The sequence below is a fragment of the Clavelina lepadiformis genome, chromosome 2 (genome assembly GCF_947623445.1).
Source record: "Clavelina lepadiformis chromosome 2, kaClaLepa1.1, whole genome shotgun sequence".
Taxonomy (NCBI): domain Eukaryota; kingdom Metazoa; phylum Chordata; class Ascidiacea; order Aplousobranchia; family Clavelinidae; genus Clavelina; species Clavelina lepadiformis.
In genome coordinates, this window is record NC_135241.1 from 24929261 (window position 1) to 25060738 (window position 131478).

The window sequence follows — 131478 nt, forward strand, 5'->3', positions numbered from 1 at the left end:
AATCCTGGTGTATTTTGTAACTTAAAAACGTAACTTAAATTTATTTTGTGGATTTGAACTTATTTTCCTGCAGGTAAAGCGTTTATTTGTCTTTTTAGGTTGCTTGTCACTACATTTTTTTGTATTTATTACACCAATTCACGCTCTTGCAGTTGACGTACGGACCAAGTTGGTTGTCGCATAGAACAGTTGTTGTTGTAAATAGTTTGCAGTTTATAAGATTGTATTTATCTGTTGACCACATATTTATAATACCATGCCAACATTTACCATCACAGGCACACATAAATTGTTATCACAATGTAAGAAGGAAGTTTTTAATCGGAAAACTTCTTTTAGTCATTCGACGTTTTTTACGTCACGATGCCCGGAACATTTTTTGGATCGCGGCCATTCTGACGTAAAAAACGACAAGTTGCTCAACGTAAGTTTACCGTTAAAAACCCTAGAAGTCACCGTTTATAAAATTTATAGGAGCTAAACTAAATCAAATTTAATGGTATTCTCTTTCCCCACGCCTTCTGCCGTTTCTTGTGGTTCCAGTTTTTAAGTTTTTCTTCTCAATCCGCTAAACAACAGCAAAAGCTGTGTCGACAAAGAAAAAATGTTTATACTTTGTTGTGCTTGCACCGTTCTGTTTATCACCCTATTGTTTTGCGGACACGGAAGTAAGAGTTTAGTAAACGTCTCTTCACACTACTGCAAGTGTTGCTTACGTTTCAAAATACAGTGTGTTATAGTTTCAAGTTTCAACAGAATTAATAATAATATAATTAGCGGTACTTGAGGTCCTGAGATTCCAAAATCAGTTCAACAGCACAGATACTTTGAAACAGACCTTACAGTAGGTACCTCTTTTTGAGAGGTTTGTATTAGTTTTGCCTGCACAACTGAAACACGCTTTCTTGAGAGGTACCAAATCATGTGACAGATCAAGTTAAACTAAAAGACAGAAGCTTTACCAGGGCTAGCTAAACAAACGGCCTTAGTTAATGAAAACATTGCAGCGTAATTATGGTTCTTATTGCGGTTCTGAGTTTTACAAAATTATAGTTTAGATTTTTGTGGTACAGATATAACAAATCGAGCATTCAAACCAGCACTGCATACTTCATTGTGCGTAGTATATAAAAAACAACAATGTTTTTAAAAATTCTTGGAAATATAGATATACCAATTAAGTAGCCAATTATTGTCAAGGTGTAACAATACACAGCAGTATAGTCAATTGCAATTGCAACAATAAAGTCGAAAACTTAATGTGCCAGTATATCGGCTAATTATAGGGGGTCAAATTAAAGCGCACTTTCGATGCACCTGTCATTACACAGCGCAAGCGCATCATCATTACATCCGTAATATAGCTTTGCAATCGTGCCAAGTTATCAGAATGAAACTGGTGTTTCAGCCATATGAGCATGATGTTCGGAAGTTATTGTGAAGTATTTTCTCCTAACACTTGCACGGTAATGGCGCGGGTCAGATATATGCGGATTACCCCTCCAAATCACGTGACACAGATTCAAAGTGACGTCGGCCACTCGGTCAGAGATGAGTCTGTGGTCAAAAATCTAAGCCAAGGACGGGTGGATTAATAAACTACGTGTGTTCCCTATCTCAGCTGCATTGTAAAATAGACACAAAGCGGTTAAGTGAATATTCCTGATTACAAATCACGCTCCACCTGCTGATTAAGCTCGTATCCTGTTCACGATTATTACATCACACCAAGTTTAACCGCGAAACATCATTTGCGGCAATTATTTGAAAGGAAATGACGTTTGGTGATGATTTGATTTTTGTTTATCTTGTTTACAATAATCACTCAATGTTTCCATTTTAAACTTATGTCAATTTGACTGATGTTAGTTTGATGCAGACAGTTCTATATTTCATGTCAAGAATATACACAGTTGCTGTTTGGTAAACTATATTGGTTCAAGGTTTAACTCGTATCTTGAGCGTTAGTACGTGAGTATGACGTAATATATGCGTAAGAGCAGTTGAAACATTATCTAAAACAACGTAATGTCAAATCATATACAGTTTAGGTTACATGACTACTGATAATGCAATCTACATTGTTTCTAGCGATTTGATTTCTAAAAGTTTCAAATTAGTAGTTCATGTTGCCACTGAAGAAAATGTGTAGCGTAGTCTTGGTTGCGTCAGGTAACAATAGAAAACAAATTTGAAATTTTTAACTTGCTAATGTTTCTATAGTGAATATTCTAACATAATGTAGGCCTAATATTTTAAATTTTCAAAATATTATCGTATCATCGGAAAACATGGATTCCGTGGAAGCAGTCGAAAATATACATAGTTGTAATATTTTGGGAAATGTTCTTGGTTGGAAGTTTCTTAAGTTTAAGCTATACATTAAATGGTGTTGTAACACTCATTTTACAGTTTTTCTACAAACTGCTGTGATAATACAAGGACAATACATATCCCCGCTCACTACACCACACCCTATACAGGCAACCAACTCCACTGTAGTTATCACTGCCACAGCTACGATATCATCATCGGCCATTTCAAACAATGAAACCTGGATACTTTCCTGGAAGCTTAATAAAGTATGTGAGCATACCAAATGGTTCATTTTTACTTGCATAAAAGTTCTAAACCTGAAATTACAATATTTAACAAAACTAAACTAAATTTATCCCTAAAGGCTTGGAGTTCCATGTCTATATGTTTGAAAAAAAGATCTATCGCGATTAGGAAAACAGTGTCAGGATTGTTGATAAATGGTGTAAATAGAATGCTTTAGTACAGTTAGCCAGAGGAATTTGTCTTGCAATGTCAGCTTTAATGTTTGATTATTGTGCTGTTTCGCTTTGCCAAGCCTGTGTTGCAACACTTTGTTCTATTTGCTTAGAGTTTAGGCAATAATGCAATACATTATGCCAGTGGAACATATCTTTTGTAATAACTTAATGTTGTGGATCTGAGCTTCAATAGTTGTAATATTGTTACAGCTGAGTATATGATTCATAAAGTTAAACATGGTCTTTTGTTTGTCTGTATGTTATTTGTTCCATTTGAATGCTAACATGGCATAGCAATGCTTTTTCCCTGTAAAACTGAACGTGAAAAATGAATATAAGCCTACATGGTTTATGGTTTCACTGCCTTTTTGCCTAGAGTTAAGCGAAGTCAACCAAATTACTTGTAAACAATATATATATAATGTTTCACTTACATATGTATACACTTGCTATTATGAGTTGTTTGATGGCTATCTGTTTATACCTGTTTTTATGTTTGCCAAATTTTGAAGCTGTGTTCACTTTGTGGATGAAATATGTTAAATTAATCCATTAAATTGGTAAAGAAATTTGTGGATGAGTAATTTTCGCCAAAAACAAGTTGACTTTCAATTAATTCGTTTGTGGCATCCCGTACTTTTTTTATATTATGTTTATTGCTTATGTGATTACTTCCACTTACTTTACAGACCCAGGTTGCTCAAGTAGGTTATGCTCCATATCCTAATGTTCGCGGTCTTGATGAGGGCTTCAATCGAATAACTGTCAGGTGATTTTATGGTGCAGCAGTTAATGCTATTTTCTTGCAGTCATTTAAGTGATTGTCTTTTAAATTGCGTTAACTTAAAACAGATTAATCCACTAATCTTATATTAATCTCTAATTGAAATGTTGGATAAATTTGTGTAATATTACAAATGTTACACAAATACAAATGGAGTAGACTTTCAAATTAAATGTCAGCTTGATGTTATTCTTCAATGGTTTAATGTGCTTATTTCAATCAGTGCAATTTCAACGTCAGCATCAAGCTTCACCACACAACTCACCATTGCACAGCTGAAGGCTGAAGAAGATGGTTATGAGGTCCAACTGTATGGTGCTGGTGTTGAAAAGCAATCTTTGAATCTTACCATAAAAAGTAAAAAAAAACATATTTTTATTCATTAATGCTCATTTATTCTTCAAACTTTCTGTATAAATACCTCTAGTTTGTCAATACAGCTATAAAATACTTGTATAGCAATAAAAATGCATCATAGCGCAAAGATTTACAAATGAAATGTTGATATTAAAGCAAATGTTGCTCAACACATCAATCCCATCTTTTATCAAACAATATCATCTGCTAATGTTCCAACAGCTTTCACTGAAGCTTGTTCAAAACAGATGTGTTGTTTGTTGTAACACAACAGATTTAGATGTTTTATCATTTTTACTTGCATCATAAAATTCCCATTTACTGCCACCATCAACATCTTTGTCTTTATGCAAAACACATACGTAAACTACTTATAGTTTATTGCCACTTGATGTAACTAAAGATGTTTGTTAAGTTGTATTATAAAATATGATTTAATTTTCCCTACTTTTAACACACTTTTTACTTCTTTATCACCACATGAATAGTTAGTGAGTAGGCCAATGAACGTTGAAAGTACAATGCTGTATGAAGTCAGAAAAAAAACTGTAGTTATAACAAATAAAGCAGTTGCCAGTTCAATCAGTTTTTTTGTAGGTACCTCTAGTTCACACTCAAATACATATGATACAAACGTCTTAAATTTTGAATTAAATAATTGATCAATATCACCATGCTTAATTTCTATGATTAACAACAGATTGTAACGTCTCACTTCCATATGATGTTATTGTGGATGCAACTTCCAGAATATTTAACTCACCAGGAACGTTTGCTTGTTCTAACGGAGGAGACTTGTTTTATTCAAATGGCAAAACGCTGACATCTAGTGACACTACGTGTCTGGCTTCAGCAGAATGGAGTGGTCAGGATAATCTGCAATGTTGGACAGGTTTGTGTTTCCATATCAGTTTATTGATAAAAACTTGCAATGTTCTTCGTAATATTTTGTCTGATTAAAGTGTTTTTGATGACATGATTTTAGCATCATTTGGTTGTCTTAACTCTGTTGGGGGCAATTTGTAGCAAAACGTGCTGTGTTTATTACCCACTATTGCTTTGTCTCATGATAAGAAGCTGTAACTATTATAAGGCTTAGCACTTTGTTAAATAAATTACAGAAGTATGATATTCGTAACTATGGTTCAGTATATAACAACAGCAGCATGATATTCATAGACAAAATAAATCAAAATAGTGCAGAAATCCTATCCATAAAATGCTTTAAGCTGCAAGAACTAAGTTGTAGCTTGCAAATATAGAAAATTCCATAATGTTATCCATACCGTACCATTATTACAAGTTACGACTTAAAATATGCTCACCAACTCACACATTGGCAGTTGTAGGTAATCACTGCCAACTGTTACAAGTAATCTTGATATTCCTGTAGCATATATTTAGTATACGTTTTATATTTGGTGTATGGTAATTGTAGTTTACTAAACAATACAGCACCCAGTGTGACCCTCAATAGCAGCTCAATTAAAGGCAAAAAACTGACCGTGGTTGAAGGCAATGATTTGAATCTGACTTGTAATTATAACGATGTCATTCCTGCTGGAAATACTTCTCAATTCTATATTAGCGGAGAAAACTTAAGGAGAGCAAGAACTAATAATTTAAGTAAAGTAAGTTACCAAAACAAAAATTACAATCCTTTGTTGTGTTTTCATTACAAAGAAACAAAAAATTTTCATTACAAAGAAACAACAAATTTAGCTTATATTTGTACTGCACAAATGTATGCTGTTTATTTTACATGGTGCTCATGTTTATTTACAAAGGGAGACCAATTCATATTGTTTTCATTGCAAAGAAATGACAACAACAAAGTAGTCTCATGTCAAGCTGTCACTCCTTACACTGATCTTTATCCTACAAGCGGAAGATCATCAGAGTATAAAATTGATGTATTATGTGAGTTTTATGAATATCAACAGGTGCAATAAACTTTTTAAATTTGATTTTATATGACATGTGCAAATAAAATTTTCTAAAATTCATTTTCTAGATTTTGCCAAACAGAATACGGCACCGACATTTCTTTGGTATACCAATCAAACTGGAAAAAGTAACGTTGTATTTTTCTCAAATCCAAATTCTGTGTTTGTGTCCTTAACTAAAAATGGTAAGTTGTACATTAATGAGTAATCCTTTTTATTGAGGATTAATTTTGGAGTTGGCAGTTGACTTTTTCTTTATTACTGTAACCTAAAACCATTCTTTAAAAAATACAACTTTTGTACTTAGAGTTACTTATCTTTGCAGTTATCATAATCTTTGCATTGTAAAAATTTGAATTAATTAAGCAAGTTCATATTGTAAAAAATTTATATTTCATGCCGTGGGTATTGTTTTTGAATCTTTTATGTTTTTCAATATAATTTTTACTAATCTGTTTGCATCTGCTGTGAAATTTATCTGAGATAATTCATAAAATTTGCCCTTTATGTCTGTTTGTATGTATGTCTCACAGCTAAACTGTTCTGATTTGATTTAACATTACACAATTGTAATGCTATGCGTTGTTGTAAACAGTTGCAAAGTAGTAGTAGTGTGTACTCTGGCTACTATTCATGGTGTCTGTTACTGTTACACAATCGGCTATCTGTTCAACATAAATTTTTAACATTTTAGTCACCTGCTAAATAAGTGTTGACTTGCCAATCAATTCAAGTAATGACGAAAGATTTAAGAATCTTTTGTCATAAGATCTGATAAAGTCATAAGATAATGATATTTAAAATATTTTATCAAATAACTTTATTATTCCAAATCGTAAAATTGTTGCTTGTTGTTCATAGACGTGTGTATGTTGTATGTTATTCTACTATATGTGTAACTTGCAGATACTTTATGGTTTTAATGTTAGGCATGTAGTATTTTGACAAATAAGACAAAACTTGTATATTTAGTCAAAGTTGTCTTCAGAAGATTTGTTTAACTTACATAACAATACTATGCCGTGTATTTTAAAACTTATTGACTTAATTTGCATTAGATTTGATTTAGTTATATTCATAGTGCTAATATAATATCTATTTGAATATTATCTATAACTGTTAGTAAAATTATTAAATCTAATTAGCTATACAGCTTTTTATCTTAGGTCAGCCAGTTGCAAATGATGAGTCAATGACCATTAATTCCAATCCTGGTGATAAACAAACTTTTGTATTCAGCAGAACACAAGTAACTTAAATTATGAGTTTTAGCAGAAAACATGCTTCAGTTGTTTAGAAATTCTGCTGTTTGCAAATCATCTCAACAGTTAAAAACCTTTATTTCGCTGTAGGTTATCAGTTCAGACAATGGAACGTACACGCTCACTGTGCAATCTTCAAACAAGGATATTTTTCCTGATCATGTCCAAATCATCTTCCACATCATAGTTGCTGATGGACCTCCTCCTACTCCTGGACTCTCCACAGGAGCAATCATTTGCATCGGTTGTGGTGGTGCTGTGGTCATCATATGTGTTGCAGTTTGTGTCATTTGTAAATGTAGAAGAGGGTCTAATAAGAAAAGCAAGGGTATATCTTTTTGTGTTCATTTCACATTAATATAGGTTACCTTTATATGGTTACCATTTTATATTAGTGTACAGTTAATAATAATCCATAATAATTGATTTTGATCATGATACAAAATATTTACAAAAATCAGGGCGATGTGAAAAACTTGTTACATAGTAAATGAACAACTTTTTTAATGTTATGACCGATTTATGCAGCAAATATAAAAAAGTGCCTTTGACCTTTAATCGTTGCAATTGTAGAATATATGCAGTCTGCATGCTTTCTTGACCGGGCCATAAAACTTTTGGGCGAGCAGATACATGGCTAGAGCAATTGTGTAGAATCCTTGTCTGATATTTAAGACCGAAGGAGTCAATGCTGAAGGGTTGAATGTTATTTATCTAAAGGCATCATACAGTTTGGCCATTTTCTTCTCACTCATATATAACAGTATTAGCTGTTTCTTTATTAATGACTTTAACAGTACATTTATGCAATTTTGCCTTTAGTAAGTGACATCACGAACAAAGATGTGTTCATGGGAAATACACAATACAGGTTGTGTCCACACTGCGTTCAAAACTGAAATGAATATTTCACATGTCTGTAATCACAAAATCGTTGATAGTCAAACTTTTGCAGATGGACATGCGACACATTCAAATCTAGCATTTAACGGAGATTCATGCATCTATATCTTTTTTGTTTCTTTGTAGAGATGACAAAAATCTCTCCGTTGATAGTTAATTGGCCTTGTTCAGTGTTTGACTGAAATCATATAAATCTCCCATGATCAAGTTAAACGATTGCAATTATTGTAGAGTATTATTATTACTGCATCTCTTAGTACACCACATGAAGCAAGCTTGCGAAGCTCGTGCAGAACAAATTAAGATGAATAGTTAACCCAAGCCATCCTATATCCTGCTGTTTATTTTATTATATGCTAGTTAATGTAGAGTATTAAATTTGTAGCAAAATTTGCATCTCTGCAGATGATGGACTCGGTGGAAATGAAGTTTCAATATCGAGAGATGAACCTATTGCTGTACAATTTGATGTTAAGCACAAGAAGAAAGGTTTGTGTTAATAGCTCAAGTCAAATACATGGACAAAATGTATGTTATAGTGTTAATGCAATCGAAGGTTCCAGTGAAAAAAAGGAGAAAATGAACCCAATATATGAAGCTGGAGACCAACCAGCCCCAATAGAAGAAGCTTATGCTGAAGTTGAGAAGAAGAAGAAGAAAAAAGGTGATTTTGAGTGAATTTGATTACAAAAATATCAAAACTTTGTAAAACTGTTGTTTATTGAGAGACTCGATTAAGCATCATTATCCTTTAATTATTATCAAGCTCATTAATTTCTAAACATTAACTATTTCATAAGGATTAAATGAAAAAGAAGAAAGAATAAATCCACTTTATGGATCATCAGAATCTCCTGATCAAGTTGAAGCTGCCTATGCTGAAGTTGACAAGAAGAAGAAGAAAAAAAAGAAAGGTTGAAATAGCTTCAAACTTTCCACGATTTCTTTCTGCTTTTTATTTCGTACAATATTGTAGCAACATATGTTGTCTAATTTTTAATTTTATATGAGGTCATTCAGTATCATATCTTCCAGGTTCATCAGAGAAAGAGGAAACATTGAACCCACTTTATGGTTCATCGGACCAACCTGAACCAACAGAAGCTGCCTATGCTGAAGTGGATAAAAATAAGAAGAAAAGTAAATTGTTGATTTCAAGTCATTGATTGTGTTGTGTGTGGCTGGTGTGTTGAAACGTTTATGTTGTGATTTAGAACAATCAGCGAAAGAAGAGAGAATCAATCCTCTGTATGAAGCATCATCCTCAGAAGATCAAGTGGAAGTCGCTTATGCTGAGGTTGATAAAAGCAAAAAGAAACCAAAAGCCTCTGTGGCCAAGGTGAATCAATCTTTATCTACAAGCATTGAAGGATAATCTCGTTTACTGCCACAGTATTTATTAATGACTGAAAGATGGTGATGATTAAAGATGACTAAAAGCAAAATGCTTACATAGATGCAAATTACACAGAAGAAAAGAAGCTAGAACAAAAGGGGCCCATCTCCACCTAATACGAATGCAGCAAGTACGTACAATCGTACATATTTTCAAAGTGACTTAAAATAAAGATAATTATTAATTACCATTGTCTTTGTTTCATTTACACGGTTTTATTTACATGTTCTTTTTTATGCTATAACTTTACTACCATTGTTACGTGATTAAATTTTTGTTTATTATAAAAAGCTCACATTTGTACAGATGGTGATCATGTGCATGAGTGCTCGCTTGGCTCATCATTCACAGCAAGTGATGTGTTTGCGGTTAAGAAGCTAAATTCAGTGAAAAAATTTTCATTAATCTTTCATAATTTTGTAATATAACAACACATTTTTTTAGTTTTTACTTTTTACTTTTGCCATGTCACAAATTTCTGAGCGATTTTTGAAAAGTTTGTGCAAAGCTCAACATAAAGAAGATAGTTGTTATGTCATAATTTATATATAGACTTCAAGTTTAGCTGCTAACTGTTTTTATTTTCTGTATAGTTACATAATAATTGATTTGTATGAGTAAGCATTGTTGTAGTATTTGCTCCGCACAGTTAACAGTGAAAAATTGGTGAAAGATTTTTCAAACTACTAATTGAATTAGTGTTTGATTTTTGTGTTGTTTGTACTTCTAGCGTTTTAAAGCAGAAGGTGTGTTATTATCGCATTTCTATCAAATTAGGCACTTGCGAGTTGATATGGTCTATACTCTATACCTTCGTCGTTTGGTTTGGGAAGGTTTTCAAATATGGTGAGATTTGCCATAGTTTTACTAACATTTACACTTTCTTATTGCAATCATAACATAACATCTTTGTGAAAAAGTAATTTTGCGATTCACTTTTACAAAAACGTTATTTACGTGTCGAAAACTTCTTCAGCAATCATTTTTATGTCGCGCTTTTCAATTCATTTTTATGTCGCTTAAATCAACTTGTTATATACAGTATGCATACTCCATTGCTTTGATAAGATGTGCAGTATCTGTCTTGCCGTTGCAATATAAAAGTTCATCTAAAATGCTAGAGTACTTGTAAAAGTGCTTGTGTATCTTTGTTTATAAGCATTATGTCTTGTGCTGCTTTATTACACAATTTAAAAACTGTGGACTGTCGCTGTGGTTTAAATCTTGCAGAAATGCAGCGATGTTACATTGCTCAACAAATCATGGAATTGACGACATAATGGACTTAGTCGGTCTCCAGCTAATCAAAACGCTTGCTGGTAAATGCATTCTCGTGTTGCGTGTGTTCCAGTGTGTCCACATCATTGCATTTTTTTGTCCATGGGTGCATGCTTTTGCATGGCATTGCAAATTCCATGAAATTGTCTTTGCACGTCATCGTTGTCATCCACGTCATTGCAATTTCATGTTTTCTCTTTTATTTGGATTTTTAAAGAAAAGCATGAATAGTCCTCGGTTAATTTTCGTGAAACAGTTTATTTTATTGTGAACAAATGTTTGTTTGATGGCTTCATGTGATCTAGTCAGAAACCAAGGTCACAAATCTCATTTGCTCCCTTCATGAGCAGTCACCTTTTTGTACCTTTCACAACCTTTCTATCGTCATTTGTTTGCCAACAACTTGCATTTCTTGTAAAATCTTCCGCTAACCAAGGTACCGGTTTTTGTTTAAAAAAATTTAAGTTTCTTTGTTGTTCATGAGGAACTGTGGCGTGAAAATTACGTAAGTAACGGTAGTTCCGAGATCAGGAGATGCGGAAAACGGCGTTTTGTGTTGCCAAGCTGATATTTATAGAGCCATTGTTTTTATGCAGTCAATACATGCCATGTGACGTCATACTGCATACTTTCTTTTGTGACGTAGTTACCAGTATTGCTTTAAGTTCAATACAGCGCTCGGACAACATTACACTGAAGTTGTTCGTCGTTTGATTTCGAATTTGAAAAAATTCTGGTAAGTTTAAGGCTGGTTGGTAAAGTTACTGCTTGTAGCAAAACTGTTTTTGTTATTCCGTTTACGTTGGATTGATTTCTTGAAACAAATCACTTGCCTGATAATCGTAGATCAACATGTGCACCAAAATTGTTTTGTCAGAAACTATAAAGGCGTTGTATTTTCTTTAGTCTTAGTCATCTCGACTTGTTCGTTGTTTTCAATCTCGAGTTAAAAGGAGAAAGTCTCGCGTCGGCCATCGCCAAACTGCCTTAACTAACTCTAACTACCACCCTGCATAAATAAAATCATTAATTAATTATAAGGCGCACAGACTTCCGTCTCGCAACTACGGCTGGAGTTTTCTTATCTCTACTCGAACCGGTATGACCGACCTGCTGTATTACGTCAATAAAACCATATTATGCACTTTTTTACGTATCTTATTTTGTGGTAAATTGTAATGACGTTGTATTGATAAAAGAGCATTCTTTTGTGAAATTCATTTTCTTCAAATGACCAATGCAGTAAGTTTGCTCATCTATGTACTACGTACAATCATATGTGTAACATTTATTTTTGTGAAGTGCAGCAACTTACTTATACGTTGCAGTGGAAATGTTTGTACAGAATAGGACCCAGTTTTCTCCTGCAAGATATGAGCGAGCCTCGGGTCGTTCCTGTGTCATGGCCACTCTCATATCCACGGTTTTTAGTTTATTTGACTCTCGCTCGACACCTTGCGGTAGTCGAAAACATTTATGATTAATCGCAAGTTATCACATGCGTAACTACTCAAGCGTATCTCCGATTCATATAACCAAGTGCGATTCGAATTACCAATGCCTGCAATAACAACTTGAACAAAAATTAACTGGTAAAGTTTTATCAGTGTTGAAAATTGCGACCAACGCAGTGATGGAAATTGGGGAAGGTTCGAAAATGTTGCGCAAGGTTAAGGCAGTACCAAATAATAAAGCAGTGAATTAAGTTTTTCAACAAGTCCAACTTGAGATGGCCACAGGTTTCAAAGCACATAACCTATAGCATACGCCGATGCAGTAATATTGATTTGCTATTGTTGTGCTGTTTGCTGGTCTATTCATTGCATTAACAGGATGGAACAATATTCTTTAATATGAGAAACACCAGTTATTTTTACAAACATCAAAGACAATTAAAATCAAAAATAGCACAAGATTCATTCATTCGTCCCTATCGAGCTTCATAAACCCATCTTTGAATCGTGAGTCACTAAGGTCTGAATTTCTTATATGTCTTTATTTCAGAAAAGAACAAAACGAACATTCAAGTGTGCAAGAAAGAATCTCATTATCAAATACATTGTAAGAATACATAAAAGCTCCACAGCATGCAAAGATCCAATGATGGGGCGAGGCATTGTAAAAAAGTGTAGAACGACACAAATATCATATTTTCGAAAACCGAACTCGCTATCTTCGTCAGAGATGGTTGTGTGCTCTTAAACCAAAACACATAATTAATACGTGTGTAGCCTGTGTAAAGTGATGTCCTGCATACACTCCATAGACACGCGGGCCAGTGTTAGCACTTACACTTGGTATCAAGCGCAACAAGATGATGTAACAACACAGGCTTCATATTTTGGCTCCACATAACAAAATGAAGTTGGTACAACCTAAGGTTCTGGTGTGACCTGAAAATTGATTGTACGCTGTTTGAGATTTTATCTTAAAACATTGCTACATTGATTTCTTCTTACACTGGTCCGTCAAAAGAAATTATACCTTGTTCATTGTTGTTTTCTTTTTCTTCTTCTTTGTGTGTTTTCCTTTCCTCTTTTGCCGCTTCTGACCGACTTTGACGTTTCGTCTACCAGATTTTTCAACTCGAGGATGAACTTCTGGATTCAGATTCTAACAACATGAATAATCCAAAAACACAAACATCAAATTGCACGTTAGATTTATTTCTATCAGCATATTTGTACACTTTGCAAGTAAACCGCCATATTAATAAATCGATGAGGCTTAATCTCGAGAAATGTCGATATTGTGGATATTACTTTTACTGTGGTGCTGGCTAAAGCTTGAGGTTCTTTTGAAGAAGCAGATGATGATTTAGAGGAAATGTTAGGTTCTATGCTTCCGAGTGTCACTACAAAATAAACGAAGTCATAGATACATACAACAAGATTCACAGCAGATGAACATACCAACATCAGTCTGATATGCTTGCTTCTCTGTAGATAGTTTGATGGATTCAGTTTTATTATCTTTCTGGGAAACTGCATAAAAATAACAATTCAAAATATGCTATATAACTAACCACTGCTTGAAACTATTTTATGTTAGCAATTGATAGCATTATTTATTACCAGTAGGCTATGTTATTTGTAAGATACTCCTGTACAAAATATAACCAAATAAGCGTGTTCCAATAATTGTACCTGCTTCCACATGTGAAGATTTTTTCAAGCCTTTAACAGCATTAGGTTTGTTGGAAACTACTTAAAAAAACAGTCTTAAAATGTAACACAAATAAACGCTACTTAAGCCGAGCACATTTCTAAAAACTGCTGATATTATCGGTGGTACTGTGCCCGTGTAAATTAAACAAAAATACAATCTTCTCATTAATGAAGTAAGTTGTTAAACGTCTAGTAATCACCTAAACAGTACAAATAAAGATTTTTTCGATAATGTTTTCAAAAACCTACCAAGATTAGGCTGAACATTAACTGCTACAAGTGAAGTCGTATTGACGGTCCGAGCAACATTGCCTTCGTTTGAAACTCCTTAAAGCAACAGTCGAAAATGTGTCATGCACTCAAACACAGCTGGAAACGTTACTATGGGAGCTTTCGATAGCATTGGTAGTAACTTATGCGATTAGCATGTTTTGAGTTAACTAAACATAAATATGTAACTTCGTATTGGTGTATTCATGGACCAAACGTCTATGCTTCTAGCGACCACTAAATTAACACGATCAAAGCTTATTCCAATACACTCACTGAGCAGTTTAACCTACCAGTATCATTTTGAGCTGTTTGTACACCAGCAGATTCTTTGATGATTGAATAAACAACCGCAGCATCATCAGCATCAACTCGATTGAAAACTGTTTTACAATAACAGTCTAATTCTTCTAAACCAAAGTTATGACAAAGCTTGTTATCATGCTAAAAACTTGCCTTTTTTAGATATTATCAATAAATAAATAATTAACCAAACTAACTCACTTAAGACAATAACGCAGCCAGTATAGTCACGTATCTACTGTCATATAATAATAATCGATCGCTTCTTGGTCAGAGTTCAATTTTTAAAGTACCACAAAAATAAAGATTTGTTAAATTATTATTATTTTATAAGCAAACATCTTCTGATGGTTTTGGCTTATCATTGTACTCCAAGTGTACATTAGCATAAGATGAGAGAAAAAATGGATAAATTGGTAAACAACAATGTTAAAAAGTCTCGTACCTGCTCTCGACGTCCTGGGCAGATCTTGGTCGACAATTAAAGAAGAAGTTGAGAAAGATTGGTTAGGTCCGCCATCTTGGACCATGGTGGTCGCATCATTGGCATCATAACCTATGGCAGGTAACGCAAGTCATTGGGTTCAGCAAAGTTGTTAAACGTAACACTGAGATAAAAGACAATATGGCTACAAATAGAAAAGAGATGAAGGAAAAATTATTTTAAGTCGAACGAGTAAAGTGCCAGTGGGTGATGATAGATCAAAAGATTAATGTAATTTATTGGCTTGCGATGGATACAATGAGACGAGGAAACGTTCGTTTCTCTGTGAGGACGTTGAATTCGCTGATGCTAAACATCAGCCTCCGAAATTCTTAGTTTTTTTGTTTTTATTGGTTATTAAAAAAAATAAAAACAGATTTATGAAGTTGTATGCGTCCCAAGCGTGTTGTGTCGGTCTAACTATCAAATGCATTCATTTACTATTGCAAGGAATATTTCCACTGCACTAAGAAACGTGAAGAGCAATGCACGTAATTTGGATGACGTTGAAATCTTGATAGAAATCTTGTCTACAACGCAAAGCAATTGTGGTAAATTTTAAAAAACATGAGTAAGCGTAGACGCCAGGTAAGCATATACATTAAATTGAAATAACTGGTGTCATAAATGATTAATGAAGAAAATTGCTAAACTCCTGGCAACGATTAAACCAGCACAAGCAAGTTTGTTCCCCGTGATCACATTGAGCTAATGAACCTACCTGCATTAGTCTGATCATCTTGCTCTAGTGAATACGCTTTGTCGGTTTCAGCCGCATTAACCGAGCTGAACCCTGCGTGAAAATAACAATCTAAAGCAACTTTCCAACGTGAAACGTCGCACTCTGTTGCGTGTGGAGAGAATGACAATTATTTTGTGGATTACATTTGCTTGTCTATCGTGATCTTCTTCGGGGTTTTGATACTTAATGATTGAAAATTTTTAAGTTAATTTTCGTGTTTTTCCTTATCAAACAAGCCTTTTTATTGCGTTTGTGAGAGTTTGTTCTGACGTATTTATTATTTTTTATCAAAGCAGGTTCAAGGTGAAGTCTGGCTGTGATGTTCGATCGCCCGCGACCTTCTCTTTAGATTTTGCCTGGATCGAGGCCACACTTAGATAGAAATAGAATCAACTACGCTATCAACTAATCTCACTATTTTAACAGCTCGGCAAATTCCTAATGAAGTACTCCTTTGTAGTCCAACCTAGGCTATATACTTGACAATTAACATAGATCAGGGTATGCGAAGTAAAACTTTCCCTAGATGACCTAAGACTGTTCAGTGTGTTCAGATTTGTTGTGCGTTTTGAGTGAACTTTTTTGAAATTCGAGGTTAGCAGCGCGTCTGACTGTTTTAAATATTCTTGTCATATAAACATTAACATATAGGCTCATAGTAGTCAGTCTTAATACTCATAACTTTAAAAATATTTTCGAAACAATTTTCCCCAGAATAAGGCTAGTGGCTTTACCTTGCCGAGCGATTTGTGCATTCGGTTCAGCTCCGCCATTTGGGGGAATTCCTGGCGAAGGTGGCTGATTGTTTGGTAAATTTCCCTTTAGCATAAAATTTGACAAAAGTTTGGTTTTAGTTACATCAACTACACTTTGGATCAATAATTTAAAAATGAAATTACACAAGAAATTGAAATTACACAGTTTTTTTTTAACAACAAGTGATGCACTGGGATACGTAATATGGTGTATATATGGTGAAATATGGTGTATATATGGTGAAATATGGTGTATATATGGTGAAATATGGTGTAGGCCTGGTTTGCAAATCACGTTTTAAAGGCGACAAAAGTCGACACTGGTCCTTTAATTGAACACGAATTATTTATAGTTTACCGCGATGGCGTTGGCCGGTGGAAGTAGAGGTGGTTTTTGTAAAGGAGGAAGCCGAAGTTTGCCATTTCCTTCCAGTGCGTTCGCGTCCATTGCTGTAATAAGACAAATCAATAATTCAGCTTCAGAACAAGAAATAAAATAACAAAAAACAATTAAATACCAAATAATAACAATACGGCAATAACACGTTGCACTTTGATGTTCACCAATTCTCTCTTTTTTCTCAAATTTAACTTTCTCTTCACCGTTGTGATGAGCAACAACATGTGAATGGTCTTTTCTCTCCCCATGTTGGCCGTCTGCAGGATTGATTCGCCTCTGAACTGCATCAACATAAAGATCTATAAAGTCCAGACTAAAAGACATCTCTAACAACATTGGCTTAAGCAAGCAATTTAATAATTCGTTGAAGTTGGGTTAGTTCTGCGAAATATTAATTGTTGGCAAGCGACCACGGACTAAATCTCGTAAATAACGCATCGCAATTTAGCAAAATACTAGGCTTCTACAACAAATCCAAACTCGCATAAAACTTCAAAAATACATCAATTGATAACAAAAACCTTTTTCATAGCAGTTCATTAAATTCACGTCAGAGCCACAAATTGTCTGGTACGCGCTTATCCGAGCGCATTAGCTCGTTCAATTAAATTATAAGTGGTAGTTTTAGTTATTCTGTTTTAAAATCACTGTATTATAACTGCACTTTCAATATAAAAGCTTTTGAAGAACCACACTGGCATTAAATTGTAATGTTATGAGTGCTCAATAACGTTGGCAATAGGCTACATGTCATTTGTGAAATCCACCATTAAACATAAACTAGAATAAACCTACCATATAAGAGTTAAGTACAAAAAGTTGTCGATAATAATTTATTGCTTACAAATACACGTAATGCGTAATTCAGTCAGACAATTAGTGATAAGATAAATTAAAGATATTGCCAAAATGTTTATCACCATGTTGGCTGTAAGTAAATTAAAAATAATTAACTTACTTTTTTCTATAAAACAGTAGAATGCTACACTTATAGCAATCACTAAAGCAAGACATCCAATGCTTATCCCGATAATCAAACCTGCTGACGGGGGATCACCTAAAACATAATTGTATGTAAGTTACTGTAATACTGTAACCATACATTTGATACATCGTAGCTACTTGCTCAATATCCTTAAGCGGGTTCTAACTTCCTAACTATGCCATTTTGTGCCAATCTACGTTTAGTATTTGTATGAAAACGTAACAACAGATTATGGCTTCCTATTATGTGAAACAAACAAAGCCATTTACGTAAGCAACTACAATTAAACGACCAGTCAAACCAATTGGTTGACATTCGAGATTGTCTGAAAATGTCCCATTAAGAAGACAATGCACTTCTTTTTCATTTTCTTTGTAACCATCTTGGCAGGATAGCGTGCCAGTGGCGTTGAAGCCACACGGACCAGGACAGTTTACTACTACGCCGGGATATGAACTGCTATCCACGTCACAAGCTAAAACAATACATCATTAAAAAGAGACAGAGCTCTACGCAAACTGCCAAATTGAGCTGAGTTAGTTATAGACTTTTAGCAAAGCACGCTCAACATTTCCATGTGAAATACTTCAGCCTCAGTTTACGCTCAACAACGTCACTTACTTGCCACTGTCAGTGCCAGAACCACAACAGACCTTCCGTCACAATGCAAGAAGATCGTGAGGGGTCCAACTGGTAGTGGATTGTAGAAAGTCAGGTTTGTGCTCACCCAAGACGAAGCAGCGTCATAATCGCAATCAATCTCGATGCCTTTTACGCTGTTAGCGACAAACTGGCAGGGTGAAGAGAAGGAAAAATTTATAAACGGCATGTTATCGTCCCATCGGCAGTGCTCGGAAAAAGGAGTTCTGTTAAACGCAGCAGATACAATGAATGGTTGAACCCCACTGGCAATAACATCGCTGTCATCTATGGGAGGAATCGTTGTGATGGAGTTCGAAGTCGCTTCTAAAACAAACGCTAAGTCTCACATACTGGAAACGTAACTAACATTAACTAAAGATAGTCTATGCATAGTATGGAGGCCTAGGCTATAAACATCTAGGTTACACCTGATTCGTAAAAACCTACATTGTCTTTCTGTTTTATGAATCAAAATTCAAAAATGTTTGAAGCAAAATCACTCACCAAACATCCAAACATAAATTATTAAAACAACAAACACAGATTTCATCGTTGCTCTAGCTTCGTAGAATAGGTGGGCAGTAGGAATGAAGATTCAAGTTATTCTAGTCATCTCACTACAGCTCACTTCCAGCTTCGGCGACATTTCCATTCTATTTATTGTTCTTTCGTGATTACAATGGAAGTTGGGAACACAATCCGTGTTTTCATTTAGAGTTCCCTGGTTCATTTCGTTCATTTAAATGTCCCTGTTTATTGAATTGATAATTAATTAGAGGTTGTCATATCACATTTCCCTAGTGCGCGTTTGTGACGTAACTATACGACATAATGAGTGAAAGACAAAACAAAGCTATTGTCATAGGGGAGAACCCGAATGATGATTTCAAGGCTTAATCTAAATTCCAAAGCTAACAACCACGATACAATGAAGACAACAAGCTGCACTTCTGGCAACAACGATACCGCAATGAATACAGAAGTGCATTGTCACAATATAACATAGTTGACCACTCGCAGTTTACAAAACGCGGTTAAGTTTGCATTTCTATCTACAGTCAATGAATCGCCGCTCGTTATTATTGGTCGAATTAATTAGTGCTCACGCGCAAGTGAACAGTTCTGAATTCCGATCACAGGCTTACATCAAATTGCCTAAATTTTCATCAGCACATAATGAATGACGTCATATCTGTATCCAATGTAGAGAAATTGAAAAAAAGAAGAAACTCTTTCAAAATGAACAAGTAATCGAAGCTTGTTGCGACAGGCAAAAGTTTATGTAAATAAAATTTTCAAAAGTTGCGAGTCAACAATAAAAAATGCGACTCGAGAGGAAGCGATTGTTCTACAACGTCACCGGGTCAAAAGTCATGCTGCAGTTTCCCAAAGGCAAGAAATTCTGCAACTACCACAGCTCAGTTATTCAAATATCATCGCTTGAATTGGGTTGGATGTTAACAAGGGCATTGTGGTCGGGATCCGGATTTTTACGCAAATCATAAAGCAAACGTCACAATTACTGCACACACGCGAAACTTGACGTCATTTTTAAACAAGGAACCGAAACGGGAACTTAAAAATTAATCAAGCGATGAATCATAGACATCACAATATCACGTTAAGTAGAAGAACTATAAGAAACCTAGCCCAAGTGTGGCACGTAGAAGCACTTCACCTATATCGATCAAATCACTTAAAAAAACTTCTAAAATTCACGATTTGTAAGATTATGTTCTGTTGCAACGTCATTACAGCGACCAGGTTATGTTAAATGAACCAAAGACTGTCCAGCGAACAAAATTTTTCTCTCAAAACGACGTCGAACATACAAGAACACATCGAAAGTAAATTCAACTTTACCAGAAGTCGTTGAACTCTTTGTAGAACATTTTGCTTCTCTACTTCGATACATGAGTAGATGGGAAGTATCTGTGAGCAGCAAAGCCTGGTGCTTGACAACTTACATAAGAATGAAACCTGTTCAATGCATTTAAGTCAAATTGAACTGATTTGAAGAACTAGAAAAATAGTTTAGGAGCAGAATATTTGTTCAAGTTTTTGAGTCATTGGATTCAAGAACATGAAAGCACAAAGTAGGCGCTAATTGTTAACATTTATTCATTCTTTGAAACCCAACACAGTAATTACAGTGAAAAACTAGCGCAATGCATGCATATGGCCGTTATATATATTACACATCAAGATGGTCTTGTTTAATTGACAGCAGCAAATTATATTCATTTACAAACATGACAGGAACTTGATGAATGCATGATTAATTGATTATGTGCTGAGATAAATTGATCAACTGACAGTGATCGCAATACATTAATTAACAGCGATTACTGGCATACACATAACGAATTAGATTAAAGTATTTGAATAAACTCAACTTTTAAATGGGCGTTGGCTATCCGACCTTCTCAATCGTACTATACGTAACACCAACATGGTTTGCAAAATGCACTGGAACAGGTCAGGAAAGCAGAGACAAAATTAAAGAAAATACTATATTTAAAAAAAAAATGAAATGCTGGTATAATACGTTACTGCAATAAAACAGGGAACATTTTTCATTAAAGGTTGCATGTTTAAGCCAAAAGCATTGAAAGTAATATATAGGCATTATAAGCTAACCACGTTTATGCTGTACTCACTGTCAATTAAGACATGAGATAAATTTTTAAATGCACAATTGTTTGAACAATGAATCAGATTCGCATATATTCTATGCAGTATCTGGCATGACAAGAAACTAATCCCATTAGGCAGTGAGCGTTTAAGGCCGTAAAACAACGGAATAGCAGCGCAAAGAAGGTTTGTCGGCGAATAAAAAGACATGAAACACTCTTATAACAACACTCATGTCAATACAAAAACCAGTTTGTTACATTTTTAAACGAAAAACTAAGATTTTTTTGCCTTGTTTTTAGAATTTGAGAGTATGCACCGAGATGCTTTGCTGGAACGTAAATGTTGTCTGGTTACGCAACAACCAACTTTGTCTTGCGAGATAATAATGGACACCATTCTATAACGTCACATTTCTGCATACAACAATATTTTTATAGGATCAGCACTTGGTGTCACCTATCGGCTGTATGTGACCAAAACAATGTATTATTATTTATGTCACAATAAAAGCTGTTGAAAATTTTGAAACATTTCATAAAAGCTTGTGTAAACATGAAAGTACAGAATGAAAACTTTTGAATGAAGCATGAAGATTAAAAATTAAACGAAGCAAGCTAAAATGCAAAGAACCATAACAACAAACTAATTATTTATCGAGAATTAAAAATAAGTGTTAACATTCAATATTCATAAAACTCAGTAATGTACGCACCAAAACTTTCAACTCCATCATATAAGTTGAAGAAAATTGGCAATTTACTGCAATGGAGACTTTATTAAGTCAGACTAAAAGTAATTAAAAACAATTATCTGGGAACTTTTAAAACGTTTTCTTAAAACTCGTCTATACACGATAAAAACATGCGCATCTAGTTCAAAACTTAGACAAGGAACATGTAAATTAAGGCCCAATTGAACCATAACACCCAGACTTTTGTTGCAGTTTGAGGTCCTACATATTAGCAAGAAAATGCAATAAAAAAAATAATATTGTAGCTAGAAAACACTTTTCATGTATGTGCACGATTTACGAAGTACATGAAGTGAGTCCTGTAAAATGCTGGAGCATTTATGTTGACAATTTCATTGATAAAGCAGCAAAAAAAGAGATAAAGAGACAAAATAAACGTTCAAATTGTTGATATACTCCCATGCTCATTCTACCAGTGTGCCATCTAGTGACAGCTTGATTTGACAAAACCGTTCATATTTGATGAAAGATGATACGCTTCAATGATCCTTGGTTTTTCTTCATCGTAGCCTTCTATAGTTTACCTTCAATCCTTTCCTTCAAACCTTAAGTACAAAACGATAAACTAAAAACTGTTGCATAAAACTACATGAGGTCAGTATAAACAAATTCCGAGAAATACAAAACTTGTGATCCATCACAAAACCACATTGTTACATCACACATAACAGTGTAATTACTTTCCTAGTGAATATTTTAAATACTGCTGTTGTTGTTGAAAATTTTGTAAAACGTTAAACCAAGATTATGGTTAAATGTGAATTCAACTTACATCGAATAAAAATTTACTAACAACTGTTAAACTAAATGACAAACCACAAGGTAATTATCCGCAAAACATAGTAATTTCTACAGAAAATTCTGCCACAGGAAACAATGCGTTGCCGCAGAGATTTAGCCACCCAAATGTGATTTAAGACATGAAACTGCTGTGAAAAAGAAAAAAAAAAAAAATACAGCAATACACATAGAGCTTGTACCTACCTGCCTTCTTAAAGCAAGCCCACTTGCAGATATGACAAAAACCGGCCACAAATGCAGCAATCAACAGCAGGTCCAGTATAACACCGATTGCTATTGCTTGTCCTGATGTTAAGGAACTTATCACTGAGAAAAAACGGACATCTTGTTGATGATAAACAGTGAGGAAAGAAGTCATTGATAATAATCATCCTATATATAGATTCATCATCACTCACCATAAGTATGCTGAGAATCACAAATTTGATTTGTGTAATATGTTGCTGAAAAGATGGTGACCATCAGAAAACCACACGCAAATCCGAGAAAGTACCAAAGTGCGGGGGTGTTCTTGTTTTTGAACGAACCTTATGAAAAAATGTATAAGCAGCAGGTTAATCAGATATATATGCAATTTATTAATGTTCTAATGGAAGTCAGGTTGTCCGCCTTTCCTTGATGTGTAGAAACTGTTTCAAACAAGTCGATCACAACAATCATTTCATCAATCAACAATTTCTTCGCCACCTAACAAGTCCAGACCCAGAAAAAGAAACCTATGCCACGAAAAAGAGCAAAGAAAAAGAAAACTTCCGAAAATAAAAACTGAGTTTACCATCGAGCATCATATCTTTGAATGATAAAGACCCAATCAAGATGTGGTTACAAAAATGTGCAAACAACATCACCATGATATCTTCTGTCTCTAAGAAACTCGAGGACAACACTTGTTTACACATTCAAGGGATGACTAAGCACAGTTGGTAGGACACATGAAAAAAATGCTATCAGAATGTTTTGAGAGAAATAAGAACCTAAAAATTATATGGAAGCGTAGCCCTTGACAGTGTAGAAACTAGCGATGATAAAATTCACTCTTCCATCATCAGCAACATTGAAGCACAAAAATGTAATGAGGACATAAAAAGTTACAAGAACTAACAAAAAAGCTACAACATATTGGCCTATCAGCCTTCTAGGCACTGCAGCTATCAAATGAACAAGAATTGAGTTTATCAACTGCTTTTATTTCATAAACCTAAAGTTTTATAAAAGATCCGGAAAAGAATATGACAGCCATAGACAAACCGCTCAAACTATGACAAATTCATTAAAACTATCAAAATGAAAAAATGTACCACACGGTTGCCGAAGAAATTTCTTGCGAATAGAACTGTGAGTACGTTTCTAGCTCATTGACTTGCTAGATGAGCAACTATAACCATAAGAGACCAATAATCATAATAATAAGCAAAAACTGCAAACTTTTGTCTAAATAAATATTCTGGTATAAGCATTTACATTGGAACAAACCCACCCACCTCGAGCATTAAGAACATGGACTCCCACCATCAGACCAACACAGATGAAAGTACAGATCACGATCGCTGCGATCTCACCTCCAAGTAGACATACGGCCGGAGAAGCGACTTTTCCACCTACGAAAAAATTGCAGAAATCAGCTGCATGTCTGACTGCACAGAGATCTCATAAAATGACACAAATAATGAATGATCAATATTCTTTAGTCAGGTGCTTCACCAATAAAATAGTCAATATATTTGACTTACTAAGAAAGCTTTAAAACAGTAGAATAACTTTCCTGCATGTTAACTATCAAAACAAATTCTAAGAAAATATCCTATTATTTATTATTGATACATGACCAATGACGAATAGGGCCACCCTTGTTGTAGAATGAATGTGAAGAATGACACCATTAACTTAAACATAAGTTAAAAGATAATATACTTGTTGTTTGATGATAAAAGATGATTCTGGCCATTTTGTGAAGCCTTTCTACCACAAAAGTTGTGAATTGAATTGGACTAAAGAAATGTTATTTATTACCATTATTGCAGCTGTTATTGTTGTTTAGTAAGATCACGTAAGACGATACTAAAAGCACGATGATAATAAAAAGCTGTAAACAAAGAAAAAATGAATCACATATCACGTGAAAGTGTGCTAAAATTTCTGCATAAGCAGTGCACATTAATCAATGGGCACCCAAAAGTTACAACGTTATCAAAACAACTTTCTAAATGCTCAATCACATGGCAAGTGACATGTTCGATCATCTCCGTGTATGAGCTGAAAATAGCAGGCATGTAAGATAGAAAAAGTTATTGTGCTTAATGCTGCCCTGCTTATGGAATCAACTTTGAAAATGGCTAAATCATGAAAAAGCACAGAGTGAGTTGACACACAGCAGAGTGTGTTATGGGCTTGTGCCTAATATTAGTTTGCTTATTTTTCTCTTCCTAATTACCTTGAGTGATTATTGCAGGAATTATACATAATGCTTGCAAGAAACACCTTGGGCTATGGAAAGTTGAAAACTGAAAAAAAACACTCAAAGGCTAAAACTGTCTTTGCTAATAAGCACACTGCACTGAGAATTAGCCCGATACAAAGTCATTAACCAGTAAATTTGGCGTAATCAAAAGTATGTTAATTCAAACCAAAGTTGCTCGTAAAAACAAAAATTTAGCGATGGGCTCAAATAGAGATAACATTGCACATGGAATTGACAGTGATGTTGGTCATGTCAAGTCATCGGGATTAAAAAGTCATTTTTTGAACAATCCATGTTGGCCTTGACCATGAAAACAGTTTCGTTCTTTGAAAAGATAGTCTAACCAACAAAACTTTGGGTTTAATTCTAATCATCTTAAGAGCAATAAAAGAAATTCTGCTATAATCTACCTGGTGTTATATCGACATTATTTGTTTGTTTTGGTTGCCGTAGGATTGCATCCGTTGTTGTAGGATTGCCTGCATCTATGTAACCTTATACGATGAAACAAAATACATTAAACTTAAGGCTTTGGGTGAAAAGTCTGTGGAATATATTTCCATTTAAAGATGTTTACGAACAAGGTTTTTCAAGTGTTAAATCCATTAACAAGTTCATCTTGCAATTTGTATTTGTCATCTTTAATTAATTAAAATCCCAAAAAATGATTAAATTAAGTATCTGTTCACCAAGCAATGGTTTCTGTGACAGCAACACAACACCATTAACCAATAACTCATGAACATTACTAGCAGTGCTTTGTTTATTCTATAATATGATGCGCATATGAAGCAAGCAAGTGACATCCCACTATGATAAATAATATCATGCCATGACCCAAAGTAGTCGCACAACTTCATTATATAATCACTAGCACACAGATAAGCAAATTTGTACAAATGTTAAAAACCATAAAAGCTAAAGCTAGGACATTTGAGAAGAATATTCTCACTCTGAGTGTTATAGAAAAGAGTCTAATATGCTTTTAAGACGATAAAACCCATAAACTGCTCAATCTGAATATGATAAAGTTACGGATATGTTACTTGAAGGATCTGCTGACCAATGATATAGAAGCATTGTTCAAACCAATTTCCAGTTATTTTGAGCAGTAAAGGCAAAGATAAATAATAAGACAAACTACATATCATATTTCACTTGCAAGAGAGCAATTTTGCAAAAATCAAGTTTCGTGAGTTCTGTTCAGCAAAACAGTGATTTTGCTCACATGAGAACAGAACTGCACTGAAGCCTGTCTCATTATTTAATCATTTTATATCAATCATTTTATAATTTATCTATTCTTTATCCATAATTTTTTACTTGAAGTTTGACATAAAATACAACTTAATCTGGACAAAGCAACAACTAAGTGACAATTTCTTATCTGCCAGACACAAAACGATGCAAAGAAATAGCAACTTCACAAGTTTCACCACAGATATATATAACTAAAAGTTGAAACTGAAGCGAAACAAAATAAAATGAACCATGCCTGCCATGCCTTATGCATTCAGTTACCTGCAGTTGTTGTTGGTATGGCTGTGGTTGTTGGTATGACTATGGTTGTCGGTATGACTATGGTTGTTGGTGTCGTTGTTACTACAATTATACTTTCTTTTTAAGTTTAGATTTATCATGTCTTTACTTATATATCGTTACATTGAAATTAAACTGCCTTATGTTCAATAATCAACTTTTGAAAAAAAATCAATTTTGAATTTTTTTATAAACTTGTTCCTGCAAATCATATAAGTTCTTGATACGCTGCTCTATGTGAGCTGTTAATCACATGTCACATGTTAGCCTAACTAAACAGTTTTAGTAACGAATACTAAATTTTTTGTCATTAGTTTTGTACATAAGATTAAGATAGTTTAATTTCAATTATACTGTTTAGTTAAGGAACAGCAGAAAAACATTTGTGGAAATTAAAGAACCATAGTAACTTGAACTTATTTGGGCATGCCGTACAAGCTTGTCAAGACAATTGTATTGTTTGTTAAGGTAAGACTTTATATGAATGTAAACTAGCATGTTTTATTTTTTATTTCAATTTTTATGACTTTTAAACAGCACACTGGAATGATGTTAAAATATTATTTAACGCAAGCAGAATACAAAACAGGATTAAATTGACATTACCAACAGTAATAAATATTTATGACTTTATGTCTATATGTACAAATTACAATCCCAATATTTCAAAGCGTCAAAACCAGCGAGCATATTTGTGTCTATGAGATTTGTATCAATAGTTTGTAACAATGCTTAGCATATGTTTGAAGCATGTTAATGCATTGACATCGACACAATGCAACAAGAAATGAAAAATACATTAAGGACACATAAAACTAAAACAAAATATTTTAAACTATTTCAATTTTCCCCAAGCTACAATTTGTGAAAATTGAAATGAAAAAACGTTTGCATAATCTGCATTCTAGGATCTTCACATTGCATACTTACTGCCTTCACAAGTTGCATCATCAACAAAAGAACAATCAGCACCACAAGTTGTAGCAACGTCAGATCCAGTAAATCCAGCTGCACATGACAGAGTTGCAGCGACATTGTACTCACAGGCTGAACCACATGCAGCAGTTACTCCCAGGTAAGAGGTGGTGTTTACGCTACATGCTGAAACAAAATCAAACACAAAACTGTTAAGTATCTATAACAACAAAATCTGCAGCACGTGTAAAACTACTTTCTGTGTTGTTAACTTCAAAACAAAATTCTAAACTAAGCTAAAATTTGTTTCAAGTCACCAACAATACGTACATGTAATATTTCTGGAAGTCGAAGGTGTGACCACGTCTGCAGCCGTTGAACTTATGCAGTCGAGGGCCAGATTAAGAGTTCCTGCAGCTAAAGGCCCACCGATAGTAAGGTTGGTTGTAATGTGATCAATCCCATCTATGGTTTCTTCAGCACAAGTGATCGTGTCACCTCCACCAGTTCCATCTGCTTGGCAACCTCCACCAAGACCAGATATATAGAACTGGAAAGTTTCCAATGTGCCACCATAAATCCATGTACACTGAGTTGTAGTTTGTTTTTCAAATTTGATTTCAACCAATAGATTGGTGATGCCAGTTGTTAAACAGGTTGAGCTTGATGGATTGGTAGTGATTGTTGTAAGGGATGACGCACCTAAATGGAAGCTACCTACGTTAAATATACTTGATCTAACTGGCTATCGGACAAGAACAGTCAAGACAATTGAAACTTTCCATTTACACTTAACACACATATTACTTTATCATGATCATTAAATTATGTTGTACACACATACAAGGAAAGCAGTTTGCACAATCTAACTTAGAATACTAAACAATAGAAGTCTTACCAAGCATCATGCACAGTAGGAAACAAACGTACAAGTGTAGGTTTAACATTATTTCCATGTCTACAGTCATCGATCCAGCAAGATTACTTACAGTTCAGACAAAGCAGCAAAAATTAGGTAAAACAAACCTGTGTATAAACCAAAATAAATACAGGAAATAACATAAGGTTTGGACGCGTTCATGTTGAAAGGTTTTAGATTTTGTTGACAAAGTAACTTAAAAGTCAAGTTAACAAACAATTAAGATTCAAATAACTTCGAATGTATGACTTTGCACAGGGAAATAGGGACAGCCTTTTTCAAACAAATTAATTGCAACTAAACAACTTATAATTAATATTAAATGCTTGAATGTGGCTCAATTTGATTCAACATCAATACTAAAAATCTTTCTATTAGGGTAGGGTAGCCAATTTGCGAATAACTTCATATAACGCAAAGTAAAACGTAAATAAAACAAGTTCTATTGATCACACAGCCATAATTTTTATATCATTAGAAGCGTATTTTCATTCCTTACATTACACTTTAAAACCGTAAATTTTTAATAAATATCTTTCAGGTGGTAGCAAAAATTGCACCAGCAAATTTTGCGCCAGTGTGCGAAAATTGCGCCAGTTTGCGAATGGAAGAAACATGAATTTCACACTTATTCGAGCTAGTTTACTGTATTCCGATTGGTTAATTTTAATTAAATAGACATCAAATATTCATTCTAGCTTAAAACCCTGACGATTATTTGCCATAAAAATGGCATTTTTCGAAAATAAACCTATAGTAAGTTACATATGTTTCGAACAGAAACCATAACCTTTATTCTTTTTTAGATTTGTACCCCGATTCTAAGCAAATGCGTTTTCTAATCGTATCGTTAATTTTTGACATTGACTGTAGGGTTGGAAAATAAAGGTGCTATTCTTGTTAAACTCTTAGACCGTGCCCAAACATGTACCGATAAATATTTAAAACATAGGACTATACGGCATACCGCATACACCAAAGTATTAAGACCAGTTTAAAATAAAAAGAACCAAATACCAAGAAATCGGAGAAATCAGAAGTAGCGAATCGTTTTATTTACGGCTAACGAAAATCGGAAACTTAAGATAAAGGAACATACCAATCCACAAACGTCTTTCAATGTTTAACATCCACATGCAATCAGAGGCATTGTATTTGTATAAAATGTGTTTTTTTTTAAAAGACTTCAACGAAAATAGCAAAATCCTTTGCAACGAATGATTTTAAATATCACGCTTGAACGGAATCACAATATGGAAAGCAAACAACTTCAAAATAACAACAGTAAGAATGGCAACCAGAGTTAAAATTCAAATTGTCATCTGAAACTAGCATTCAGATATGCCTTCACTCACAGTTATGACAGAGGTAAGTGAGCTGTTCGACGTCATGTTGGGTGAGATTGGGATCCAAGTGGGTACATTTAACATGATACCAGCGATCGCAATTATCCTGGATTCGTCTTTTCCCCCTGAAAACTGCACACAACATTCTGTATAAATATCCTCGGAGATAGTCATCGATCTTTCGTTCGGAGATTGCTTCTTACCTATTCTTTTTTTGTTCTTTCTCTGTGTCTTGGAAAGTCTCAAAATCTTTCTTTCATTCTTTTTTTTCTGTTTTTCACGAATATTAGCTTATTTTTATTAGCATCCTTTTTTGACGTAATTGGAGGACTTGGGGAAGACGTCAACACATCATTGCAAATGTCGGAGGAGAAAGCCGCCTCCGATCGGTCATTGGAAGTAACGCGTTGCGTGTGTTTGTCACTAAAAATAACTGGCTGTACATTGTCATCTGGAGTTGATGTCTGAATTGCAGTGATAGAAGTTATTGGGTCGTCAAACCCTAAAGAAAATCCTTGTGAAGGAATCGTCTGGAAGTAATCAACAGCATTTTCGTCTATCGGCCATATACCACAAGCTTTGAAAGATTGTTTGATTTTCGCGGGCTGTGAACTTTTTTGCAACGCTGTGGTAAGTACTTTACCAAAAGTGAATTTTGTCACAGGTGCTTTCGTGTTCCTCACAAAAGTTAAGCAAGCTGATCTCCATTTGGCTTTTTAAGCTTTATCAAGTGGTTGCAATACGTGAGACGTATGTGGGGGCAAGCTAAAAAGTACAACTTTGTGATCTCTGCAGAGGACGATAGTTCTAAAATCCTGTTTGGTAAGGTGGCCAGGCATCCTTCACAGATACCAAAGAAACGTCTTGAAATTTTCAAGTACCTTAGAAGAACTTTTATTGAAAAATGTCACAAAAATTTACAGAGCAATGTGACGCACCTACAGTCCTACACCCATTCACTGAAACTAACCACGTGTGACTCAAACGATTTTACAGTTCTGTGAAATTACATTCGCATATTGGCTACTGCATCAAAGTTGGACCAACGTAGAAAAAGTGATTAAAAAAGAAACTTAAAGATGAAAGAGCTCCACGAAAATTTAAAGAGAGTTAGAAGAGGAACTGTTGCGCGAGTGTGCGAAAAAAGAGCTCTCTAGCTCCTATTATTGGCGAAAAATTAAAAGATTTGTACAGGGAGCAATTTCTTGCCTCAGCAAGAAATTTAGCTTTTTTTGAGTACGGTGTGTTTCTCTATATAAAAAACAAGGATAATTTGTAGGTAGAAACTTGAAAATTTGTATGTTAACAGAGAAGGGCGTTAAAATGTTGCACACGAAATTTTAGTCCAAAATGTACAAAACTTAAAATTTGATTAGCGATTTTTGGCAAAATTTCGCTTACTGGCTACTTTCGCATATTGGCTAGCCTACCCTATATACAGACATATCCACCCAACTACAAAGTATGGCAGTAGGCATACTTTGTATGGCAGTAGCATTTCTTTTCTTCTAACAGAAAAGATTGGCATTTGTTCTTCAACTATTTTAGAACAAATGGAAGATTAAAAAACACCTCTTAGTTTTTAGAAACAAGAGTTTAAAAAACTTTCTTCGCCCAAAAACAGGCAAGTAGTTAACTGGTCATAACCTACTGGTATGCAGGTGTTCGATTACTGTTCTGCCGTTTAGACAAAAACTCACAGGTGTGCCATTTGTGTTGGACTAGAAAATACAGCAGTTTTCCACGAGAAATGGTGTGTAAAAACCTACAAATTTTGGCTTGATGGCGTGCATTGAAGCCACAATTTTTTGTTTATTTATTATAAATTGGAGATAACGGTATAGGCCTAGTGCAGAGTTAGGCATAGGCGCACTCATAAGTTTCAATGCCACACTTAAGATGCGTTATTTTGCATTTAATGACTTGGAAAGAACTTCTGTGCACTTAATTTTCAATTGATTTAAAGATTGAATTGTAAGTCAATTGTAAGTACATTATGGTACTGTATAGTTGCAGAATTGTGCACTTCCATTACCGTACGTCTGAGCATTTTTGTTATGCTTGTCATTTTTGTTTTTTTGACGGACCCAAGGTCTTGCTGAAAACGGCCATACTCTGCAGTCCGGTGAGTCAGCCAGTAACGCAAAGCCTAACAGAGCAATACGGTAAGACTAACACACAAGCGTACAAAGTCAGTAGTTAATTACCATACACCTAGTTCTAGTTACCGGTACGGAAACTAATCCAGCACATGGCTAATGACCTTTGCCAGAAGCACATAGGTTTGGCCAAAGGTAATAGAAAAGACAAGGAAAGAGTGTTTTCTATTAACTTTGGTCCAGGTTATTTCACCGAAACCGAAACGACCTTAACTTATTGCTGTATTGCACATATTTTTCACAACTAATTTAGATCATATAATCCGGAGGTACATAATTAGTACATTAAGTTTGTTGTGTGGCTTTACTATTGCTTTTACCAAAACAAGCTCCTTACCATTAGTAAGTCTGGTAGTCAAAATAATTGTTCACTTTATGATAAAATTATGATGTTCGCAAAACATGTTACTTACTTACTACTTTTAGACGTAGAGGTACGTTTAAGCTAACCAGGAGAATTATCTGCAAAGACTATGAACTTTGTCCGTGTTACTATTTTTAGCTCTATGCGCGCTGCTTTTAATTTCTTTTGCAAAATCGTTTTTGAAAACTGGATAATAACTATAAAGTTGTTTTGTTTTCCACACATCAGTAGAAACAAGCTTTGCATTCTTTTGTAGTTGGTTTAAGCTGAAAAACTTAACACGTAGTTCATCGTATGGAAGTTGTCCAGATGAGCTGTCACACTCACCGACCTCCTTTTTTCTTCGTTTTGTGCTAGTCTAATCAGTTTATTGTAATTGGTCGTTGCACTTCAGTCTTTTGCATTATCAAGGGATTGAGCTCTTCGTCTGCAAATAACCCATTTTCTAGTTACTTGTACTTTTATAAAATTCTTATATATTTTTTAGTTTGCTGATATTTTTGATAAAATTTTTAAAAAATAACTTTCGGAAAATTCCCTAACATAAAACCATGTTGAAATTTGTATTCACATTCAATTGAAGAGGAATCGTTTTGTTGTTATAACCTAACTTCTACTTGTATAGAAACGGTTTTTTCTTATATTTGAAGCAACTTGCAGTTATTAAAGAGCTGATATTTACGCTAATTCAAAAAAACTTGCTACACGTATTTTTCGAATACATATGTAGAGAAGAATCTTTGCTCAAAGAACCAAACGGGATACTAAAAAAGTTACCAGAAACAATTCATTCGTAATCTCTACAATCAACATTTTAAAACTCACTTCTACTCAAGTCTATTAGTATGGAAATAACTAGTTGTTGTAAAATTTTTATAGCAATTTACATATTCGGAATGACACCATGGCATTGTTAACACTTGCTCAAAAACGCTTTAAATAAACAATAAAACATGCTGTGATCGTTTCCTTTTATTGTAAAGACTATAAATAAGTAAACTCTTAGATATAAATAAACTTTCACTTATAGTAGTTGCTTTGGAACAGGTCACATGTCAGTTCTTGACCAGTTCTGACCCCACCAGACCGGAGTTGGAGGTAATTGTCCCCAAGTCCTCAAACTTGTAAGTTTCGGGTTTGAGTTTCAGCAGGAATCAGTTTTTTGTTCGAGTCAATTGCCTTAGTTGTGGGAACATGTAGCAAGGAAGAAGGGAAAATAATCCTGAGTTACGTAGTAAGTTAACATAACCTGATAAAAAAGCAAAGTTCATAGCAGATTAGACGCAATTAGCACATTATGTTTAATGCTGTGAAAAGTATCGGTTATTTCAGTCAACCCTGAGTCTTCAAACACAAGTTAAGCTGAAAGTCTTAGACTTAGTACGATGCTTATTAGGCTCGAAGACATGCTATCCCAGCACATTTCCTTGTTTACCAAAGCACAATCTCTTTTTATCTCTTCACTAATTGGTTATCTCTGCACATCGAAATTTGATATGTTTTCCTGTTATTAAAATTCCTGAATAATTTGCCACGATCGCTTTCGACAGCAGCAGTTATCTTGTCGTACTTTTGGAATATTATGACGTGTAAAGCTTTGCGATTAACAGAAACTCTGACGGTCGCTTGCACGTGCCTGTAATCACTATCCGGTCATTCCACGATATGCGGAGTGCGTTTATGACGTACTGAAACCTTACTTCCATGTACTGCAGATGGAAATGATGTTGCGCAATATTAACGATAATGTTATTCATTAAAAGTAAAGTTTGCTCCTCCATTTAAAGAAATTTTAGAGTTTAGACTAACGATGTCTGACTTTTCGACATAACAGAATGTTAACTTAAAACGAAGTCTAAACCGAACCTTATACGACAATTCCTCAATAATTGCGAAAAAACACACAAATAGTGCAAACAAGGGTCATAAAGTGGTTAAAACGTTCAAGGCTTGAAAGTTCATAAATATTGAAATCAATAAACTCCTACTACACATAGCCTACTGTAGTTTACCTGTGTTTGAACAAGTACAAAACGGTGGTTAGTCGCGTTTTCAAATCTCGTATTTGTTGCATGTGACTTTCTTGAATACCTATTGACGTCCTTCTAAAAATAAAGTCGAATCACGTCAACATGAAACGTTGCATTATCCGAAAGTTCGAAACTGCACCTACTTCCGCGATTATAAGCCGCCCTTATTCGCATGAACCATACCAAGTATCATAAAGACACAAAGCAAATATATTGGTCTAGTGTTTAGTCCATAGCCTAGACCTATTAGAACTTGCACTCCATGCTCTGCTGTCAAGGATACGCAGTTAGGTTAGTGACGTAAAGAAAAACTACTCTTTTGGTACATTTGGGTTAAAATATAATTTGGTATTAGGTTTTAAGGCAGACATGTGCAACCAGTGGCCCGCGGGCCGCACTGCGGCCCGCCAGGTTGTTCCGTGCGGCACATCACATTAATCTGTGATTAAATACGCTTGACTGAATTTAGTTTCCTCATCTTCCATCGACAATTATTCACAGTTTTTCAATAAATTGTCGCACTAGTGTGTCGTGGACTGCATTAAATCTATTTCTTAACTACATAAACTGCATAGGAAAGTCGTTTTACGATACTAATTTTTTCTGAAAAATTCATGTGGCCCGCGTTGTCATTCAAAATTTTGTATTTGGCCCTCCAGTGAAAAAGGTTGCACATGCCTGTTTTAAGGTTATTAGTTGAGTTTGATGAACTCGAGAAAGCAAAGTTTAAAGTTAATTAAATTATTTAATACACGACTGAGAGCCTAATTGGGAAATTATTGTACTATCCAATTGTGTGCTTGCGTTTGCTTGAGCGGTAATATACAGCGGTGTCTTTCCAAGATTAGATACAGCGATTGTTTCGAATCGATGCTCTTGGATGTTGTATTGGTTTGAAGTGACAAGATAAGTTTACCAGAAAGCACAAACGCAAGCTTAAATTGGCACCTTTTCAGCTAATAATGTAAAAGTTTTGTTAAGATGGTAATTACTAAACTGTGGTGAAAAATCAACCATACAAGTGTTTAAGTGGATTTGGTGAAACGATTTACCAATGACATTTTGGTAAAACTTCAAAAATTAATGAAAATTGCTTTCGGGGAATGCCCTTAAACAAAACCAAATCATATGTTACAATTTCCACCTCGCAAGGCAAAATGCGCGAATGGTATTACAGTGAAAAAATCAGCAACTGAGCGAGAAACTACCGCGCTCAGCGCTTGCAAGACTCATGACCAGCAGCCGAAGTATGTAAGTAAATAAATAAATGCTATGGAAGTTTCATCAACTTTCACCATTTTCTCGTTCATTGTCTGTGATCGTATTTCTTGTATAACCAGTCTACAACGAGGTTAGTATCTTACTTTTCGCTGCCCACAGTCAATTGCGAAAACAAACAATACATTAACAATTTACACCACAGCAAGGCCAACATTTTCTCGATGACGTTTCTATCACACAATGAGGATGCGGTGTCATAATTTCCTTAAGTCTGTCAGTACCAGCTAAGTACTGGATATTTGAAACTTGAAATACCTTACTTACTGACCCATGTCTTGATACTTGCTTAAACTCTCACTTAGAGTAGCTTCTGTTGCAACTGAGCTAGTGTCAGTCCACGTTTGGTCCTGGCTGGATGCTTACTGTCAGTGATTTATGCTCCCAGGCTTGTAAAATTGCATTTTGTTTATGAACTACTTTGGGTAATTTCTTATTTGACATCTGTCTCACAACAAGGACCAATGAGTTGATGAAATATTGTTAAATTGAGTTGTGCGAGTAACTTTACTGTTTAATGATCGAATTAAGATAACTTTTTATTTGGGACATGATCATATTTGACCATCAACAGGAATCTTCAAATACATTGTTGAATTGAGTAGTTCTAGCATTTCAGTATTTACTTGAACAAATTTGGGTGTTCAACGCAGAAATATGCTTAAAGTTTAACAGCAATTGCCTGTTATTACATTTTCATCAAGAATATGATAAGAATTTTCATTATTTGTTTACCATCTATCATTGCCAAAGGCATCCTTCTTGACAAACTATAAAGCAAACTTAGCATGAAGTTCATCAACAAATTTCATTTTATGGACATGATTGCAGTTGCAGGTAAGTGTGGTGCAATGTGTAGAATCGTTTCCGTTTGGTTTTTAATGGAATGTCAAACTTTATATTGAATTTTCCTTATCTCCGTTGTAGTTATAAATTTGTTTGAAATATTTTTTTATGAAAAACAACCAACCAAAACATTTACCGTTTTGAATTGTTTGCCTGAGGTTGTAGTTATTCATCATTTTACTACGATCATTTTATGTTGATAACAACGGAGTTTTAAATTACGAAAGAACATTTGGGAAAATTGGTGATATGAAGTCATATATTTGTTAAGACTATATTTGGAACTTGTTAAATATGAAGTGGAGTTTGGTATTTCATGAATTGGCGCAAACGGCGCTATTTTTAAACAAGTGCTGTCCAGTTCTGACATTAATTTTTGCTAACTTTTCACGAAGTCATTTTGTAGACTAAATTTACAACGTTGTGGTTTTAACAACGCTGCCCAGCTGTGGTGATAGCAATTACCAGCAGTAACAAATCACAGCTTTTTTTAGACTTTTTTGCAATTTGCAAAATCATTTTGCTGGATTGGAATCTTTGCATGGTCTGTGTGTCTTTCTTTTCAAAATCTTTTTGTTGTGATCTGTTTGAAACTTCTGATCTCGATGTTTTATGCAAGTTGTTGAATACGATATGTGATTTTGTTCCAGCCATGCTGCAAAGTTGTAATGGACAATACATATCAACTCTCACTACACCACACCCTGTACAGGCAACCAACTCCACTGTAGTTATCACTGCTATAGCTTCACCAACACAAAATTCAACAGGAAAAAAATGGATTCTATCCTGGATATTTAACAAGGTATTTACAAATTTAAATTTAAAGTTTAAAACGTTGACTTGTTGTCCCAGTGATGCCATCACTGAATATTAGTGTTATTGAGCAAGTTAACGTTTTAGCTTTTTCGTAATTGATCAAACATATTTTTGCAGACACAAGTTGCTCAAGTGGGATATGCTCCACACCCAAATGTTAAAACTTTAGTTGAATCATCTTCCAACTATTCAGAAAGAACCAATGTCAGGTTAATATTAATTTCTCAAGTTTCTAAACCTACAATTGCTTGATTCCCTTGCGTTATCCTGTTTAAAAATTTGCTTAATATTCTGCTGGCTCACATATATGTTTACTCATATCTATATTTTGCAAAGTGTCGCTGTCTTGATAACGATTTGAAGGTTAAACAATTCTAGTTTGTTATACAAAAAGTTTGTCAAAAGTTACGCAAATTATGTAATAATAAGCAGCTTGTAGCCCTTTGCTTAAACTTGAAATATTTTGTCTTTCTTGAATTATTATTTTTATTAGTGCAACTGACATATCAGATACAAGGTTCACCACTCATCTAACCATTTCACACCTGAAAGCTGAAGAAGACGGATACTTGATGGAGCTTGCTGCTAGCAAAAGCATTTCAAAATCTTTGAAGCTTACCATTCGAGGTTTGTTGAAAGTCTTTTGAGTATTTATTCACTCACGGTAATTTATTGATATTTTTATTTTAGTTTGTGGTAACCTGAAAGTGATATTGAACCGATAAAAAAGCAAGAACAGTTTGAAATGTTATGTGTTGTGGTTTCCTTGTTTGCAAATATTTGACAGCAAAAATTCAGCAACGGTATAATTCTCCCTTCGTCAATGCTCAAACACCAATCACATCTTTGTTTATTATGATTAGGGTCTGAACAATTTTCTCATAAACATTAATTAAATTTCCCTTCATGCAGGAATTTTTTTACAGTGATAATACTTCCACATATGCTCAGACTTGAGGTACAGTATTAATATTGTTCATGTACATAAATTGGCACACAAGAAGGATCATGTATGAAACAATTATGTTAATCTTCCGTTGATGCATTGTTGATTAGAAAGCTGTAAAATCTCAACAAGTTGGATTTTAGTCAGGATCAATTTGCTTTGTTAAATTTTTATGCAGTTGTAAAATTGAGTTTTGCAACAATCAGAGTTTTAGCTTGTGTTTGTAAACTAATCATATCATAGTTTTAAAATCGCTTTGATATTTAGTTTTTTATGTTTGGTATTAGAACAATTGTTATTGGTAATTTATTTATAGTTACATAATTTTCAAGTTGATATCGTATGTTTGGTAGTGCTTAATTGATTCATTCTTTTGCACTGGCTGTAGTTCATGGTTCACACAAGTCTACACTGTAGTTCAATTGGAAAATATGTGTGCAATGTTACCAATTATGGACCTTTTGTTATAGTTAACTGGATAATTAATTCAACACAGATTGCCACGAATCACTATCAGATGGGGTTAAAGTGAATGCAATTTCCAGAGTATTCAACTCACCAGGAAAGTTTGCATGTTCTAATGGAGGAGACTTGTTTTACTCAAATGGTACAATGCTGACATCTAGTGACACTACTTGTCTGGAATCAGCAGAATGGAGTGGTCAGGATAATCTGCAATGTTGGACAGGTTATTTGGCAGCAATTGTTATTTTTTTGTATTTTAAAAAAAGTTGTCATGTGTGCAAAGATATCATAGGCAATACAGTTTACATTATTTTCTATTTGTATAGCTTGGACTAAATTATTTTCATGTTTTTGGTTTATCATTGTTACAATACGGTTCATTAAGAACAAAACATCCAATAATTAGCTTGAACTGAGTACAAGCACCTGATATCCAGTTAAATTTCACACGTTTTATATCTACATACGTTTAAAATTTAAATTGGTACTTCTACTGTCTTATCATGGTGTGTAAAACATTAGCTTGTTTCATGACAAAGTTTGCTTGGGTCCAGTTGTAAGTGTGATGGTTGTTTTAAGCAATTTTACGTCGTGTAATAATTAAAAGTATGGTTGGATGAGACCAGTAGTTTTAAAAACCTCCATCTCTAAAGTGGCGTTGTTAAGGCCAGTGTTAAGGCCAGTGTAATCTACATCACTGGAAAGTTTTTTTTTATTTGAAATTAACAGTAACTTTCTATTTGCACTTCTTGTAATATGATGCTATGCTTTATCATTGCACATGAATAAATGTGCAATAGTAGCTGACTAGTAAACTTTTTCCTGAAATTAATTTGCATGCACTTCCATAATTCCTGTACAACATGTAAATAAGATGCATGCATCACTAAATCAATGTATCAAGTGTTTAATGTTTTTCTCCTACTTGTTGGCAGTATTATATTATATATTGTGAGCTGTTGTTGTAATTAGTTCACATGCATTGATGATTTTCTGGTAGTGGAAAGTTACTAAAATAAAGTTTTGTTAAATTTAACTTTTTTATCCAGCTCCCAGTGTATCCCTTTCAAGCAGTTTAATTATTAAAGGCAATAAACTGACGGTGATTGAAGAAAATGATATGATTCTGACTTGTAGTTACAATGATGTCATTCCTGCTGGAAATACTTCTCAATTTTATTTTGGAGGAAAAGGCAACACTAAGAGACAGGCGAGTTACTTTTAAGAATGTGTATTAGCATATCTACTGAGAATATTAAGCAAAGGTATTTTACATACATTTGTTGCATCCCCTATTTTTAAACATTACTCACACTCGTCACTAACATAGGGTCAAGCTTTCATATTGTCTTCATTGCAAAGAAGTGACAACAACAAAGTAGTCTCATGTCAGGCTGTCACTCCTTATACTGATGTCCATCCTGGAAGTGGAAGGTCGTCAGAAATTAAACTGGATGTCTTATGTAAGTATTATTAATTATGATATAAAGATGACTGTGCTATGTTTATGGGGTGTCACTGTGTTTATTGTTTGTTCGAAGTGTGTGTAAATCTTGATATTTGTGTATCAAACAAAGACAAGTGCGTACAAGCTGAGATATTTTTTGTACTTTGTCTGTTAAACAAACTGTGTAATGAATATCAGATATCAACAAATATCAATTTTGCTAATTTTTATTTCTTTAGTTCTTCATTGTTGTTTATTTTCAAACAGTTAAACAACTTAGTCTTGTGGGCTCTGTGTATATGTTGTTTTGTGTAATTTCGGTCAAAACAATACTTTTCATTTTAAAAAATTTAGATTTAGTTGATTGGAAATGTTTGCTTTTACGCAAGCGTTGAGATTATTGAATTTTTATTTTTGTGATTTTTATGGTTTCTGTTACTTGCTGATATGCATCAAGCAAATCTACTGAATATCACCTAAATCATTTGGACCTTATTGTATTAAGTTTACAGAAATTTAACTTTTTTACAGATAAACCTAAAACAGTTGTCATGAAAGTGAAGCTTTCCAAATACACAATCCCCACTAAAGATGGATATCTTTTAAGATCAAATAAAAAAGTTTCCATAACGTGTAACCCCAGTAAAGCCAATCCATCACCAATTTGTACCTGGAATTTTCCTTCAGTTAAGTCTACACCAATCAGTTCAACCCAAGGTTGCAAAATATCTCACCATCTCAGTCAATCAAGCCTGGTCTCTTGCATTGCTCAAAACAGAGCTGGTTCAAGTTTAAGCAATAATCAAACCATCACCGTGGTTCCAAAGAAACGTAAGTAATAGAATATCTTGCAGTGATAATTTTAAAATTGCCTAATTAATTACTCCATGCAAAGACGGTGTCTGGCAACTCTGAGATTTTGACACATTTTAGTTATTCTTATTTTTAGTTTTCATTATAGATATTTTTATTTATTTGGACTTCTTTGACAGAACAATTTGACAGACTGGCATGTTTTCTTTGTCTGTTGTTTTAGGAAAACTTGAATTTATTGTCACTGGGAAGAACGTCACAAAAACTGATGGGATAGTGACATCATATCTTGGGAATATTGTTACTTTTTCATGCAGCGTTGGCTTTAGTGATCAACTTAATACAACGTACAAGTTACGTGCTGGTGAAAGGTGCTATAACAAGCAGTCCTTTGACTTGACATTGAAGCCTTCTAATACTGGGAATTATTCCTGCACAAGCATGGATAGCTTTGGAACTTATAGCGCATCAATTTATCTTGATGTTCTGTGTAAGTATTTAACGTTTTCTTGGAATGATATTTTTGCTATTTGCTAATTAGATAAAACGACTTACTTTGAGATGGTTTCGTTTTATGAAAGAAAGTGAAGCATCATAATCACAAAGCATGATACTTCCTTTTATTTGGATTTTATTGGCATTGCAATAAAGGTGTTTCCTTTGCATTAGGAATAATGTGCAATCATGCATGCTATCAATGAACAGAGGAAACTTTAAAGGGGAAATTATTGTTTAAAGAATAGTTACACAGCATGTTAATAATTTAACTCAGTTACCATCTGAACTGTAAAGGGTCTTCTAGTTTGCTCTGTAATGGCTTGCTTCTTCAATCTTAATGTCCTCATATGCCAGTCATACTGTTCTTCATTAATGTCTTATTTTGTGTCATTTGTCTGCTCGTTTGTGACCTCATAAGGGCACCTCGCTGAGTTGCTTCATTCAATTAAATGACCGCGACTGATAAGGTTGTGTCGTTGTTGCCAAGTACTAACATTTGCATGAACATGTGGGTAGGTTAAGTTTGAGCCAAGTTGAGTGCCTACAGCTCAAATTGTGTTCTAAAGATGTTTTTATTGCGCTTTATTTCTGCAAGGGCTTTGACTATTTATTCAACTACTTATGACGCACTTAGCATGTAGAAAACAAATTTTATCCCTGCATGATTGTTTGCGTAATTATCATGGACCAACCACTAGTATACAAATGTATTCATGTTTGCCTAATGTTCACTTAAACTTGCTGAAATGCACTAAGTAGTGTCTCTGAATATATCCTGATTAAGTTGGTCTCCTAGTTATAAGCTGTTTGTTATCGCAATTTACAATGTGACATTACAACTTGTTCTACAGATGCACCAGACACAGTTACCAGCAAAATTGAGCTTTCTCAATACACAATCCCTACTAAAGATGGATATCTTTTAAGATCAGATAAAAAAGTTTCCATAACTTGTAACCCCAGTAAAGCCAATCCATCACCAACTTGTACCTGGAATTTTCCTTCAGTTACATCTAAACCAATCAGTTCAACCCAAGGTTGCAAAATATCTCACCATCTCAGTCAATCAAGCCTGGTCTCTTGCATTGCTCAAAACAGAGCTGGTTCAAGTTCAAGCAATGAACTAAACATCACTGTGGTTCCAGAGAAACGTGAGTAGTAGAATATCTTGCAGTGATAGATTTAAAATTGCCTAATTAATTACTCTATGCAAACATGGTATCTGTCAACTCTGAGATTTTGACACATTTGAGATATTCTTATTTTTAGTTTTCATTATAGATATTTTTATTTATTTGGACTTCTTTGACAGAAAAATCATACAGACTGGCATGTTTTCTTTGTCTGTGGTTTTAGGGAAACTTGAATTTATTGTGACCGGGAAGAACGTCACAAAAACTGATGGGATAGTGACATCATATGTTGGGGAAATTGTTACTTTTTCATGCAGCATTGGCTTTAGTGATCAACTTAATACAACGTACAAGTTACGTGCTGGTGAAAGGCGCTATAACAAGCAGTCCTTTGACTTGACATTGAAGCCTTCTGATACTGGGAATTATTCCTGCACAACCAAGGATAACTTTGGAACTTATAGCTCATCAATATATCTTGATGTTCTTCGTAAGTATTTCACGTTTTCTTGGAATTATATTTTTGCTATTTGCTAATTAGATAAAAGGACTTACTTTGAGATGGTTATGTTTTATGAAAGAAAGTAAAGCATCATAATCACACATCATGATACTTCCTTTTATTTGGATTTTATTGGCATTGCAATAAAGGTGTTTCCTGTGCATTAGGAATAATGTGCAATCATGCATGCTATCAATAGGCAGAGGAAATTTTAAAGTTGAAATTATTGTTTAAGAACAGTTCCACAGCATGTTAATAATTTAGCACAGTTACCATCTGAACTGTAAAAGGTGTTCACGTTTGCTCTGTAATGGCTTGCTTCTTCAATCTTAATGTCCTCATACGCCACTCATACTGTTCTTCATTAATGTCCTTTATTGTGTCATTTGTCTGTTCGTTTGTGACTTCATAAGCACACCTTGCTGAGTTGCTTCATTCAATTGAACGACCGCGACTGATAAGGTTGTGTCGTTGTTGCCAAGTGCTAACATTTGCATGAACATGTGGATAGGCTAAGTCTGAGCCAAATTGAGTGCCTACAGCTCATTACATACTGAAGATGTTTTTATTGCGATTTATTTGTACAAGGGCTTTGACTATGTATTGCACCACTTATAATGCATTTTGCATGTAGAAAACAAATTTAATTTATCCCTGCATGATTGTCTGTCTAATTATCATGGACCAACAGCTAGTACACAAATATATTCATGTTTGCCTAATGTTCACTTAAACTTGCTGAAATGATTAAGTTGAGCTGTTTGTTATCGCAATTTACAATGTGACATTATAACTTATTCTACAGATGCACCTGATACAGTTACCAACAAAGTAGAGCTTTCCAGATACAAAATAGTTGCAGAAGATGGATATCTTTTGAGATCAGATGAAAATCTCACCATGCAGTGCATAAGTGAAGCAAATCCATCTCCAACTTGCACCTGGACAATTTTTTCACTGAACTCGCAATCAGATATCTCAATCCCCGGCTGCAATATAAGTTATAATCTTGATCAATCAAGTTTAATTTACTGCACTGCTGAAAATGAAGCTGGTTCCAAGTCAAGCAATGTTCAAACTGTCACTGTGGTTCCTGCACAGAGTGAGCAAGTTTTTTCATTTTGCAATCGATAAAATCGACTATTTTATGCAAATGCAAGGAAATGTAATTTGGTGGACAAGTATTTTGTTTATTTTTTTAGGGAGTCTTGAATTCAAAGCAACTGGCAGCAACATCACAAATACAGGAAGATTCATCACATCATATCTTGGAGAAAATGTGGCCTTCTCCTGCAGCATTGAGTACAGCGATCGACTTAATACAACATTTCTCTTGAAACGTCCTGGTAGAAGGCACACAACTGGAAAATCCTTTGCACTGTCATTGGAATCTTCTGATACAGGAAACTATTCCTGCACAACCGAGGACAGCTTTGGAAGTTACAGCTCATCAATATATCTTGATGTTATTTGTAAGTTTAAGGTGTTTAATAGCAGGCATGGTTTTGTTTTTGATACCTTTGTGTATGATGATTACTCACAAAGTGTAGTGCATATTTTTTGTGAAATTTTTAAATAAATTTCATAATTTGTTTTGAAGATTTTTGTTGTGTAACATCACGTGTTAAACATTTACATTCTGAGAATGCATAGATAATTATAATTTAATAGTTGGTGCTAATCACTTAAGTTGATTTTGCAGTTTTTAATTTTGTTTTTCCAATCTGTTTTGCTGAATTTATAGAAAATCTGGTGCACTATGAATCTTAACAAAAACATATTTGTTTTTGTGTGTTTGTAATCTTAACATACGCATGTTTTTAATTTTTAAGTTTTTTTTTGAGACGAAAGTTGGTCATTAAACATCATCTGAATGGTTTTCATATCAATTTTAGCCAAGAATTATTTCTCTTCTGTTCTCCTGTTCGATGAAAACATGTAAGCTTGACCATAACATGTGTTTCATTACCTTATGATAACAAATATTTTATGTTTAATTAAATAAAAGCACAAATTTTTATCTTTATTTCTTCCAGACACTGCTCGACAACATGAAGGTATCACATGCAATTGGAATGTCAATGAAAGTGGAAGCTGTGTTGTTGTGTTTTGCTCAAATCCAAAGTCTCAATTTGTTTTATTGACCAAAAATGGTGTGTTTCACTTGGCACAGGCTTATTGTATTTTTAAACAGGTTATTGGTGATAATTATTAAACATGTTTTCCAAATAATTACACAGATTTCTTGAATTGGAATTGCATTGATTCCCTTTTCACGCTTTTAAACGTCTCTATAACTTGTCTCGGAACAATTTGAAAACAATCTAAAACAGTAAAAACAACAAATTTGGAAACATCTGCGTTTTAGTTGTTTGTGTCTGCCTCATACTTTTTATTTTTGCTGCATGTAAATTTGTTTAGTTCAGTGTCAAATCCTAAAGTTTTATAACTTTAACCTTTTTTCCAGATTTACCAGTGACACATGATGGGTCAACGACCATACAGTCTGATGGTGATCAACAAACTTTCACCTTCAGCAAAACTGAAGTAGATTTTTTCGAAAATCAAACCGACATGTTTAAGAAATGTTAAAATTAAAGTCACATTTGCAGACGATCAACTTTTAACAAGCGTTATGTAGTTCAGTGAATGTTAGTTGTAAAATTTATTTTACCTTTTTAATATTTTTATTTATAGGTGCTTAGTTCAGACAATGGAACATATACACTCACTGTCAGATCCTTAGATAATGAGTCTTTTCCTGAAAATGCTTTGATTAACTTCACCATTGTAGTTGCTGATGGCCCTTTGGTCGACTCAGGCATTGCTTGGCTTCAACCTGTAATTATTGGTGGCTCTGTTGTTGGTGTATTTTGCTTATGTGTCATGATTTTTGTGATTGTGCAATGGAGGCGTGGAGCTAAGAAAACAGGCAAGCTAGTTTTTCAAGAACAATTAACTATCCTACATTTGTTAACTCTTCACTTCTTAACTTTTTAAACGTGTGCTTTCTTGCTTTATTCGATATACCGTTATGTTTGTAGTTAACAAACAGTTTATCAGCTGTTAATTGTTTTGTATTACAATGTAAACCTAATCCGTTATGTTAGATATTAGCTTATCGATCCTTTTAGACCATTTATGACATACATCTGTAGCTTTTATAATTTGGTGTTCACTTATAGTCATAGTGGTAGGCAGAATAATTTTTTTGGTCTTACATTGTGAACATTACTGTCAGTGGATTATGTGCAAATCTTGTTAAGTATATGAAATAGCACAACGCACAGTTATTTTTATGTCAACATTAATTTTGATAGGTGGCGTAACACACGCAAACCCAGCATTTAATGGAGACTCTGGTATGTGCCTTTTAAGTAGATAATGGTAGCTGACTACTTTAACTTGGCTGAATATTTTAGTGTTTGTTTTAATTGCTTTGGACATTTTTAACTAACATTGCCATTAGTTTCTGCTTGCTTAAAGCATAATCTTGTTAAACTTTTTGTTTCATGTTTAACATGACCTTAACCATACTCAAGGTAATGCAACAAATTCAGTTTTGCAAATGTACAAGTGTTGTTTAAGAGATGTCTGTGTCAATAACAGAAGTGGGAGTTGCGATTTATGGAAATTATAAATAAAATAAAAATAAATGCAATACAAATATCATAATAATAATAAACAGTCACAAATATAATAATAAATAATGCAATAAACGCAATATATACTTGCTAATGTAAGATAATTTTAACAACAGACATTTCTTGTAAAAACTTTTATTACATGGATATTGACTAGTTGAATAGGGAACTAGGAAAACCAACTCAGTACCAATGCTGCTCGATTTTTGTTTTTCTGGTCTTAATCAACTAATTTTGTACAATTCAGTTTCTTTGATGTGTATTTACAACATGTACGGTGTGAAGCTGATCAGACAAATGTTTAAAAAGTGTATTATACTGTAAACTATTTAAAGCCCATTGTTGTGTGATTGGCTTTCTAGAGAATGTGTTTTGATGTGTTAAAGTTACAGCTGAAGTAACTCCATAATGTAAATTATTTTGCGATTAGATGAAAAAGAAGAAAGAATAAATCCACTTTATGGATCATCAGAATCTCCTGACCAGGTTGAAGCTGCCTATGCCGAGGTTGACAAGAAGAAGAAGAAAAAGAAGAAAGGTTGAAATCTAATCAATTTGTTACATGTTACGTCATAAAAGCATTACTGAAGCAGGTTTATATATAAGCTTTAGTACCACAAATAATTTTGCAGCATCTTCCAGGTTCATCAGAGAAAGAGGAAAAAGTGAACCCACTTTATGTTTCATCGGACCAACCTGAACCGACAGAAGCTGCTTATGCTGAAGTGGATAAAAATAAGAAGAAAAGTAAATTGTTGATTTCAAGTCATTAATTGTGTTGTGTGTGGCTGGTGTGTTGAAACGTTCATGTTGTGATTTAGAACAATCAGCGAAAGAAGAGAGAATCAATCCTCTGTATGAAACATCATCCTCACAAGATCAAGTGGAAGCCGCTTATGCTGAGGTTGATAAAAGCAAAAAGAAACGAAAAGCTTTTCCTCAAGGTGAGAGCCTTCTCTTCGCATTGTCCAATGCGGCTTGCAGATATTTTTCCTTTCTATCACAATTTATAAATCAATGCTTGGTTTAACTGCACTGGCTATATGCAAGTTGAAGAGTCATCCAACGCAACTTATGCGGAAGTGAACAAACCACAGAACAAAAAGAAACCACCGCTACCGAATAGAGCAAATACCGCAGGTATGGTAATGAGGAGACTTCCAAATTAAGTTGAAACAAGGAAGTAATTACCATAATTTAGCTCATTTGTGTAGAGTCTTATTCTTTGACGCTGTATATTGTCGAAGAGATTCCAATGCTTAACTGCTGCAGATACTTTTATTATACAAGCTGTTAATTTAATGCAATAACTTAATTTGTCAAATTGTGTTTTACAGGATCGAATGAAAAAGAAGAAAAAATAAATCCACTTTATGGATCATCAGAATCTCCTGACCAGGTTGAAGCTGCCTATGCTGAAGTTGACAAGAAGAAGAAGAAAAAAAAGAAAGGTGGTAACGTTTTCAAATTCATGTATTAATTGATTCAGTCACTTATTTTTAGCAGAAAATTTAATTCCTACACATACCAAAGGAGCTTTAGGTAGAAGGTTATTAATTATTATGCACAACCAGGTTCATCAGCGAAAGAAGAGAGAATCAATCCTCTGTATGAAGCATCATCCTCACAAGATCAAGTGGAAGCCGCTTATGCTGAGGTTGATAAAAGCAAAAAGAAACGAAAACCTACTGCTCAAGGTGAGAGTCTTCTCAGTTATTTGGCTGATGTCTTGTGATGAGGTGAATACTTAAACAAGAATCATGTCCCACATTGATTTTAGACTGCTAGGTTTTCTCCTTGCTGTTCGCAAACTGTTATTTACATATCTCATTTCTATGTAGATGCGACACGAAATGAAGCTACGCCCAATGCAACTTATGCAGAAGTGAACAAACCAAAGAAGAATAAGAAGCCACCTCCACCAAGTAGAGCAAACACTACAGGTATGTTAATATGGTGTTTGATTTATTTCTTCCTCGGCCAGGAATGTCATTTTTTTTAAGCTTTAAGGTTTTCTCATGTAAACCCTTTATCATCAAGTATCTCGTTTCTACACAGATGCAACACAAGTTGAAGAGTCGTCCAATGCAACTTACGCGGAAGTGAACAAACCAAAGAAGAAAAAGAAGCCACCACTACCGAGCAGAACAAACACTACAGGTAGGTTTTACAAGTTGTTTATTTAACTTCTGCTCTGTGCAGGAGAATATGTTCCACACAACTCGTGCATATAATTCTCCTTCCAATGGTGCTATGCAACTGATTTAAAATCAAGAGGTTTCGGAAAATAATGTGAGCATTTTATAAATACATGGATTGACAACAGGGCTCATAGTTTATGGCCACATAGCAGCTTTATTTAGCCCAAACTGTTTTGCTAAAGCAGAACTTTTCTGATGGCATATTTGCATAGGTTGGGATGCGACCAACGATGACGTGGTGCTGCATGGATGGTCGCCCACAGTGAGTATATTATTAAAGCATATCTTGCATTTTCTTAATTGAAATCAGCCCAGCTCGATTTAATTTGTTGCTTACGATGTAACTTTAACAATTAATTCTCCTTTCTCTTTGAACACGGTTAAATTCCTGTGTATTTCTTGTTGGTTTAACAAAGTTATTTGCTTTAGCCAAACTAAGCGGAATCACAAAACAATAAAAGCGATTATGAAGATATCATTTCAGTAAGTGGCCCAACAACGTTAACTACAAAAGCATTTGCACACTTAATCGATTGAAGTGTAGTAATAGTAATACAGTAGAATTCGCCTATAGTGACACCTGAAGGGACCGCGGAAAAAGTGTCACTATAAGCGAAGTGTCACTATAGACGAAGTCAAGGTAAAATGGCCGCAGATGACTTCAGTAGAACTCGCATATAACGGGCCAGTTGGGACCAGCGAAATTCATCCGTTAAATGCGATATCCGTAAAATACGAGGTATTTTACATTATTTTCCTCAAAGGGACTGGAGAATTGGACTGAAAGGGACTGGAGAGACACAACTAGTTTTTTATATCTAGCCATTCGAAACCACTGCATAGATGCTCATCTACATCTTCAAAATTGTGCCCTCTTTGCCTTTTAATTTGAGCGTAACACCCGCTTTCATACTCTGAAATTATGGCATCCGAGTTTTCGCACATCTTAATAATGGAACTTCTTGGCATTCCCAAGCGGTCTGCAACATACTTTTTGCTACGCTCTCTTTCTGCAGCTTTCACGACTTCATATCTTTCTTTCAACGAATACGCTCTTCTCTTTAGTGGCATTGTATGAAACTTAGAAATTTGTGCTAGAATGCTAGATCGACAAACTATACAATGACAGTCAACCTGGCTTATGCGGAGAGAACTGAGATCACAACTCACAAGAACAAAAGCCTGGAACTAGCCTAGCAGCCACAGTAGCCTACGCTTTTATTACATCACAATTATGAAGTCTGCTCATAAACCTTTTCTATCATCTTGCTTGCGCATGGATAAAGTACATATTATTGCATCACAAACTAATGAGTGTCCTTATACAGAAATTTTTGAGCCCAAGGGACAGAAATGTGGTGTCACTGTTAGCAAAGTGTTCTTATAAACGAAGTCACTATAGGCGAAGTCATTTCTATGCAAAACATATGGTTTGCAAACGGGACTTTGCAACAGGTGTCACTATAGGCGAAGTGTCACTATAGCCAAAGTCACTATAGGCGAATTCTACTGTATTACTAGTAATATTATAATAATATATAATATAATAATAATATATTACACAGTAATATTCAGACAATATTGTCAAGCGCTTTTGTCTTATATATGTAAGGAGTGAACTTCATACAAAATGTTGAGTTAACTGTTTCCTTTCTTTCTATAGATTAGTCATGATATGCAACATGATAAACATTTGAATCAGTTTGAAACTGGTCGGTTCTGATGTCAACCTGCACTTTTGCCCAGTTGTGTGATGTCCGATCTATCGCGTTGATGTGTATTGCTAAATATACAGAGTGAAGCCGTTAAAGCTACTTCAGGATGTAGCTAATAGTTGAGAAAGCATCTCTTTTCATAAAAGCCGCAACTCTCTGAGACTGGACCTCTTGCGCCTCTCGTGGATTTTTACCACATTTTGAAATCTTTGTTAGAAATTATTTTGTGCTTACAAGCAGAAAGTTTTTTCACTGAAGTGAGCTGCGGAATTTTCCTTCGATATGGTTTATAATGCTGTGATGTATTTTGTTTGGAAATGATGAGATTTCCTCGTTATTAGTTCCTTGAATGGATTTTCTGATTATTTTAAGCAAACAAGTGTATAATTGTATTTTTTATTTGACTTTTTTGGCTTCATCGGCGCGTACTAATCGACTCAGTTATGTTTGTAGCTTTGTATAAATTGATTTATAATTGAAATAAATCCCTTTAGCTAAATGTCGCCTCCACTTGCAATTTAGCCGCACTTTCGTTGCGCGATCAACATATTTGGCATCACTGCAATAGTATTTGAACTCGATTGTTGCCAAGATGTGTTTATATGTGTTGCAACTTTTATTGTGTTTTGTCACTTATATGCAGTTTATTGTTGTGTGAATAAGTTTTATTAGAACGCAATCTTGCACTAATTTGATGTGATAAAGCCCACATTGCCACTGTTGTGAATGTTTCAGGCACTTTATGAATGTTTATGAAGCCTGCAATGTTTTATGTTACAATTTATCCGTTCAATCTAATTTTATTGCAGTATTTCCTTTCAGTTTGAGAAGCTGTGCTGTTCTTTAAAAGCTTAACACTAGAAGGACGGCAATTTTCGTATACCTAGAAGGACGGAGTGCGTCAATTGACGCAAAAGGTCAAAACGGCGCAAATCTAACGTTTTTTGTTGAGAAAACTGTGCTGTTGCTCAGAAAAAACTACTTCTATCGCATGTCCGCTTTGTGCATTTTAATTAACAAAAGCAATCGCATTGAAAATACAAGCACTTGTGTCCAAACACTTCTGTTTCACGCAACTCCTTTTTCTTCTTGCACTCTTCCGGGACTTCTCTCCTGTTCTGGCGCATTGTCCCTACGAGGCTGCACTTCTTTTCCGCAAGTCGCAACGCCAGGTCAAGTGAGGTGAAAAAATTATCGCAAGTGACGTTGTAACCTCCTTGAAAAAGCGGAGCCATGAGTTTCAGTACAACGTCGGTGGGCACACTCACGTGGGGGCTCCTTGCGTCATCTTTTCCAACGTAAGGAAAACCGTTGAATAAATATTTGTTTTCAACGTCAACTGCCAGCCAGAACTTTAGACCAAACTTGTCTGGTTTATTGGCCATATATTGGATGAACTTGCAGCGTGCCTTACATGGCAATAGTTGCTCATCCACAGTTATCTTCCACTGTGGAATGAATGCTTTTTGGCAGTTTGATATAAAACTGTTCCAAAGTTGTGAAGCGAGTGCAAATTTATCATGCAATAGATTCCTACGACTTTCCGTCTTCAGATCGAAGCGAAGGAATCGTATGAGCTCCAGAAGCCTGTCTCTTGCCATGGTTTGGGAAAACATCGGACATCCCCACGACCTCCCCCACAAACTCTTCACAGGGAAGTTGCGCCCTCCTATCACGCCACGAGCAACCACCAAGCCGACGAATTTATCTAATTCATCTAATTTACCTAAATAAGAAACTCTTACTACACTTACGCTTCGATAAACTTCAAAAATTCCGAAATTAGGCTGCGCTTGTGACGAAACTACTCTGTTTTGCGGAAAAGTCGACTTGCATAGTTTGTCGACACGTTTGTTACACCCCTGTGTTGGCAGCTGTGACCTAATTCGATAAACCTGTAATTATCAGCAGAAAGAAAACAATGCTCTCTATCGCGAGAACTGGTTTTTGTACTGTGAAGTAACAATGCGTCAATTGACGCGCCCCGTCCTTCTAGGTAGTGACCACGTTAATTATCTCTACCGGTAAAATAAAAAATTCATATTCATGGGTTAGTTACCTAACACTAATGTAGGAAAAGTCAGGAAATATCACGGTTTTGCGATGCACCACTTAAAAGTTATAGATGCACTTAGGTTGAAAATGCGTCAATTGACGCGCCCCGTCCTTCTAGTGTTAAATATACAATGCGATTGTTTCATTGTATTCAACTTCCTGTGTGAGGTTAAATATAGAACTGAAATTTTATGAATGAATTAAGCATCCTGTTTGTATATTTCGTGTTGCTCGAATAAGAAGTAAAACCGCGGTTGGTGTCGCTCGACTGTGCGAAGCAAATTATGAATAGGTAGTTACAATGACCCTCTGACGTCACCACGATAATGCCTTGTGTTACGTAATACACGTTATTTACGGTTGAAAGTTGAAAGGAAACAAGAAAGCAGCCAGCCAATCAACATACAGAGCACGATAACATCACAGCTGTCGTTTACGTCATTACTCGCCGTTCCTATCTCTATGTACGAGATATGGTCCGTTGATGGACGATTAGACCAATTTACTCTTCCCATTTATAACTGAATAATGTATATCCTATGCCATGACTTACATGCTGTGCACACACTGTGTTTATATGTATGTATATAATATAATGTTGCTGCACAAGCCTACATCGTGAAGGGTCGCTTTTCACTTTAATGACCCCAGTGCCTCTGCTGTAAACTCTGTGAGGAATCTTCCCGAAAACATCGTTCATTATTCATTATAAGTTTGTCAGCTCGATCACGAAGGAAGCGACTTAAATTCTTAGGCTTGCTTCGGCCTAGTAGAGTCTTGCTTACCTTTGTCTTTGTCTTCGCCTACGTTAGCCGACTGTTTATCTTCCAAGAGTGACGTATCTTTTGTAGAATCTTTACTCTTATTTTACCTAGTTCAGTTACTGTAATTGTTTTTTTAAGGACATTGTTATAGTTTTCAAAGTCGAGATTACCAATCATCCACAAACACTTACTTGGCAACATATCAACAAACTACCGCAAGATAGCGCGTTTGTGACAAAAAAAACAACATATACCAGTCTCGCCGTGCAGGAAATATTTTTGTGTAGTCGTGTTGTCCTGTACATGTCAGTGGCACGAAAATATCCTGTATTTCCTCAAATGTTGATGAAAGTGATGCAGAATGAAAATCCTTTTAAAACTGATTTAATTCAAGTTAAAAATAAGCACAAAGGCAACAACGATGCTACAGAGACTTTATCTCTTCTTGAGAGCATCATGATGAAGTGTGTGAATCAGGATCCATTAAAGCGGTCGTCGACGTTCGAGATACGGGATCAACTTCAACAGCAACTGAAGGGCATCAAACACACATTTAACATCACAATTAATATCATTTAATGACTACGTCTGGGATCTGTCGTTCACATTTGTACAATTCTCTACTTTATTTTCACTAATTTTAGATGAACCAGAACATTTTGCTGATTCAGGAATAGACGAAGAACAAACGGTTTCTGGGAAGAGTCTTTCAAATCCCACCATAAAAGCAAGACCAAAGGAAAAACCGAAACCAGCTCCTGGTTAGCGGTTCATTATTAATTAACTAAATAATAATTGAGTGTGTTTTGAAGAAGAAAATCTGAACAGATTCCCATTGAAATATCGGTTGCCGATTTCATATGAAACCTAATGCATATGCAAAGTGAAAACAAACACCAATAATTTTATTGACAAACCGTTCGGTTGCAAAAAAAACTGTTTATTGTGGCCCTTTTTTACAAAACTGTTTTCAGAAATTATGTTAACATTTTTATTGTGGCCGGTTTTACCCAACCCAGGCTTGCCTCAGAATGACCGGGTTTAGCTGTGTCTAGCATTAGATGCTGGCACACACCAGGTAGTTTATATTTGGTGTAGGGCCGTAATGAAACGTCAGTTTTGCACATCAGTTATATGTTTCTTTATTAATGATTGTTTCGAATGTTACAATATGTTAATGTTTAACTCTTTTACAGGCTATGACCACATCCAAGCACGAAAACGGGCAATAAATAACTTGTTGAGTCAAAACTGCTCTCGCTTGTCAAGACAACTTTATTCTCTCACGACCAAGCAATAACTTTGGGATCTGACATCATCAAATTGGTAGAAGCTCTTCTGCAAAGGAAGTTCTCCATTGTGCTGATTAGTCTGCTGGAAAGTTTTAGTTTCTTACACAAGTGGATCAAACAACCTGATGCTAAAATAGAGTTGGTTAGACAATATATTCGCAGGTGACTGCGTCATAATACCCCACGCTCAACTTTGAAAGAAAACAATATTTTCTAAACTGCTGTTGAGTAAATATGAGTAATGTATTTATTATATATTTTAAAAATGAATAATGTGCTCGTATTTACTCAACTGGTGTTTAGTAAATACGAGTAAAGTATGTTGCCCTCTTGTTGGTGTTAGAATGTTTTCTAAAGTATCTTTTGTTTTAGATATATGTTTTTTTATATGAATATGTTAACTAATAACAACATCCGGCTTATTCTCTTGTTTGAGAAAACTTGCATAGAATGAGGCAAAGATTCTTTTATTCAAGTTTATTTCAATCATCGACTCTTGAAGAGACAACCTAAAACACACATCAGTAGATTCAGCATCAAAATACATCTAACTTATGTAAAACACAATGACTTTTAAATTGTTTCACAATAGACAACGACTTTAGCTAGGACTGAATGTTTATATCAAAGCCTTGCGCTTCTTGTGTTGAGCAAAACCAATTGAATGATGAGGGTTGTCGGAAATCTTACTCAATGGATTTACTTTGAGTGCCGCAGGCTTCTCGTTGGCTGAAAGCATCCGCAGATCTATGTTTAAGTCAACATCGTGAACACCAAAAGGATCTTCGGACATGTGCTTTGGTTGTGCAGCGACAGTTGCTATTTCATGCTCCACTAACTATCAAATATGTTGTTCCAAATCGTTCGATATTGCTCATTCAACGACCTATACATCCATTATTTTGATTAATTTAAGACCAAGTTGAAAATAAGCAAAGTGTTTGACCCGCTTGGAATAACCAGCGTTGGATTGCACCAGACCATACAATATGGTCGCCATGATGAGAAAGTATAACAACCGCATGCAAGTTCCGAACCCACAACAGCAAACTTTCGTTTGTTTAATTTGTTCAAATGAGCTTGCTACAAATACTGCTGATGTCATAGATGTCAATAGATGGAGATTTTGCGTTTCTACAAATACTTAAATTAACTTTTCGTACACTTTGAATCGTCATTGATAACCTTGTAGCAAATTACCCCAAAACATAAAAATATTTACAATTTTCACAACTATTTGTTCAACGCTTTTCAAAAGTAAAATCTTCATTTCAAATAAAAGCGTTTCAGTGGTTACAAGCGTTTAAAATGCGTACATATACGTTATTCATATAATGCCTAACTCCAAACATGACTTTAACTCGCTACAGTTTGTGTGAAATTTCAGGGTCGGGTTTAAAAGCGACTTAGAATTATAAATCGAATTAAATATTTCCATTTTATGATTGTCAGGGATGTAATTTTTTTATCAGCAAAGACGTTTGAAGTCGGCATCGACGTTTCTGCCTCGCGGCACATTCCAACCAGTTCCCGGTTTTACTTATCTTTGCGTGCTCATGTTAGACTGTGCACAGTAGAGTTGTTTAGGGTCTTGGTGATTTGGAGTTTTATAACAACCATTAAGGATTCTGTACATAGTCAGTAATTATTGGAAAGATGCAGATAATGATGCTCATTAATCACCTTAGGTTTGATTTAAGTAGAACGACTTGCAAATAACAAACTTCAATTATTAAAACATTTGTAATTTTTGTTGAAATATTTGTCAGCAAGTTGTTCAACGACAGCTATGAGTTGCCTGGTAATAAACATCATGTCCGAGAAATGACAAAGAATAAGCAAACAAAACTTAAAACGAAATAATGACAATAATGACAGACATGTTTGTCGCAAGTAATGTTTGTGAAGTCAAACAAATAAAGAGTTTGAGACCAGGTTAATCTTAAACATATTGAAAAGTTTCAAGCTACAAAACCTGAAATTGCGGTGTTGATTGCTCTACTTGCGCATTATTCCTATTACGTCTTGGTGCGATTATTACTTTTGATCCAAAATCGACCATCGATCGAATTTACGATCCAAAATTTACAGTTTAAAATAAGGTAACTTATGGCGGATTCCGCTTCTGATCGCTTAAGCGGAGAATATGCAGGTGATGTCAATTGGATGAAACTTCCTTCGGAACTTTGGTTGGAGATTTTCAGTTATTTGTTTCCAGTAACCATTCTCAATGAAGTTGCCTTCGTTTGTCGTAAATTCAAATCATTGACATTTCACCTTTCATTATGGAAAGAATTGGACCTGACAAACTGGGTTGGACCTATAAAAAATCTGGTACAGAATCTCTTATTACTGTTTTTACTAGATGTGGATGCGTTGAATTTTGACGAAGGTTTTGTTACTCTTCGATTATATTCAGGATTCCTTCATTGAGAACCTCTCGTCAGTAATCGATCAAGTTTCCGAACATCTGCGATCTCTTTCATTTTGTCAAATCACTGGAAACTTTGTGTTTGGTTCAGATAAACGATGGACGTTTTACAAGTTTTCAAATATTGTTCGCTTGGAATTGACAGAATGTGAATATGTCACGGCTCAAATCCTGGAAGAAATCCGAAAAAACTGTACAAAAATTGAAACCCTTAATCTTAGTGGATGCAGGTAAATGCATTTGATAAAACAATGACAATCTAGTTAAAGTGTAAATAATCAAGTAAATAATCAAATAATCAATCAATGTCCCGCACCAGGGACATTTAAGATTCCGGATGGTCGATTTTCCGACGTTGCAGTTGACCTGATTGGACCACTTCCAACCTCACACGGTTATAAATACATTCTTACCTGCATTGACCGTTATACGCGTTTCGTTCAAGCCATACCAATCCCGGATGCCACCACAGAAACCGTCGCCGCTTACTTTGTAAATCACTGGTGTTCCTTGGTCGGCGTTCCAGTCATCCTCACAAGTGACCGTGGACCATGTTTCACAAGTTCTGCCTGGGCGGAAATTATGCGATCTCTAGGTATTCAACACAATCTGACAACTTCTTACCATCCCCAGTCCAATGGAATCACGGAACGTGCAAATGCGGAGATCAAGCGCGCCATCAAGTGTTCAGACGAACCAGAGCGTTGGTTTCACAAACTGGGTTTTATTGTCCTAGCTCTGCGAAATCGCTATCTTCAAGACCTGAAATGCACACCGGCTGAGTTAGCTTTTGGACACACCTTACGCCTTCCAGGTGGTTTCTTTTCTGACTCTAAGCTTGCCTCTGCAGTTCCTACATCCAGCTACCTCGGTGCCTATCGAGACTTCATCAACGACCTTCAGTTTACGCCAACAACCGCGCATACGAAATTCATACAGTCCTATGTTCATCCGGATTTGAAACATTGTGACCGCGTATATGTGCGCTGTGACCATGTCAAAAGAGCGTTGGAACGCCCTTACGTTGGCCCGTTTCCAGTATTGGAAAGATACGAAAAGTATTTTGTTATTTCCCGTCAAGGCAAACCGGACCGCGTTTCCCTCGACCGTCTAAAGCCTAGCTACACTATCGATATTGAGGCGCCTTTACCACCAACAACTTCACATCAACAACAGAATTTTTCTTTGCAGACACAAGATCCTGCTCCGCAGCCATTGTCCTCCACCTCGGCGAGACAAGAAACGGTACCACCAACTGTCACCGCCCCGGAGCCAACAAAACCTCCTGCGGTTATAAAGACGTCTCGAGCTGGTCGTAAAATCATTCCACCGAAACGTTTCACAAATTATAAAAGCAACATGTTCATTTGCTTGATGCTTTCGTGCCTCTGCATGTTCTCATCAGCCGAACAGAGGAACTTCGAACAAGCCGACCAAGAATTTCTATTATGCCAACGTTCGCACTCACTTGGGTTGTATACCTTTGATGACGACATGCATTGCCAAAAGCAGACACCCTTCACCATACACAACTGCTCGGCTACAGTGTTTGCTCCAGATCTGCATCTCCAGAAGATTCCGGCAACAGTTTGTACTTCACAGATTACGGCCTGGAGCACCATGTACTTCTTTTTTGGGAGTTACCAGAAATCGGCCAATACCATTGACGCTCACCCACCTTACAATCAGAAATGTACGTCTTGGAATGAAACCAAAGTTTCATCAAATGGCCCACTCATGCAATCTGATCCTGCAGCGTACTCTACACGGAATGCCGTTCATTACAAGTATGTCTGGCCGACTTCAGCGTCAGGGACTGTAACCAACGACTTCCTGTATCAAACTACAATCTACTACGACTACGTCACAGACACAATGACGTCATCGCTGGGATCGCTTGCTTCGTGCTCAATTGAGCGTGGATATTGTCTAACGGGCAATCGTATGTTTATATGGCGAGTACCCGCGCGTATCAACTGCCCCCCTACTAAGCCTCTTGGATCACATAAGATGATACTTCATTACAACTCCACGTCCTTGTATAGAGTTTCCTTACCTGACCTGGGAATCTCCGTACATCACTGGAGAAAGTGTTCCGCACGTGCGAAAAGCTGCTATGGCAACAATATTCACTGCGACAACAACAACTTTATCTTTCGCTACCAACAATGTACAGAGCTCGACAGACTCGCTCTTTTCCGCCCTAGCCTGCCAAGGCGTGTATCTGATCATACGCCACACTCTGAATTCTCACGACTTCTGGCAACCTTTGACGGACAACAGGACGATCTCATTTCCGAAGTTCTCACTACTTTCAACGAAGACAACAAGTTCCTACATTGTCAACTCACAAAGCTGATTGGAACACTCTACAAAGCAGTTGGGAAGATTTTCCCTACTGAGATACTGTCTTCTACTCTTGGACATCAAGCCATGGGTTCCAACCTTGGAGATTTTATGTCCAGAGCAACATGTCACTCTATCAACGGTACCGTCTTACCGTCACTTGCGTACCGCAACGCCTTCAGTCAACGCCCTCTCATCCTCTATCGCGATCAAAACAGCCACAGTCAATACGGCCAACTCATCTCAGACAACATTGTCTTACCGGGAGTTCATCTGCTGGAATCGTATCGACCAGCTAGAAGTTTTGTCTTCCGAGTTCATGGGGACACTGTCCTTTATCACAACTACACCTTATCGCACGAACATGTGCAGGTGCACCAACTCAACTTACCTTTGTCGACTATACACCTCAGCTACAACGCTCCTGACTACGAGAAGATTCTCAACGAGCTGCCTGACTCCGACTCGTTCTCTGACTTTCAATCGCTGCTCAGCTCTATGTCTGAAGCCAACCTGCTTAAGGAGAAAATGCGAAATGTCATAACAAGTCTTACTACTACTGATGAAACTATGATCAACGGATCCTACGTCGCAGACACGTTCGCGCACGCCGCGAAACAAACGTTGCTGCTTGCATTGTCACAGATTACGAATCCATTTCTCTCAGCCCTGATCTTCGTCCTGCAGCTACTTGCCATGATGTGGGCCTTCTGCCATACCATCGGGTTTATCCGATCATCTCCGCAGCATTTGCGGTATGCCAGATCTCTTGTATCCCGTATTCGCGCTGGACGCAGCCATCGAGATGCACCTCCACAACAAACTCAACCGTCTCCCTTGCTTCGACGTTCTCGTAACCAACCGTCTTCTTCACGATCTTCCGATGACGCGCCGCCCGCCGCGTCGTCCCGTGATGAGTTCGCGGACACAAACACACTTTAAGTTTCATTACCTATATCAACGTGTTTTTTTCGGGGCCCCGAATGTCGTGTGCATGTAACCTTTTGCCATTTCCCCTTTGTCGTTGTCGACCGACAAATTTCTTGTGTATATCTTGCGTATCGCATGCTTACTAATTACTAACCTTTTCCTTACTACGTCGCCTTGTCTTGCAATTGTATTTTTACCAATTTTTGTCGCATAGCATGCTCTCCTTCCCACGCATGACCTGAGTTGTTCAAATAATTAACCTCAAACTTCTAGTTTCTATACAGATTTTGCGTCTTTATCACTGCTGACAAACAAATTCCAACATGTCGAAGTTTCCGGAATCAACACCTGACTATCAAATGGACACTACAACGTCTGATACACCGGCGGGTTTGTCTATCGACATCGCGATGCCCGACCCACCGATTCCTGATTCACCAGATTCACCGGACGAACAGCCAGCTCCCGCTCCACAGCCGTCGACCATCAGACCGGGAGAACAAGGCTCGGATTACCTCCTTCCCGGGCGGCGGGAGATGGCGTTTTTGAAACAAACAGTACTTCATCCGATTTACCAATATTATGAAATATTGGCACCAGACATTTCACATTTAACCAAACATTCAGACATTTCAACAAAGGTCCTAGCATTTTCATCACCACCAACCACTTCGGCAGAGGACCTGGAGCTATGGTTCCAACGACTGGAAGCAATGTTCGACCTCGTTCCACAGATTAGTTGCGAGACAAAAATCTTCACAATGATAGGAGCCACAGCTGCTGTCCAGTCAACCGACTTGCTGCGGTTTTTCCTCCGCCTGAGAAACACAGCACCACTTGGAACCCAGGCTTACGAACAGTTTAAAAGTTATCTGAAACACCGATTGATGTGTGAGACACCCACCAACTGGTAGCAGACGGTGGTTGCAAGTCGGCAAAACTACAAAACTGTAATTACTCTGTTATCTGGACATAATCATTGTGTTATTTTTGTGCTACCCGCGTAAGCAGGATGTTGTTTTTAATTGCCAATTTTTTTGCCTTCCGTAGCGGGGGAGGAATGTAGTGGCTTGGGAGCCACAACCAATACCAATATATCATTCGTGGGAAAGTATTCGCCAGTTGGTTATTGAAATATTGTTTGTTGATGAAACTGCAATTGTCGCTTAATATTTGTAAACTTGCACTAAATAACTTTATGTGAAAGCGCCGTTTAGTACGTTACCAGGTGATTTCATAGCATCCGAGTTTAAACTGTGTATAATCCCCATTGCCCAACGCTTAGTTTATCGTTTGCGATTTCTGACCTATTTGTGTATATTTTGTTGAATACTTCCGCTCACATCGCTCCGCTTTATAAACTCGTGCTAAAATACGAGTAACCGCGCAGACAGAGATATCGAATCGTACGAACGTATTACGTCAGTCGTGTTAAAATGTAATTTGTTAGACTTGTTTTAATTGGTGAATGCTAAGTTTGTGCTTGTGTCATAATAATCGGAACCTGTACAGTTCCTACAATAAAGGATTGTTTTCTGATAAACTGTATCTGTTAATCGTAATAGCTTTCGGCTAGTAACGGTAGTAACACGTTAAGGTTAGAGATTTCTAACCGCACGCAACCACGGAGTCAGATCATTAATTCGGCAGGTAACCTAAGTCCGAATAGTATAAGATAAGCAGTGACCTCTGCACCTTGATTCCCTTTTCAAACGTCTCTAGAACTTGTCTCGAAACAATTTAAAAACATTCTAAAACATTGAAAACAACAAATTTGAAACCATCTGCGTTTTAGTTGTTTGTGTCTGCCTCAGACTTTTTATTTTTGCTTCAAGTAAATTTATTTAGTTCAGTGTCAAATCCTAAATTTTTATAACTTCAACCTTTTTTCCAGATTTACCAGCTGCACATGATGAGTTAATGACCATACAGTCTAATGGTGATCAACACACTTTCACCTTCAGGAAAACTAAAGTAGATTTTTTCGAAAATCAAACCGACATCTTTAAGAAATGTTAAAATTAAAGTCACATTTGGAGACGATCAACTTTTAATAAGCGTTATGTAGTTCAGTGAATGTTGTTTTACCTTTTTAACATTTTTATTTTTAGGTTCTTAGTTCAGACAATGGAACATATACACTCACCGTCAGATCCTTAGATAATGAGTCTTTTCCTGAAAATGCTTTGATTAACTTCACCATTGTAGTTGCTGATGGCCCTTTGGTCGACACGGGCATTGCTTGGCTTCAACCTGTAATTATTGGTGCCTCTGTTGTTGGTGTATTTTGCTTATGTGTCATGATTTTTGTGATTGTGCAACGGAGGTGTGGAGCTAAGAAAACAGGCAAGCTAGTTTTTCAAGAACAATTAACTATCCTACATTTGTTAACTCTTAACTTCCTCACTTTTTAAACGGGTGTTTTCTTGGTTTATTCGATATACCGGTATGTTTGTAGTTTACACACAATTTGTCAGCTGTTAATTGTTTTTTATTACAATGTAAACCTACTCGGATAAAACTTCCAAGTTAAAGCATCTTTATTGATGACAATCAGTTTAAAAATGATAAAGAAGGGGAAATTTGTTTGACAAGTTAGACATTGTTTTATGTTTACAAAATTGTTTCATGCAGCATGCAAATATATTATGCTTATGTCACATTTTACAGGGTTAAAGCGCGTTTTAGGAACATCTTGATGAAATTATTAAGTTACTAACTTTTGAGTTAACGTTATGTTAGATATTAGCTTATCCATACTTTTAAGACCATTTATGACATACATCTGTAGCTTTTATAATTTGGTGTTCACTTGTAGTTATAGTGGTAGGCAGAATCATTTTTTTGTTGTTATTTTGTGAACATTATTGTCAGTGGATTATTGGCAAATTTTGTTAAGTATATGAAATAGCACAACGCACAGTTATTTTTATGTCAACATTAATTTTGATAGGTGGCGTAACACACGCAAACCCAGCATTTAATGGAGACTCTGGTATGTGCCTTTTAAGTAGATAATGGTAGTTGACTACTTTAACTTGGCTGAATATTTTAGTGTTTGTTTTAATTGCTTTGGACATTTTTAACTAACATTGCCATTAGTTACTGCTTGCTTAAAGCATAATCTTGTTAAACTTTTTGTTTCATGTTTAACATGACCTTAACCATACTCAAGGTAATGCAACAAATTCAGTCTTGCAAATGTACAAGTGTTGTTTAAGAGATGTCTGTGTTAATAACAGAAATGGGAGTTGCGATTTATGGAAATTATAAAAATAATAAATATAAATGCAATACAAATATCATAATAATAATAAAAGGTCACAAATATAATAATAAATAATGCAATAAACGCAATATATACTTGCTAATGTAAGATAATTTTAACAACAGACATTTCTTGTAAAAGCTTTTATTACATGGATATTGACTAGTTGAATAGGGAACTAGGAAAACCAACTCAGTACCAACGCTGCTCGATTTTTGTTTTTCTGGTCTTAATCAAACTAATTTTGTACAATTCAGTTTCTTTTATGTGTATTTACAATATGTATGGTGTGAAGCTAATCAGAAAAATGTATAAAAAGCGTATTATACTGTAACTATTTAAAGCCCATAGTTGTGTGATTGGCTTTCTAGAGAATGTGTTAAATTTACAGCTGAAGTAACTCCATAATGTAAATTATTTTGCGATTAGATGAGAAAGAAGAAAGAATAAATCCACTTTATGGATCATCAGAATCTCCTGACCAGGTTGAAACTGCCTATGCTGAAGTTGACAAAAAGAAAAAGAAGAAAAACAAAAAAGGTTGAAATCTAATCAATTTGTTACATGTTACGTAATAAAAGCATTACTGAAGCAGGTTTATATGTAAGCTTTAGTACAGTACCACATATCATTTTGCCGCATCTTCCAGGTTCATCAGAGAAAGAGGAAAAAGTGAACTCACTTTATGTTTCATCGGACCAACCTGAACCAACAGAAGCTGCTTATGCTGAAGTGGATAAAAATAAGAAGAAAAGTAAATTGTTGATTTCAAGTCATTAATTGTGTTGTGTGTGGCTGGTGTGTTGAAACGTTCATGTTGTGATTTAGAACAATCAGCGAAAGAAGAGAGAATCAATCCTCTGTATGAAACATCATCCTCACAAGATCAAGTGGAAGCCGCTTATGCTGAGGTTGATAAAAGCAAAAAGAAACCAAAAGTTTTTGCTCAAGGTGAGAGTCTTCGTATTGTCCAATGCGGCGTGCAGATATTTTTCCTTTCTAACACAAATTATAAATCAATGCTTGGTTTAACTACACTGGTTATTTGCAAGTTGAAGAGTCATCCAATGCAACTTATGCAGAAGTGAACAAACCAAAGAACAAAAAAAAGCCACCGCTACCGAGTAGAGCAAACACTGCGGGTATGTTAATGAGGAGACTTCCAAATTAAGTTGAAACAAGGAAGTAATTACCATAATTTAGCTCATTTGTGTAGAGTCTTATTCTTTAACGCTGTACATTATCGAAGAGATTCCAATGTTTAACTGCTGCAGATACTTTCATTGTACAAGCTGTTAATTTAATGCATTAACTTAATTTGTCAAATTGTGTTTTACAGGATCGAATGAAAAAGAAGAAAGAATAAATCCACTTTATGGATCATCAGAATCTCCTGACCAGGTTGAAGCTGCCTATGCTGAAGTTGACATAAAGAAGAAGAAAAAGAAGAAAGGTGGTAACGTTTTCAAATTCATGTATTAATTGATGCAGTCACTTATTTTTTAGCTGAAAATTTAATTCCTACACATACCAAAGGAGCTTTAGGTAGAAGGTTATTATGCACAACCAGGTTCATCAGCGAAAGAAGAGAGCGAAAAAACATCATCCTCACAAGATCAAGTGGAAGCCCCTTATGCTGAGGTTGATAAAAGCAAAAAGAAACGAAAAGTTCTTACTCAAGGTGAGAGTCTTCTCAGTTATTTGGCTGAGGTCTTGTGATGAGGTGAATACTTAAACAAGAATCATGTCCCACATTGATTTTAGACTGCTTGGTTTTCTCCTTGCTGTGCGCAAACTGTCATTTACATATCTCATTTCTATGTAGATGCGACACGAAATGAAAAGTCATCCAATGCAACTTATGCAGAAGTGAACAAACCAAAGAAGAAAAATAAGCCACTGCTAACAAGTAGAGCAAACAATGCAGGTATGTTAATATGGTGTTTGATTTATTTCACTCGGCCAGGAATGTCATTGTTTTTAAGCTTCAAGGTTTTCTCATGAAAAATATTTATCATTAAGTATCTCGTTTCTACACAGACACAACCCAAGTTGAAGCGTCGTCCAATGCAACTTACGCGGAAGTGAACAAACCAAAGAAGAAAAAGAAGCCACCGCTACCAAGTAGAGCAAACACTGCGGGTATGTGTTACAAGTTGTTTATTTAACTTCTGCTCTGTGCAGGAGAATATGTTCCACACAACTCGTGCATATAATTCTCCTTCCAATGGTGCTATGCAACTGATTTAAAATCAAGAGGTTTCGGAAAATAATGTGAGCATTTTATAAATACATGGATGGACAACAGGGCTCATAGTTTATGGCCAAATTGCAGCTTTATTTATCCCAAACTGTTTTGCTAAAGCAGAACTTTTCTGATGGCATATTTGCATAGGTTGGGATGCGACCAACGATGACGTGGTGTTGCATGGATGGTCGCCCACAGTGAGTATATTATTAAAGCATATCTTGCATTTTCTTAATTGAAATCAGCCCAGCTCGATTTAATTTGTTGCTTACGATGTAACTTTAACAAATAATTCTCCTTTCTCTTTGAACACGGTTAAATTCCTGTGTATTTCTTGTTGGTTTAACAAAATTATTTGCTTTAGCCAAACTAAGCGGAATCACAAAACAATAAAAGCGATTATGAAGATATCATTTCAGTAAGTGGCCCAACAACGTTAACTACAAAAGTATTTGCACACTTAATCGATTGAAGTGTAGTAATAGTAATATTACTAGTAATATTATAATAATATATAATATAATAATAATAATAATATATTACACAGTAATATTCAGACAATATTGTCAAGCGCAATATTGTCTTATATATGTATGGAGTGAAGTTCATACAAAATGTTGAGTTAACTGTTTCCTTTCTTTCTATAGATTAGTCATGATGTGCAACATGATAAACATTTGAATCAGTTTGAAACTGGTCGGTTCTGATGTCAACCTGCACTTTTGCCCAGTTGTGTGATGTCCGATCTATCGCGTTGATGTGTATTGCTAAATATACAGAGTGAAGCCGCTAAAGCTACTTCAGGATGTATCTCATAGTTGAGAAAGCATCTCGTTTCATAAAAGCCGCAACTCTCTGAGACTGGACCTCTTGCGCCTCTCGTGGATTTTTACCACATTTTGAAATCTTTGTTAGAAATTATTTTGTGCTTACAAGCAGAAAGTTTTTTCACTGAAATGAGCTGCGGAATTTTCCTTTGATATGGTTTATAATGCTGTGATGTATTTTGTTTGGAAATGATAAGATTTCCTCGTTATTAGTTCCTTGAATGGATTTTCTGATTATTTTAAGCAAACAAGTGTATAATTGTATTTTTTATTTGACTTTTTTGGCTTCATCGGCGCGTTCTAATCGACTCAGTTATGTTTGTAGCTTTGTATAATATCATTTATAATTGAAATGAATCCCTTTAGCTAAATGGCGCCTCCACTTGCAATTTAGCCGCACTTTCGTTGCGCGATCAACATATTTGGCATCACTGCAATAGTATTTGAACTCGATTGTTGCCAAGATATGTTTATATTTGTTGCGACTTTTATTGTGTTTTGTCACTTATATGCAGGATATTGTTGTGTGAATAAGTTTTATTAGAACGCAATCTTGCACTAATTTGATGTGATAAAGCCCACATTGCCACTGTTGTGAATGTTTCAGATACTTTATGAATGTTTATGAAGCCTGCAATGTTTTATGTTACAATTTATCCGTTCAATATAATTTTATTGCAGTATTTCCTTTCAATATCCTTTCAGTTTGAGAAGCTGTGCTGTTCTTTAAAAGCTTAAATATACAATGCGATTGTTTCATTGTATTCAAGTTCCTGTGTGAGGTTAAATATAGAACTGAAATTTTATGAATGAATTAAGCATCCTGTTTGTATATTTCATGTTGCTCGAATAAGAAGTAAAACCGCGGTTGGAGTCGCTCGACTGTGCGAAACAATTTATGAATAGGCAGTTACAATGACCCTCTGACGTCACCACGATAATGCCTTGTGTTACGTAATACACGTTATTTACGGTTGAAAGTTGAAAGGAAACAAGAAAGCAGCCAGCCAATCAACATACAGAGCACGATAACATCACAGCTGTCGTTTACGTCATTACTCGCCGTTCCTATCTCTATGTACGAGATATGGTCCGTTGATGGACGATTAGACCACTTCACTTTTCTCATTTATAACTGAATAATGTATATCCTATGCTATGACTTACATGCTGTGCACACACTGTGTTTATATGTATGTATATAATATAATGTTGCTGCACAAGCCTACATCGTGAAGGGTCGCTTTTCACTTTAATGACCCCAGTGCCTCTGCTGTAAACTCTGTGAGGAATCTTCCCGAAAACATCGTTCATTATTCATTATAAGTTTGTCAGCTCGATCACGAAGGAAGCGACTTAAATTCTTCGGCTTGCTTCGGCCTAGTAGAGTCTTGCTTACCTTTGTCTTTGTCTTCGCCTACGTTAGCCGACTGTTTATCTTCCAAGAGTGACGTATCTTTTGTAGAATCTTTACTCTTATTTTACCTAGTTCAGTTACTGTAATTGTTTTTTTAAGGACATTGTTATAGTTTTCAAAGTCGAGATTACCAATCATCCACAAACACTTACTTGGCAACATATCAACAAACTACCGCAAGATAGCGCGTTTGTGACAAAAAAAACAACATATACCAGTCTCGCCGTGCAGGAAATATTTTTGTGTAGTCGTGTTGTCCTGTACATGTCAGTGGCACGAAAATATCCTGTATTTCCTCAAATGTTGATGAAAGTGATGCAGAATGAAAATCCTTTTAAAACTGATTTAATTCAAGTTAAAAATAAGCACAAAGGCAACAACGATGCTACAGAGACTTTATCTCTTCTTGAGAGCATCATGATGAAGTGTGTGAATCAGGATCCATTAAAGCGGTCGTCGACGTTCGAGATACGGGATCAACTTCAACAGCAACTGAAGGGCATCAAACACACATTTAACATCACAATTAATATCATTTAATGACTACGTCTGGGATCTGTCGTTCACATTTGTACAATTCTCTACTTTATTTTCACTAATTTTAGATGAACCAGAACATTTTGCTGATTCAGGAATAGACGAAGAACAAACGGTTTCTGGGAAGAGTCTTTCAAATCCCACCATAAAAGCAAGACCAAAGGAAAAACCGAAACCAGCTCCTGGTTAGCGGTTCATTATTAATTAACTAAATAATAATTGAGTGTGTTTTGAAGAAGAAAATCTGAACAGATTCCCATTGAAATATCGGTTGCCGATTTCATATGAAACCTAATGCATATGCAAAGTGAAAACAAACACCAATAATTTTATTGACAAACCGTTCGGTTGCAAAAAAAACTGTTTATTGTGGCCCTTTTTTACAAAACTGTTTTCAGAAATTATGTTAACATTTTTATTGTGGCCGGTTTTACCCAACCCAGGCTTGTCTCAGAATGACCGGTTTTAACTGTGTCTAGCATTAGATGCTGGCACACACCAGGTAGTTTATATTTGGTGTAGGGCCGTAATGAAACGTCAGTTTTGCACATCAGTTATATGTTTCTTTATTAATGATTGTTTCGAATGTTACAATATGTTAATGTTTAACTCTTTTACAGGCTATGACCACATCCAAGCACGAAAACGGGCAATAAATAACTTGTTGAGTCAAAACTGCTCTCGCTTGTCAAGGCAACTTCACTTGCTCACGACCAAGCAGTAACTTTGGGATCTGACATCATCAAATTGGTAGAAGCTCTTCTGCAAAAGCAGTTCTCCATTGTGCTGATTAATCTGCTGGAAAGTGTAAGTTTCTTACACAAGTGGATCGAACAACCTGATGCTAAAATAGAGTTGGTTAGACAATATATTCGGAAAGCAGGTGACTGCGTCATAATACCCCACGCTCAACTCTGAAAGAAAACAGTATTTTCTAAACTGCTGTTGAGTAAATATGAGTAATGTATTTATTATGTATTTAAAAATGAATAATGTGCTCGTATTTACTCAACTGTTGTTTAGTAAATACGAGTAAAGTATGTTGCCCTCTTGTTGGTGTTAGAATGTTTTCTAAAGTATCTTTTGTTTTAGATATATGTTTTTTTATATGAATATGTTAACTAATAACAACATCCGGCTTATTCTCTTGTTTGAGAAAACTTGCATAGAATGAGGCAAAGATTCTTTTATTCAAGTTTATTTCAATCATCGACTCTTGAAGAGACAACCTAAAACACACATCAGTAGATTCAGCATCAAAATACATCTAACTTATGTAAAACACAATGACTTTTAAATTGTTTCACAATAGACAACGACTTTAGCTAGGACTGAATGTTTATATCAAAACCTTGCGCTTCTTGTGTTGAGCAAAACCAATTGAATGATGAGGGTTGTCGGAAATCTTACTCAATGGATTTACTTTGAGTGCCGCAGGCTTCTCGTTGGCTGAAAGCATCCGCAGATCTATGTTTAAGTCAACATCGTGAACACCAAAAGGATCTTAGGACATGTGCTTTGGTTGTGCAGCGACAGTTGCTATTTCATGCTCCACTAACTATCAAATATGTTGTTCCAAATCGTTCGATATTGCTCATTCAACGACCTATACATCCATTATTTTGATTAATTTAAGACCAAGTTGAAAATAAGCAAAGTGTTTGACCCGCTTGGAATAACCAGCGTTGTATTGCACCAGACCATACAATATGGTCGCCATGATGAGAAAGTATAACAACCGCATGCAAGTTCCGAACCCACAACAGCAAACTTTCGTTTGTTTAATTTGTTCAAAGTAGCTTGCTACAAATACTGCTGATGTCATAGATGTCAATAGATGGAGATTTTGCGTTTCTACAAATACTTAAATTAACTTTTCGTACACTTTGAATCGTCATTGATAACCTTATAGCAAATTACCCCAAAACATAAAAATATTTACAATTTTCACAACTATTTGTTCAACGCTTTTCAAAAGTAAAATCTTCATTTCAAATAAAAGCGTTTCAGTGGTTACAAGCGTTTAAAATGCGTACATATATAGCTTGTGTGTGGCTGTGGAGCAACCAACTGTTGTTATGTCGCAATAAAGCAATTTTTATGGACGCAAATCTGAAGAGTTGAAAGTACAAGATGTTCCCACTTAGTAAGTTCGCACGACCACAAAACATAGACACCACCTAAATTATGAATTGAAAAATTAACACCACGCAAACGTTTCTAGAAATATGCAAAGAAAGGGTAAATACAGGAACGCAAAGTTATCAAACACAAAAGTTAAGCATAATGCGCTAAATTCCATTGATTAGGGTAGAGGAGATGCAATCTAGAACGAAGTTTTGAAAATGATCTGAATCGAAAAAAATTAAAATGAAGTCTTTCGCTTAAAACCTTCCCATTTGGAAGAAACTTTATCAGGTTTTAACCAGGATGCAAAAATTGAACATCAAGGATTAAAACACGGCAGTAAACGATCTCAGGGATTCCAAGGAGTTAAAAACACCAATTGGAGTATATTAATGAAGAAATTCAGTTTGACATGTTCAGAATTTGACTGATTTCCGCATTGAAATTAGACATTTAAATTTAATCGACGTGTCTTCTAACAATGACATTTTATAATTTACACAAAAATCAGTGACGTCATAAAAATTTGTAAGAATCAAACGGATATGTCTAACAAACACTTTCAATAGCCTGCAGGTAAGCAAGTTGACTGCGTTCTATCGTTATTTCTAACATATCTTTTGGATATCTGCAACGATATAGATTCAAACTCCTGGTATTTGAGAAGATTACAAGCAGCTGTTAATCGTTGTATTTAATTCACAATCTCTGATTGTTAAAATAATAATTCAACAAGATGCAAAAATGTCGGTGGTGGCTCGGGTAATTGTAGTCTTGTCCAATGTCCTGAGACCCAGCATTGGTGGGAGCCCTTTAATTTTTAAAATTTTAGTTTAAGCGCATATTTGCCGAGTTTAGCTTTATGCTCTTCAACACCTTAATGTTGGTCTAATTAGACTAACCAGTTGTTTTATTGTTTAATCGATAAATAATTGCGCAAGTAACCTATGTTTAAGATAACAGCGTCAGCGTCGTCAAACTACCGACAACCATCAGTGTAATATTGCGTTGATAAGTAAAATTGTGAATAGTTAGCATACAGTGGCGTATTCAGGGATGCGTAGAAGGCAAACCTTAGGTTTGTGAGTGAGTATCGCCCAGTTCTTTTCACTGTATATTAACTTATAAACTGCGTCATAACTAATGTTAACTAATAACAACATCCGGTTTATTCCCTTGTTTGATTAACCTTGCGTAGATTGAGGCAAAGATTATTTTATTCAAGTTTATTTCAATCATCGACTCTTGAATAAACAACGTTAAACACACATCAGTAAATTCAGCATAAAAATAAATCTAACTTACGTAAAACACAATAAATGTAAATTTGTCTTACAATAGACAAGGAATTCAGCTAGGACTGAATATTTATATCAAAGCCTTACGCTTTTTGCATTTAGCAAAACCAATTGAATGATGAGGGTTGTCGGAAATCTTATTCGAAGGATTTAGTTTGAGTGCCGCAGGTTTCTCGTCAGCTGAAAGCATCTGCAGATCTATGTTTAAGTCAAAATCGTGAACACCAAAAGAATCTTCGGACATGTGCTTTGGTTGTGCAGCGACAGTTGCCATGTTGCTTGGTTCAGCATCAGAATTGCTTTCTGACGAACCGGTGCCGTAACGTTTGTCTATTTGCTGGAGGAGACTTTTTTTCTGCTTCCCATCTTTTGTGTTGCACATGAGGAGTGGTTTGCATTTTTTTCTTGTGAATGGGTCGGCCTCGTTGTTCCGCGGATCTTTCCACTCTTCCTTGTAAGCCTTCACCTTCTGCAAGTTGTGCGATTTAATTCCTTTATTTATGTAAGTGGTCCCGGCCAAATGATTCTGTCTCTGATTGTCCAGTTGAGTGGCGCGTTCTTCCAAATCCTTCAACACATCAACGAGACGAGCCGCCTCAACTGTATCATCCCGCTCCAGGGCGATATCTATCTGCCTCATTATGTCGGTTTTACTCCTTGCATAATTAATTGGAGTCTTTCGGAATCGACTTTTTTCTTTGACGATGCGATCGATGTCGGTGTCTTTGAAAATGTAGGATTGTGCTTTGTTGATAGCGGCTTGCTTCTTTTTGATGTCATTGAAGGTTGGAAGAGATTCGCCCGCTTCTTCCATTGCTTGCTTCCATTTGAAGAATTCAGAATCCGTGAAATTGGAATTGGAAACAAATTCAAGTCTGAAGACGTGCGTTTGCTGACCGTGCTTCAGTCTGAAACCCAAGTTTGTTCGAACTTTACCCAGTTGATAAATTTTGGCAGTTTCAACAACATCGACTATTTCAGCCATTCGATAAACCGGCTTGCTTTCATAATTGCCGATTCCAATGCGGACGTAACATCCCAACACAACTTCACTAAACATTGGAAGATAAAACCATCTTTCCAACCTGAATCTTGACAATCGAATGGTTGAAACCTTGTCCTTGCTCAGCGGAGGTTGCATTGTAACGATGTTATCTTGACCGTCTTCGTCTGATGTGTGAGAAAGTTCTTTATGAAACTTAGTATCGGTAGAACTGGGAACCGTTGCGACAAGTCGACTCCTCGTCATCGGCATTTCATCATCACCATCGTCCGAGTAAACAGCACTGACTTTCAATTTTGTCTTTACGACTTTGTTCTTCTTTCGTTGTCTTTCCGCTTTCAGCTTTTCTAAAGCTTCGTTTTCTTTTCTCTTTTTCCATGATTCTCTTCCTGTGGGAAGCGTCCGGCAGAGAAGAAGAAGAACTCGAGACAAATATTTTTTGCTTCTTTCTCTTCTGTTGGTATTTTTCTCCTTCTGCTCGCCGTTGTCCAAGTAGAAGCTTCTTTTCGAGTTCGAATCGTTTTTGCAGAATTTCTCGTCGTTCTAATCTGTTATAAAATTCGAGCTCGCGTTCTTTCTCCGTCATGTTCGCCAATCGGCAACGATCCATTTCATCTCCGACCAGATCCGAATCGTAACCGTCATCAAATTTCTTTCTGAGTGCTTCTTCCTCGAGAGAGTTTGTTGTCGTTGTCCGCATTTTTGGTTTCGACGAAGTGATGCCGCTCATTCGATGATTTGCTGAAGATGAATCTATTTGAAGAAAATCTTCACTGTCAGATTCATCTGAATCAGAAAAGAAGCGATTCTTTCTTTTGCTGCTCATTTCGTCACAAGTAAATTCCATGTCTTAAACGCAGGATATATTTGTACCAAAAGCTTTCTATTTACTGTGAAAGAAGAAAATTGTTCACAAACGTCAAGTTCTTGAAACCGTTTCACCAACGTGGGTTATTATAAGCTAACATGTTTTACTTTATTATAAGCGCAATACCCAGTCGCAATAGCGCAAAGTAAACCTATTTTTGGAAGGTAACAAATTATATACTGAACAATGTATTTAATGATTCAGCAACTCCATGAAATAATGTGGCATTTCCCAGAATCTGAAACATTTTCATTTAAATTAGTAAACTTAGTTTAAGTTCGAACGATGCGAAACTAACTGAATCACTGAAGATCGAACTACTTTAAAAGAATCAATAAAACTAATATTTGGAAAATTATTTTAACCTGAAATGAAATGAGACTCATTACTTCAAATACAGCACCAATTTTCAACCATATTTATTGCTTCCTTTGTCGAAACTTTGGCTCGATAGTCACGATTATGCTCAACTTAAATAACGTTCCTTGTCTTGTGCGTTGCTAAGCTGCTTGCCTTCTACTTGAATGTGAAGCAACTGTGTGAGTTACAGAATAATTTATAGTGCGATTTCGGACTTTCATTGACGACAACGAGAAAAAATGCTAACCACCTGAGTTTAAGCGGAGATAATAGTGCGAGGTGGGCAAGGTGTGAAGAACAATTACAAGTGCGCAAGTGCAAATAAGCTTCGATCTGAAATCCCGTCAGGTCAGATAAGATGATTTCACGACCGTAACTTTTATCAATTTTAGAATGGAGTCGCATCAACACAATAATCGCCAACAGAAAAACAACCTCTATCAAGAAAAACAGTTTTAGAAGATGTTGTTTTTCCTTAGCGACGATAAAGAGGAAAATGTAACAACGTTGCAAACGATAAATCGCTGGTCAAATCGTGAAAACATGTGAGGACAAATGAAAATGTTCACGAATGGATGATTAACACGAAACAAAGTTACTTAATTCTACAATTTGCACGAAAAGGTGTTTCCTGTTCGAATGTTTGCTTCTTAACAAACAAACTTAATTGTTTGGAGGAATAAAATTCTCGGATTTGTTTTTCACAGTGAATTTTGCATAAATTTAATATTTAAAATCTTCTGTTAAAATGTGGCTTTTTGCGGGTCTATCATTTTGTGAGTTGTAGTTTTTTAATGATAGACATTTAGATCCGCTTTGATTTCTATGCATCTATTGGCTTACTCATAGTCCAGTCCTTATAAAGATAAATAAGCTGCTCATATTATGTTATTTCATGCTCCACCAACTGTCAAGCATGTTGTCCTACCTCGTTCAATATTGCTCATTCACCGACCTATGCATCCGTGATTTGGATTAAGTTAAGAGAAAGTTGAAAACATGCAAAGTGTTTCACCTGCTTGAATTTCTCCGTGAATAACCAGCGTTGTATTGCACCAGACCATACAATATGGTCGCCATGATGAGAAAGGATAACAAACGCATGCAGGACCCAAACCCACAAAAACAAGCTTTCGTTTGGTTGTTTGTTCAAAGTAGCCTGCTACAAATATTGCTGATGTGAATAGATATACAAAGACCTTATTTCAGTTTTCATACCCTTTGAATCGTCATTGACAACCTTGCAGCAAATTACCTCGAAAAATGAAAATATTTACAATTTTCACAACTTTTTGTTCAATATTTTTCAAAAGTAAAATCTTCATTTCAAGTAAAAGCGTTTCAGTTGTTAAAAGCGTTTAAAATGCGTACATATGGGTTAGTCATATAATGTCTCAAACCAAACATGACTTTAAGTCCCTACAGTTTGTGCGAAAATTTTAGGGTCGGTTTTGAAAGCGACTTAGAATTTTGAATCAAATTAAATATTTCCATTTTATTGTCAGGGACGTATTTTTTTATCAGCAAAAACGTTTGAACTCGGCGTCGACGCTTCTGCCTGGCAGCTTCCAGCACATTTCAACCAGTTCCTGGTTTTTCTTGATTTTGCGTGCTCATGGCAATTGATCCACCGCAGAGTTGTTTAGAGTCTTTGTGATTTGGTGTTTTTATAACAACTGTAAAGCTTTCTGCAGACAGTCAGCACTTATAGGAAAGTTGCAGAAAAAGATGTTCATTAATCACCTTAAGTTTGAGTTAAGCAGAATTGCTTGCAAGTAAAATCCGTCATTTATGAAAACATTTGTAATTTGTGTTGAAATATTTGTCAGCAAGTTGTTCCACGACTGCTATGAGTTGCCTGGTAATAGACATCATGTCCGAGAAATGACAAAAGACAAGCAAACAAAACTTGAAAACAAAAAAATGTCGAAAATGACAGACAGATTTGTCGCATGTAGAGTTTGTGAAGTCAAATAGCTAAGAGTTTGAGACCAGGTTGATGTTAAACATATTTAAACTTTTCAAGCTACAAACCTGAAAGTGCGGTGTTGATTGCTTTACTTGCGCATTATTCCTATTACATCTTGGTTCGATTATTACTTTTGACTCTAACTCGACCATTTAGTGTTCTTGGATTTTACATTTGGTTATGAGCATTATGAGAAGGTTTAACATACAGACGAGTTGACCAAATCATTATTTTGTTAGGGCAGAAAGTGTTAACAAATATATAACATAGACAGCAAACACATTTCGTTCGGTCTCTGATGAATTAAGTTAGTGGTCGAATGTTTATTTACTTGATAGAAACATAGAATTTGTTGTTTTAAATCTGGAAAAAATTGAAAATATTCAGTAAATGTTTTTAAGCAAAATATTTATTTTCTTGATCAATTAATTTTACAGTTTAAAATAAGGTAAACTTATGGCGGGTTCCGCTTCTGATCGCTCTAGTGGAGAATGTGCAAGTGATGTCAATTGGATGAAACTTCCTTCGGAACTTTGGTTGGAGATTTTCAGTTATTTGTCTCCAGTAACCATTCTCAATGTAGTTGCCTTCGTTTGTCGTAAATTCAATTCACTGTCATTTCATTTTTCATTATGGACAGAAATGGACGTGAGAAACTGGGTTGGACCTATAATAAATCTGGTACAGAATCTCTTATTACTGTTTTTACTAGATGCGGATGCGTTGAATTTTGACGAAGGTTTTGCTACTCTTCGATTATATTCAAGATTCCTTCATTGAGTACCTCTCGTCAGTGATCGATCAAGTTTCCGAACATCTGCGATCTCTTTCATTTTGTCAAATCACTGGAAACTTTGTGTTTGGTTCAGATAAACGATGGACGTTTTACAAGTTTTCAAACATTGTCAAGTTGGAAATAACAAAATGTGATTGTGTCACGGCTCAAATCCTGGAAGAAATTCGATGCAACTGTACAAAAACTGAAACCCTTATTCTTAGCGAATGCAGGTAAATGCATTTGATAAAACAATGACAATCTAGTTAAAGTGTAAATGATCACAAAATCTGTGACTGCGTCATCAGTTACCTTTAAATAAAATAAATAGCTTAATTCGATATCACTTTCAAATCACTTTGAATTATTGTGAAAGTTTGTTAATTGTCTATCAATCTAAATTTACTATTTAGTATTGGTGACGACAGCTTTTTTCTGAAGTGTCATATTTGCAGTAACGTCGATGATGAAGCCATGAATGTTGTGAGCAAATTTGAGCATCTTAAAATACTGAACATCTCGGAATGTTATCAAGTTACTGATGAAGGTGTTAATTTCATTGCTGATATGCCTTGTCAGATTTTGCATTTTCTTAGCTACGACGTCCAACAATTTAGCGATAGGTAACACATCTTGTCAGGAAGATATTTATTGCAATATTTTAAGTTAGCTTGTTGTCAGTATGAAATGTACGAAAACATTTTGATACATGATCATAAGTTAAGCAGATAAACGTTTATTTTGTACAGAAGTATAGTGAAACTCGTCACCAAACAAACTAAGATTGAGTTCTTAGTTCTATCTGGAGATAACTTGACCGACTACTCTGTGATTGATGTTTGCCATCGTCTTGAAAACTTAAAGAATTTCCATATGTATGATTGCACAAATCTTACTGATAGAAGCATCTATGCGCTGTGTGGGAAAGTAAGGTATAAATAAAGATATATTTAAGATTTTTTTGCTATTCGGTTGAATCAATTCACCATTAAAGTTGAATTGAACTACAATAATGCAACCTGTTTAATTTAAGTGCAATATGTTTCTTGTAGATTGGAATGCTTGTATTTGCAAAGAGCAACAAATGTTTCTACCCAGGCTATTAATCATTTGTTCCGAAAGAAACCTCGGTTGAACTTGACGGAACTTTCCATCTGCTTTACAGACGCCGTTCTTGATGAAACAATATATGCAATAATATCTGGGTAGGATTATGTTTTATCTTAAAATCTTAAACAAGACCAAGTAATCTGCGGCGTGTTCTTCATTTCTATAAAATATTTTATGTCTGAAATTACTTTCTGACATCCATATTATTTGAAGGATATAGTCACAAGCAATATTGATGTGTACTTGTAACTGTAATGTATGTACGCTGTAGTGGTAAATGTGTAATAATTTGTGTAAAGTTTATTAACTATTACATGTTTTTCTCGTAAATATTTTGCCAGATATCCTCATCTTGAGAGCATTGAACTTAGCTTTTGCATCCAAGTCACCGATGAATCGGTCGAAAAACTCATCAAATCATGCAGGTATGTTAAGTCTCAAATTCTTTTGGCTTTTTCAGCATAACATATTGTAATAACAACTTTTATTTTTAGTTTACTTCCATCCGTAATATCTTTAAAAGCACAGAAATTTTGTGCCAACGTTTGGCGAGTTTACATTAAACAATAAGGAAACAAAAGAATAAATTAACAAATTGAAAACGCTTCGACATCGCATCGTTGTTTTGGTGGCGCAGCGGTTAAAACGCCTGGATTGTGATGTTATAGCTAGAAATCTATTCTTAGATCACGCTGAAACGTCCTTGCACAGAAAATAAGCAAATAAACAAATTCGAATAAAGATGTCAAAAAGATTTTAAAATTGAAAATTGAAACTGCGAGAATAATTAGTTGACCAAGGGTCGAAATATAACTTATTTGCGCAGCGATATAATTCATCATGTTGGTCGATTTTGAAGGCGTTGTATCCTTAAATATTTGTACCGTTTTTTAACTGCTTTAGTTTAAAGCACGGGTTTACTGATTATTTGTTTGGTTTGTCAAACTGAAGATATTCAGCTTAAATGTTTGCTCCGTATGTCGGGAAAGTTTGTGACAATTTCATCCTTAAAACGCAAATAAGCTCGATAAGGTTTGAGCAGTGAGGCGCCGTTGATGACTTTGAGAAAGACGTTTTGCAATACGACGATAATAATTATTCTTACGCTAACAATTCAATTATATTGGTCTTGATTGATGAAAGCATTCGGCACTTTCTTTGATAAACACAAAAAGGCTTGCCAATCACGACTTGGAACAGCGTAGGAAAGATTACTTAAATGCACACAATAGAACTTGTGCAAGTTCCAATAAGTAGTTGACAGTAACATTATTAGCAACGGTAACATATTTCACCCTTAATTTTCAAATTTCCACCCTGCTTTATTATTTAACATAATCTTTTAATTATACTTATTTTTATTTGCAGAAAACTAGAGGTGGTTTGTTTACATGGACTGACAAATTTAGAAGGCGACTGGCTTGCGGAAATTGACCATTATTTGCCGAAACTGCGTTGTCTCGGGATGGCTTTTTGCAGCGGCATTTCTGAAGAAAAAGTCAAACATTTCTTGTTGCGGTAAGATATTTTTTTGTTATGAAGTGAAGTATATTTTTAATAATTTAATTCAATAACTTTAATGAAATCATCATCAGGTTTTATTGGGACTTTGATTAACAAAATGTTATCAATTTGCACAATGTTAATCAACATGATCGAATTAACAAGTTTCTTCATGCCCACATTGGATATTTGAGTTAGGCAGGTTTGCTTCCAATATTAATACATTCAACTCACAGTGTACGCGTATTTACCAAACTACAACAACAAATTATACAACGCACATACAGGTTGCTGGTCATTTAATTTTAATTCCATCAGCGTGTGACGTGTAATTGTTGTCAGCCTAGACTTCCAGGAACACTCTTCGGTAACGGCCTGACCGTTAGACCGATAATATTTGGTTTAATTGCGACGACCAAACATCATAAAAACAGAAACAAAGAAATAATTGAAACCTTAGGAGAAGCACAGCTTAAACCAACATAAAACCAAGGGCGTACCGATACAAAAACACGTCCATTCGGTCGCTCCTCCACATGGAAAAGCGACGCATAATTGGCAAGCAATATTTACAGATTACCCGAAAAAACACACCAACGATGCAACCATAGGAAACGATGTAATACTAAAATAAAATATTAAAATAATTTGCAGTTTTGCTACACTTTTTTGATAGTGACAGTGTGTGTACAGTTTTTGTCTAAAGTGAACTTCTTTAAACTTCAAGCTAATACTGGTTACATGGGTTGCGAATTAACAATAAAGCGACTTGACTGGTTATATTGTTACAGGAAACCTGACCTTACAGTGTACTGGAATTCGACGCCAATCGATGAGCTGGAAAAGATTGGAGATATCAGCCGTATTTTGAGGAATATTACTTTGAAAGATTTTGAGTGAAATTTGATTGAAGGCTAATTTAAGTGATTAATAGATTTTCTCTTTATTTGATTAAAGCAAAATATTCTATTGTAACATGGTCACATGATATAATGAACACCATTATTACGTCAACAATCTGTGTTAATATGTCAACTGATTGTAGCTGGACATGCATATGACATAACCCAGACGAAAGTCATAAACTTTAGTTACTTTTTTGGTGAAGATTTTGAAAATCTAAGTTAACTTACTGTAGCTTGTGTGTGACTGTGGAGCGACCAACTGTTGTTATGTCGCAAGAAACCAATTTTTTATGAACACAAACCTAAAGAGTTGAATGTACAAGATATTTCCACTTGGTAAGTTCGCACAACAACAAAACATAGACACCACCTAAATTATGAATTGAAAAATTAACACCACGCAAACGTTTCTAGAAATATGCAAAGAAAGGGTAAATACAGGAACGCAAAGTTATCACACAAAAGTTAAGCATAATGCGCTAAACTCCATTGATTAAGGTAGAGGAGATGCAATCTAGAACGAAGTTTTGAAAATGATCTGAATCGAAAAAAATTAAAATGAAGTCTTTCGCTTAAAACCTTCCCATTTGGAAGAAACTTTATCAGGTTTTAACCAGGATGCAAAAATTGAACATCAAGGATTAAAACACGGCAGTAAACGATCTCAGGGATTCGAAGGAGTTAAAAACACCAATTGGAGTATATTAATGAAGAAATTCAGTTTGACATGTTCAGAATTTGACCGATTTCCGCATTGAAATTAGACATTTAAATTTAATCGACGTGTCTTCTAACAATGACATTTTATAATTTACACAAAAAAATGACGTCATAAAAATTTGTAAGAATCAAACGGATATGTCTAACAAACACTTTCAATAGCCAGGTAAGCAAGTTGACTGCGTTCTATCGTTATTTGTAACATATCTTTTGGATATCTGCAACGATATAGATTCAAACTCCTGGTATTTGAGAAGATTACAAGCAGCTGTTAATCGTTGTATTTAATTCACAATCTCTGATTGTTAAAATAATAATTCAACAAGATGCAAAAATGTCGGTGGTGGCTCGGGTAATTGTAGTCTTGTCCAATGTCCTGAGACCCAGCATTGGTGGGAGCCCTTTAATTTTTAAAATTTTAGTTTAAGCGGATATTTTCCGAGTTTAGCTTTATGCTCTTCAACACCTTAATGTTGGTCTAATTAGACTAACCAGTTGTTTTATTGTTTAATCGATAAATAATTGCGCAACTAACCTATGTTTAAGATAACAGCGTCAGCGTCGTAAAACTACCGACAACCATCAGTGTAATATTGCGTTGATAAGTAAAATTGTGAATAGTTAGCATACAGTGGCGTATTCAGGGATGCGTAGAAGGCAAACCTTAGGTTTGTGAGTGAGTATCGCCCAGTTCTTTTCACTGTATATTAACTTATAAACTGCGTCATAACTAATGTTAACTAATAACAACATCCGGTTTATTCCCTTGTTTGATTAACCTTGCGTAGATTGAGGCAAAGATTCTTTTATTCAAGTTTATTTCAATCATCGACTCTTGAATAAACAACGTTAAACACACATCAGTAAATTCAGCATAAAAATAAATCTAGCTTACGTAAAACACAATAAATGTAAATTTGTCTTACAATAGACAAGGAATTCAGCTAGGACTGAATGTTTATATCAAAGCCTTACGCTTTTTGCATTTAGCAAAACCAATTGAATGATGAGGGTTGTCGGAAATCTTATTCGAAGGATTTAGTTTGAGAGCCGCAGGTTTCTCGTCAGCTGAAAGCATCTGCAGATCTATGTTTAAGTCAAAATCGTGAACACCAAAAGGATCTTCGGACATGTGCTTTGGTTGTGCAGCGACAGTTGCCATGTTGCTTGGTTCAGCATCAGAAATGCTTTCTGACGAACCGGTGCCGTAACGTTTGTCTATTTGCTGGAGGAGACTTTTTTTCTGCTTCCCATCTTTTGTGTTGCACATGAGGAGTGGTTTGCATTTTTTTCTTGTGAATGGGTCGGCCTCGTTGTTCCGCGGATCTTCCCATTCTTCCTTGTAAGCCTTCACCTTCTGCAAGTTGTGCGATTTAATTCCTTGATTTATGTAAGTGGTCCCGGCCAAATGATTCTGTCTCTGATTGTCCAGTTGAGTGGCGCGTTCTTCCAAATCCTTCAACACATCAACGAGACGAGCCGCCTCAACTGTATCATCACGCTCCAGGGCGATATCTATCTGCCTCATTATGTCGGTCTTACTCCTTGCATAATTAATTGGAGTCTTTCGGAATCGACTTTTTTCTTTGACGATGCGATCGATGTCGGTGTCTTTGAAAATGTAGGATTGTGCTTTGTTGATAGCGGCTTGCTTCTTTTTGATGTCATTGAAGGTTGGAAGAGATTCGCCCGCTTCTTCCATGGCTTGCTTCCATTTGAAGAATTCAGAATCCGTGAAATTGGAATTGGAAACAAATTCAAGTCTGAAGACGTGCGTTTGCTGACCGTGCTTCAGTCTGAAACCCAAGTTTATTCGAACTTTACCCAGTTGATAAATTTTGGCAGTTTCAACAACATCGACTATTTCAGCCATTCGATAAACCGGCTTGCTTTCATAATTGCCGATTCCAATGCGGACGTAACATCCCAACACAACTTCTCTAAACATTGGAAGATAAAACCATTTTTCCAACCTGAATCTTGACAATCGAATGGTTGAAACCTTGTCCTTGCTCAGCGGAGGTTGCATTGTAACGATGTTATCTTGACCATCTTTGTCTGATGTGTGAGAAATTTTTCCATGAAAGTTTGTATCGGTAGAACTGGGAACCTTTGCGGCAAGTCGACTCCTCGTCATCGGCATTTCATCATCACCATCGTCCGAGTAAACAGCACTGACTTGCAATTTTGTCTTTACGACTTTGTCCTTCTTTCGTTGTCTTTCCGCTTTCAGCTTTTCTAAAGCTTCGTTTTCTTTTCTCTTTCCCATGATTCTCTTCCTGTCGGAAGCGTCCGGCAGGGAAGATGGAGAACTCGAGACGGATATTTTTTGCTTCTTTCTCTTCTGTTTGTATTTTTCTCCTTCTGCTCGCGGTTGTCCAAGTAGAACCTTTTTTTCGACTTCGAATCGTTTTTGCAGAATTTCGCGTCGTTCTAATCTGTTATAAAATTCGAGCTCGCGTTCTTTCTCCGTCATGTTCGCCAATCGGCGACGATCCATTTCATCTCCGACCAGATCCGAATCGTAACCGTCATCAAATTTCTTTCTGAGTGCTTCTTCGTCGAGAGAGTTTGTTGTCGATGTCCGCATTTTTGGTTTCGATGAAGTGATGCCGCTCATTCGATGATTTGCTGAAGATGAATCTACTTGAAGAAAATCTTCACTGCCAGATTCATCTGAATCAGAAAAGAAACGATTCTTTCTTTTGCTGCTCATTTCGTCAAAAACAAATTCGATGTCTTAAACGCAGGATATATTTGTACCAAGAGCTTTCTATTTACTGTGAAAGAATAAAAATGTTCACAAACGTCAAGTTTTGGAAGCAGTTTCACCAACGCGGGTTATTATCAGCTAACATTTTTTATTTCTATACCCAGTCGCAATAGCGCAAAATAAACTGATTTTTGGAAGGTAACAAATTATATAGCCTACTGAACAATGTATTTAATGATTCAGCAACTCCATGAAATAATGTGACATTTCCCAGAATCTGAAATCTTTTCATTTAAATGTGGAAACTTAGTTTAAGTTTGAACGAAACTAACTGAATCACTGAGGAAAAAATTACTTTACTCGAATCAATAAATCTAAAATTTTAAAAGTTATTTTAACTTTACATGAAATGAGACTCATTTCTTCAAATACAGCACCAATTTTCAACCATACTTATTATTTACTTTTTCGAATCTTTTACTCACTAGTTACGATTATGCTCAACTTAAATAACGTTCCTTGTCTTGTGCGTTGCTAAGCTGCTTGCCTTCTACTTGAATGTGAAGCAACTGTGTGAGTTACAGAATAATTTATAGTGCGATGTCGGACTTTCATTGCGACAATGAGAAAAAATGCTAACTACCTGAGTTTAAGCGGAGATAATAGTGCGAGGTGGTCAAGGTGTGAAGAACAATTACAAGGGCGCAAGTGCAAATAAGCTCCGATCTGAAATCCCGTCAGGACAGATAAGATGATATCACAACCGTAAATTTTATCAATTTTAGAAAGGAGTCGCATCAACACAATAAAACAACAGATGTCCTCTGTCAAGGAAAACGTGAAATAAAGTAGATTAAGTAGATTTTAGAAGATATTATTCTGGTTTAGCGACGATAAAGATGAAACTGTAACAACGTTGCAAACGATAAACTGCTGGTCAAACTGTGAAGACAAGTACGGACAAATAAAATGTTCACAATTGGATGATTAACACAAAACAAAGTTACTTGATTATATAGTTTAAACAGAAAGAAGGCCTCTCTTCGATTATTTTATTGTTAACAAACAAACATAATTGTTTCATGGAATATGTTTCTTGTATTTGCTTTCCACATCGAATTTTGCATCAATTTAATTTTTTGGGATCTTCTGTTACAATGTGTTTGTTTCCGCCTTTATCATATTGTAAGTTGTAGCTTTTTTAAAGAAGGAGATATAGATCCGTTTTGATTTCTATGCATCTATTGGCTTACTCATAGTCCAGTCCTTATAAATATAAATAAGTTGCTCATATTATGTCATTTCATGCTCCACCAAATGTCAAGTATGTTGTCCTACATCGTTCAATATTGCTCATTCACCGACCTATGCATCCGTTGTTTTGATTAAGTTAAGAAAAAGTTGAAAACATGCAAAGTGTTTGACCTGCTGCATGCAGGTTCCAAACCCACAACAACAAGCTTTCGTTTGGTTGTTTGTTCAATTTAGCCTGATACATTATTACTGATGTAAATCGAAGGAAATTCTCTGAAAATCTGAAATCTCGTCAGGTCAGATAAGATGATATCACGACGGTACCTTTTATTATCAATTTTAGAATGCAGTTGCATCAACACAATTAAGCAACTGATACCCTCTGTCAAGGAAAGCATGAAATAAACCTAAACTAAGTAAGTTTTAGAAGATGTTGTTTTGCCTTAGCAACGATAAAGACGAAAATGTAACTGATGTAAATCGAAGGAAATTCTGCGTTTCTACAAATACTTAAATTCGCTTTTCGTACACTTAGAATCTTCATTGATAACCTTAAAGCAAATCACCGCGCAGAGTAAAAAATTTACAAGTATGGCGGCATTGTGTTCAACGCTTTTCATGAGTAAAATCTTCGTTTCACAGAAAAGCGTTTTAACTGCATAAAAATATGTTCGTCATATCATATCATATCATAATATCTAATTTCAAACCTAAGTTTAACTTGCTACAGCTTGTGTGATAAATCCCGGGTCGGGTTTAAAAACGACTAAAATTTTGAATCGAATTAAATATTTCAATTTTATGATTGTCAGAGACGTAATAGTTTTATCAGCAAAAACGTTTGAACTAGCCGTCGACGCTTCTGCCTTCCAGCATATTCCAACAATTTCTTGTTTTTTCCTTGTCTTTGCCTGCTCATGGTATCTTATCTTATCTTATTTTTATCTTCAGTGAGGCTGTTTAGGGTCTTGATGATTTTGAGATTTTATAACTAGTATAAAGATTTCTGACCAAAGTCAGCACTGAAAGAAAACTTGCAGATAATGATGTTTGTTAATCACCTTAAGTTGGAGTTACGCAGAAATACTTGCAAGTTAAGAAGGTCATTTATTAAAAATTTTGTATTTTATGTTGAAATATTTGTCAGCAAGTTGTTCCACGAGTGCTATAAGTTGCCTGTTAATAAACATCATGTACGAGAGATAAAAAACAGAAAGCAGACAAAACTTGAAGCGAAAAATTGACAAAGATAACAAATGTTTTCCGCAAGTAGTGTTGGTGAAGTCAACTAGCCAAGAGTCTGAGACTATAAGGTACCTGTACCGAATAAGGCCCGGTCCCTAATAAGGCCCATTGCTCATATTTCGCAAACCCGTGCAAATAAATGAAAGATTTTGTCCCTACATAAAAACTAATATAAATTCATGATGGTTTACCAGATTTCATCCTTGTCACGTGATCAACCGATTCGCTAGAGCACAACAAAAATTTGATATTTGCAGTTAAGGTGGTTTTGTTAATTTAGAAAAAAAGTAAGTGAGAATTTGTCCGGTTAAATGAACTGTTGTCAGCCGGCTGAAGTTTTCATGTAACAACCAACTTAGTATTGAAAAGGATAATGCACTTTTTTTTGCTAAAATTTTTCTGATGATAAAAATGTGACATTTTTTTCGTGGATGCCACATGCGCCTAATAAGGCCCATACAAGATGCTTGGCTAATTGATGTCCAGACTTCAAGAGTGGTTCCAGTCATCAGTTGGCAAATTGTTGCAGTTACTTTGATTCCCCTAGTGGAATCTTTTTAAATGTTTGTACAACTTAAAATGTGAAATTTCTAATAATGTTATATGTTGTCTATTACTATGTTTTGAATCAAAATACTCACAAAATTGGTGGGCCTTATTAGGAGCCTATGCTCCTAATAAGGCCCATTTTTTGGAATTTTTAATTTCTTTATAAAAATTTTTTGGGGGGTTGTCAGGTATTGTGGTTTTAATATGTTGTAGTCATATACCCTCACTAATAGAACACGATTTTTCAGTCTATTCTCATTTATGGTTCTTAAGTTATTTTCAAAAAAGTGTTAAGTGGGCCTTATTCGGTACAGGTACCTTATAGATTGAGTTCGAAACTAGGTTGGTGTTAAACATATTGAAAAGGTTCAAGCTACAAAACCTAAAAGTGCGGAGTTGATTGCTCTACTTCCGCATTACTGTTATTACATCTAGGTGCGATTAATTACTACTTTTGCCTCGAAATCGACCATTTATTGTTCTTGGTTTTTACATTTGGGGACTGGTGTTATGAGAGTTTGACATGAAGACGAGTTGACCAAGCAATCTTTTTGTTAAGGCAAAAAGTGTTAATAAGTATTTACCACAGAAATTAAACACCGTTCTTTCAGTGTTTGATGAGTAAGTTAGTTGGTTAGAAGTTTTACTTTAGTTGATTGAATAATTCTTTTGCTTTTGAAAAACTAAATTTGAAACCGAATTCAAAACATTAGGTAAACTTTTTCAAGCAAAATATTTTTTTTGATCAGTTAATTTTAAAATGAAGCGAACTTATGGCGGATTCCGCTTCTGATCGCTCTAGTGGAGAATGTGCAACTGATGTCCATTGGATGAAACTTCCTTCGGAAATTTGGTTGGAGATTTTCAGTTATTTGTCTCCAGTAACCATTCTCAATGAAGTTGCCTTCGTTTGTCGTAAATTCAATTCACTGTCATTTCACCTTTCATTATGGAATAAATTAGACCTGACAAACTGGGTTGGACCTATAATAAATCTGGTACAGAATCACTTAATATTCATTTTACGAAATGTATATGTGTTAAATTTGGATTAAGGTTTTAATATTCTTGGATTATATTCAGGATTCCTTCATTGAGAACCTCTCGTCTGTGATCGATTTAGTTTTCGAACATCTGCGATCTCTTTCATTTTGTCAAGTCACCGGAAACTTTGTGTTTGGTTCAAATAAACGATGGTTGTTTTACAAGTTTTCAAACATTGTCCACTTGGAATTGACAGAGTGCGATTATGTCACAGCTCAAATCCTGGATGAAATCCGATACAACTTCACAAAAATTTAAACCCTCGTTCTTAGTGGATGCAGGTAAATGCATTTGAAAAATCAATGACAATCCACTTCATGTGCAAATGATCACGAAGTCATTGATTGAGTCACCAGTTACTTACACTGACAAAAATGCAACTCAGTAAAATTTTCAATTCTCGTTAAAATACTGTAAACAATTGTTAATTGTCTGTCAATGTAAACATTTTGTACTATGCAATAACATTTACGACTAAACTAACATATTCAGTAACTATTTAGTCTTTGTGACGAAAACTTTGATCTGAAGTGTCATATTTGCAGTGAAGTCGATTATGAAGATATGGAAGTTGTGAGCAAATTTGAGCATCTCACAAAACTGGACATAACACAATGTCATCAAGTTATTGATAGAGGTGTTAATTATATTGCTGATATGCCTTGTCAGATTTTGCATTTTCTCAGTTCTGTCGTGGTCCTAATAAGCGACAGGTAATACATCTTGTACTAAACGTATCGATTGCAGAATTTCAAATTAGCCTGTTGTCAATAGGAAATGTACGAAAACGGTTTGATGCAACTTTAACTTGGATGAATATTTTAGTGTTTGTTTGTTTTAATTGCTTTGGACATTTTTTACTAACATTGCCATTAGTTACTGCATGCTTAAAGCATAATCTTATTAAACTTTTTATTTCATGTTTAACATGACCTTAACCATACTCAAGGTAATGCACGAAATTCAGTTTTGCAAATGTACAAGTGTTGTTTAAGAGATGTCTGTGTTAATAACAGAAATGGGAGTTGCGATTTATGGAAATTATAAAAATAATAAATATAAATGCAATACAAATATCAAAATAATAATAAAAGGTCACAAATATAATAATAAATAATGCAATAAACGCAATATGTACTTGCTAATGTAAGATAATTTTAACAACAGACATTTCTTGTAACAGCTTTTATCACATGGATATTGACTAGTTGAATAGAGAACTAGGAAAACCAACTCAGTACCAACGCTGTTTGATTTTTGTTTTTCTGGTCTTAATCAACTAATTTTGTACAATTCAGTTTCTTTAATGTGTATTTACAATATGTACGATGTGAAGCTGATCAGACAAATGTTTAAAAAGCGTATTATACTGTAAACTATTTAAAGCCCATTGTTGTGTGATTGGCCTTCTAGAGAATGTGTTTTGGTGTGTTAAAGTTTCAGCTGAAGTAACTCCATAATGTAAATTATTTTGCGATTAGATGAAAAAGAAGAAAAATTAAATCCACTTTATGGGTCATCAGAATCTCCTGACCAGGTTGAAGCTACCTATGCTGAGGTTGACGTAAAAAAGATGAAGAAGAAAGGTTGAAATCTAATCAATTTGTTACATGTTACATAATAAAAGCATTACTGAAGCAGGTTTATATTCAAGCTTTAGTACCAAAAATAATTTTGCCGCATCTTCCAGGTTCATCAGAGAAAGAGGAAAAATTGAACCCACTTTATGGTTCATCGGACCAACCTGAACCAACAGAAGCTGCTTATGCTGAAGTGGATAAAAATAAGAAGACAATTAAATTGTTGATTTCAAGTCATTAATTGTGTTGTTTGTAACTGGTGTGTTGAAACGTTCATGTTGTGATCTAGAACAATCAGCGAAAGAAGAGAGAATCAATCCTCTGTATGAAGCATCATCCTCACAAGATCAAGTGGAAGCCGCTTATGCTGAGGTTGATAAAAGCAAAAAGAAACCAAAAGCTTTTGCTCAAGGTGAGAGTCTTCTCTTTGTATTGTCCAATGCGGCGTGCAGATATTTTTCCCTTCTATCACAAATTATAAATCAATGCTTGGTTTAACTGCACTGGTTATATGCAAGTTGAAGAGTCATCCAATGCAACTTATGCAGAAGTGAACAAACCAAACAACAAAAAAAAGCCACCGCTACCGAGTAGAGCAAATACCGCAGGTATGGTAATAAGGAGACTTCCAAATTAAGTTGAAACTTGAAACAAGGAAGTAATTACCATAATTTAGCTCATTTGTGTAGAGTCTTATTCTTTAACGCTGTACATTGTCGAAGAGATTCCAATGTTTAACTGCTGCAGATACTTTCATTGTACAAGCTGTTAATTTAATGCATTAACTTAATTTGTCAAATTGTGTTTTACAGGATCGAATGAAAAAGAAGAAAAAATAAATCCACTTTATGGATCATCAGAATCTCCTGACCAGGTTGAAGCTGCCTATGCTGAGGTTGACAAGAAGATGAAAAAGAAGAAGAAAGATGGAAACGTGTTCAAATTCATGTATTAATTGATGCAGTCACTTATTGTGTAGCTGAAAATTGAATTCCTACACATACCAAAGGAGCTTTAGGTAGAAGGTTATTATGCACAACCAGGTTCATCAGCGAAAGAAGGGAGAATCAATCCTCTGTATGAAGCATCATCCTCACAAGATCAAGTGGAAGCCGCTTATGCTGAGGTTGATAAAATCAAAACTAAACAAAAAATTTGTGCTCAAGGTGAGAGTCTTCTCAGTTATTTGGCTGATGTCTTGTGATGAGGTGAATACGTAAACAAGAATCATGTCCCACATTGATTTTAGACTGCTTGGTTTTCTCCTTGCTGTTCGCAAACTGTCATTTACATATCTCATTTCTATGTAGATGCGACACGAAATGAAGCGACGCCCAATGCAACTTACGCGGAAGTGAACAAACCAAAGAAGAAAAAGAAACCACCTCCACCAAATAGAGCAAACACTACAGGTAGGTTAATACAGAGTTTGTTACTTTGATACAGAGTTAATGCAGGTATGTTTATGTGGTGTTTGATTTATTTCAATCGGCCAAAATGCCATTGTTTTTAAGCTTTAAGGTTTTCTCATGTAAATCATTTATCATCAAGTATCTCGTTTCTACACAGATGCAACCCAAGTTGAAGAGTCATCCATTGCAACTTACGCGGAAGTAAACAAACCAAAGAAGAAAAAGAAACCACCGCTACCAAGTAGAGCAAACGCTGCGGGTATGTGTTACAAGTTGTTTATGTAACTTCTGCTCTGTGCAGGAAAGTAATTTTGACACAACTCAAGAGGTTTTGGAAAATAATGTGAGCATTTTATAAATACATGGATGGACAACAGGGCTCATAGTTTATGGCCAAATTGCAGCTTTATTTAGACCAAACTGTTTTGCTAAAGCAGAACTTTTCTGATGGCATATTTGCATAGGTTGGGATGCGACCAACGATGACGTGATGTTGCATGGATGGTCGCCCACTGTGAGTATATTATTAAAGCACATCTCGCGTTTTCCTAATTAAAATCAGCGCAGCTCGATTCAATTTGTTGTTTCGATGTAACTTTAACAATGAGTTCTCCTTTCTCTTTGAACACGGTTAAATTCCTGTGTAGGTTATTTTTTGTTGGTTTAACAAAATTATTTGCTTTAGCCAACATAAGCGGAATCACAAAACAATAAAAGCGATTATGAAGATATCATTTCAGTAAGTGACCCAACAACATTAGCTACAAAAGCATTTGCACACTTTACCGATTGAAGTGTACGTCACAGTAATACTCAGACAATATTGTCAACCACTTTTGAAACATATGTATATGTAAGAAGTGAACTTCATACAAAATGTCGAGTTAACTGTGTCCTTTCTTTCTATAGATTAGTCATGATGTGCAACATGATAAACATTTGGATCAGTTTGAAACTGGTCGATTCTGATGTCAATTTGCACTTTTGCCCAGTTGTGTGATGTTCAATCTATCGCGTTGATGTGTATTGCTAAATATACAGAGTGGAGCCACTAAAGCTACTTCAGGATGTATCTTATAGTTGAGAAAGCATCTGGTTTCATAAAAGCTGCACCTTTCAATACTGGACCAATTGCGCCTCCCGTGGATTTTTACCACATTTTAAAATCTTTGTTAGAAATTATTTTGTGCTTACAGCAGAAAGTTTTTTCACTGAAGCGAGCTGCGGATATTTTCTTCGATATGGTTTATAATTCTGTGATGTTTTTTTGTTTGGAAATGATGAGATTTCCTCGTTATTAACTCGTTGCATGGATTTTTTTGATTATTTTAAGTTAACAAGTGTATAATTGTATTTTTTATTTGACTTTTTTGGCTTCATCGGCGCGTACTAATCGATTCAGTTATGTTTGTAGCTTTGTATAAATTCATTTATAATTGGAATGAATCCCTTTAGCTAAATGTCGCCTCCACTTGCAATTTAACCGCACTTTCGTTGCGCGATCAACATATTTGGCATCACCGTAAAAGAATTTGAACTCGATTGTTGCCAAGATGTGTTTATATGTATTTCCACTTTTATTGTGTTTTGTCACTTGTATTAAATATACAATGCGATTGTTTCATTGTATTCAAGTTCCTGTGTGAGGTTAAATATAGAACTGAAATTTAATGAATGAATTAAGCATCCTGTTTTTTGTTTCATGTTGCTCGAATAATACGTAAAACCGCGGTTACAGTCGCTCGACTGTGCGAAACAATTTATGAATAGGCAGTTTCGCTTGCCATTGAGCCGTTAACAATGACCCTCTGACGTCACGACGATACTTCCTTGTGTTACGTAATAGACGTTATTTACGGTTGAAAGTTGAAAGGAAACAAGAAAGCAGCCAGTCAATCAACATTCAGAGCACGATGACATCACAGCTGTCGTTTACGTCATTACTCGCCGCTCATATCTCTATGTACGACATATGGTCCGTTGATGGAGCATTAGACCACTTGCTCTTCCCATTTATAACTGAATAATGTATATCATATATCCTATGCCAGGGGTCGGCAACCTTTTGCACTTAAAGAGCCATTTTAACCGATATTCCACAAAATAAAAATCACTGGGAGCCGCAAAACTATTTTCACAATAAAACGAAAACGACACTCTGTAACAAAACTGTCATGTGTCGCATTTATAAAAGCAGTTAATTCAGCAAGATTTAATTAATGTGATTACTATAATGTGCTCAGTGAGATAAAGACGCGAGTGTTCTTCTGTTTGTTTCTACTGTAGCAATAAAATTAATAAGAGCCGCATCAGAAGGATGAAAGAGCCGCATGCGGCTCCGGAGCCGCAGGTTGCCGACCCCTGTCCTATGCTATGACTTACATGCTGTGCACACACTTTGTTTATATGTATGTATATAATATAATGCTGCTACACAAGCCTATATCGTGAAGGGTCGCTTTTCACTTTTATGAACCCAGTGCCTCTGCTGTAAACTCTGTGAGGAATCTTCCTGAAAACATCGTTCATTATTCAGTATAAGTTTGTCAGCTCGATTACGAAGAAAGCGACTTAAATTCTTCGGCTTGCTTCGGCCTAGTAGAGTCAAGCTTACCTTTGTCTTCACCTGTGTTAGCCGACTGTTGATCTTCCAAGAGTGACGTATCTTTTCTAGAATCCTTACTCTTATTTTACCTAGTTTAGTTAGCCTACTGTAATTGTTTTTACGGACATTGTTATAGTTTTTACAGACGAGATTATCAATCAACCAAACACACTTACTTGGTAGCATATCAACAAACTAATGCAAGATGCGCATTTGTGACAAAAAATACAACATATACCAGGCTGGCCGTGCAGGAAACATCTTTGTGTAGTCGTGTTGTCCTGTACATGTCAGTGGCACGGAAATATCCTTCATTTCCTCAAATGTTGATAAAAGTGATGCAGAATGAAAACCCTTTTAAAGCTGAACATTTTGCTGATTCAGGAATAGACGAAGAACAAACGGTCTCTGGGAAGAGTCTTTCAAATCTCACCATAAAAGCAAGACCAAAGGAAAAACCAAAATCAGACCCTGGTTAGCGGTTCATTATTAATTAACTAAATAATAATTGAGTGTGTTTTGAAGAAGAAAATCTGAACAGATTACCAATGAAATATCGGTTGCCGATATCATATGAAGCATTGTGCATATGAAAATCTTTTTCATTGCTAACAATCTATCTTGGAGTTTTATGGGAAATTTTATAATGAAAGAAACATTTCTACAAACATCAATAATTTCATTGACAAACCGTTCGGTTGCAAAAAAAACTGTTTATTGTGGATCTCTTTTTACAAAACTGTTTTCAGAAATTATGTTAACATTTTTATTGTGACCCGTTTTACCCAACCCAGGCTTTTCTCAGAATGACCGGTTTTAGCTGTGTCTAGCCTTAGATGCTGGCACAAACCAGGTAGTTTACAGTATATTTGGTGGAGGGCCGTAATGAAACGCCAGTTTTTCACATCATATTTACGTTTCTTTATTAATACTTGTTTCGACTGTTACATTATGTTAATGTTTGACTCTTTTACAGGCTGTGACCACATCCAAGCACGAAAACGGGCAATAAATAACTTGTTGAGTCAAAACTGCTATCGCTTGTCAAGGCAACTTTACTCGCTCACGACCAAGCAATAACTTTGGGATCTGACATCATCAAATTGGTAGAAGCTCTTCTGCAAAAGCAGTTCTCCATTGTGTTGATTAGTCTGCTGGAAAGTTTTAGTTTCTTACACAAGTGGATCGAACAACCTAATGCTAAGATAGAGTTGGTTAGACAATATATTCGGAAAGCAGGTGACTGCGTCATAATACCCCACGCTCAACTCTGAAAGAAAACAATATTTTCTAAACTGCTGTTGAGTAAATATGAGTAATGTATTTATTATGTATTTAAAAATGAATAATGTACTCGTATTTACTCAACTGGTGTTTAGTAAATACGAGTAAAGTATGTTGCCCTCTTGTTGGTGTTCGAATGTTTTCTAAAGTATCTTTTGTTTTAGATATATGTTTTGTTATATGTATATGTTAACTAATAACAACATCCGGCTTATTCTCTTGTTTGAGAAAACTTGCATAGAATGAGGCAAAAAATCTTTTATTCAAGTTTATTTCAATCACCGAGTCTTGAAGAGACAACCTAAAACATGCATCAGTAGATTCAGCATCAAAATACATCTAACTTATATAAAACACAATGACTTTTAAATTGTTTCACAACAGACAACGACTTTAGCAAGGACTGAATGCTTATATGAAAGCCTTGCGCTTCTTGTGTTTTACAAAACCAATTGAATGATGAGGTTTGTCGGAAATCTTATTCGATGGATTTACTTTGGTTGCCGCAGGTTTCTCGTCGGCTGAAAGCATCTGCAGATCCATGTTTAAGTCAAAATCGTGAACACCAAAAAGATCTTTGGACATGTGCTTTGGTTGTGCAGCGACAGTTGCTATTTCATGCTCCACCAACTATCAAGTGTGTTGTTCCAAATCGTTCGATATTGCTCATTCAACGACCTATGCATCCGTTGTTTTGATTAAGTTAAGACAAAGTTGAAAACATGCAAAAAGTTTCACCTCCTTGGATTTATCCGTGAATCACCAGCGTTGTATTGCACCAGACCATACAATATGGTCGCCATGATGAGAAAAGATAACAACCGCATGCAGGTTCCCAAGCTTTCGTTTGTTTGTTTGTTTGTTTGTTTGTTTGTTCAAAGTAGCCTGCTACAAATATTTCTGATGTCAATAGATGGAGATTGCGCGTTTTTACAAATACTTAAATTCACTTTTCGTATAATTTGGATCTTCATTGATAACCTTGCAGAAAATTACCGAAAAATGAAAATATTTACAAGTTTCATAACTATTTGTTCAACGCTTTTCAAAAGTAAAATCTTCATTTCAAATAAAAGCGTTTCAGTGGTTACAAGCGTTTAAAATGCGTACATATACGTTATTCATATAATGCCTAACTCCAAACATGACTTTAACTCGCTACAGTTTGTGTGAAGTTTCAGAGTCGGGTTTAAAAGCGACTTAGAATTTTCAATCAAATTAAATATTTCCATTTTATGATTGTCAGGGACGTAATTGTTTTATCAGCAAAGTCGTTTGAACTTAGCGTCTACGTTTCTGCCTCGCAGCACATTCCAACCAGTTCCTGGTTTTTCTTGACTTTTCATGCTCATGGCAATTGATCCACAGTAGAGTTGTTTAGGGTTTTGGTGATCTGGAGTTTTATAACAACGATAAAGATTTCTGCAGATAGTCAGCACAGGAAGGAAAGTTGCAGATAATGATGTTGTTATACATATGTTTACTTTACTTGATAGAAATGTGATGGAAAATGACAAATAGCAAGCAGACAAAACTTGAAAACGAAATAATGGCGACAATGATAGATATGTTTGTCGCTAGTAATGTTTGTGAAGTCAAATAACTAAGAGACCATGTTGATGTTTGAGATCATGTTGATGTTAAACATATTTAAAAGTATCAAGCTACAAAACCTGAAAGTGCGGTGTTGATTGCTCTACTTACGCATTACTCTTTTTACGTCTTGGTACGATTATTACTTTTGATCCAAAATCGACCATCGATCGAATTTACGATCCAAATTTACAGTCTAAAATAAGATAAACTTATGGCGGATTCCGCTTCTGATCGCTCTAGTGGAGAATGTGCAACTGATGTCCATTGGATGAAACTTCCTTCGGAAATTTGGTTGGAGATTTTCAGTTATTTGTCTCCAGTAACCATTCTCAATGAAGTTGCCTTCGTTTGTCGTAAATTCAATTCACTGTCATTTCACCTTTCATTATGGAATAAATTAGACCTGACAAACTGGGTTGGACCTATAATAAATCTGGTACAGAATCTCTTATTACTGTTTTTACTAGATGTGGATGTGTTGAATTTCTACAAAGGCTTTAATGGTCTTGTTTTATATTCAGGAGTCCTTCATTGAGAACCTTTCGCCAGTGATCGATTTACTTTCCGAAAATTTGCGATCTCTTTCGTTTTGTCAAATCAATGGAAACTTTGTGTTTGGTTCAGATAAACGATGGTTGTTTTACAAGTTTTCAAACATTGTTCGCTTGGAATTGCCAGAATGTGAATATGTCACGGCTCAAATCCTGGAAGAAATCCGAAAAAACTGTAAAAAAATTGAAAGGCTTAATCTTAGTGAATGCCGGTAAATGCATTTCATATACCAATTACAGTCTAATTAAAGTGTGAATGATCACATAATCTGTGATTGCGTCATCAGTTACCTTTAATTACAATAAAAAACATATTTCGATGCCACTTTCAAATCACTTTAAATTATTGTAAACAACTGATGATAGTCTGTAAATGTAAATTTACTATTTAATACTGGTGACGACAGCTATTTTTCTGAAGTGTCATATTTGCAGTAACGTCGATGATCAAGCCATGAAAGTTGTGAGCAAATTTGAGCATCTTACAAAACTGGACATAACACAATGTCATCAAGTTACTGATGATGGTGTTAATTTCATTGCTGATATGCCTTGTCAGATTTTGCATTTTCTTAGCTTCGACGTCCAACAATTTAGCGATAGGTAACACGTCTTGTCTGGAAGATAGTTATTGCAAAGCTTTAAGTTAGCTTGTTATCAGTATGAAATATACGAAAACATTTTGATGAATGATCAAATGTACCGCAGATAAAACGTTTATTTTGTACAGGGGTATAGTGAATCTCGTCACCAAACAAACTAAGATTGAGTTCTTGATTCTATCTGGAGATAACATAACTGACTACTCTGTGATTGATGCTTGCCATTGTCTTGTAAACTTAAAAAAATTTCATATTTATGACTGCAGAAATCTTACTGATAGAAGCATACATGCGCTGTGTGGGAAAGTAAGGTATCGAATATAGATAATAACACATTTAAAATTTATTTGCTATTCGGTTCAATCAATTTATCATTAAAGTTGAGCTGAAGTACAATAATATAAAATGTTTAATCTAAGTGCAATATGTTTCTTTTAGACTGGAATGCTTGTGTTTGCAAAGAGCAACAAAAGTTTCTACCCAGGCTTTTAATCATTTGTTTCAAGAGAAACCTCGGTTGAACTTGAAGGACCTTTGTATCGGCGATACAGACGCCGTTGTTGATGACACAGTATATGCAATATCATCTGGGTAGGGTTATGTTTTATATTTTAGCTTTGAACAAAACCAATAAATCTGCTGTGTCGTGTTCAGTTGTTTAAATAATTCCATGACTGAAATTATATTCTGATATCAGTACTATTTGAAGAAAAAAAGTTATAGTGGGCAAAGCAATATTGATATGTACTTGTAACTGTAATGAATGTATGCTGTAGTAGTAAATTTGTTGTAATTTTATCAAGTTCCTTTACTATTACATGCTTTTCTCGTAAATATTTCGCCAGATATCCTCATCTTGAGAGAATTGAACTCAACTTTTGCTGCAAAGTCACCGATAAATCAATTGACGAACTTATCAAATCATGCAGGTATGTTAAGTCTCAAAATAATCGAGTAGTGAAATAATTCATCATGTTGGTCAATTTTCAAAGCATTGTGTCGTGTAATATTTGAGCCGTTTTTTAATTGCTGTTGCTTAAACCACTGGTTTACTGGTTATTTGTTTCATTGATCTAACTGGAGATATTTAGCTTAAATGATTGTTCATTTTGTCGGGAAAGTTTGTGACAATTTTATCGATAAATTGCAAACAAGCTCGATAAGGTTTCAGCAGTGAGGAGCCGTCGATGACTTTGACAAAGACGTTTTGCAATACGACGATAATTATTCTTACTCTAACAATTCAATAATATTGATCTTGTTTGATGAAAGCATTCGGCACTTTCTTTGATAAACGCAGACAAGCTTTTCAATCATGACTTGGAACAGCGTAGGAAAGATTATTTAAACGCACACAATAGAACTTGAGCAAGTTCCAATAAATAGTTGACAGTAACATTATTAGCAATGGTAACAACTTCACTGTTAATTTTCAAATTTCCAACCTGCTTTATTCCTTAACATAATATTTTAATTAGACATAATTTTATTTGCAGAAAACTAGAGGTGGTTAGTTTACAGGGACTGACAAGTTTAAAAGGCGATTGGCTTGCGGAAATAGAACGTTACTTGCCAAAACTACGTTCTCTCACTATGTGTTTTTGTTGCGGTATTTCTGAAGAAAAAGTCAAACATCTCTTTTTGCGGTAAGATATTTTTATGTTATGACGTGAAGTATAATTTTAATAATTTAATTCAATAATTTTAATTAAATCATCATCAGATTTTATTCGGACTTTGATTAACAAAATGTTGTCAATTTGCACAATGTTAATCAACATGATCGAATTAACAAGTTTCTTCATGCCCACGTTAGATTTTTGAATTAGACAGGTTTGCTTCCAATATTAATACATTCAACTCACAGTGTATGCGTATTTACCAAACTACTACATCACATTATATAACGCACATACAGGCTGCTGGTCATTTAATTTTAATTCGATCATTGTGTGACGTATAAATGTTGTCAGCCTAGACTTTCAGGAACACTCTTCGGTAATGGCCTGACCGTTTCACTGATATTATTTGGTTTAAAAGCGGGCACCAAGCGTCATAAAAACAGAAAAACAGAATTAATTGAAACCTTAGGAGAATCACAGCTTAAACCAACATAAAATCAAGGGCGTAACGATACAAAAAAAACGTCCGTTCGGTCGCTCCTCCACATGGAAAAGCGACGCATAATTGGCGAGCAATATTCACAGATTACCCGCAAAAACACACCAACGATGCAACCATAACAAACGATGTAATATTAAAATAAAATATTAAAATAATTTGCAGTTTTGCTACACTTTTTTGATAGTGACAGTGTGTGTACATTTTTTTAAAAAGTGAACTTCTTTAAATCTGAAGCTAATACTGGTTATGTAGGTTGCGCATTAACAATAAAGCGATTTAACTGGTTTTATTGTTACAGGAAACCTGACCTTGAACTGTTATGGAATAGGATGCCAATCAATGAGCTTAAACATGAAGATATCGACCGTGTTTTGAGGAATATTACTTTGGAAGATTTTGAGTAAAATTTGATAGAAATGCAAATGGAAGTGATTAATAAATTTGCTTTTCATTTGATTCATACAAAATATCCTATTGTAACATGGTCACATGATAAATTGAACATCATTATTGCGTCAACAATTCGTGTTAATTTGCCAACTGATTGTAGCTGGACATACGTATAACATAACTCAGACGAAAATCATAAACTTTAGTTTCTTTTTTGGTTTAGGTTTTGAAAATTAAAGCTAACTTACTGTAGCTGGTGTGTGACCGTGGAGCGACCAACTATTGTTAAGTGGCAAGAAAGGTATTTCTAAGAACACAAATCTAAACAGTTAAAAGTGCAAGATGTTCCCACTTGGTAAGTTCGCACGACCACAAAACATAAAGTCACCACTTCAATTATGAATTGAAAAATTAACACCACGCAAACGTTTCTAGAAATATGCAAAGAAAAGGGTAAATACAGGAAAGCAAAATTATCAAACACAATGACAAGCCGCCATGTAGTAATAGACAATGCCTACTTCATTTCAGCTTTTACACTAAAACAAAAACATGTCTCTGTACTGAATTTGGGCAAGAGAAGAGAAAAGTTAAGCATAATGCGCTAAATTCCATTGATTAAGGTAGAGGAGATGCAATCTAAAACGAAGTTTTGAAAATGATCTGAATCGAAAAAACTAAAATGAAATCTTTCGCTTAAAACCTTCCCATTTGGAAGCAACTTCATCAAATGTTAACCAGGATGCAAAAATTGAACACCAAAGATTACAACAAGGTTTCGAAGTAGCAGAGAACACCAATTGGATTATATTAATGAAGAATTTCAGTTTGACATGTTCAGAATTTGACCGATTTCCGCATTGAAATTAGATATTTAAATTTAATCGACGTGTCTTCTAACAATGACATCTTAAAATTTACACAAAAACAAAGAAGAACTGTAAGAACCAAACGGATATGTCTAACAAACGCTTTCACTAGCCAGGTAAGCAAGCTGATTGCGTTCTATCGTTATTTCTAACATATCTTTTGGATATCTGCAACGATATAGATTCAAACTCCTGGTATTTGGGAAGATTACAAGCAGCTGTTAATCGCTGTATTTAATTCATAATTTCTGATTGTTAAAATAATAATTTAACAAGATGCTGAAATATTTGTGGTGGCTCGGGTAATTATAGTCTTGTCCAGTGTCCTGAGACCATAGATATCGTATATAAGACTAGATCGCTCAACTCGCCTCTGGATTTGAAGCCAAATTGAAACTTTGCGAATCCGCCATTAAGGGACCCAGTCAGTCAGTCAGTCAGTCAGTCGCAACAGTTGGTGCTGAATTGTGATGGAGTTATATCGACAATTGTCTTGTCTCTAGTACGGTATATTTGTAAAAATAGCCTAGTTCTAACGTTATACAGAACTTATACAGGCTAGGACTCTTTATATATCGTAGGATGCGCCGATGCCGTATGTAGCCTGGACTACCGTATATTTTGAAAATTCATAGCTTTAGCACGATATTATTTTAGAGATAGGCTACTGGAATAATCGGAGATGGGCATTGATACAGTACCTTCGTACATTACTTTGTAATACCATGTTCCGACTTCCGAATCCCAGACAGGAATGTGTTACATTGTAAGCTATGCCGTCAATACCGGATTAATTTTTCTTTTAGTCGTCTCAACAGCTAGGCTAGTCGCCATGGGTACTTTTATAGTGATAGTTTCAAGATTTTGAGAGATTTATGCCTAGGCTAGTTTTTGGTGCTATGCCAGTACTTTTAAAGTCAAAGTATTGACTGTCCACATCTGGAAATATGTTCAGTTAACTGTAGTCTATAGGCCTATTTTTCTTTTGTGCCACACTTTAACTACAAATAAGAATCTGATTTGTTGGACCCTATTGTAAAACGTGTAAAATTTGGTAAAAAAGGACATAAACATTTGTGTTTTACATGTTTCATTTTTTCACCAAATTTATTTACATGTACAATTTTACAAAACAAAAGAGATAAAACAAAACCATTCACTAATCACTACTACATACATTACTATGTCAATGACTGACATTTGAAATTAAACAGTAACGAGTCATCCACTTGTCATTACTGATGGCTGAATAGTACAAGTTTGTTAAACTTTTTTCGTATCTTTTTGCAGGTAATTTCTTCATTGTACTCTTTTCCAAGGTGGTAAAGTCGAATTTTGCAGTATGCTTTTGAAACTAACTTTATAAGCTCAAAGATATGGTTGTTGGTGACACTTGTGTCTAACATGTGATATTGAAGATTGCAGAATGCCAAGGATAGGTTGATATTAGCCAGAACAGATGTCGCAATACCTTCTGATACTCCTTTTTCTAAACCAGTGTTTCTCAACCCCGAGTCCGCGGACTCATTTGAGTCCACGTAAGGTTTTTGTGAGTCCGCAAGCCCATTAATTTACTGTATATAATTAGACATAGGTCATAATTTTCGCGACGGCTTTTCAACTGAAAATGTAGGGGTCGCAAGAGATACCTTGGTGTGTTGGATATTTCAGAATAGTCTGACAAAGAAGAGCCTTTCTGATTTCTGATGTTACGCTGGTGGCAATCCAAATCCTTAATTCTTTTGTTCTCTTCTTCTTCCAACTCCTGGCGCGCGAATCACCTTCTTTTTTCTCTTTTTTAAAAGGAGTCAGGGCCTTTTTTGTTTCTTTCCAGATATCGGGAATGATGCACAGCTCATGGTGTTGGTGCGATATGTTGACACAAATGGCTGAGAAGCAGTTTTTGCTTTGCCGTGCACTTGCCAAAAATACCACTGGAGAACAAATATTTAAGAAAATGGATTCGTTTTTTAAAGTACATCAGCTTGAGTTGGCCTATTGTGTGTCTGTTTGCACTTTTCCGTTCATGATGGGAAGTAAAAAGGGTTTTAAAAAAGTCGACAGATGTGTAGAGACAAGTTCAAAATTGCTTCTCTGAGTCAATTTTGGACGAATGTTCTGTCGAAGAAACCTAATCTATCTGACCTCTGCAAACAAACAACAATAGCTCTTTTTGCCTTTTCCGACTACATACTTGTGTGAAGCTGGATTTTCAACATTGGCTATGGTTAAAACCAAGTGCGGGAACCAACTTCAACCGGAAGATGATATCAGATTTGCATTGACGACCATAACTCCTGATTTCGACAAACTTGTGAAGCAAGTTTAACTTCAAGAACAAGATTTATAGTGCATATGTGCCCAATATACAAATCGCTTCTGCTTTTTTATCTTACTGATTAGTGTTAAACTAACTTATTTTTGTTCCTATTACCTGAGTCCGCGAATACTTATGCTAATGGGAAAATAGTCCGTGGGCAAAAAAGGTTGGGAAACACTGTTCTAAACCGACGTAACAAATTCAAGGTATATTTGATACTGTATATAATCTTCTATATTTTTTGTAATTATGCAACTAAGCTGTGTTTACATATATATCAGATAAATATAATAATCATCAGATAAATAGAAATTATTTTTCTACATTTTAACTTGGGGAAGTTTTGCTCTTGTAGTTTTAAGAAGACGTTGAAACTGTTTTTCAGTTTCCTTGCAAACTACTACTACACTTTCGGAAGGTTTAAATAATTTGCCTTTATCTTTCATTTGCAGGAAGTCAGACACTGGAAAATTGGTTGTTGAACCAAGAGCTTGACTACAGTGACTGCACAAAATTTGCTTATCAACCATTTTGCTAACATAGCCAGCTATATATGAAATGGCAGCTTTTTTGTATTCAGACAAACCAAGAATGTTTGGAATTTCACTGAGGCTATGATCTTCGTCGACTTCTAGATCCCGTCCAAGTAGGTCATATTTTCTTATAATATGAGCACCTGATTCTGTCAGCTGAGGGTTACTAGTTGAAGCACCATTGAATATATGCAAAATTTCAATTGGTAACTTTTGTTCACAGTTACCCACTCCACCTTTGATATCACTTCTTAGAAGTAAGCGCTTATAAGCTGCTGTAAACTGCTGGCTTGTCGGGTTGTTGTTGAAACCTCCTGCTGACCTTATGGCTCCAAAAAACAACTCAAGGTGGTCTTGGCTAAGCTTGTAAGTTAAGATATATCTTAGTGGAGATTGATTTTGCCCAACTAAATCTTGAAACAACCCTTTTATACTTCTTATTGCCATCAAGAATCCCAGAAAGCCTGTTTTCCGTCTTGTTTTAAGCATTTGTACCCCAGCAGTGTCCTTCAACTTGAGAATGTAATCAAAAGAAAAATCAAGAAATGGCCTCCAGCTGGACTCATTGCTTCTTTTCAAAGGTGATTTGAATCCTTTAGCACATGGATTTCTGGAATTGCATATATCAAATAAGCGATCAAAAATACGTAAAAACCTAACAGTTGCCGCCGAACTTTGGAACTGTTGTAGTTTCAATGTGTTGCTGCAGTACTCAATGGCATCAGCTACACTTGCACTTATTGCTTGAGCTGCCAAGTTAACCTTCATTTTTTGTTGTTTTCAGTTTATATGGGCCAACTTAAGTTTGTTTGCAACGCGTAACCCTTCTTCTTTTTGAAGTTTCTGCAGCTGAACCAAGTATTCCCATTTCACTTTCTTTCCTTCAAAATCTACAAGTATGCCACCTTCACCAAAGGTATTGCGTATAAGTTTAAGCATATGGCACACATCTAACAACATATATATTTTGGAATTTTCATCTGCAGGATGGTTAAAATAAGTTTGGAAGTTATCTATGTCTAAAGACAAACCAAGTTCATTGATCATAGCAAGATGACTGGAAGGACCATCACATGTCACAGAAGAAACTACTACTCCTATATCATGGAGCCGCCCAATACAAACATTTACAAGGTTAGCTTTCTCTTTACCAGTCAGACTGTCAGTAAAAAAATAGCCACAAGGAATTTTCCATGAATTGTTTAACGAAACAACCATTAGTACTAAAGCATCTTTTGCAACAGGTGAGGAATCATCTGCTGGCATTTCCACACCAATATCAACAAAACCTCGGAAACGATGGCCATCCCAAGAAACATGCTTCTTAATGGCCATTTCATCCAGCATTAAAGCACAAATTACCTGCTTGTTTTTCTTCTTTTCTTCTTCAACTCTGGCTGAAAGTACTCTGAATGCAGGTTCTGTAAAACCAGGTTCAGCCGACACTTTGGTGTACCATTTTCTAATGGTTGATTGTGCTGGCAAAGCTAAGTTGAAGGTTTTTCTGACATACTCATATGCCTTGGAAGAGTAAAACTGCAGGGTTAGTGCAAATGCCTTCAATTCCGTGGAATACTTGCAACCTTTAGAAGAATGCAGTTGTTTTGCTGCTTTTTTCATGACATGCAATGGCACACCTGTAAATGATGCCTTCAACACTTCTTCACAATTTGAAGATAGGAGTTGATTTTTATACAAACATTGAATTAAAGTTTTCATTGAAACTATTTTCTGTTTAAATCTGCGTGACTTTTGCTGACTGAGTTTTAAATTTTTTCGAATTGCTGCAATTTGTTTTCTTCGTGACTGGATTTTCGTATTCAATTTAGTGGGTGAATTGCTTATGCTGTATGTATGGTCAGACTTTACTTTATCCCAGGAGCTTCTTTTAACAAGGCAATCACTTGTTTTATCTTTACTACCGGAACTGCATTGTGACTGCAAACCAGTTTTCATATTTCGTGTATATGGTTTCTTCCTTTCATGACCAGCCTGCAGTGAATCAATTCAAAGTTATACTGCCAGTATATATATTAGTATATTATATCAGTGCCTGTATACTTGCCAGTATATTATAGCCTATAATTTCCAATAATTATTAAAATAACTGTCTTAATAATAATAAAATAACTTATTAACTGCAAATAATTACTGGAATTTATAACCTTACTTTTTTGAGATGTTGTGGAAATTTCTTAAAACGAGTTGGTACAGCACCATCTTTAAGTCTGTTTCGTTGCCCTGTTCTATCAAAATCTTTCTCCAGAAAATGGTCTGAGCAAATTTTTGAGTGTTTGCTGGGAATCCAACAATCTCTACGCATTGCCACAAGCCATTCTTTCTTTCGGTCTGAGTCTGATGGAAGTCTGTTGTACATATACTTGGTACTATAAATATATGTTTTAATAAAAATATGTTATCGAATGTAGCTGTGACTGTTCGGGTACACTTTTAGCTGAGGTAAGTTATTGGTTGAACGCCATGCCAATACACAACAGCTGCAATGTTAATGAGATGGTCTGAACTTACAGCTCATTAAATTGAACGACTGGTGCAAAGACACGATTAATTAATAATTCCTGTTGCACAAAAACACCTGCCGGTTTACATACAGTACCGGTATTAACGTTGAACCAATGCTTACGCATGGAAGGTTCTTGGATGACAAATTTTCTTTCTTGTCTCATCATCCGAACTCCCTTCACTGGCACTTCTGTCCATTAACTTATCGCTTGCTCTAGCGCTATTAACTCTCTTTTTCCTTTTTCCACAACCGTAAGCACAGCATTGAGTTCCCCTTTTATCCATGTTTTATATAGATTACAAATTGACGAAGAAATCTCACAATTTAACGTTGGACCTAATAGCTTAAAAGCCTTATAAAATCGTGTTCAAAGCCCAGCTTGGGTCCCTTACTGTTCCCGCCAAATATGTTCAATTGGCTTCATTTTTGGTTGGTCGACAACAATAAGATGAGCGATCTAGTGTTATATACGATATCTATGCCTGAGACCCAGCATTGGTGGGAGCCCTTTCATTTATAAAATTATAATTTAAGCGAATATTTGCCGAGTTTAGCTTTATGCTCTTCAACACCTTAATGTTGGTCTAATTAGACTAACCAGTTGTTTTATTGTTTAATCGATAAAATTGCGCAACTAACCTATGTTTAAGATAACAGCGTCAGCGTCGTAAAACTACCGACAACCATCAGTGTAATATTGCGTTGATAAGTAAAACTGTGTATAGTTAGCATACAGTGGCGTATTCAGGAGTTGCGTTGAAGGCAAACCTTAGGTTTGTGAATGAGTATCGCCCAATTCTTATCACTGTATAACAACTTATAAACTGCGCCATAACTAATGTTAACTAATAACAACATCCGGTTTATTCCCTTGTTTGATAAAATTTGCGTAGATTGAGGCAAAGATTGTTTTATTCAAGTTTATTTCAATCATCGACTCTTGAAAGAACAACGTTAAACACACATCAGTAAATTCAGCACAAAAATAAATCTAACTTACGTAAAACACAATAAATGTAAATTTGTCTTACAATAGACAACGATTTCAGCTAGGACTGAATGTTTATATCAAAGCCTTGCGCTTTTTGCATTTAACAAAACCAATTGAATGATGAGGGTTGTCGGAAATCTCACTCGATGGATTTAATTTGGTTGCCGCAGGTTTCTCGTTGGCTGAAAGCATCTGCAGATCTATGTTTAAGTCAAAATCGTGAACACCAAAAAGATCTTCGGACATGTGTTTTGGTTGTGCAGCGACAATTGCCATGTTGCTTGGTTTAGGATCAGAATTGCTTTCTGACGAAACGATGCCGTAGCGATTGTCTAATTCCTGGAGGAGACTTTTTTTCTGCTTCCCATCTTTTGTGTTGCACATGAGGAGTGGTTTGCATTTTTTTCTTGTGAATGGGTCGGCCTGGTTGTTCCGCGGAACTTTCCACTCTTCCTTGTAAGCCTTCACCTTCTGCAAGTTGTGCGACTTAATTCGTTTATTTATGTAAGTGGTCCCGGCCAAATGATTCTGTCTCTGATTGTCCAGTTGAGTGGCGCGTTCTTCCAAATCCTTCAACACATCAACGAGACGAGTCGCCTCAACTGTATCATCACGCTCCAGGGCGATATCTATCTGCCTCATGATGTCGGTCTTACTCCTTGCATAATTAATTGGAGTCTTTCGGAAACGACTTTTCTCTTTGACGATGCGATCGATGTCGGTGTCTTTGAAAATGTACGATCTCGCTTTGTTGATAGCGGCTTGCTTCTTTTTGATGTCATCGAAGGTTGGAAGAGATTCGCCCGCTTCTTCCATGGCTTGCTTCCATTTGGAGAATTCAGAATCCGTTAACTTGGAATTGGAAATAAATTCCAGCCTGAAGACGCGCGTTTGCTGCCCGTGCTTCAGTCTGAAACCCAAGTTTGTTCGAACTTTACCCAGGTGATAAATTTTGGCAGTTTCAACAACATCGACTATTTCAGCCATTCGATAAACCGGCTTGCCTTCATGACTGCCGATTCCAATGCGGACGTAACATCCCAACACAACTTCTCTAAACATTGGAAGATAAAACCATCTTTCCAACCTGAATCTTGACAATCGAATGGTTGAAACCTTGTCCTTGCTCAGTGGAGGTTGCATTGTAACGATGTTATCTTGACCATCTTCGTCTGATGTGTAAGCAAGTTCTCTATGAAAGTTTGTATCGGTTGAACTGGGAACCGTTGCGGCAGGTCGACTCCTCGTCATCGGCATTTCATCATCACCATCGTCCGAGTAAACAGCACTGACTTGCAATTTTGTCTTTACGACTTTGTTCTTCTTTCGTTGTCTTTCCGCTTTCAACTTTTCTAAAGCTTCGTTTTCCTTTCTCTTTCCCATGATTCTCTTCCTGTCGAAAGCGTCCGGCAGGGAAGATGGAGGACTCGCGACGGATATTTTTTGCTTCTTTCTCTTCTGTTGGTATTTTTCACCTTCTCCTCGCTGTTTACCAAGTAGAAGCTTCTTTTCGACTTCGAATCGTTTTTGCAGAGCTTCGCGTCGTTCTAATCTGTTATAAAATTCGAGCTCGCGTTCTTTCTCCGTCATATTCGACAATCGGCGACGATCCATTTCATCTCCGACCAGATCCGAATCGTAACCGTCATCAAATTTCTTTCTGAGTGCTTCTTCATCGAAAGAGTTTGTTGTTGATGTTCGCATTTTTGGTTTAGATGAAGTGATGCCGCTCATTCGATGATTTGCTGAAGATGAATCTATTTGAAGAAAATCTTCACTGCCAGATTCATCTGAATCAGAAAAGAAGGGATTCTTTCTTTTGCTGCTCATTTTGTTACAAATAAATTCGATGTCTTAAACACAGGATATATTTGTACCAAAAGCTTTCTATTTACTGTGAAAGAAGAAAAATGTTCACAAACGTCAAGTTCTTGAAACAGTTTCACCAACGCGGGTTATTATAAGCTAACATTTTTTACTCAATACCTAGTCGCAATAGCGCAAAATAAACTGATTTTTGGAAGGTAATAAATTATATACTGAACAATGTATTTAATGATTCAGCAACTCCATGAAATAATGTGGCATTTCCCAGAATCTGAAACATTTTCATTTCAATTAGGAAACTTAGTTTAAGTTTGAACGAAACGAAACTAACTGAATCACTGAGGAACAAAATACTTTAGATGAATCAATAAATCTAAAGTTTGAAAAGTTATTTTAACTTTACATGAAATGAGACTCATTACTTCAAATACAGCACAAAATTTCAACCATATTTACTGCTTCCTTTGTCAAATCTTTCACTCACTAGTCACGATTTTGCTGAACTTAAATAACGTTCCTTGTCTTGTAAGTTGCTAAGCTGCTTGCCTTCTACTTGAATGTGAAGCAACTGTGTGAGTTACAGAATAATTTATAGTGAGATTTCAGACTTTCATGACGACAACGAGAAAAAATGTTAACCACCTGAGTTTAAGCGGAGATAATAGTGCGAGGTGGGCAAAGTGTGAAGAACAATTACAAGGGCGAAAGTGCAAATAAACTTCGATCTGAAATCCCGTCAGGTCAGATAAGATAATGTCACGACCGTAAGTTTTATCAATTTTAGAATGGAGTCGCACCAAAACAATGAAACAACAGATTTCCTCTATCAAGGAAAACATGAAATTAACCAGATTATGTAAGTTTTAGAAGATATTTTTCTGCCTTAGCGACGATAAAGACAAAACAGTAAAAACCTTGCAAACGATAAATCGCTGGTCAAATTGTGTAATAATGTGCGGATAAAAGAAAATTTTCACGATTGGATGATTAACAGAGAACAAAGTTACATTTTGAACGAAAAGGATGTTTTTGTTCGAATTTTTGCTTCTTAACAAACAAACATAATTGTTTAAGGAAATAAATTTCTTGGGTTTGCTTTCCACAGTGAATATTGCAAAATTTAATATTTTGGAATCTTCTGTTAAAATGTAGCTTTTTGCTCGTCTATTATATTGTGAGTTGTAGTTTTTGAAAGATGGAGATATAGATCCGTTTTGATTTCTATGCATCTATTGGTTTACTCGTAGCCCAGTCCTTATAAAGATATGTAAACTGCTCATATTATGTTATTTCATGCTCCAACAACTATCAAGTATGTTGTCCTTCATCGTTCAATATTGCTCATTCACCGACCTATGCATCCGTTGTTTTGATTAAGTTAAGAGAAAGTTGAAAATAAGCAAAGTGTTTGACCCGCTTGGAATAACCAGAGTTGTCTTGCACCAGACCATACAATATGGTCGTCATGATGAGAAAGGATAACAATCGCATGCAAGTTCCAAACCCACAACAGCAATCTGTCGTTTGTTCAAAGTCGCCTGCTACAAATACTGCTGATGTAAATAGATAGAGATTGCGCATTTCTACAAATACTTAAATGCATTTTTCCTACACTTTGAATCGTCATTGATAACCTTGCAACAAATGTACCCAAACAATAAAAATATTTACAAGTTTCACAACTTTTTGTTCAACGCTTTTAAAAAGTAAAATCTTTGTTTCAAATAAAAGCGTTTCAGTGGTCAAAAGCGTTTAAAATGCGTACTTATGCGTTAGTCATATAATGTCAAACTCCAAACATGACTTTAACTCGCTACAGTTTGTTTGAAAATTTCAGGGTCGGGTTTTATTTGATCAAACAGAAAATTTATTTTAAAAGTTTCGCATTTGCAGTAACGTCGATGACGAAGCCATGAAGGTTGTGAGCAAATTTGAACATCTCTCAATACTGGACATATCGGGTTGTTCACAAGTTACTGATAAAGGTGTTAATTACATTGCTGAGATGCCTTGTCAGATTTTGCACTTCATCAGTTGCGACGTGTGGCAACTACGCGATTAGTGGGATAACTTGTGTTAAAAAAGTTGATTGCAAAGAATGTATAAAATAGAAGTAATTCTTCTTCATAACCACATTTAATGTTGAAAAACATTTACATATTTGCAGTAGTATAGTGAAGTAAAACTTCAAGTAAACTTCGCACTTCAAGTAAAAATTTTATTTGTATTCCTTGTAAAAGCTGGTAATGAAACGATTGGAAACGTTTAAAGTGCTGTAAGCTGAGTAAATGCAGACAAACTCTTGCCACAAATGTAATTTATGCTTCCTGCTTAAGAGACATATATTCACGGTCATACTCCGACTTTTCCCGGGAACTGTGTCTGACTTCAAACACCGATTGCTCAGTTTTGGGACAAATGCGCAACAATCAGCAAATGACGCACAAAGTTGTCTACTTGCGAGATTTGACGCAGTTGAAAGTTGGAGAAAATGATATTGTTGTCATAATAACTTGGATTATTTTATGAATCTTGCTGCTGTACCTACATGTATTTATACTCGACAACTTATTTTCGTACAAATTCGGTTAAAACAAATAATTTTAACGAATGATAGCAATTTTCTTAGATTTAAAATTTTATTAGTTAAAAAGATTCGTCAATTTCCTGATTAGACTTTGAAAAAGTAGCGATATAATCGAAAAAAAGGCAATGCAATTAAACCAAGAAAATTAGGAAAATATAAACGACCGTTTCGAATTATTTTTCAACAGCATCAGGTATTTAGATATAAAGTGATAAAGTACTTGGCAACAGTCAGTATAAATTTAGTTTAAGTATGAACTAAACGAAGCTAACTGAATCACTGAGAAACAAAATACTTTAAATGAATCAATAAAACTAAAATATGAAAAGTTATGTTAACCTGACATGCAATGAGACTCATTACTTCAAACACAGCATCAATTTTCAACCATAATTATTGCTTCCTTTGTCCTTTGTTACTCTTTGGTCAAGATTATGCTCAACTTAAATAACTTTCCTTGTCTTGTATGTTGCTAAGCTGCTTGCCTTCTACTTGAATGTGAAGCAACTGTGTGAGTTACAGAATAATTTATAGTGCGATTTCAGACTTTCATGGCGACAACGAGAAAACATAGTAACCACTTGCGTTTAATCGGAGATAATAGTGCGAGGTGGGCAAAGTGTGAAGAACAATTACAAGGGCGCAAGTGCAAATGAGCTTCGATCTGAAATCCCGTCAGGTCAGATAAGCTGATATCACGACCGTAAGTTTTATCAATTTTAGAATGGAGTCGCACAAACACAATGAAACAACAGTAGGAAAACATAAAATTACCTCAGATTATGTAAGTTTTATAAGATATTTTTCTGCCTTAGCGACAATAAAGACCAAACTGTAACAACGTTGCAAACAATAAACTGGTGTTCAAATTGTGAAAACATGTGAGGACAAATGAAAATGTTCACGATTGGATGATTAACACAAAACAAAGTTACTTGATTATATATTTCTATCGGAAAAGTGGTTCTAGCTCGAATGTTTGCTTCTTAACAAACAAACATAATTGTTTAAGGAAATAAATTTCTTGGGTTTGCTTTCCACAGTGAATTTTGCAAAATTTAATATTTTGCAATCTACTGTTAAAATGTGGCTTTTTGCTCGTCTATTATATTGTGAGTTGTAATTTTTTAATGATAGAGATTTAGATCCGTTTTGATTTCAATGCATCTATTGGTTTACTCGTAGCTAAGTCCTTAACAAGATAAAAAAGCTGCTCATATTATGTTATTTCATGCTCCACCAACTATCAAGTATGTTGTCCTACATCGTTCAATATTGCTCATTCACCGACCTATGCATTCGTTGTTTTGATAAAGTTAAGAGAAAGTTGATAACATGCAAAGTGTTTGACCAGCGTTTGTTTGTTTGTTCAAAGTAGCCTGATACAAATACTGCTGATGTCATAGATGTCAATAGATGTAGATTTTGCGTTTCTACAAATAGTTAAATTCAGTTTTCGTACACTTTGAATCGTCATTGATAACCTTGTAGCAAATGACCCCAAAACATAAAAATATTTACAATTTTCACAACTTTTTGATCAACGCTTTTCAAAAGTAATATCTTCGTTTCAAATAAAAGCGTTTCAGTGGTTAAAAGCGTTAAAATGCGTACATATGCGTTAGTCATATAATGTTTAACTCCAAACATGATTTTAACTGGGTACAGTTTGTGTGAAAATTTCAATGTCGGGTTTTAAAGCGACTTAGAATTTTGAATCGAATTAAATATTTCCATTTTATTGTCAGGGACGAAATTTTTTATCAGCAAAGTCGTTTTAACTCGGCGTCGACGCTTCTGCCTGGCAGCATATTTCAACCAGTTCCTGGTTTGTCTTGACTTTGCGTGCTCATGGCAATTGATCCACAGCAGAGTTGTTTAGGGTCTTTGTGATTTGGTGTTTTTATAACAACTATAAAGCTTTCTACAGACAGTCAGCACTTATAGGAAAGTTGCAGAAAAAGATGTTCATTAATCACCTTAAGTTCGAGTTAAGCAGAATAACCACCGAGTAAGAAACGTCAGTTATGAAAACATTTCTAATTTGCGTTGAAATATTTGTCAGAAATTTCTTCCACGACTGCTACTATGAGTTGCCTGATGACAGGCACCATGTCCGAGAAATGACAAATAGCAAGCAAACAAAACTTGAAAACGAGAAAACGGTGACAATGGCAGATATCTTTGTCGCCAGTAATGTTTGTGAAGTCAAATAAGTAAGAGTTTAAGACCAAGTAGATATTAAACATATTGAAAAGGTTCAAGTTCCAAAACCTAAAAGTGCGGTGTTGATTGCTCTACTTGCGCATTTATACTCTTATTAAGTCTCATTACTCTTACAGCATTACTCTTTTTACGTCTTGGTGCAATTATTACTTTTGTCCCTAACTCGACCATTTAATGTTCTTGGTTTTACATTTGGGTATGAGCATTATGAGAAGGTTTAGCATAAAGACGAGTTGACCAAGTAATTATTTTGCTAAGTAAGAAAGTGTTAACAAGTATATAACACAGACAACAAACACAGTTCGTTCGGTTACTGATGAATTAAGTTACTGGTCGAGTTTTTACTTTACTTGATGAAAAATAGAATTTGTTGTTTTAAATCTGAAACGAATTGAAAAAATTTGGTAAATGTTTTTAAGCATTATATTTCTTTTCTTGATCAATTAATTTTACAGTTTAAAATAAGGTAAACTTATGGCGGATTCGCGTTGCGTTTGCGTTTCTACAAATACTTAAATTCACTTTTCGTACACTTTGAATCGTCATTGATAACCTTGTAGCAAATTATCACAAAATATGAAAATATTTACAAGTTTCACAACTTTTTGTTCAACGCTTTTCAAAAGTAAAATCTTCATTTCAAGTAAAAGCGTTTCAGTGGTTACAAGCGTTTAAAATGCGTACATATACGTTATTCATATAATGCCTAACTCCAAACATGACTTTAACTCGCTACAGTTTGTGTGAAATTTCAGGGTCGGGTTTAAAAGCGACTTAGAATTTTAAATCGAATTAAATATTTCCAGTTTGTCAGGGACGTAATTTTTTTTATCAGCAAACATGTTTGAACTCAGCGTCGACGCTTCTGCCTGGCACCATATTCCAACCAGTTCCCGGTTTACTTCTCTTTGCGTGCTCATGTTAGATGGTGCACAGTAGAGTTGTTTAGGGTCTTGGTGATTTGGAGTTTTATAACAACCATTAAGGATTCTGTACATAGTCAGTAATTATTGGAAAGATGCAGATAATGATGTTCATTAATCACCTTAGGTTCGATGTAAGTAGAACAAATAACAAACTTCAATTATTAAAACATTTGTAATTTTTGTTGAAATATTTGTCAGCAAGTTGTTCAACGACAGCTATGAGTTGCCTGGTAATAAACATCATGTCCGAGAAATGACAAAGAACAAGCAGACAAAACTTGAAAACGAAATAATGACAACAATGACAGACATGTTTGTCGCAAGTAATGTTTGTGAAGTAAAACAAATAAAGAGTTTGAGACCAGGTTAATCTTAAACATATTGAAAGGTTTCAAGCTACGAAACCTGAAATTGCGGTGTTGATTGCTCTACTTGCGCATTATTCCTATTACATCTTGGTGCGATTATTACTTTTGCCCCTAACTCGACCATCGATCGAATTTACGATCCAAAATTTACAGTTTAAAATAAGGTTAACTTATGGCGGATTCCGCTTCTGACCGCTCTAGCGGAGAATGTTCAAGTGATGTTGATTGGATGAAACTTCCTCCGGAACTTTGGTTGGAGATTTTCAGTTATTTGTCTCCAGTAACCATTCTCAATGTAGTTGCCTTCGTTTGTCGTAAATTCAAATCATTGACTTTTAACCTTTCATTACGGAAAGAATTGGACCTGACAAACTGGGTTGGACCTATAATAAATCTGGTACAGAATCACTTATTACTGTTTTTACTAGATATAGATGTGTTGACTTTCGACAAAGATTTTATTATTCTTGGGTTATATTCAGGAGTCCTTCATTGAGAACCTCTCGCCAGTGATCGATCAAGTTTCCGAAAATTTGCGATCACTTTCATTTTGTCAAATCACTGGAAACTTTGTGTTTGGTTCAGATAAACGATGGTTGTTTTACAAGTTTTCAAACATTGTTCACTTGGAATTGACAGAATGTGATTATGTCACGGCTCAAATCCTGGATGAAATCCGAAAAAACTGTAAAAAAATTGAAACACTTAATCTTAGTGGATGCAGGTAAATGCGTTTGATAAATCAATTACAGTCTAATTAAAGTGTGAATGATCACAAAATCTGTGATTGCGTCATCAGTTACCTTTAATTACAATAAAAAAATAATTCGTTACCACTTTCAAATCACTTTAAATTATTGTAAATAACTGATGATAGTCTGTAAATGTAAATTTACTATTTAATACTGGTGACGACAGCTATTTTTCTTAAGTGTCATATTTGCAGTAACGTCAATGATGAAGCCATAGAAGTTGTGAGCAGATTTGAGCATCTTAAAATACTGAATATCTCGGAATGTTCTAAAGTTACTGATGATGGTGTTAATTTTATTGCTGATATGCCTTGTCAGATTTTGCATTTTCTTAGCTTCGCCGTCCAACAAATTAGCGATAGGTAACACGTCTTGTCTGGAAGATAGTTATTGCAAAGCTTTAAGTTAGCTTGTTATCAGTATGAAATATACGAAAACATTTTGATGAATGATCAAATGTACCGCAGATAAAACGTTTATTTTGTACAGGGGTATAGTGAATCTCGTCACCAAACAAACTAAGATTGAGTTCTTGATTCTATCTGGAGATAACATAACTGACTACTCTGTGATTGATGCTTGCCATTGTCTTGTAAACTTAAAAAAATTTCATATTTATGACTGCACAAATCTTACAGATAGAAGCATCTATGCGCTGTGTGGGAAAGTAAGGTATCGAATATAGATAATAACACATTTAAAATTTATTTGCTATTCGTTTCAATCAATTCATCATTAAAGTTGAGTTGAAGTACAATAATGCAATCTTTTTAATCTAAGTGCAATATGTTTCTTGTAGATTGGAATGCTTGTGTTTGCAAAGAGCAACAAAAGTTTCTACCCAGGCCATTAATCATTTGTTCCGAGAGAAACCTCGGTTGAACTTGAAGGACCTTTGTATCGGCGATACAGACGCCGTTGTTGATGACACAGTAAATGCAATATCATCTGGGTAGGGTTATGTTTTATATTTTAGATTTGAACAAAACCAATAAATCTGCTGTGTCGTGTTCATTTGTTTAAATAATTCCATGACTGAAATTATATTCTGACATCCGTACTATTTGAAGAAAAAAAGTTATAGTCGGCAAAGCAATATTGATATGTACTTGTAACTGTAATGAATGTATGCTGTAGTGGTAAATTTGTTGTAATTTGTATCAAGTTCCTTTACTATTACATGCTTTTCTCGTAAATATTTCGCCAGATATCCTCATCTTGAGAGAATTGAACTCAACTTTTGCTGCAAAGTCACCGATAAATCAATTGACGAACTTATCAAATCATGCAGGTAGGTTAAGTCTCAAAATAATCGAGTAGTGAAATAATTCATCATGTTGGTCAATTTTCAAAGCGTTGTGTCGTGTAATATTTGAGCCGTTTTTTAATTGCTGTAGCTTAAACCACTGGTTTACTGGTTATTTGTTTCATTGATCTAACTGGAGATATTCAGCTTAAATGATTGTTCATTATGTCGGGAAAGTTTGTGACAATTTCATCGATAAAACGCAAACAAGCTCGATAAGGTTTGAGCAGTGAGGAGCCGTCGATGACTTTGACAAAGAGTTTTGCAATACGACGATAATTATTCTTACGCTAACAATTCAATGATATTGGTCTTGTTTGGTGAAAGCTTTCGGGACTTTCTTTGATAAACGCAGACAAGCTTTTCAATCATGACTTGGAACAGCATAGGAAAGATTACTTAAACACACACAATAGAACTTGAGCAAGTTCCAATAAGTAGTTGACAGTAACATTATTAGCAACATTAACAACTTTACTGTTAATTTTCAAATTTCCACACTGCTTTATTACTTAACATAATATTTTAATTAGACATATTTTTATTTGCAGAAAACTAGAGGTGGTTAGTTTACAGGGACTGACAAGTTTAAAAGGCGATTGGCTTGCGGAAATAGAACGTTATTTGCCAAAACTACGTTGTCTCACTATGTCTTTTTGTAGCGGTATTTCTAAAGAAAAAGTCAAACATCTCTTTTTGCGGTGAGATCTTTTTTTGTTATGACGTGAAGTATAATTTTAATAATTTAATTCAATAACTTTAATTAAATCATCATCAGGTTTTATTCGGACTTTGATTAACAAAATGTTGTCAATTTGCACAATGTTAATCAACATGATCGAATTAACAAGTTTCTTCATCCCACGTTGGATTTTTGAATTAGACAGGTTTGCTTCCAATATTAATACATTCAACTCACAATGCATGCGTATTTACCAAACTACAACAACAGATTATATAACGCACATACAGGTTGATGGTCATTTAATTTTAATTCGATCATTGTATGACGTATAAATGTTGTCAGCCTAGACTTTCAGGAACACTCTTTGGTAATGGCCTGACCATTTCACTGATATTGTTTGGTTTAAATGCGGACACCAAGCGTCATAAAAACAGAAAAAGAGAATTAATTGAAATTATAGGAGAAGCACAGCTTAAACCAACATAAAATCAAGGACGTACCGATACAAAAAAACGTCCGTTCGGTCGCTCCTCCACATGGGAAAGCGACGCATAACTGGCGAGCAATATTTACAGATTACCCGCAAAAACACACTAACGATGCATCCATAGGAAACGATGTAATACTAAAATAAAATATTAGAATATTTTTCAGTATTTATGCACTTTTGTGACAGTGACAGTGTGTGTACATTTTTGTAAAAAGTGAACTTCTTTAAATCTCAAGCTAATACTGGTTATATAGGTTGCAGATTAACAATAAAGCGATTTGACTGGTTTTACTGTTACAGGAAACCTGACCTTGAACTGTTATGGAATAGGATGCAAATCAATGAGCTTAAACATGAAGATATCGACCATGTTTTGAGGAATATTACTTTGGAAGATTTTGAGTGAAATTTGATAGAAATGCAAATGGAAGTAATTAATAAATTTGCTTTTCATTTGATTCATACAAAATATTTTATTGTAACATGGTCACATGATATATTGAACATCATTATTGCGTCAACAATTCGTGTTAATATGCCAACTGATTGTAGCTGGACAGACGAAAATCATAAACTTTAGTTTCTTTTTTGGTGTAGGTTCTGAAAATCAAAGTTAACTTACTGTAGCTTGTGTGTGACTGTGGAGAGACCAACTGTTGTTAAGTGGCAAGAAAGGTATTTCTAAGAACACAAATCTAAACAGTTAAAAGTGCAAGATATTCCCACTTGGTAAGTTCGCACGACCACAAAACATAAAGACACCACCTCAATTATGAATTCAAAAATTAACACCACGCAAACGGTTCTAGAAATGTGCAAAGAAAGGGTAAATACAGGAAAGCAAAATTATCAAACACAATGTCAAGCCGCCATGTAGTTGTGGTGGCTTGGGGCCACACCCAGTGCCATTATATCAATTGTGAGAACGAATGCGCCATCTAGTGGCTAAAACATTGTTCATTTACAAACTGCAATCATTATGCAACATTGGAAACTTGCACCAAATAACTTTATGTGAAAACGCCGTTTAGTACGTTACCAGGTGATTTCATAGCATCCGAGTTGAAACTGTAAATAATTCCCATTGCCAACGTTTAGTTTATCGTTTGCGATTCTGACCTATTTGTGTATATTTTGTTGAATACTTCCGCTCACATCGCCCCGCTTTATAAACTCGTGCTAAAATGCGAGTAACGCGCAGACAGAGAGATATCGAATCGTACGAACGTATTACGTTAGTCGTGTTAAAATGTAATTTGTTAGACTTGTTTTAATTGGTGAATGCTAAGTTTGTGTTTGTGTCATAATAATCGGAACCTGTACAGTTCCTACAATAAAGGATTGTTTTCTGATAAACTGTATCTGTTAATCGTAATAGCTTTCGGTTAGTAACAGTAGTAACACGTTAAGGTTAGAGATTTCTAACCGCACGCAACCACGGAGTCAGATCATTAATTCGGCAGGTAACCTAAGACCGAATAGTATAAGAAGCAGTGTCTCCGCATTTTGGTGACCCCGACGTGATGAACGAACTCACGACCTTGAGATTATCTGCTTGAGGTTGAGGTATATTGAGGTCTTCTCCAAGTTAGATCTGCAACAAGCTTACCACCAAGTCCCGGTGGCTCCTGAAGACGTTCATAAGACGGCATTCGTTTGCCCCCTTGGGCAATTTGAATATACAAGACTTCCGTTTGGACTGTCGGGCGCGCCACGGACGTTTTCCAGACTCATAGGGGAAGTGGTACGTCCTCTTCAGCACCTGGGAATCTTTGCTTACCTCGATGATATCATCATTGGAAGTAGTAATCTGTCAGAACATCTTGAACACCTTAAGATGCTTTTTCAACGGCTTGATGAATTCGGCTTAACGTTGAATTTCGGCAAATGTGAATTCAACCGCCAGGCTCTTGAATACCTAGGACATCACATAAGCGCTGAGGGTATACGACCGACTCAAGGAAAAGTGCAAGCCATTCTCGACTACCCTCAGCCGAAAACCGGCAAACAGCTGAAAAGTTACTTGGGCGTTTATTGCTACTATTTTCGTTTCCTGAAGCATTGCTCAACCATGCTACAGCCGTTGTACAAGCTAGTTCCAGGCAATCGAAACAAACGCGCCCCTTTACAATGGAATGCGGAAGCAGAACGCGCGTTCGCCGACAGCAAACAAGCTATCGCAAATGCTAGCACATTGGCCTTTCCAAAACTTCACGCCCCAACTTATTTAACAGTTGACGCTTCATTGACCGGGATTGGAGCAACGTTGGAACAACAACAAGGAAACCAACTTGTCCCGTTAGCATTCTTTTCAAGACAGCTGACTGCAACTCAACAGAAATACAGTTGTTTCGACCGAGAACTGTTGGCCGCTTACAAGGCAATTCGACACTTTCGTTACTTCCTGACAGGCCGTCAGTTCACCTTACGTACTGACCATCTACCTCTGGTTTCGAGTCTCGGAAAGCACTCCGAACATTACTCACCGAGACAATTCCGACAATTGCTGTTCATTACAGAATATACGACAACCGTGGAGCACATAAAAGGTTCTGATAACGTGGTGGCGGATCTTTTGTCAAGGTCTCATAATGCAACACCCAACATTAACGCTATTTCCAGTTTTCCGCCGCCTTTGGAATATGAGAAAATAGCAGAAGCTCAAACCACAGATCCTGCCATACAAAAACTACGCGCCGCGACAACAGCACTCAAGCTTCAAGACTGCAAGCTGCCCAATAACGACGTAACAATTCTTTGTGACGTGTCCGCCGATGCAGAGCGTGTACTAGTCCCGTCATCCTTTCGGCGCCAAGTATTTTTGCACCTACATAATTTATCGCATCCTGGAAAGAAAGCCACCATCAAGCTCATCAAGGAACGATTTATCTGGACAGGAATGTGTAAACAGATCGCGACCTGGGTCCAGCAATGCCCAAACTGTCAAGAAGGAAAAATTTTCCGTCACACCAAAACCGCACCAGGGACATTTAAGATTCCGGATGGTCGATTTTCGGATATAGCAATTGACTTGATTGGACCACTTCCAACCTCACACGGCTATAAATACATCCTTACGTGTATTGACCGGTATACTCGTTTCGTTCAAGCCATACCAATCCCGGATGCCACGACAGAAACCGTCGCCGCTTACTTTGTAAATCACTGGTGTTCCTTGGTCGGCGTTCCAGTCATCCTCACAAGTGACCGTGGACCATGTTTCACAAGTTCTGCCTGGGCGGAAATTATGCGATCTCTAGGTATTCAACACAATCTGACAACATCTTACCATCCCCAGGCCAATGGAATTACGGAACGTGCAAATGCGGAGATCAAGCGCGCCATCAAGTGTTCAGACGAACCAGAGCGTTGGTTTCACAAACTGGGTTTTATTGTCCTGGCTCTGCGAAATCGCTATCTGCAGGACCTGAAATGTACACCAGCTGAGTTAACTTTTGGACACACCTTACGTCTTCCAGGTGGTTTCTTTTCTGACTCAAAGCTTGCCTCTGCAGTTCCTACATCCAGCTACCTCGGTGCGTATCGAGACTTCATCAACGACCTTCAGTTTACACCAACGACCGCACATACGAAATTCATACAGTCCTATGTTCATCCGGATTTGAAACAGTGTGACCGCGTCTATGTGCGCTGTGACCATGTCAAAAGAGCGTTGGAACGCCCTTATGTTGGCCCGTTTCCAGTACTGGAAAGATACGAAAAGTATTTTGTTATTTCCCGTCAGGGAAAACCGGACCGCGTTTCCCTCGACCGTCTAAAGCCGAGCTATACTATCGATATTGATGCGCCGTTACCAGCACCACCTTCGCATCAACAACAGAATTTTTCTTTGCAGACACAAGATCCTGCTCCGCAGCCATTGCCCTCCACCTCGGCGAGACAAGAAACGGTACCACCAACTGTCACCGACCCGAAGCCAACAAAACCTCCTGCGGTTATAAAGACGTCTCGAGCTGGTCGTAAAATCATTCCACCGAAACGTTTCACAAATTATAAAAGCAACATGTTCATTTGCTTGATGCTTTCGTGCCTCTGCATGTTCTCATCAGCCGAACAGAGGAACTTCCAACAAGATGACCAAGAATTTCTATTATGCCAACGTTCGCACTCACTCGGGTTGTATACCTTTGATAACGGCATGCATTGCCAAAAGCAGACGCCCTTCACCATACACAACTGTTCGGCTACAGTGTTTGCTCCAGATCTGCACCTCCAGAAGATTCCGGCAACAGTTTGTACTTCACAGATTACGGCCTGGAGCACCATGTATTTCTTTTTTGGGAGTTACCAGAAATCGGCCAATACCATTGACGCTCACCCACCTTACAATCAGAAGTGTACGTCGTGGAATGAAACCAAGGTCTCATCGAATGGCCCACTCATTCAATCTGATCCTGCAGCGTACTCAACACGGAATGCCGTTCATTACAAGTATGTCTGGCCGACTTCAGAGTCAGGGACTGTAACCAACGACTTCCTGTATCAAACAACAATCTACTACGACTACGTCACAGACACAATGACGTCGTCGCTGGGATCGCTTGCTTCGTGCTCAATTGAGCGTGGATATTGCCTAACGGGCAATCGTATGTTTATATGGCGAGTACCCGCGCGTATCAACTGCCCCCCTACCAAGCCGCTTGGATCACATAAGATGCTACTTCATTACAACTCCACGTCCTTGTATAGAGTTTCCTTACCTGACCTGGGAATCTCCGTACATCACTGGAGAAAGTGTTCCGCACGTGCGAAAAGCTGCTATGGAAAAAATATTCACTGCGACAACAACAACTTTATCTTTCGCTACCAACAATGTACAGAGCTCGGCAGACTAGCTCTTTTTCGCCCTAATCTGCCAAGGCGGGTGTCTGATCATACGCCACACTCTGAATTCTCACGACTTCTGGCAACCTTTGACGGACAACAGGACGACCTCATTTCCGAAGTTCTAACCACTTTCAACGAAGACAACAAGTTCCTACATTGTCAACTCACGAAGCTGATTGGCACGCTCTACAAAGCAGTTGGGAAGATTTTCCCTACTGAGATACTGTCTTCCACTCTTGGACATCAAGCCATGGGTTCCAACCTTGGAGATTTTATGTCCAGAGCAACATGTCACTCTATCAACGGTACCGTCTTACCGTCACTTGCGTACCGCAACGCGTTCAGTCAACGCCCTCTCATCCTTTATCGCGATCAAAACGGCCACAGTCAATACGGCCAACTCATCTCAGACAACATTGTCTTACCGGGAGTTCATCTGCTGGAATCGTATCGACCAGCTAGAAGTTTTGTCTTCCGAGTTCATGGGGACACGGTCCTTTACCACAACTACACTTTATCGCACGAACATGTGCAGGTGCACGAACTCAACTTACCTTTGTCGACTATACACCTCAGCTACAACGCTCCTGACTACGAGAAGATTCTCAACGAGCTGCCTGACTCCGACTCGTTCACTGACTTTCAATCGCTGCTCAGCTCTATGTCTGAAGCCAACCTGCTTAAGGAGAAAATGCGAAATGTCATAACAAGTCTTACTACTACTGATGAAACTATGATCAACGGATCCTACGTCGCAGACACGTTCGCGCACGCCGCAAAACAAACGTTGCTGCTTGCATTGTCAGAAATTACGAATCCTTTTCTCTCAGCCCTTATCTTCGTCCTCCAGCTACTTGCCATGATGTGGGCCTTCTGTCATACCATCGGGTTTATCCGATCATCTCCGCAGCATTTGCGGTATGCCAGATCTCTTGTATCCCGTATTCGCGCTGGACGCAGCCATCGAGATGCACCTCCACAACAAGCTCAACCGTCGCCCTTGCTTCGACGTTCTCGTAATCAACCGACTTCTTCTCGATCCTCTGATGACGCGCCGCCCGCTGCGTCGTCCCGTGATGAATTCGCGGAGACAAACACACTTTAAGTTTTATTACCTGTATCAACGCGTTTTTTTTCGGGGCCCCGAATGTCGTATGCATGTAACCTTTTGCAATTTCTCCTTTGTCGTTGTCGACCGACAAATTTCTTGTGTATATCTTGCGTATCGCATGCTTACTAATTACTAACCTTTTCCTTACTACGTCACCTTATCTTGCAATTGTATATTTACCAATTTTTGTCGCATAGCATGCTCTCCTTCCCACGCATGACCTGAGTTGTTCAAATAATTAACCTCAAACTTCTAGTTTCTATACAGATTTTGCGTCTTTATCACTGCTGACAAACAAATTCCAACATGTCGAAGTTTCCGGAATCAAAACCTGACTATCAAATGGACACTACAACATCTGATACACCGGCGGGTTTGTCTATCGACATCGCGATGCCCGATCCACCGATTCCTGATTCACCAGATTCACCGGACGAACAGCCAGCTCCCGCTCCACAGCCGTCAACCATCAGACCGGGAGAACAAGGCTCGGATTACCTCCTTCCCGGGCGGCGGGAGATGGCGTTTTTGAAACAAACAGTACTTCATCCGATTTACAAATATTATGAGATATTGGCATCAGACATTTCACAATTAACCGACATTTCAACAAAGGTCCTAGCATTTTCATCACCACCAACCACTTCGGCAGAGGACCTGGAGATATGGTTCCAACGACTGGAAGCAATGTTCGACCTCGTTCCACAGATTAGTTGTGAGACTAAAATCTTCACAATGATAGGAGCCACAGCGGCTGCCCTGGCAACCGACTTGCTGCGGTTTTTCCTCCGCCTGAGAAACACAGCACCACTTGGAACCCAGGCTTACGAACAGTTCAAAAGTTATCTGAAACACCGATTGATGTGTGAGACACCCACCAACTGGTAGCAGGTGGTTGCAAAACAGCAAAAACTGTAATTACTCTGTTATCTGTACATAATCATTGTGTTAGTTTTGTGCTACCCACGTAACCAGGATGTTATTTTTAATTGCCAATTTTTTTGCCTTCCGTAGCGGGGGAGGAATGTGGTGGCTTGGGGCCACACCCAGTGCCATTATATCAATTGTGAGAACGAATGCGCAATAGACAACGCCTACTTCATTTCAGTTTTTACACTAAAACAAAAACATGTCTCTGTAGTGAATTTGGGCAAGAGAAGAGAAAAGTTAAACATAATGCGCTAAATTCCATTGATTAAGGTAGAGGAGATGCAATCTAAAACGAAGTTTTGAAAATGATCTGAATCGAAAAAAACTAAAGTGAAGTCTTTCGCTTAAAACCTTCCCATTTGGAAGCAACTTCATCAAGTGTTAACCAGGATGCAAAAATTGAACACCAAGGATTACAACAAGGTTTCGAAGTAGCAGAGAACACCAATTGAAGTATATTAATGTAGAATTTCAGTTTGACAGGTTCAGAATTTGACCGATTTCCGCATTGAAATTAGACATTTAAATTTAATCGACGTGTCTTCTAACATTGACATCTTAAAATTTACACAAAAACAAAGAAGAAATGTAAGAACCAAACGGATATGTCTAACAAACGCTTTCACTAGCCAGGTAAGCAAGCTGACTGTGTTCTATCGTTATTTCTAACATATCTTTTGGATATCTGCAACGATATAGATTCAAACTCCTGGTATTTGGGAAGATTACAAGCAGCTGTTAATCGCTGTATTTAATTCATAATTTCTGATTGTTAAAATAATAATTTAACAAGATGCTAAAATATTTGTGGTGGCTCGTGTAATATTAGTCTTGTCCAGTGTCCTGAGACCCAGCATTAGTGGGATCCATTTCATTTATAAAATTATAATTTAAGCGAATATTTGCCGAAATTAGCTTTATGCTCTTTAAAACCTTTATGTTGGTCGAATTAGACTAACCAGTTGTTTTATTGTTTAATCGATAAAATTGCGCAAGTAACCTATGCTTAAGATAACAGCGTCAGCGTCGTCAAACTACCGACAACCATCAGTGTAATATTGCGTTGATAAGTAAAATTGTGTATAGTTAGCATACAGTGGCGTATTCAGGAGTTGCGTTGTAGGCAAACCTAAGGTTTGTGAATGGGTATCGCCCAATTCTTATCACTGTATATTAACTTATAAACTGCGCCATAGCTAATGTTAACTAATAACAACATCCGGTTTATTCCCTTGTTTGATAAAATTTGCGTAGATTGAGGCAAAGATTGTTTTATTCAAGTTTATTTCAATCATCGACTCTTGAATAGACAACGTTAAACACACATCAGTAAATTCAGCATAAAAATAAATCTAATTTTTGTAAAACACAATAAATCTCAATTTGTCTTACAATAGACAACGATTTCAGCTAGGACTGAATGTTTATATCAAAGCCTTGCGCTTTTTGCATTTAGCAAAACCAATTGAATGATGAGGGTTGTCGGAAATCTCACTCGATGGATTTAATTTGGTTGCCGAAGGTTTCTCGTCGGCTGAAAGCATCTGCAGATCTATGTTTAAGTCAAAATCGTGAACATCTAAACGATCTTCGGACATGTGCTTTGGTTGTGCAGTTGCCATGTTGCTTGGTTCAGGATCAGAATTGCTTTCTGACGAACCAGTGCCGTAAAGTTTGTCTATTTCCTGGAGGAGTCTTTCTTTCTGCTTTCCATCTTTTGTGTTGCACATGAGGAGTGGTTTGCATTTTTTTCTTGTGAATGGGTCGGCCTCGTTGTTCCGCGGAACTTTCCACTCTTCCTTGTAGGCCTTCACCTTCTGCAAGTTGTGCGATTTAATTCGTTTATTTATGTAAGTAGTCCCGGCCAAATGATTCTGTCTCTGATTGTCCAGTTGAGTGGCGCGTTCTTCCAAATCTTTTAAGACATCAACGAGACGGGTCGCCTCAACAGCATCATCCCGCTCCAGGGCGATATCTATCTGCCTCATGATGTCGGTCTTACTCCTTGCGTAATTAATTGGAGTCTTTCGGAATCGACTTTTTTCTTTGACGATGCGATCGATGTCGGTGTCTTTGAAAATGTACGATCTCGCTTTGTTGATAGCGGCTTGCTTCTTTTTGATGTCATCGAAGGTTGGAAGAGATTCGCCCGCTTCTTCCATGGCTTGCTTCCATTTGGAGAATTCAGAATCCGTTAACTTGGAATTGGAAATAAATTCCAGCCTGAAGACGCGCGTTTGCTGCCCGTGCTTCAGTCTGAAACCCAAGTTTGTTCGAACTTTACCCAGGTGATAAATTTTGGCAGTTTCAACAACATCGACTATTTCAGCCATTCGATAAACCGGCTTGCCTTCATGACTGCCGATTCCAATGCGGACGTAACATCCCAACACAACTTCTCTAAACATTGGAAGATAAAACCATTTTTCCAACCTGAATCTTGACAATCGAATGGTTGAAACCTTGTCCTTGCTCAGTGGAGGTTGCATTGTAACGATGTTATCTTGACCATCTTCGTCTGATGTGTAAGCAAGTTCTCTATGAAAGTTTGTATCGGTTGAACTGGGAACCGTTGCGGCAGGTCGACTCCTCGTCATCGGCATTTCATCATCACCATCGTCCGAGTAAACAGCACTGACTTGCAATTTTGTCTTTACGACTTTGTTCTTCTTTCGTTGTCTTTCCGCTTTCAACTTTTCTAAAGCTTCGTTTTCCTTTCTCTTTCCCATGATTCTCTTCCTGTCGAAAGCGTCCGGCAGGGAAGATGGAGGACTCGCGACGGATATTTTTTGCTTCTTTCTCTTCTGTTGGTATTTTTCACCTTCTCCTCGCTGTTTACCAAGTAGAAGCTTCTTTTCGACTTCGAATCGTTTTTGCAGAGCTTCGCGTCGTTCTAATCTGTTATAAAATTCGAGCTCGCGTTCTTTCTCCGTCATATTCGACAATCGGCGACGATCCATTTCATCTCCGACCAGATCCGAATCGTAACCGTCATCAAATTTCTTTCTGAGTGCTTCTTCATCGAAAGAGTTTGTTGTTGATGTTCGCATTTTTGGTTTAGATGAAGTGATGCCGCTCATTCGATGATTTGCTGAAGATGAATCTATTTGAAGAAAATCTTCACTGCCAGATTCATCTGAATCAGAAAAGAAGGGATTCTTTCTTTTGCTGCTCATTTTGTTACAAATAAATTCGATGTCTTAAACACAGGATATATTTGTACCAAAAGCTTTCTATTTACTGTGAAAGAAGAAAAATGTTCACAAACGTCAAGTTCTTGAAACAGTTTCACCAACGCGGGTTATTATAAGCTAACATTTTTTACTCAATACCTAGTCGCAATAGCGCAAAATAAACTGATTTTTGGAAGGTAATAAATTATATACTGAACAATGTATTTAATGATTCAGCAACTCCATGAAATAATGTGGCATTTCCCAGAATCTGAAACATTTTCATTTCAATTAGGAAACTTAGTTTAAGTTTGAACGAAACGAAACTAACTGAATCACTGAGGAACAAAATACTTTAGATGAATCAATAAATCTAAAGTTTGAAAAGTTATTTTAACTTTACATGAAATGAGACTCATTACTTCAAATACAGCACAAATTTTCAACCATATTTACTGCTTCCTTTGTCAAATCTTTCACTCACTAGTCACGATTTTGCTGAACTTAAATAACGTTCCTTGTCTTGTAAGTTGCTAAGCTGCTTGCCTTCTACTTGAATGTGAAGCAACTGTGTGAGTTACAGAATAATTTATAGTGAGATTTCAGACTTTCATGACGACAACGAGAAAAAATGTTAACCACCTGAGTTTAAGCGGAGATAATAGTGCGAGGTGGGCAAAGTGTGAAGAACAATTACAAGGGCGAAAGTGCAAATAAACTTCGATCTGAAATCCCGTCAGGTCAGATAAGATAATGTCACGACCGTAAGTTTTATCAATTTTAGAATGGAGTCGCACCAAAACAATGAAACAACAGATTTCCTCTATCAAGGAAAACATGAAATTAACCAGATTATGTAAGTTTTAGAAGATATTTTTCTGCCTTAGCGACGATAAAGACAAAACAGTAAAAACCTTGCAAACGATAAATCGCTGGTCAAATTGTGTAATAATGTGCGGATAAAAGAAAATTTTCACGATTGGATGATTAACAGAGAACAAAGTTACATTTTGAACGAAAAGGATGTTTTTGTTCGAATTTTTGCTTCTTAACAAACAAACATAATTGTTTAAGGAAATAAATTTCTTGGGTTTGCTTTCCACAGTGAATATTGCAAAATTTAATATTTTGGAATCTTCTGTTAAAATGTAGCTTTTTGCTCGTCTATTATATTGTGAGTTGTAATTTTTGAAAGATGGAGATATAGATCCGTTTTGATTTCTATGCATCTATTGGTTTACTCGTAGCCCAGTCCTTATAAAGATATGTAAACTGCTCATATTATGTTATTTCATGCTCCAACAACTATCAAGTATGTTGTCCTTCATCGTTCAATATTGCTCATTCACCGACCTATGCATCCGTTGTTTTGATTAAGTTAAGAGAAAGTTGAAAATAAGCAAAGTGTTTGACCCGCTTGGAATAACCAGAGTTGTCTTGCACCAGACCATACAATATGGTCGTCATGATGAGAAAGGATAACAATCGCATGCAAGTTCCAAACCCACAACAGCAATCTGTCGTTTGTTCAAAGTCGCCTGCTACAAATACTGCTGATGTAAATAGATAGAGATTGCGCATTTCTACAAATACTTAAATGCATTTTTCCTACACTTTGAATCGTCATTGATAACCTTGCAACAAATGTACCCAAACAATAAAAATATTTACAAGTTTCACAACTTTTTGTTCAACGCTTTTAAAAAGTAAAATCTTTGTTTCAAATAAAAGCGTTTCAGTGGTCAAAAGCGTTTAAAATGCGTACTTATGCGTTAGTCATATAATGTCAAACTCCAAACATGACTTTAACTCGCTACAGTTTGTTTGAAAATTTCAGGGTCGGGTTTTATTTGATCAAACAGAAAATTTATTTTAAAAGTTTCGCATTTGCAGTAACGTCGATGACGAAGCCATGAAGGTTGTGAGCAAATTTGAACATCTCTCAATACTGGACATATCGGGTTGTTCACAAGTTACTGATGAAGGTGTTAATTACATTGCTGAGATGCCTTGTCAGATTTTGCACTTCATCAGTTGCGACGTGTGGCAACTACGCGATTAGTGGGATAACTTGTGTTAAAAAAGTTGATTGCAAAGAACGTATAAAATAGAAGTAATTCTTCTTCATAACCACATTTAATGTTGAAAAACATTTACATATTTGCAGTAGTATAGTGAAGTAAAACTTCAAGTAAACTTCGCACTTCAAGTAAAAAATTTATTTGTATTCCTTGTATAAGCTGGTAATGAAACGATTGGAAACGTTTAAAGTGCTGTAAGCTGAGTAAATGCAGACAAACTCTTGCCACAAATGTAATTTATGCTTCCTGCTTAAGAGACATATATTCACGGTCATACTCCGACTTTTCCCGGGAACTGTGTGTCTGACTTCAAACACCGATTGCTCAGTTTTGGGACAAATGCGCAACAATCAGCAAATGACGCACAAAGTTGTCTACTTGCGAGATTTGACGCAGTTGAAAGTTGGAGAAAATGATATTGTTGTCATAATAACTTGGATTATTTTATGAATCTTGCTGCTGTACCCACAGGTATTTATACTCGACAACTTATTTTCGTACAAATTCGGTTAAAACAAATAATTTTAACGAATGATAGCAATTTTCTTAGAT

General features: G+C 35.9%; 11 protein-coding genes and 1 pseudogene across 30 annotated transcripts; 7 read left to right on the forward strand and 5 right to left on the reverse strand.

Moving 5' to 3' along the window:
- Nucleotides 1-1600: 1600 nt before the first annotated feature.
- On the forward strand, nt 1601-52932 carry LOC143445802 (uncharacterized). Its single transcript, XM_076945126.1, has 23 exons — nt 1601-2172; nt 2413-2582; nt 3467-3546; nt 3785-3918; nt 4619-4810; nt 5374-5549; nt 5706-5838; nt 5933-6049; nt 7031-7113; nt 7217-7454; nt 8435-8518; nt 8586-8693; nt 8830-8943; nt 47404-47508; nt 47583-47705; nt 47812-47901; nt 48099-48212; nt 48336-48458; nt 48603-48704; nt 48820-48921; nt 49175-49224; nt 49392-49445; nt 50626-52932. The coding sequence occupies exons 1-22, from the start codon at nt 2127-2129 to the stop codon at nt 49398-49400; spliced, it is 2493 nt and encodes an 830-aa protein (XP_076801241.1). The 5' UTR covers nt 1601-2126; the 3' UTR covers nt 49401-49445; nt 50626-52932.
- Nucleotides 12346-19093, reverse strand: LOC143447372 (uncharacterized). 10 transcript variants are annotated; one of them, XR_013114085.1, is made up of 17 exons: nt 18956-19093; nt 18431-18775; nt 18102-18284; nt 17783-17881; nt 16989-17105; nt 16783-16874; nt 16404-16488; nt 15649-15720; nt 14889-14999; nt 14434-14550; nt 14120-14197; nt 13850-13909; nt 13616-13687; nt 13466-13557; nt 13188-13316; nt 12996-13096; nt 12346-12900 (listed from the first exon to the last, which is right to left on the reverse strand). XR_013114085.1 is itself a non-coding variant. In XM_076947440.1 (16 exons), exons 1-16 carry the CDS (start codon nt 18999-19001, stop codon nt 13079-13081), a joined length of 1707 nt encoding a protein of 568 aa, XP_076803555.1. In that variant the 5' UTR covers nt 19002-19093; the 3' UTR covers nt 12346-13078. The 10 variants fall into 10 exon arrangements, 9 of the variants coding, with proteins under 9 accessions (XP_076803555.1, XP_076803556.1, XP_076803554.1 ...); XM_076947440.1 differs by having other exon boundaries at nt 12346-13096; nt 18111-18284; XM_076947441.1 differs by having other exon boundaries at nt 12346-13096; nt 14434-14523.
- LOC143446592 (uncharacterized) lies at nt 20555-28599 on the reverse strand. 5 transcript variants are annotated; one of them, XM_076946299.1, is made up of 9 exons: nt 28451-28599; nt 27883-28254; nt 27568-27738; nt 26620-26700; nt 25509-25583; nt 24122-24238; nt 23039-23167; nt 22824-22946; nt 20555-22384 (listed from the first exon to the last, which is right to left on the reverse strand). In XM_076946299.1, exons 1-9 carry the CDS (start codon nt 28518-28520, stop codon nt 22353-22355), a joined length of 1170 nt encoding a protein of 389 aa, XP_076802414.1. In that variant the 5' UTR covers nt 28521-28599; the 3' UTR covers nt 20555-22352. The 5 variants fall into 5 exon arrangements, with proteins under 5 accessions (XP_076802414.1, XP_076802413.1, XP_076802415.1 ...); XM_076946298.1 differs by having other exon boundaries at nt 25509-25592; XM_076946300.1 differs by lacking the exon at nt 26620-26700 and having other exon boundaries at nt 25509-25592.
- On the forward strand, nt 35057-47304 carry LOC143446429 (uncharacterized). The gene is made up of 17 exons (XM_076946051.1): nt 35057-36485; nt 37145-37299; nt 37431-37522; nt 37807-37940; nt 38756-38947; nt 39774-39934; nt 40055-40187; nt 40703-41002; nt 41208-41474; nt 42334-42633; nt 42839-43105; nt 43923-44219; nt 44320-44589; nt 45154-45270; nt 45585-45664; nt 45815-46049; nt 47192-47304. Exons 1-17 carry the CDS (start codon nt 36437-36439, stop codon nt 47302-47304), a joined length of 3162 nt encoding a protein of 1053 aa, XP_076802166.1. The 5' UTR covers nt 35057-36436.
- Nucleotides 52933-65321: 12389 nt separating the features above from the next.
- Nucleotides 65322-67657, forward strand: LOC143446433 (uncharacterized). Its single transcript, XM_076946060.1, has 6 exons — nt 65322-65444; nt 65528-65690; nt 65804-65905; nt 66159-66208; nt 66376-66429; nt 66659-67657. The coding sequence occupies exons 1-5, from the start codon at nt 65322-65324 to the stop codon at nt 66382-66384; spliced, it is 447 nt and encodes a 148-aa protein (XP_076802175.1). The 3' UTR covers nt 66385-66429; nt 66659-67657.
- Nucleotides 67658-72287: 4630 nt separating this feature from the next.
- Nucleotides 72288-74067, reverse strand: LOC143446434 (RNA polymerase-associated protein RTF1 homolog pseudogene; annotated as a pseudogene).
- A 1786-nt stretch (nt 74068-75853) lies between these two features.
- LOC143446436 (uncharacterized) lies at nt 75854-80734 on the forward strand. The gene is made up of 12 exons (XM_076946065.1): nt 75854-75892; nt 75954-76057; nt 76143-76223; nt 76278-76402; nt 76866-77065; nt 77157-77425; nt 77648-77815; nt 77942-78124; nt 78245-78397; nt 78644-78727; nt 79671-79820; nt 80597-80734. Exons 1-12 carry the CDS (start codon nt 75854-75856, stop codon nt 80703-80705), a joined length of 1665 nt encoding a protein of 554 aa, XP_076802180.1. The 3' UTR covers nt 80706-80734.
- Nucleotides 80735-96923: 16189 nt separating this feature from the next.
- LOC143444986 (F-box and leucine-rich repeat protein 13-like) lies at nt 96924-100393 on the forward strand. Its single transcript, XM_076943778.1, has 8 exons — nt 96924-97127; nt 97234-97475; nt 97699-97866; nt 97994-98176; nt 98304-98456; nt 98642-98794; nt 99362-99511; nt 100288-100393. Exons 1-8 carry the CDS (start codon nt 96924-96926, stop codon nt 100391-100393), a joined length of 1359 nt encoding a protein of 452 aa, XP_076799893.1.
- Nucleotides 100394-102371: 1978 nt separating this feature from the next.
- On the forward strand, nt 102372-106387 carry LOC143447232 (uncharacterized). 7 transcript variants are annotated; one of them, XM_076947226.1, is made up of 7 exons: nt 102372-103774; nt 104021-104214; nt 104325-104467; nt 104553-104682; nt 104886-105017; nt 105088-105235; nt 105346-106387. In XM_076947226.1, exons 6-7 carry the CDS (start codon nt 105175-105177, stop codon nt 105633-105635), a joined length of 351 nt encoding a protein of 116 aa, XP_076803341.1. In that variant the 5' UTR covers nt 102372-103774; nt 104021-104214; nt 104325-104467; nt 104553-104682; nt 104886-105017; nt 105088-105174; the 3' UTR covers nt 105636-106387. The 7 variants fall into 7 exon arrangements, with proteins under 7 accessions (XP_076803341.1, XP_076803338.1, XP_076803344.1 ...); XM_076947223.1 differs by having other exon boundaries at nt 104942-105017; XM_076947229.1 differs by having other exon boundaries at nt 104588-104682.
- Nucleotides 106388-107688: 1301 nt separating this feature from the next.
- On the reverse strand, nt 107689-110771 carry LOC143444987 (RNA polymerase-associated protein RTF1 homolog). Its single transcript, XM_076943779.1, has 5 exons — nt 110750-110771; nt 110163-110266; nt 109935-110011; nt 109657-109781; nt 107689-109469 (listed from the first exon to the last, which is right to left on the reverse strand). Exons 1-5 carry the CDS (start codon nt 110769-110771, stop codon nt 107689-107691), a joined length of 2109 nt encoding a protein of 702 aa, XP_076799894.1.
- Nucleotides 110772-115722: 4951 nt separating this feature from the next.
- LOC143444988 (F-box and leucine-rich repeat protein 13-like) lies at nt 115723-119205 on the forward strand. Its single transcript, XM_076943780.1, has 8 exons — nt 115723-115857; nt 116033-116274; nt 116497-116664; nt 116792-116974; nt 117102-117254; nt 117510-117593; nt 118160-118309; nt 119084-119205. The coding sequence occupies exons 1-8, from the start codon at nt 115723-115725 to the stop codon at nt 119187-119189; spliced, it is 1221 nt and encodes a 406-aa protein (XP_076799895.1). The 3' UTR covers nt 119190-119205.
- A 7891-nt stretch (nt 119206-127096) lies between these two features.
- Nucleotides 127097-130173, reverse strand: LOC143444990 (RNA polymerase-associated protein RTF1 homolog). The gene is made up of 5 exons (XM_076943781.1): nt 130152-130173; nt 129565-129668; nt 129337-129413; nt 129059-129183; nt 127097-128871 (listed from the first exon to the last, which is right to left on the reverse strand). The coding sequence occupies exons 1-5, from the start codon at nt 130171-130173 to the stop codon at nt 127097-127099; spliced, it is 2103 nt and encodes a 700-aa protein (XP_076799896.1).
- Nucleotides 130174-131478: the final 1305 nt, after the last annotated feature.

Bases quoted from the DNA above. Each gene is read 5' to 3' on its own strand.
- LOC143445802 (XM_076945126.1), top strand. From the start codon at position 2,127: ATGTTGCCACTGAAGAAAATGTGTAGCGTAGTCTTGGTTGCGTCAG. The intron at 5,550-5,705 runs GTAAGTTACCAA...TTATTTACAAAG, and splicing joins GAACTAATAATTTAAGTAAA to GGAGACCAATTCATATTGTT. The intron at 47,509-47,582 runs GTAAATTGTTGA...GTTGTGATTTAG, and splicing joins GGATAAAAATAAGAAGAAAA to AACAATCAGCGAAAGAAGAG.
- LOC143447372 (XM_076947438.1), bottom strand. From the start codon at position 19,001: ATGAAATCTGTGTTTGTTGTTTTAATAATTTATGTTTGGATGTTTG. The intron at 16,489-16,782 runs GTAAACTATAAA...TTTATGCTAAAG, and splicing joins CACCGGCCAACGCCATCGCG to GGAAATTTACCAAACAATCA. The intron at 13,558-13,615 runs GTATGTTCATCT...TTTATTTTGTAG, and splicing joins AGCATATCAGACTGATGTTG to TGACACTCGGAAGCATAGAA.
- LOC143446592 (XM_076946298.1), bottom strand. From the start codon at position 28,520: ATGACTGTAGACATGGAAATAATGTTAAACCTACACTTGTACGTTTGT. The intron at 28,255-28,450 runs GTAAGACTTCTA...GCTTCCATTTAG, and splicing joins CCTACTGTGCATGATGCTTG to GTGCGTCATCCCTTACAACA. The intron at 26,701-27,567 runs GTAAGTATGCAA...GTATAATTGTAG, and splicing joins TGATGCAACTTGTGAAGGCA to TAACAACGACACCAACAACC.
- LOC143446429 (XM_076946051.1), top strand. From the start codon at position 36,437: ATGAAGTTCATCAACAAATTTCATTTTATGGACATGATTGCAGTTGCA. The intron at 36,486-37,144 runs GTAAGTGTGGTG...ATTTTGTTCCAG, and splicing joins GGACATGATTGCAGTTGCAG to CCATGCTGCAAAGTTGTAAT. The intron at 45,271-45,584 runs GTGTGTTTCACT...CCTTTTTTCCAG, and splicing joins TGTTTTATTGACCAAAAATG to ATTTACCAGTGACACATGAT.
- LOC143446433 (XM_076946060.1), top strand. From the start codon at position 65,322: ATGCACAACCAGGTTCATCAGCGAAAGAAGAGAGCGAAAAAACATCAT. The intron at 65,691-65,803 runs GTATGTTAATAT...GTTTCTACACAG, and splicing joins AAGTAGAGCAAACAATGCAG to ACACAACCCAAGTTGAAGCG. The intron at 65,906-66,158 runs GTATGTGTTACA...ATATTTGCATAG, and splicing joins AAGTAGAGCAAACACTGCGG to GTTGGGATGCGACCAACGAT.
- LOC143446436 (XM_076946065.1), top strand. From the start codon at position 75,854: ATGACTTTAAGTCCCTACAGTTTGTGCGAAAATTTTAGG. The intron at 77,816-77,941 runs GTAACACATCTT...TATTTTGTACAG, and splicing joins GTCCAACAATTTAGCGATAG to AAGTATAGTGAAACTCGTCA. The intron at 78,728-79,670 runs GTATGTTAAGTC...TTTTATTTGCAG, and splicing joins AAACTCATCAAATCATGCAG to AAAACTAGAGGTGGTTTGTT.
- LOC143444986 (XM_076943778.1), top strand. From the start codon at position 96,924: ATGGCGGATTCCGCTTCTGATCGCTCTAGTGGAGAATGTGCAACTGAT. The intron at 98,177-98,303 runs GTATCGAATATA...TGTTTCTTTTAG, and splicing joins GCGCTGTGTGGGAAAGTAAG to ACTGGAATGCTTGTGTTTGC. The intron at 99,512-100,287 runs GTAAGATATTTT...TTATTGTTACAG, and splicing joins GTCAAACATCTCTTTTTGCG to GAAACCTGACCTTGAACTGT.
- LOC143447232 (XM_076947226.1), top strand. From the start codon at position 105,175: ATGTCACAGAAGAAACTACTACTCCTATATCATGGAGCCGCCCAATAC. The intron at 105,236-105,345 runs GTTAGCTTTCTC...CTTTTGCAACAG, and splicing joins CCAATACAAACATTTACAAG to GTGAGGAATCATCTGCTGGC.
- LOC143444987 (XM_076943779.1), bottom strand. From the start codon at position 110,771: ATGAAGGACAACATACTTGATA. The intron at 110,267-110,749 runs GTTGTTGGAGCA...TTTCCTTGATAG, and splicing joins GAAGGACAACATACTTGATA to AGGAAATCTGTTGTTTCATT. The intron at 109,470-109,656 runs GTATATAATTTA...CCTGTGTTTAAG, and splicing joins ATCATTAAATACATTGTTCA to ACATCGAATTTATTTGTAAC.
- LOC143444988 (XM_076943780.1), top strand. From the start codon at position 115,723: ATGGCGGATTCCGCTTCTGACCGCTCTAGCGGAGAATGTTCAAGTGAT. The intron at 116,975-117,101 runs GTATCGAATATA...TGTTTCTTGTAG, and splicing joins GCGCTGTGTGGGAAAGTAAG to ATTGGAATGCTTGTGTTTGC. The intron at 117,255-117,509 runs GTAGGGTTATGT...ATATTTCGCCAG, and splicing joins GTAAATGCAATATCATCTGG to ATATCCTCATCTTGAGAGAA.
- LOC143444990 (XM_076943781.1), bottom strand. From the start codon at position 130,173: ATGAAGGACAACATACTTGATA. The intron at 129,669-130,151 runs GTTGTTGGAGCA...TTTCCTTGATAG, and splicing joins GAAGGACAACATACTTGATA to AGGAAATCTGTTGTTTCATT. The intron at 129,184-129,336 runs GTGACTAGTGAG...TTTGTTCCTCAG, and splicing joins TATTTAAGTTCAGCAAAATC to TGATTCAGTTAGTTTCGTTT.